Below are 144,179 nucleotides of genomic sequence, written 5' to 3'. Positions count from 1 at the left end.
ATCGAAATCTAGCCTCCCCATGGCACGCTACTCTCGGATCTTCCCTTGGTACGATCAGCAGCCACCCTAGACCCCAAAGCAGTACTTATACACCACGAGTAACCCCTAAACAACCGAGCACAGCGACCCCTTGCAAGAAAACTCAAAACTCGTGAGGAACAGAAATAAAAATTGGAAGGAAACCCATGTAAAATTGATGGCACTTCATGTTCATTTCCAGATCGAGAGATTTCATGCATGTACACATAAACATCAGTAATATACACGTGAGTGATGCAGAAATGAAGGTACAACGCGTGCCTTGATGATGATCGATGAACGAAACAAGAAAATGGGAACACCGGATGAATTTCTTTGCAAGATCAAGACAAACCGAGGCCACCAGCTGGAAAGAGTGCTGAAAACGATAGTGTCTGCTGTTGAGGGGGGTGTCGGCTATGTAGGGTATTTAGGTTTAGGTTAAGGAGTGGTTTAGGTAGATAAATAAATAGATAACAATTAGTTAATGGGCCAAAATTTGCAATTTAAAAGTTTTAAAAATGTTTTAAGCCCAATAAGCTTAAAAGTAGGCCATTAAATCCAAACACACTCCCGAAAAATATTTCATGTTGAAAAGTTCTTGAAAATATTAGCCGAACCCTTAAAAAGTCCCCCGAATCGATAAAATTTGCGTACCGTTAAAAATAAAGTCCTGTGGGTATAAATACCAAGTAAAATCCTATTATTTGAAAAATCCACTTAAAACATCATATATTAATTTATAAAAATTAATCATGTATTAAAATAATTTTCCTGAAAATTCTCCGGCCTCCGGTCCTCGTTCGAACGTGAAATGCACCTAGAAACCCTAATGCGTGAACTTTAAAAATTTCATGAATTAAATCCTATCATGCATGAATTATGCAATAAAATGCATAAAAATAATTAAACACAAATTAATAAAATAAACATGCATTTTATGCTTTAAAATAATTTAAAAAAATACCAAGGAGATTTAATAATTTGCATACACGTGGTTCACGTGAACCTTCAAATTTTTTTGGGACGTTACAATGAAAGTTGTATCTCTTTCTTTTAGATTTCCATATAATTAAGAATCAATCAATATCAAATTTGTATAAGAGCGATATGATCGAAATTCCAGAACTGCTCATGTCTAGTCGATAGCTGTAACCGTGTTGTAGAACCAGAAAATTCATCACGATTTATCAGCTTTTTATGCTATGATTCAGAATTCTACTTTGGAAGATAATTTGTATATAAATTTATTATCTTTGAAACTCATAGTGAGTCGTTCCATTTCAATAATCGATCATAATGATATGACCAACATACCATAATGTTCAAATCTAGTCGTTTGATGTATATGTGTCCTCCAGCTCGATCTTGCAGCATCTGTTTAACATAGATAACATCCGAACTAATCTTTTTGAAAGCAAGTATAATATATAAAAATATTTTGGTTGAAATATTTTATCAAACACATTGTATATAATATTTTGACATTTGAAATAACACATAAAATGCATTAAATGTGCATCTCAAAACAACAACAATAATTAAATGAAATAAAGGAAAGATACAATTTTTTTATGCATGTTCAGAGATCAACAATTCCTACATCACACCTTTTTCAACTTAAGAAAGATTCACTAGAAGACATTGCTTTATACAATCAATTGTACAAACTCATTTTTACTAGGACTTATCTATTGCCTAATGGAAACTCCTAACACATTTTCGATTGTTGGCCATAACCTCACAATCCGCATAATATTTAATATCTCTTATGTCAAGACGACAATAACTCTTGATTCGTCGATTTCTAGACAAAGTGATGAACATGAAAGATATATTCATTCCTCTTATTTTCCAAAAAAAAACAAAAATTACTCAATTTCAAATTAATATGAGAGAGACTTGAAATACCAGACTATATGTAAGTTGTTTCAAGTCTAGCTGGTCTCTTCTCTTGATTATAATTTTGATTCATCGATTTTTGAGAAAGTGATGAACATGAAAGTTGTATCCCTTTCTCTTAGATTTTCATATAATTAATAATCACTCAATATCAAATTTGTATGAGAGCGATATGATCGAAATTCCAGAACTGCTCATGTCTAGTCGATAGCTGTATCCGTGTTGTAGAACCAGAAAATTCATCATGATTTATCAGTTTTTTAAGCTATGATTCAGAATTCTACTTTGGAAGATAATTTGTATATAAATTTCTTATCTTTGAAACTCATAGTGAGTCGTTCCATTTCAATAATCGATCATAATGATATGACCAACATACCATAAAGCTCAAATCTAGTCGTTTGATGTATATGTGTCCTCCAGCTCGATCTTGCAGCATCTGTTTAACATAGATAACGTCCGAACTAATCTTTTTGAAAGCAAATAGAATATATAAAAATATTTTGGTTCATATTTTATCAAACACATTGTATATAATATTTTGACATTTGAAATAACACATAAAATGCATTAAATGTGCATCTCAAAACAACAACAATAATTAAATGAAATAAAGGAAAGATACAATTTTTTTTATGGATGTTCCGAGATCAACAACTCCTACGTCACACCTTCTTCAACTTAAGAAAGATTCACTAGAAGACATTGCTTTACACAATCAATTGTACAAGCTCATTTTTACTAGGACTTATCTATTGCCTAATGGAAACTCTTTGCACAGTTTCGATTGTTGGCCATAACCTCACAATCCGCATAATGTTTAATATCTCTTATGTCAAGACTACAATAACTCTTGATTCGTCGATTTCTGGACATAGTGATGAACATGAAAGTTATAGTCATTTCTCTTATTTTCCAAAAAAATAAAAAATTCACTCAATTTCAAATTAATATGAGAGAGACTTGATGTAATGCCCCGAAAATTTTAAGGTCCACGTAAACCACATGCATGCAATTATTAAATTCTCTTGTATTTTAATTAAATGTTTTAATTGCATTAATTAATTATGTTGTGCATAATTGCATGTTTAAAATATATTTTTCAACATGGTTGCATTAAAATATATTTTTAAAGGTTATTCGAGTTGCGATCGAGGAACGGAGACCGATGACTGAAAAATAGAAAATATTTTTATTGGTTAATTGTTTTTAATTAAGGGTGATGCTTTTTCTTATTTTTGAAAATATGAGGTTTTGAGGTGATTTCATACGCCGGGACGTAATTTTATCGGTGTTGGATTTTCAACAAAAATATAAACGTTTTGGCAACCCGGCTAATAAATTCACAAATTTTATTAAGCAAAATTATTTTTAATATCCTAATTAAGACTAATGGGCCTAATTTGTTAGCTTGATAGGCCTAAGTCCAAATTAGTGAATTATTTAGTATTTAATTATGTTAAACCCTTCCCAAACCTCAAGGAAACTCACGCCCCACGCCCCTTTTCAATTCAAATTCTTTCTCCCAAAACACTACACACGGCCACACACTTTTAAACAATTAAAACTCTCCCCTACCAGCATAAACACACGGTACACACATCAAAAGTGGAAGGAAAAAGCATCAAGTTTGATAGATTTTTCAAGCCGTCGTTTCTCGTCGCCGTTCTTCGCTTCGTCAACGGATATTTGTGCGTTAAAAATGCAAAGGCACGCCATATTCTCCTTTTACTCATCATCACACCATAGTATTTGTTTATGCATGATTTTTAAAGAAAAACATGGCACACAAGTTAAATTTTCGTAAATACATGATTATGTGTTCTAAATTGGTGTTTTTAATTTCCAAAATCATGTTTTTATGTGTTTAAAAGGGCTGCCATGATTAGGACTTGATCAAGCATGAATTTACACAAGTTTAGGGTCATAAAACTCAACCGAAAACACTGCACAAATCAGAAACACAAAAGCTGGAAGCACTTTTCTGTCATGAGGTTGAGGGTCTCGGTTTTATGAGTTGCAGGACTTGGCTTTGGTTCGGTTGGGACCAGGGCATGGCTAGGGTCTGTTATGGGTCAGGGTTAGAGTCCTAGCCACGCTAGGACTCGAGACCAGGGGCTGGGAGGAGTCCTTGCCAAGAAGGATTCCACCCGAGAGCATCAATGAGGCAGCGCAGGGGTGCTGTTGTGCAGGGAAGAAGGGGCTTGGCCTGGGGGTTCTGGGCTGGGCTAGGTCGAATCTTTAGGGTCCTAGGATGGTGCTTAAGGGCTGGGCCAAGGGCTGTGCGGCTGGGTCGCTGCAGGCGTGAGAAAAAAAAAAAAGAAGATGGAGCCTTGAGTGGGCATGGAAGACGCTCAGGTTGTTCCTTGGATTCAGAAGCTTCGCTGCTGGGTTCCAGGCTTTGGGATGGTCTGGACGTGGTCCAAGGGAGGTTAGGATCATGGGTGGTCTGTGGTTAAGGGCTGGTAGAGTCCTAATGCAACTAGGAGTCCTAGATAAGCTAGAAAGCACTCACGCACATGCACATGCAATCTGGTCTGTAGTTCAGCAGGTTTTTTGAGCGGGTTAGGTTCATGTTATTGGGCTGGTCTTGGTCAGTAGGGTCCCTATATGGGTTGGCTAGGTTTTGGCTCAAGGTGGCTCGGGCGTGGCTCGAGTAAATTAGGAGTTGGCTAGGGTGGTTTGATTAAGTGTCAAAAACGAAAATTAAAGAAGGAAATTTGAATCCATGGGTCCACGGGGGTGGCTCATGACTTGGAAGGGTAGAATAAATCATAAAAATGCTGTGTTTAAAATTTGGGATCAAAATAACGAATTTTGGATTTATTCGGGATTTTATCGCCGCACGAAACGCTAATTAACGAGTTAATTGAAAAGCCTAGTTTTAAGCTTTATAAAGTTTTGAAAAATTAAGTTTAAGCTTAAATAATTATTAAAAGTCTAATTTTTTAATTTGGGAATTTTATATTAAGGTTTGGTTAATTCGGGATTAAAACGCATTAATACGTTATATTTAAAGATTAATTTAAAAGTCGTCGAATTATGCTAAATAAAAATATGAGAAAATTCACGTAGGCTTAAATAATTATTTGGGACATGTTAGAGTCAATGGAATTAAGAAAAAGTCAAAAACGTGAAATTTTACGTCCAGGGGTAAAACGGTCTTTTTACACCTAAAAATTAGTAAACGTCATGGCAGTGCCCTATTTGATGTTTTATATGCTAATATTATTATTTCACATGTTTAAGAATTTTTATATTTTGAAATATGATTTTTAAAATGTTCATGGATGTTTATGATTTTTAATATGTTAAGTTGTGATTTTTAAATGTCTATGATTTTTTATGATTTAAATTGGCCATTTAAAATATATGTTGCATGCTTGGTTTCAAAATAAAAATGATATTATGCATGTTTTTATTAAGTGATGATAACATGTTGAAGGACGTGAAGGGATTGCGACTACTACATGTTGGAAATATCGTGAGGGTTATGGTCCCAGTGGGAGCCCGACGATCGTGTTTCCTTGGATACGGATACGAATACGAATACGTGATACGAATACGAATATGTTAATACGTTGGCCAAGGCCCAGTTGACCGGTGAGAGTGTTGCTGGTGTCCCCGCCGCCCAGTACTGTGGTTTCTTTAGATGGATCCATCGCCCAATACGTTTAAGAATACGAGTAACAGTCACGATCTGAATTCAACAAACACGAACATGAACATGAATACGAATATGAATATGGATATGAATATGGATATGCATATGAATATGAATACGACTATGAATATGAGTATGTTTATGTTTTTATGAAAATGTTTTTATGCATCATGAAAATGTTTACGAGAATGTTTATATGTTAAGTACAAGTATTTTTCACTGTTATATGTTAACTGTATTACGTATTACTCGTTATCAAGAATATGATGTGTTGAGTCTTTAGACTCACTAAGTGTGATTGATGCAGGTGATTATGATAATATGTTAATGGAGGTCTTGATGATTGATCTGACTGAATTGGAGGTGCACATAACCCGAGGACCGACGCTAGTTTTCCGCACTAGTTATTAATTATGATTTTAAGTAATGTTAAAGATATTTTTACGTCTTTTATTTATGTTATGAGATATTTTTGAGAGGTTATAGTATGAGCTATACTTTTCAAATAATGTTTTTAGGTTGGTAAAATGTTTGACGATATTATGCTTTAAAATATTTTCCTTTGGATTTTTAAATGACAGTTGGATGTTTATTTTTAAAATGATGTCAAAAATATTTTTTGGTTCGGCTGATGCTAAGTGAGGTTTTAAAAAAAAAAATCTAGCACGTTTTAAGAAAACGAATAGCAGACGTTTCACTTGAAATACCAGACTATATGTAAGTTGTTTCAAGTCTAGCTGGTCTCTTCTCTTGATTATAAATTTTGATTCATCGATTTTCGAGAAAGTGATGAACATGAAAGTTGTATCCCTTTCTCTTAGATTTTCATATAATTAATAATCACTCAATATCAAATTTGTATGAGAGCGATATGATCGAAATTCCAGAACTGCTCATGTCTAATCGATAGCTGTATCCGTGTTGTAGAACCAGAAAATTCATCATGATTTATCAGCTTTTTAAGCTATGATTCAGAATTCTACTTTGGAAGATAATTTGTATATAAATTTCTTATCTTTGAAACTCATAGTGAGTCGTTCCATTTCAATAATCGATCATAATGATATGACCAACATACCATAAAGCTCAAATCTAGTCGTTTGATGTATATGTGTCCTCCAGCTCGATCTTGCAGCATCTGTTTAACATAGATAACGTCCGAACTAATCTTTTTGAAAGCAAATAGAATATATAAAAATATTTTGGTTGACATATTTTATCAAACACATTGTATATAATATTTTGACATTTGAAATAACACATAAAATGCATTAAATGTGCATCTCAAAACAACAACAATAATTAAATGAAATAAAGGAAAGATACAATTTTTTTATGGATGTTCTGAGATCAACAACTCCTACGCACGCCTTCTTCAACTTAAGAAGGATTCACTAGAAGAATTGCTTTATACAATCAATTGTACAAACTCATTTTTACTAGGACTTATCTATTGCCTAATGGAAACTCCTTACACAGTTTCGATTGTTGGCCATAACCTCACAATCCGCTAATATCTCTTATTCCAAGACTACAATAACTCTTGATTCGTCAATTTTGATTTGCCAAGTTTATGTAGATGACATTATCTTCGATGCTTTATCACAAAAGCTTGTTGATAACTTTGTTGAGTGCATATCATCGTAATTTGAAATGAGCATGGTAGGAGAGTTAAATTTATTCATTGGATTGCAATTTAAACAATTGCATTATAGTATATTTATGTGTCAATCCAAGTATGCTAAGAACTTGGTTAAAAATTTCTCAAATGATAATTCTATGCATATGAAAACTCTTATGGGATCAAGTGAAAAACTGTCTACAGATGATGTTGCCGACAGTGTTGACAACATCATGTACCGCAACATCATCGGTAGTTTTTTGTACTTAACTGCTACACGCCACAATATTATGTTTAGTGTTTGCTTGTATGCTAGGTATCAAGAAAATCCAAAAATATCACACATAAAGGCTGAAACACATACTTAGATACATTTCAGGTACACTAGAGTTAGGATTGTGGTACACACAAGAGACGAATACAAATTTGGTAGGTTTTTCTGATGCTGACTGTGTAGTGCCCAAAACTAGTACACGTAAACCACATGCATGATTGAATTAATTAATTAATTTATTTAATAATATAAGTAATGCATGCTAAGTGTCAAATTATTTTAAATGCATACATATATAATTTATTAAGCAAATTTAAAATGTTTCTCAAGTCTCAGATTTCAGAAGAATCTACGATGTTGAACCGGAGGAAGAAGATCGGAGACTATTAAGATGTTAAAGAATTTAAGTTATATTTTTATTTTAAGTCAAGAAAATAATATTTTTTTAAGGTTTATAAATTTTATCATTTTTAGGGCTAAATTTGTAACGTCCAGAAAATTTGAAGATCCACGTAAAACACATGCACGTAAATTAAATTTCTTTGTATTTTAATAAATTGTTTTAATGCATTAAATGCATGTTTATTTCATGAATTTGTGTTTTAATTCAAGGTTTATTTAAAGTTTCATTCATTAAGATTTTAAGTTGCATTTCGCGTTCGAACGAGGAAGAGAGACCGGGGATATTCTAGAAAATATTTTTATTGAATAATTATTATTAATTATTTAATATGAGCTGTTTTAAGTATGATTTTTGAAAATGGACATTGGTTGGATATTTTTACTCGCCGGGTTATATTTTTAGCCGGTACGCAAAATTAGCGAATCAGTGGACTTTTTGAGGGTTCAGACAATATTTTCAAAAACGTACCTACGAAATATTTTTCAGGACTGTTATTGGGCTTGATGAGATTATTTAATTGCTTAATGGGCCCAAAACACTTTTAATCCCTTTATTTTTTATTAAGGGTCCATTAGCACCTTATATTATGAGTTAAAAACTTCATTAGGCAATTTTGTGCTAAGCTTAGTTAGTTAAATTTTAAGGTTATGGCAGCAAGTCCATGGTGTTCCAACGAAGTCCACGATGTTCGAAAAATATGTATCACGTGCAAAATTATTATTTTTGAGTTATGCGATTTGTCTTGTGGTCAAATTATGTTACGGGTTTGAAAGTTGAAGAATATGTCTGGGGACCTCTCCAACCTCTTCGGAGGATTATGATATGTTAGGGAGCGGACATCCAGTCCAAAGGCTGTGGTGTGCCGGCCCAGTACTGTGATTTAGTTTGATCAAACGATTTATATGTATGGGCCACTTGCATTGAACAGAACTCTACGCAAAATTATTTATGTTTATGATTATGCATAACAAGTATGAAAATATGACTTTATGATTTTTATGAAATTGTTTATTCAAGATATTCACGATAGACATATTTGTGCCTATAATAGTTTATGTACAAGCTAAGTTTAAATTGCATGGATTTTTATTGCGTATTACTCGTTAATCCCGATTTATACATGCTGAGTCTTTAGACTCACTAGAATTGATCGATGCAGTTGAGAAGACGGGAGATGGTGACCAGTGAGCAGGCTCGAGCCAGTGGCAGTGCAAACCCGAAGACCTTGTAGTTTAAGTTATATTATTACGCATGTTTTTAAACTATTTATTCTGACGTTTGATTTATTAGGATTGGTGATAAGCAAATTAAATTTATAATTTTGGATTTTATGATTAATTGGATGTTGATTATTTATTTGGTATTTTTGTGGATTTTAAATTAAATTGGTATTTTTTTGGATTTTATGATTAATTGGATGTTGATGATTTATTTTAAATGATGTAGTTTTAATATTAATTTTATTTTAGTATGAGTGGTGACCGTTAATATATTTTAAGAACAATAATTTTTATAAAGTATTTGATAAGAAAACTTTAATATTTTTCGAAAATGTTAAAGTATTAGTATTATGAGATACGGTTCGTCACAGACTGGGCCGGAGACCTAGATGATAAGAAGAGGACATCGGGTGGGTGTTTTCTACATAGGGAATAACCTTGTGTCTTGGTACAGTTAGAAGCAAATTGTGTGTCTCTATCTACCGCTGAGTCTGAGTATATAGCAGATGCGAGTTGCTGCTCACAACTTGTTTGAATGAATCAAATGATTGAGGATAATGGTTTTCACAGTGACATCATGATCATATATTGTGTGATGGATCGGTTCTGGGAACATGCGAGTGTGCTTCAAACACAATATTCTCAATGAGATGCAATAACTCATGTTCTAAGAATGTAAACACAGATAAATTAGATCGAGTTTGGTTTTAAACCAAGCGAAAAATACTCGAAATAATCCTTCGTTAAGAAAGCTAATCGGTTTAAATCTTTTAACTTGTGTAAACTGAATAACTGAAATAAGAGGGATTAGTTCTTGCATATTTCAGTTCAGTTATGATGAGAACTGAACTGATAACAGCTCGAACTGATCAAATCGGTTTGAAAACAATAGTTAAATATTTAATTACACAAGATATGTTTATGGATGTTCGGAGACTGCAACTGCTCCTACGTCATCCCTTCTACCACCTTGGGTAGCTTTCACTAGAAGACTTTGATTTATACAACACCTTGTACAAACCCACTCAACTTAGGACTTATACTACTACCTAACTGAACTCCTAGTCTAGATTGAAGGCAACACCTTCCAGCCAACACTTGTTTAACGTATATGTGTCAAAGACTACATAAACTAGTTTATTGTCTTTATGCAAGACTCACTGAGCTATTCAATAAGCTCAACTCTCTGAATATATGAGTGATTGTGTGTGCGTGTGTGAGAACTGATCTATGAATGCAACATGACATTGTTCTCACACATGGAGAGAAAAGTGCTTCTAAACTAAGCTGATAACACTTTGAAATGTTCCCTCAAATCCGGGTCGATTGCTTCTTCTAAGCTGATGTGCATTATGTGTGCCCTTCTTCTTTTGATCTTCATACACACTTGTATATTTTTCCACACTTGTTTGTTGATGGTCTTGATCTTGTATTTATAGAGGCAATGTGACTGTACACCAAGACTCATCAAATATGTTCGTTGCAGTTTGAATTCGTTTTTGGGTTTAAGCTCTGCTGCAACGTTCATTATTTTAATTTGATCATACAATTGCTTTTATATCCTTGTGCACAGCAGGATTCCACGTAGATAAGCTTGTCGTGTTCTGCAAGCTAATTGATTCCTAACTAATGTTCTGAACTGGTCAGTTGAACTGATCTTGAACTAATTTGGTGAAATAAGTTGGCTCGTCAGCTGAACTGATTTCACTGCTTCAGATGAACTGGTTAGCTGGGCTCTTCATCAGTTGAGCTCTTCATCAGCTGGTCGGGCTTCTGAAGGTCTTCTGCTGAACCACCTATCAGCTGGACAATCAGTTGAACTGATTCAGCTTGGGCAATCAGTTAGCGCTTTCAGTTTTGCGTCTCGATAGCTTTAGTTTCGGCTCGATAACTGATTAGTTCCAGTTTCTGCGCACTTAGGTAAATTTAATAGTAATAAAATAACAAGTTTTGTTAATCCTCAAAATAAAAACTGCGAACATAAAATGTTCCAACATTGTGACAACTCCAGTACTATAGACATTTCTAAGAATCATGTTCAACACTCTTGAACAAAACACATAAACATAAGACATCACTTTATTCAAGATTTAGTTGAAAAAGACATAATTCGACTGGAATTTGTTATGAGTGAAATTAGCTGGCTGATATATTCACGAAATCTTTGTACTTTGAGAAATTTTCCAATCTTCGAAAGTCTTTCAGCATGTGCGTTCAATAATCACACACTCATGTTGACATTGGTGTTGCCAACATATGTGACAACACCATTCATGCTTGTCTATTTTTAGGATGTTAGGCATGCTGTATAATCATAATCATCCTATTTTAGTGTGTTATTTGTATAAGTGATGGCAATCTCCTATTGTGCACCCTGATAGAGATCCATCTTCCAATTAAGGTTTTTTGGTGATTTGTGCTCAATCTCAATAATAGAATAATTGAGAAATCTTAAGATCTTCTTGATCATGTTCAATATGAAAATGATGACTTGAAAAAAAAAAACTTGAGCAATTTGGTGAAAAACAGAATATCTGAAAAAAAAAATTTAAAAATAAGGAGATTAGAAAAAAATGGGAAAAGCCTCCTAGAGGAGTCCTTTGAAGATCGTTTTTCCAATGTGAGAGCTACCACTTTTAAGTCAAAATAGAGATGGAAAAAGATACCTAGATGAGTACTTTGAGGACTGTTCTTCTAGTGTGGGAGTTAACATGTCTAAACAAAAACATTTTTGTGGAAATATTGACTCATAACCAGTGGTGTTTCACGGTGGTATTGCCAACACCAAGTTTAAACATTACACAAATCCTACACTGCGTGACATTTCGATAATTTATGATATTAGAGGCATATTTAGGACATGCATATTGTTTTTTTCGTGAATTTTTCAAGTACAATGACATATCAGTATTTGTCCTATGACAGTTGATAAAACTTGATTACCCAGATTTTGAATTGCTGTGACTAATTATGTCAGTGGGTTATAGTAGATATGGGGTTATACTTATATTATCCTTGAAATTTTACTGGACAAGGTTGAACCATTTATACCGTTTGAATTATGGGTTAAACAACGATTAGGAAGTCGAGTTAATTTTGGAAAGTTACCTTTAGAGGTGAATGTACGGCGACGCTTAGAAACGGAGAAGCGATCATTGCTGATTTTATTACCGTTAAACCTTAGGCTTATTGATGTTGCGACTAATTAACGTTTTGATCATTTACTGTCTCTACATTTGCACTCTGTTTCTTGCACAATCGCACTCACTCTGCAAATCTCTATGTACTAAATTTCGTTCCAATCTTTTTTCCACAGATACTAATGGCTGATAATCAATTTGATCCATTGGATATCCGCAGTGAAAAGGTTGTTGGCCGTGGTGTTCCACCCCCTGTGGCAACACCACCAACAGTGCCCCATGCTGAAAATCTGTTACCAATTGTTGCTACAGCATTAGAAGTCGTTCCTTTGGAGATTATTGCTCCAGGAGAACCTGGAAATGCATATTATGTGGATAATCCGCCTTTATATAAGGTTTCCCCAGGAGTTTCCTCCACCACCACCAAGACGTCGATCGAAACGTCGAGAAGGGTATGGACCAGATTTTACTCCTGCGAAGAAACTGCGTGTCTCTCCCTTCTCGACAAATGTCCTCGATCCCGATTTCTCTTCAGGAGATGACTCTCATGATATGGATTTTGAGCTGGTTTCACGCCCGTGACCTGCTGTTGCCTCGAATCCGTCCACTTCTACTTCTGCAGTACAGACTGAAGACATTCCAGATCAATCACGAGAGGTTGCTTTTTCTTCAGAGGATGAACAGTCCCTAACACACTTCCTAAATAGCCTAAAAGAAGCCAAAATCAGAAAGGAAGCAGTACATGAGTCTGATGATGAGCCTGATGAGAAAATGGCTCGAGAATTCGAGGAGAATCGCCTAACTTCAACCTCCAATCCCTCATCCACTTCAAATTTTGAGAATGAGGAAGATGTTGATGCAGAGTCCACTGATGTTGACTCTGAAATAGCCATGGAAGATAATGAAGATGCAGCTGATGTTGTCAGTGGTGTTGAAAACATCACTGACAACACCACTGGTACAAACTATGATTTGACTGTTGTTTTCTCCTTTTCCTTCTATTCTGAGGATTCTGTGGCCAGATGGTATATGGATGCTCACCGAGAATTAATTGAAGAAAGGAATGTTGATGAAATTCGCCTATGAGAGGCAAAACCTGATTTTTTTTCTCTGAACCTGAGGGTTGCTTCGCCACTGTGAATTGCATAATGCCCTACTCAAAGAGGCCAGTGCATGAATTTTTCTGCAACCTCACATATGACATCGGAGATGTCAACTCTGTTCGGTTTGGAAGAGTGTTTGTGTAGGATGTCATCTATCATTTTTCTCCGAACTTTATCAATGAATACTACAGCACACCGTCTGTTGCTGAGGACGCTCCTCCTGTTGATAATGATTGAGATCACTATCGTGTTGAATGGCGGTGTTATCACCAAATTCCCAGTCCGCCCTCACCGCCTGGATGCTGTCAATTTGACTTCTTTTAATTCGATGCTGCAAAAGACGACCATCAGAAATTAGACACCGTCGTCCAATACCACTGTGGTGACTAGGCCACAAGCTTTTCTTCTATTTGATATTGGAATGGGTCGCCCCGTTGATTTTGGACAGTTGGTATTCAAGACTCTCTTGCAGTTTGCTGAAGATAGATTGCAGTCCACTCGCCTTCCATTTCCATCACTGATCTATGAGATATTGGAATCACAGGGGTTCCTCAAAGAAGATGATGAGACCCTTTCTGATCTATGCGATTTGGACAGGTTTTTGCTAAAATTCAAACCGAATTGCTGTATAAGGTTTGTTTTGAAATTTTTTTCTTAGATTTTTTTAAGTAATATTTAATGTATAATTTGGGCAGTGCCGGACTGTTTTGTGCGGTTAAGAGATTTTTTTTAAAAAAAAGAGAATGGAAGCGAAAATCAAGAATAATGAATTGAATTTCTAACAAAAAAATAAATATTATGGTGTAAAGGACAAATATGACATATTATATTATGTGTGGTGGAATGCAGTTTTTTCTTCAAATTGATATCGGACCATTGATTGTGGTGTGGTTTTAGAATTTTTTGGAAATTACTGTTTCTTTTTTGAAAAAGAATTAAATATAACGCTGCAATTTGATTCGATTCGGTCTGATCAGTAAGTACGTTTATTTTTTTAAAAAAATATTTATCGGCACTGGCTCTAATAAAAAAACTTGAAACCCTTAAAATTGCACCACGAACAACTCGATACATTGTACTAGTATTGCGTAAAATCTTGTATATATTCAATGTTTGTAAAAATTAGGAGACATTAACAAATAACTATAACTAGCAGGTTCTTGAATATACAATACGTATTGATATAAGAGTAACTCTATTGTGAGACGGTCTCACGAATCTTTATCTGTGAGACGGGTCAACCCTACCGATATTCACAATAAAAAGTAATACTCTGAGCATAAAAAATAATATTTTTTCATGGATGACCCAAATAAGATATCTGTCTCACAAAATACAACCCATGAGACCGTCTCACACAAGTTTTTGTCTTGATATAATACCAAAAGTTAGTTACTTAGGGGGTTTAGCTTTGATTAATAAGTATATAAATTAATAGTATAAATATGTACTAGTTTAATTAAGAAAAATTATACCACAATAATAATTTGGACTTCATTAATTACAAAATGATCATGAAAAAAATAAAGTATCATATTTTCATGTTAGATGTTCATTTTATGTTATTAATATATGTGCGCATATAAATAAATCCACAAACAAAAATTTAACCTGATATATGAACCGCAAATCCTATGAAAGAAGCACCAAAAATACTAAATGATATATGTATGTATATGAAATTTTATTAATCAATTACATATTCTCCTTCGCTACAATCGAAACCACGTACTCGAACGTAAATGGAAAAAAAAAAAAAATCAGTCCTATAAATTAACAATAATTATGGCAACACACAAACAAGACAAAATACTAATGAAACATGAAAAGGGAACAGGAAATCTAGGAGGCAGGTGGGTGCGTGTTTCGTCCATGATAGACGTGAATGCATGCATGATCCATGCAGTTTCACTCATGCATATACGTAAAATGTATTATTATAATCACTGGTTCTTTCCCTTGTTTTGAAGCCTGAGTTGCTGGTAAAATTGCGCAATAAATTCTTCGGCTTTGGCATCGATCATGTCATCACCGCACAGTGCATCAAACACCTCGTCCGGATCTTCCTCCTCATCGTCACTAGAATCGATCAGATCGCGGAGGCTGGCAGCGGAAGCGTATTGACTCATTGTCCCGGCGGAGGAAGATGCCGCAGGGGAAGCAGGAGGAATCATTTCTTTCATGTTTTCGGCAGCGTATGGACGTGTGGGAGATGATTCAGATGTGACGGATGGTGGCGGCGACGGGATGTTCTCCTGCAAATGCAAAGGCCGCACCGAGTCCACTAGCTTCGTCCAATTTGTGGGCGTGGATTTGTCGTAGGATATGGGATCTTTGGGCCGCTTGCGCATCATGGACAGTGCCGCTTTGAAAAGGCCAAACGCGCCGCTCTTTTTTTTCTTCTTCTTCTCCTTTATAGGCGGTTTCACGGCGGCAATAGGATCCGCGGGTGAACCCTCCTCCATGTTGTTGACGTCATTCGTCGGCAATTCACCTGACGTAGTCATTTGATCGATGGATCAATAAATAGGATGAAATCGAAGTCGGTTAAGTTTCTCAGCGATGTCGAAGCCTCTGCCCGCAAATTGCAGGGCAGAGAAGGTGGAGAGAAGCTTTTGGAACGACGAGGATTTGAGGGGACGCCCGACTCCCAGCCTTTATTTATATATATATAGAGGAGGAATATGTCAGTGCCACACATTTCTTCCGAACCCATATATTTTCCATCTCACATGCAAACTTGCGATTATAATTACATTATAATTTTTGTAATTAATTTTTAATATTAAAAATATAATATATAAAGTCTTTTTTGTAAATTAATCTAATATTAAAAATAATATATATATATATATATAGTCTCTTCAAATATGATTATAAATGTGTATGTTAATTTCTTTTATATTTAAATCTAATTAGATTTGATCTTTATTTATTGCATCTCGGTCTTTGAGTTGATTTATTTTATTTTCTCGTTATCTTATATTTATATTTTATTGAAAAAATAATTATTTTACATAATTACGATAATATACGATTTTAAAAAAAAAAAGTCAAAACTGTGTCTGTGAGTTGACCCCTCAATTAATAGTGAAAATTGTAGTTTTATTCTTTTAAGTTGGTCTATTTTAGATTTTAATTATGTAAATTTTCAAATTAAAGTTTAGTTTTTTATACAATAACTTAGATCTTTTTGTAAAATTTCATTTTTTAAAAACCACTAAATCTATCGCTTTTCATGTAACGAAATAAAACTCATGTTACTCACATTAAAATTTATCTAATAAAAAAAACGACACGCAATACTTCAAAACAAGAGAAAAAAATTTTGTCACTTCCCTTTGTTTTTGTTTATGCCTATTTTAATGTATTAATTAATATAAGCTTTGTTTTTGTTATATATGTCACATAAAAGAGAATTGATGTCAAATAAACCATATTCGATAGATTTAGTGGTTTCGGGACAAAAAAAATATTTAAAAAATCCAAGTTACTGTATTAAAATCAAATTACGACAAGTTAAATTACTTAAATCCAAAACATATCAACTTATGTAACTAAAATAACAATTGTCCCGTAAATGAACCTAGAACAACTTTGCTGATATGAATCCAGATAAAATCAGGAATATTTCGTAGCCTAATATCGGGTCCTTATATATGAGATGAAAATAGTTTATCATTCATTGAGAAATAAAATGGTAAATTTATATTAATGAATATTAAATTAGAAAGATAATGAAAACGTATTAATTTCCATCTCTTAATTTCATTTGGTTATTGGGTAGTTTGCGAAATGGGCCATGTGTTTCCATCGGTCAGTAATTTGTTCCTAGAATTGTGCATATCGCTATGTCATTCCCAAGGAATAGTGATACGTCATCAACATAAAATACTATGAATATCACTGCACTTTCACTAACTTTCTTGTATACGCAAGGTTCTTCCAGAGTCTTTCAAGAATCAAACTCTTTAATACTGTTGTCGAATATGAGGTTCTAGCTTCTTATGCATGTTTGAGTCCATAAATGGATCTTTGAAGTTTGCACGCTTTATATTCACTTCTAACCGATGTGAATCATTCAGGTTGAGACATGTAAATTTCTCTTCTAATTTCACCATTAAGGAACAATGTCTTCAAATACATATGTCATATTTCATAGTCATATCAAGCTACTATTGTTAGCAATCTCCTAATGGACTTGAACATTGTCACTTGAGAAAATGTTTCCTCATAGTCAACACCTTGCTTTTGAGTATTTCATTTTGCTACCAATCTAGTTTTGAAGATCATTGTCTTCTCATACACCCCAAGTTTTATTTTCTAAATCTATTTTCTTCCTATGAAAACAATTCCCTCAAGTGTATCTACTAAAGACCATACTTTGTTCAAATACATGGAATCCTTCTCGGACTGCATGCCTTCAAATCATTTAGATGAATCAACATCAGACAATACTTCTTTGAAGTTTCTTGGATCACATCTAAGAATGAGATCATCTTGGCCTTCTTCAAGAAGTAGACTCATCATCTTAGGTAGCCTTGAGACTCTTTCGGATCTCCTAGAAGTTTGTGTTTCTTCAACTGGCTGTTGGAGTGTGGGTTCTACTATTTCGAAAGTGGGTGGTTCCCGAATCTCTTCGAGTTCTATCATTCTATATTTTCTATCCAATAGAAACTCCTTCTCCAAGAATGTGGCATTCCTTGAAACAAATATTTTTGTTTCATTAGGATCCACTACAAGAAAAACGCCCAACGACAACGCAGCTACGACAACAGTTTTTTTGAAAAACCGTTGTCGTATAGTTTTTAACAACGGTTTTAGTGAAAACCGTTGTCGTAGCTGCGTTTTGACAACGGTTTTGTAAAAACCCTTGTCTTTTATAGGGTCAAAGACAACGGTTTTCTAAAAACCGTTGTCTTTTAGGGTGTCAACGACAACGGTTTTCTAAAAACCGTTGTCTTTCAGCGTTTTTTTAGGGCAAAAGATGACGGTTCTATGAACTGTTGTCTTTTGGCGTGTTTTTTTGGACAATCGACAACTGTTTTTGAAAACCGTTGTCGATTAGCGTGTTTTTTTGACAAACGACAACGGCTTTTTAAAATCGTTGTCTATTAGCGTGTTTTTTTAGACAATCGACAACGGTTTTTTAAAACCGTTGTCGATTGGCGTGGTTTTTGGACAAACAACAACGGTTTTGGAAACTGTTGTCATATTTAGCGACGGATTAAGAAAATCCGTCGGCTAAATTTAGCGACGCATTCTTTATTACCGTCGCTAAATTCAAATTAGCGACGATTTTATTTTAAAGAAACTGTTGCATGTTCAAAATTAGCGACTTTTTTAAAACCCCGTCGCTACACTTAGCGACAGTGTGGTACTAACCGTCGCTACATTGAGCGACGATTTTTATCCAAACCGTCGCATAATCAAAACATGCGACGGTTTTTAAAAACCGCCGCTACATTTAGTGATGGGTTTTATAAAACCGTCACAACCTTTGACGACGCATTTATGACAACCGTCGCTAATTTGAAATTAGCGACGGTTTAACAAAATACCGCGCAAACTCTCTATAAATATCTCCATTTTCGGTTCATTTTCCTCCACAACACTTAAAATTTTTTCTCTCTTACACAATTTTCTCACTTCACACAACACTTAAAATTTTTCTCACTACTTCATAACACTTAAAATTTTTCTCTCTTACATAATTTTATCACTTCACACAACACTTAAAATTTTTCTCACTACTTCATAACACATAAAATTTTTCTCACTACTACTTCATAACACTTAAAATTTATCTCTCTTTCACGATTTTACTACAAAAAAACATTTAAAATTTTTCTCTCTTACACGATTTTAGTTTCGATTGTTAGTTTCTTTTATATTTATTAAATTATTAAAAGAATTTTTTTTTATTTTTCGAAACAACTTAGCGACGGAAAGCATGAATAAAGACTGTCGCTAAAGTTAGCGACGGTATGCTTTATGCTGACCGTCGCTAATTTTAGCTGCTTTATAATAAACCGTCGCTAAGTAGCGACGGTTGGAACAAAACCGTCGCTAATTTAATTAGCGACGGTTTTCAAAAATCGTCGCAAATTCCACCTACCACAACGGGTAAAATCCGTTGTCGTATGCCGTTTTTGTTGTAGTGATCATAGAAATAATATCCAGTAGAATTCTTTTGATATCATATAAAGTAGCACAAATTGATTATACTAGTCCAATTTGTCTCTCATTGTCTGCTTCACATAATCAGGGCACCCACATATTCTTAAGAAAGAATATTTAGGTGGCTTTCTTATCAATATCTTCATCTCGATCATATCTAAGTGTTTTAATACCTTTACTAATTGTTTCTATATTTCAGCTGAATTTTTTGAACATTTCAAAGATTTCAAACTTGTATTTTATTAAAAACATATGTCCATATCTTGAGAAGTCATCGGTAAAGGTAATGAAGTAGGATTGACTGTATCTCGTGCTAACACTTTATGAACCACACACATGTATGGATCAAATCCAATAGATTGTGTCCACGTTCCAATTTTCATAAGAAAAGGGCTTTAGTCATCTTTCTTTTCAGACAGGACTCGAATGTTTCAAGATAGTTAATATCTGACATGTCAAACATACCCCCTCCCACTATCTTGTGCATCTTTCTTTGAGTATGTCTTAGTATAGCGTGACACGAGTTTACTTGATTTAGATTATTTTGTGTTTCTTTTGCTTGTTATTGATATCATATTCACTTGGATATAATTTGTTGGAATATGTTTTATTTTTAAGTTAAAGATATCGTTTTGTAATTCGCATATTCTAATTAAACACTCATTATCATAAATATTGCAAACACATTTACATATCAACCATTACATAAAAAGATCATTGGCTTTGATACCAACTGACATGTCCTCTACTTTTTTTTATATAAAAACCATAGACTCGAAAATTACTAATTTAAAATAACTTAACATTTCCACAAATCATAATAATTTAACACTTGAAATCTCAAGTACATAAAAATCTCTAAATCGTCAACTAACCAAAAATTCTACGTCGACCTTTAAAAAGATCAACTAACAATAAAATAAAGCATAAAATGTCTCTAATAAAATCATTACCAATAATATTTTATCTATCAAGCTAATGCGAAAAAAATGTCCATCGGGTGTGTACCGCCACACTCGATCCACTCAAGCCTCAATGCTTCCTCGTATTATCAAATCCTGCAACATTCAAACCTAGTGAGTCTAATGACTCAGCACATTTTAAACATGAGTAGCAAATAATACATATACAATCGCAAGTATTAAAAATCATACTTTTATTTAAAATAGATTTTATGCATAAATAAATCGTAAAATCATTTAATCATAAAGCTTTCAATCCTTTATCATTTTGGGTGAAGTTTGATCCTTGAAAGTGACTAGCTTTTATCATTTGTTCGATTGATCAACTTCAGCTCCAAATGGCCCATGGGGACGGGCACTAGGCATCGCCACGGAAATGCGATCGTCGGGCTCCTTCTGGAGTCTTGTCTTGTAAACGGGCTCCCCATAGGATCTTTTTCCTCACGATATCCCCATAAAATTGTAAGCTCACCGTTCTGTCTTAAAACGGATCCCCCACATATCCTCTATCATTTATCACAGTCAATTCACATCCCTCAAAATATTTTTCCTTTTCTTTTTAAAGCATAAAATATCATGACTTTCAAAAATATTCACTACAACAATAAATGGCTATTGTGACACTTTTTTGTAGACACTTTTAATTAAATGTTGTTACAAATACTTAATAATGACACTTGTAAAAAATTAATAATATGTAAAATAAAAAAACATATTAGATTAGTTATCATGACATTTTTAATTGATGTCATCTTTTATATGGAGGGAAACAATTACTTTTCCCACATCGTAAAAAATCGTTAAAAACTAAAAAATTTCACAATAAATAAGTGTGAGAATATTTGGGTTAGATAAATATTGGAGGAGGGAAAATAATTGTCTCCCTCCATATAAAAAATGACATCAATTAAAAATGTCAGGATAACTAATCTAATATGTTTTTTTTATTCTCACATTTATTTTATCTAATTTTCTCTCCTCCTATATTTATTCAACCTAAATATTCTCATATTTGTTATTGTCACTATAAATAACATACACGACACTTTTAGTTGTCATTATAAATGATTTTAACTGACATATAAATTTGTCATTATTACTATAATAACAAGGCATCTATAAATGTATTTAAACATGAGTTTTCCTGATATTTAAAATTGTCTTTATATGAATAATTAGTAACACGTATGAAGTTGTCATTAACATCTTATAATGACATTAAAAAATGTCAGTAAGTTTAAGACGACATTGGAATAGATGACATTTGTTGGAGGTGTCACTAAAACTTAAATATCACTAAATATTGAATATGATGACATTTATGAATGTCACCATAAGCATTTATTTTTGTAGTGATTATTTTTAACAGTAATAATTGCAAAATTTTACCATAAACCATATAATATCATATTTTCATAAAAATCATCATTTTATATCATTTAACATGGGTTATGACCCTTCGGGACGCTGCCAACCAATTTCGTATTTCCCAAGTGTAAAACGACCATTTTGCCTCTACACGTAATATTTCTCGATTTTGACGTTTTCTTACTTTTATTGACATGGGCTTATCCCAAATTATTAATTAAGTTTAAATCTAATTTTTCATTATTTTATTTAGCTTAAATTCATGGGTTTCGATTTAATTTTCTATTTAATTATCCATGAGGCGTTTAATTCTCGGATTAATTCAAACTTTAATATTTTCTTCCCAAACTTTAAACATAGACTTCTTATTACCTAAACTACCCTTGTGAGCCATGAGCCACCCTCGTGGACCCACGGTTCGAATCATTTCTAATAAACTTGATTTTCGAACCCTTAAGCTAAACCCACCAAGCCAACTCTCATTTTTCTTGGACCGTGGTCGAGCCACCTCGAGCCAAACCCTATCCAAACCCCTTATGGACCCTACTGAACGTCCGTGACCCAAGGAGCAAGCTCCTACTCGTCGCACAAGCCCTGCACACATGACACGAGTTCACGCATGAGCTTCCTTGTCTTCCTAGGATTCTATTCGAACTAGGACACAATTAGCTTCTTAACCATCGATCACCCCTGACTCTTACCGACCCTGGAAATGTCTCAGACCCAACTGAACCAGTCCCGAGCCCCCTGGTTCATGTTGCAGCCCCATGCACCAGCAAATTCATGCGAGTCCTTCCTAAGCACATAAGACTCCTTACTCTGCTAGGACACTTGACTCGAGCCACCCTCCAGCCTGAACCCTCCTGACCCTCTCTGGACCACACTGAGCAACCACCTAGCCAAGCCCTTAGCCCCTCGGTTGCTGCAGCTCTCGGCCGCGCGCATACACGCATGGGGAGAGTCCCACCCCTGGTGGACTCTTCTCCCGCTGTTGTCAACGAGTCCTAGCTCTTCCTAAACCCATCCCCGACCAGAACAACCCCCTATCCCATCCCCTGTCGAGCCATGCATTGCACTGCCCTTTGACTCATGTGTGAACCCTTCCAAACTCTCGAATTCTTCTAACAACTCACGTGTAGCTTTTAAGCTTGATGTCCAGCCCTCTTTTCATCTTAAATTGTTCATTTTCTAACCATATTTCACCCTATGTTGGCAGCGTACTTGTTCAGAATCATAATATGTTTATATATACGTAAAACGTTCAAAACTTTTGAAAATAATCGTCATATCATTAAACCATCGAACGTAAATATTTTTCATGCAAAAACAATTGAAACATGCATATTATGATTTGAATGATGCGTCAAAGGGTTTATAAAACGTGTCTTTGCGTTTAAAATGCTCGAATACGTGATCGTCGGCGAGGAAGGACGAACGGGCGACGAAGAATCCTTGTTTTCTCTTCTCCTTATTTTCGAAAATTTTAGTGTGTGTTGTGTGTGAATTTCGGCTGGTTTATGTTGCATAGAAGCCTATGTAACAAATTTATAAGTTTTAATTTGCATGTTAATGGGCTTTGGTTTTGCGCCTCCAAGTATGAAAGCAAATGGTCCTACTCAATTTAATTAAATTGGGTCAAATAACTCTTATTTAATTGAAACATAAAATTTTATAAAATTTAGTTTCCAAAAATAATATTTTTGGTCTTTTAAAAACTCCTCGTTTGCCCAAAATCGGATTCTCGAGTAAAATCGAGTTGTCTCGTAAAATAATTCGAACTCTATCATTTTTAGAAAAATTTAATCATTTTTAATCAAATTAAGAAGCCTTGAAAATATTTAGTGAAAAATAATTATTCTTGTCTTGATCGTCCCTCGTCTCCTTTCCCCAGCCTATTATCGAATATTCCAGTAAAATCCTTCAATTTGATGAAATCATGCCATATAATCATTTAATCATGCAATCATATTTTTAATTATATAATATGTATCATGCAAGCATTTAAAATTAATTAAATAAAACAATTAAGAAATTCAAGTAATTCTGCATGCATGTGGTTTACGTATGTTGTTTTTTTCGAACGTTACAGTTTCTCTATTTCAGCTGAATTTTTCGAACATTTCAAAGCCTTCAAACTTGGGTTTTTTTTAAAAAATAATTTAAATTTAAAATTTTATTTCAAAAATAATTTGAAAAAAAAATGTTTGCACTCCACGTAGGAGCGTCCGCGACCAAGCGCGGACGATGCTCCACGTAGGAGCGTCCGCGCTTATATATATATATATATATATATATATATATATATATATATATATATATTTTCCATTTTTAATGTCCGTTCATTCAGCCTGACAACTTCACGTGAAAGGTGTTCATTCAGTCGATGCCTGACAACTTCACGTGAAAGATGAGATTCTGAAAAATCAAGTGAAGACCAATAATTCAAATAAGAATCGAAGCTATACAGTCTTCACATTTCTTCTCCTATATAATTGATGAAAAATTCGAGGAACGAGGTATCAACTTTCTCTTAAATTTTCTCTCAATTTTCATTGACAAAATGTCTAACATCGACGTACTCTTATGTTTTGGTGGTCATGTAATTAGCGATAATGGATCGATTGAATATAGCATTCCATTTGTTAGACCGATACGAGTATTACGATCTATTAATTTGATGGAGTTAGTTGAAGTTGTGCATAAAATGTTAGCAATCGATCCATCGAATTTTTCTCTGAATATGCCAACAAAGTATTCATTCATGGAGAGAGCATCTTGGCATGAAATTGAAGTCAATCTCGTTGATGACGATGCTTTACAGTTCATAATACAATGTGACAACATGCATGTTTTGCATCTGTACGTGGAAGCAAATTCAATTGAGCATAATGTTGGATTTGATGATCATGAATCTTACGTTCCACATGCATCCGATTCAGATTTTTATAACCAACCCGGTACGTCTACATATGGTGGTTTCCAGGAGCAAGAATCTTATGTTCCACATGTTACTGAAGGACTCGGTAATATGAGTTTCGATGATGTAAGTGGGCCTTGGGATCAATATATAAATATCTCGTCGGAACAAAATAATGCTCCATTTTGGCCGAATCCAACATTAGATACGAGCGCTCGTTGTCCGGATTAGGCCAATAATGATGATATTTGGAGGACTGATTCCGAACCCGATATGTCATACAGCGAGTCTGAAGAAGAAGAAGTGAATGTTGATGATGAAGTTAATACTTTTACAAATCCTGATGAGAGGACATCATCTCGACAACCACCACGTGACACGTAGGACGCTCCTACGTGGAGCAGGGTCCGCGCTTACCAAGCGCGGATTGCATTAGTTGTACAAACATTTTTTTTTTCAAATTATTTTTGAAATAAAATTTTAAATTTAAATTATTTTTAAAAAAAACCCCTTCAAACTTGTATTTTATTAAATACATATGTCCACACTTTGAGAAGTCATCAGTAAAGATAATGAAGTAGGATTGACCGTATCTCGTGCTAACACTTAATAAACCACACACATATGTATGGATCAAATCTAATAGATCGTGTGCACGTTCCAATTTTCATAGGAAAAGAGCTTTAGTTATCTTTCTTTTCAGACAGGACTTGAATGTTTCAAGATAGTTAATATCTGACATGTCAAACATGCACTCTCCCACTATCTTGTGCATCTTTCTTTGAGATATGTGTCTTAGTATAGTGTGACAAAAGTGTACTTGATTTAGATTTTTTTTTTTTTTTTGCTTGTTGCTGATATCGTGTTCACTTTGATATGATTTGTTGGACTATGTTTTATTTTTAAGTTAAAGATATCGTTTTGTAATTCGAATATTCCAATTAAACATTCATTATTGTAATATTTCGAACACATTTATATATAAACAAAAAAAATCCTTCTTTATCAAGTATAGAAATTGAAATAATATTTTTAGTCAAATCTAGAACATATAAAACATCTCTAAAAAATAATTTAAAATTATTGTTTAATAATAATTAAACGTCTCTTACGGCTTTTGCAGCAACTCTTGGTTCATTGTCAATCCCTCAAGAAAGTCTCACCATCACTTGGCCTCCTATTTCTTGTCATCGTCTGTAGATCATTGCATAGATTAGATCCAATTCAAATAACTAATACACAAGAATTGAATTAATAAAAATATTTACTTCAAATAAAACATATCATTGTCAGAACTCTTCTGAGCTATATATTATTTGCAATTGCGGTTCCAATGTTTAAGCTTCTTGCAGTGGAAGAAAACATCTTCTACCTTATCAAGTTTTGTGTGCCTTTTAGAAGTGTTTGGAGCTTGCTTCTTACTTGATTTATTTTTCTTTGAAGGAGCAGAACGTTTCTTCTCCTTCTCTTTTGGGCCTTTCTTTGTACCAGACGAGGAGCCCACTAAGAAAACATGTTTTCCCTTTTTTATGGTTGCTTTATAGCTCATAAGCATGTGGACCAACTCTTCAAGGCTGGCCTCCAGCTTGTTCAAATTGAAGTTCACCACAAACCCATCAAACTATGACTGTAGTGATTGCAAAAAATGTTCGTAGACAATTTATTTGGAATAACAAGGTCTAGACCCACTAGCTTTTCAATGAACCTAGTCATCATCACACCATGCCTCCGTGGACGTGTTTGTTCACCATACAACTCTTGTATATGTCCATAAATTTCAGTAGCATTTACAGCTTCTTCAAACCGTCTTTGTAACCCGTTTGACATTAAAGTGAGCATATAGCTCTTAGCTTGTAAATCGTGGTCTCACCATTTCTCAAACTCAACCAATTCATCAGGAGAGACATTGGCAGCAGCCTCTTTCAAAAGAGTTTTACTGAGCACATAAGTTATTTTCTCATCAATTAAAACAAAGTGGTGACTTTTAGAACACTGATCGAGACCGACGTTCCTAATAAATAAAGCGAAAAACGAAGGCTTAAATTAGCGGCATTAATTTAGGCAGGGAAGTGACGTTTATAATATTTGAGCTACGTACGAATGAACAAAAATCAAGAAGAGCGGCAAGAAAAGTAAATGTTAGAAGTTGATGTTTATATTTAATTGCCTGTAAATAAATATAATAATAACCAATAAGAAGAGACTAATTTTTAGGCTAAACATTTAAAACTTATTATTGTCGAAGCTATTTTATTTGGCGGAATTGAAAGATACATGGGGAAATGATATGTCTACATTTTGCACATTTATTGGTGTCAAAATAAATTTGGCGTGCGCACGTGTGAATTGTGATTCTGATTATTTTTTTTTATGTATATTAAAACGCAGGTAAAGTTAAGGGAAACAAAATGTACGTGGAATATAGACTTGTCAAATTGGGTTAGGCCCGTCGGGCCAGCCCGTCCCGCTATAAAAATTGAACGGGTTGGGTTGATAAAATAGAAGCCTGTTTGGAGGCGGGCCAAATGGGTTGAGCCCGTTTGGGTTGCGGGCCAAGACGGATGGAGCCCAAACGGAATTAGGATAAAATTTTATATTTTTAAGTTTTATATAAAAATTGGAATAAGTTTCATGCGCCTCTATGTCTTAGAACAAATATATTGATAATTTACTCTTAGAACAAATTTATTAATAATTTACTTTTATAACAAATATATATAAAGAAAATAAAAAAAAAAGAGATTTACAGATATACATAAAGAAAACAAAAGCGAAAAAATTACTGTAAATTTTATTCACGAATCTTAAAATAATTTTTAAGCACAACAGTTGTTTGTGAACCCAAGAGTGGTTTCGTTTGAAGTCCGACGAGTTGCAGTGAAATTTTGTGGATCCGACGGAGGTTTGCTAATTATGTGTATTGTTGAAGACATAATATTTTTTTAAATTTACGACCATCTCTTTCCTCGACTTTATGTTCTCTTCCATGTCTCAATCTTCATGTTTGGTTTAAACACTTACTTTTTTATGGATTATGTTGTATGCTTTCTTAATTTCTTATTTCAATATTTTTAATGATTTTATGAAATTATTTTACTAAAATATGTTTAGAATTTTTTTCTTGAAAAAATAAGCGAGTCGGTCCACCTAACCCGCGGCCCAAGGTGGGTTAGGTTGGGTTGACTATTAAAGGGCCCGGCCCGCCCCGTCTAATGGCGGGTTGCGGCGGGCTGGCCCATCCCGCCAACCCATTTTGACATGTCTAGTGGAATATGTATATAACACGATGATATCTACAGTGAGATTGTCTTGTATATTAATTTTGTGAGACGGATTTCTGAGCAACGAAACTCATGAAAATATTTTTTTTGCTAAAAATATTACTTTTTACTATAAATATGTACGCATATTGATCCGTGAGATCGTCTCACAAGATATCTACTCTTAATTAGACATTTTTTAATTTTCTTTATTTTTTTGAAAAAGATATTGTGTTTTGAATTTTTGAACAAAGTTTATTTTGTGTTTTTAGCCTAATTTTTTTTTATCCAAGTGTAATCGGTAAATTTTTTATTTTTTATTTTTTTGGCTTTTATATCGAGAGAGATGTGTTTGCAAAAAAAAATTGGGGCTTGATTCTATGTAAAAAAAATCGGGGCTTGATTCTAGAGTATAAATGAACAGATACTTTATTTTCCCTAACTTATAGTAAATTAACATATGTTTTTTATTATCATTCTATATATTCGCTCTAATTTTTTTAATATTTATAAATAAAAATTTTACTTTATTATTTATTGATTTTAAAAAATACAAATAGATCTATACTTATTTTTAACAAGATATATTATTTTGTATGGGGATTCGGGCAAACCGTAAACCATGGCAACATGTTGTTATTAACCCTTTTTATTTGGGGAAGCTAGTTATGCTTGGGTATAGGGATTATAGAGAAATGTGCCCTATAAGTAGTTCAAAATCCACACCATCTTACACCACATAGAAAATTAATTTGTATTCAAACTATATACTATATGATCAGAAAAACTAAATTTATAAATAGTGTCATAATATTTCTATTACTCTAAGTTTTGATGATTGACAAATAACAACATCGAGATATTTCAGTTTCAGTCGTTCTTTAATTGTAATTTCAGGTTTTCAGATCGCTGGATCATTTCAATCCGTTCAAACATAACATCAAAATTTCAAGTCGTTTTCACAAGAAAGTCAAGCATTAGATTATCTTAATTCTAGTTGCAAGATATTATATGTCAAACCGACTAGATCAAAGTCTTTTTTGCAGTACACGTGTTCAAACCGTTGAAACTCCAACCACACTGCAGTCGGTCAAACTCGAGTATTTTCAAAAAAGGTACTACAAGTCAAAACGTTCAACAACTGTCGTATTTAAAATGATTACATGGTATCCTATAATGCAAATTTTTTTTGTGCAGAGTTTTGGCATATCCATTGGGACCATGCCGCCAAGGAAGCGAGAAAATAATGAGAATGACGAAATGATGCTTCAAAGTCTAGTAAGTCTCTTGAAAGAGAATTCACTCATAGATATTTGGAATGAAGGACATATGATTTCTGATTTTTCAGATAATGATCTTTCACGAAATAAGATATGGATTTGTCAAACAACTTCTGTCAGAAAAGATTGAAGAAATTAGATGATGAATACTATTTGGGGTTCAATGCATCAATTGAATGCACGAATAAATCATTGTGAACATAGAGAAATATGTGTTGGATTGTGAAAACAATATCAATATTGATTTTGATGATAAAAAAATTTTATTATGTTTTTAAAATATTTGGTCAAGTGTGCAATTTCTACATGTCAATTTTGAAGATTTGAGAAGTTGGAACTCAAATTTAGTAAAAATGAAAATCTAATGAATGTAAGTATTTCGATGATATATCATGGCTTCATCATTGAAATGACTAGCAACTAAAAAAGTTGAACATAAAATTCAAAAAGCTACACGTCATATGCAAACTGTATTCAAAAGATAGAATTAAATTGTGGGAGGTGTTGTGAAAAGTAAAAATTTATGGTAAAAAGTAAAAATCTCAAACTCTCAAAATTTACCAAACTACACACTTTGTAATATTTTTCTCTCTACTCAATTGTGAATTTCTTCACAAATGGTGAGACTATTTATAGAATTTCTTTACAAATAATCCAAAAATAATATACATCATTACCTACATCATCACACACTAATTTTCAATATTTACAACTCTTATTTTCAACATTCAAATATTTAACATTCAAATATTCAATACACACATTTTAAATATTATTTTTCAACATTTAAATATAGTATTTTCAACACTCCCCCTTGTGATGATGATCATGATACGATGATGTCTTCATTGCCTGTTTTTGTACTGCCTCGTTAAAAACCTTACTAGGAAAAACCCATTGGGATAAAAACCATAGTAAGGGAAAAAGAGTGCAGTCACGTAAACTCCCCCTCATGTTGACACGAACAATTCTTCACAAATTTCGTAGATTGCGCATCCCAATATTATATATGTGTTTTCTGAATATTGACGTAGGAAGTGCCTTTGTGAAGAGATCTGATGAGTTTTCACTTGATTGAATGTGACGAACATCAATACATTTATTCTTCTCTAGTTCTTTGGTGAATGCGAAGAACTTAAGAGGAATATGTTTAGTTCTGTCGCTTTTTATGTATCTCTCTTTCATTTGAGCAACACATGCAGCATTATCTTCATATAATATCACAGGCTTCTCGTAAAATGATAATCCGCATGAGATTTGGATATGTTGGGTCATTGATTTTAACCACACACATTCACAGCTTGCTTCATGTAGTGCAATAATCTCGGCATGGTTTGATGAAGTTGTTACGAGTGTTTGTTTCTGTGAACACCAAGAAATTGCAGTGCCTCCACGAGTAAATACATATCCAGTTTGAGAACGTGCCTTGTGTGGATCAGATAAGTATCCAGCATCAGCATAACCAATTATACTTAGATTAGCATCTTTTGAACATAAAAGTCTCACGTCTGTCGTTCCTCGTAGATAACGGAATATATGTTTAATTCCGTTCCAGTGTCTCTTTGTTGGATATGTGCTAAATCTTGCCAACAAATTTACGGCAAAAGATATATCAGGCATTGTACAATTTGTAAGATACATAAGGGCACCGATAGCACTTATATATGGTACTTCTTGACCAAGAATATCTTCATCATCTTCACATGGACGGAATGGATCCTTTTCTATGTTTAATGATCTAACAATCATTTGAGTACTTAAAGGATTTGATTTATCCATATTAAAACGTTTAAGGATCTTTTCTGTATAATTTGTCTGGTGAACAAACATTCCACATTCTTTTTGTTCAATTTGTAAACCCAGACAATACTTGGTTTTTCCAAGATCCTTCATTTCAAATTCTTCCTTCAAGTATGACACAACTTCTTGAATTTCCTTATTCATTCCAATGATGTTTAAATCATCAACATATACAGCAATAATTACGCATCCGGATGTTGTTTTCTTAATGAAAACACAAGGGCATATTGAATTATTTACATATCCCTTTTTCATCAAGTGATCACTTAGTCGATTATACCACATTCGACCGGATTGCTTTAACCCATATAATGATCTTTGTAATTTCACATAATAACATTCTCTGGGTTTTGAACTTTGTACTTCAGGCATCTTAAATCCTTCAGGTATTTTCATATATATATTACTATCAAGTGATCCATATAAGTAAGCTGTAACAACATCCATAAGACGCATTTCTAAATTTTCAGATACCGCCAAGCTAATCAAATACCGAAACGTAATTGCATCCATCACGGGAGAATACGTTTCTTCATAATCAATTCCAGGCCTTTGAGAAAAACCTTGTGCAACAAGTCGAGCTTTATATCTTACTATTTCATTTTTCTCATTTCGCTTTCTAATAAAAACACATTTGTATCCAACAGGTTTTACACCTTCAGGTGTAAGGACTATAGGTCCAAAAACATTACGTTTATTTAGCGAATCCAATTCAACCTGGATGGCTTCTTTCCATTTTATCCAATCCTGCCGATTTTTACATTCACCAAAAGATTTTGGTTCATGATCTTCATTATTATTTATGATGTCGATTGCCACATTATAAGAAAATATATCATCAATTTCTTCTATATCTTTTCGGTTCCATATTTTTCTAGTATTAATATAATTGATAGAGATTTCATGATTCTCGTCAGTTTGTGGTTCGGACAGAACATTTTCATCATCATGTGTTTTTTCAGGAACATCATTCTCTATTTTGTGATCATCATGTGTTTCTTCAGGAACATCATTCTTTATTTTGTGATCATCGTATTTCTCTATGAATTTTCTTTTTCGAGGATTTTTATCCTTGGAACCGACTGGCCTTTCACGCTTCAGGCGTTTAATGACATCATGAGTATTTTCAATTTGTTTCTTCGGAATTTCAATTCGAGCAGGGGCATTTGCAGCATGTATATATGATTTAGTTACCTCTTTTGTGTCTGCAAATACATCTGGTATTTGATTTGCTATTCTTTGCAAGTGCACAATTTGCTGTACATCTTTTTCACATTGTTTTGTTCTTGGATCCAGATGTAACAATGATGATACATACCATGTAATTTCCTTTTCGGTATGTTTTTGTTTTCCCCCTAACATTGGGAAGATTTCCTCATTAAAATGACAATCAGCAAAACGTGCTGTGAACACGTCGCTTGTCTGAGGTTCAAGATATCGAATGATTGATGGACTATCATAACCGATATAAATTCCAACCTTTCTTTGAGCTCCCATTTTCTTTCGTTGCGGTGGTGCAATAGGCACATACACCATACATCCAAAAATTCTCAGATGTGAAATGTATGGTTCTTTACCAAATGAAAGCTGCAATGGGGAGTATTTATGATATGCACTTGGTCTGATGCGAATTAATGAAGCAGCATGTAAAATTGCATGTCCCCATATAGAAATAGGGAGCTTTGTTTTCATAATCATTGGTCTAGCAATCATTTGCAAACGTTTAATCAATGATTCAGCCAATCCATTCTGTGTATGTACATGAGCAACATGATGCTCAACAATGATTTCCATAGACATACAATAATCATTGAAAGTCTGGGAAGTAAATTCACCAGCATTATTAAGTCTAATTTTCTTGATTGTATAATCGGGAAATTGATTCCTCAATTTTATTATTTGAGCAAGTAATCTTGCAAATGCAACATTTCGAGTTGACAATAAACATACATGTGACCATATGCTGGAGGCATCAATTAATACCATAAAGTATCTGAATGGTCCACATGGTGGATGGATTGGTCCACAAATATCACCCTGAATACGTTCAAGAAACATTGGTGATTCAGTTTGGATTTTGGCTGGTGATGGTCTTATAATAAGTTTTCCAAGATAACTTGCTTTACATTGAAACTTATTATTCTGAAAGATCTTCTGGTCTTTCAGTGGATGACCATGTGTATTTTTTATAATTCTTCGCATCATTGTTGAACCAAGATGTCCTAATCGATCATGCCAATTGGTTAATATTGAAGAATTATCTACTACCATGTTTGATTCAATGGGACTTATATGTGTATAATGCAATCCAGTAGGAAGCATTGGTAGTTTTTCAATCACACATTTTTTTCCTGATTTATATGTGATAAGACACATATATTTCTCATTCCCTTCATTCATTGTTTGAGTATCATAACCATGGGAATATATATCATTAAAACTCAACAAATTTCTTTTCGATTGTGGTGAATATAAAGCATCATTGATCAAAAATTTTGTACCATTAGGTAACAAAAATTGTGCTTTACCACATCCTTTAATCAAGTCTACAGGACCTGATATTGTATTCACCGTTGTTTTTGTTGGTTTTAATTCCAAGAAATATCTTTTATCTCAGAGGATAGTGTGCGTTGTATCACTATCGGGTATGGAAACTTCAGCTTTGCTCATAGCATTTTCCATATTTGAACTTCAAAAAAAAATATGCAATGAAATAAAATTTCTGACAATACATATGTAAATATAACACATATCATAATTGTACAATAAAACATTATTATATGAATACATGAAAAATAAATTATTGTACATTTATATTCTACCATTATATTGTTCATTCTCAGAGAAATCATTGAGAAAATCAGTAGCATCAATATTGTTTATTTCTATCCCACCAACATATTGATCATTTCCAGAGAAATCATTCATAAAATCAGCAGCATCAAAATGAGTTGAATCACTCAAACGGTCACTGCGTTCAGTGAAGTTGGTCTCTTTTTTTTCCCCTTTATCGATTCTTTATAGAGCTTGCAAAGGTGCTCAAGGGCTCGACAAATACGAGACCAATATCCTGGAGTGCCGCATCTGAAACAAGAACTTTCAAATCTTTTCGAGTGATTTTCATTAACACTCATGTTCTCATGATGCCTTTTCTGTGGGTGGTTCGTGACGCCCTTTTGAGATGAGTTATAAAAATAACTATCTCTATTGTTTTCAAAACCACGGCCTCGACCACGACCACGACCAATTCCACGTCCACGTCCACGTCCACGACCTCGACCTCGACCTCGACCAAAACCTTGTCTTTGAATTTGATTTTGGTTTTCCAGGTTTAAATTCATTTTTACATACAACATTTACTTCTGGAAATGCTGTTGATCCAGTGGGTCGGGACTGATGATTTCTCATTAGCAGCTTGTTGTTCTTTTCCGCCACAAGAAGACAGGCGATGAGTTCAGAATATCTCGCAAATCCACGCACTCTATATTGTTGCTGTAAAGTTATATTTGATGCGTGAAACGTGGAAAATGTTTTTTCAAGCATTTCCGATTCTGTAACCTCATGTCCACAAAATTTTAGCTGCGAGATTATTTGATACATCGCTGAATTATAATCACTGACTTTCTTAAAATCTTGGAATCTTAACATATTCCATTCATCACGGGCGGTCGGAAGTATAACTTCCCTTATATGTTCAAATCTTTCTTTCAATCCTTTCCACAGAGCCATGAGATCTTTTTCGATGAAATATTCACATTTTAAACCTTCATCGAGATGTCGACGCAAAAATATTATAGCTTTTGCTTTTTCTTGTGATGAAGATATACCATTTTCTTTAATGGTCTCGCTTAAACCCAATGACTCAAGATGCATTTCTACATCGAGAGTCCATGGCATATAATTTTTTCCCGTGATGTCGAGCGCAACAAATTCGAGCTTTGTCAAATTTGACATGGTGGTACTAAAAAATTACGATGCATTTTATTAGTTAATGAATATTGCAATACAAAGTAATGGATAAACAACAAGTACAAGCATTTGTAAAAATAAAGAAAACAAACGAGGAGGATATTCACCGATAAATACAAGACTCGTGAGTATGATAACCAAAATAATTAAAAATAACCTTGAGAAAGTCATCTTCTTTTTTCTTCAAAATTTGATGAAGAATAATTTTTAGAGAAGAAGTGAAAGTTGGAGTGATTGAATGTGTTTGTGAGATCATATTTATAGGGCAAAAACTAGCCGTTTTGTTACCGTTTATGATCGTTGGTATACAAAAAAATAAATGTATGCATTTGTATTATTTTATGGTAATAATATGATGTATATAATATTAGTCATGTTTAAATAATTATGTATATCATATCACATTATTATAATGATGTGTCATAAGTTATTTTGTTTAAAAACCTTATAGGCTTTTATACTTGTCGTATCCCTTACCGGGAGTGTGGGATGTCGTCTTAACATCCTCTCAGGATTTATAACAAGTTTTTGAAAAATTTATTTTTATTATTTCTAATAATAACATTATATTATATATTAAATATATACACAATAAATAAATAACAGTAAAATAAATATTATTACTTTTGTTACCTTTTTCTTCTGTTTAGAGCTTGGAAAAGTATGGAGGACTTTTAGAGCTTCGTGCTGATAACGTGTTGTGAAAAGTAAAAATTTATGGTAAAAAGTAAAAATCTCAAACTCTCAAAATTTACCAAACTACACACTTTATAATATTTTTCTCTCTACTCAATTGTGAATTTCTTCACAAATGGTGAGGCTATTTATAGAATTTCTTTACAAATAATCCAAAAATAAAATACATCATTACCTACATCATCACACACTAATTTTCAATATTTACAACTCTTATTTTCAACATTCAAATATTCAATCATATATCTCTTCCTTCTCAAATCCTTTGTCTTGTAGACTTGTAAATGGGCTGCGACAATTGGGTTGCACTTACAAAATAGTTTAATTGGCCTACTAACCAAATTGGATATGCAGAAATCTGGCAAGCTCAAAAAGCTAAATCCTATAAGAGAAAGTTCATTTAGAAGATTCTTTGACGGGCTGAGAATATTTCAGTAACCGGTCAAACCATACACGTTGGTGAGTGGGGAAGTTGCGATAGTAGTGGGAAAATGGGAGTAACCACCTGAAAAAATTTGACAAATAATGGGTTTTTTATGAGACGGTCTCACGAATCTTTATCTGTGACACGGGTTAATCCTACTGATATTCACAATAAAAATTAATACTTTTAACATAAAAAATAATAATTTTTCATGGATGACCCAAATAAGAGATATTTCTTAAAAAATACGATATGTGAGACCGTGTCACTCAAGTTTTTGCATTTGACAAAAGCAAAAGGGTCTAAATAATCTCATCAACACAAAAGCTTTATGGCAAAATTTTCAACAAATTTATCGATTTTAGTTTGTTCATTTCATGTTTTCATTATCTTAATTTTTTATTATATTATTTCAGTTTTTCTAATTCTAATTGTAAAAATGTTATCCAATTAAAAATAACATAATTAAATTAGTTGTTGTTTATGAATCTTTTTTGTAATTTTCATTTAAATTTTTATTTTTGTAATTTATTGACATAGAGTTAGAAATAACAATTCATTTGAAGCTCTCATAATTTGATTTAAGAAGTCAACTCCACAAACTTTGACATAATTTTGTATCTGACATGTCCGAGCCATTTTCTGTGTGATCAGACTAGACTAGGGATGACAATGGGGCAGGGGCAAGGACGAGTTTGTCATCCCTATCTCCGTCCACGAGTTCCATCCCCACCTTATGTCCGCCCCAATCCTCACTTTTTCGGGTTCGGAAAATCCGCGAACTCGAAGCCGCTGGGGAACAATTTTTCATCCATGTCCCAATTCTCGTTTCAAAAATATGAATGAGGCAAGACAAGGGCGAGTTCGAGAATTTTCTCAAACCAAAACTTATTATTATCTATTATATTAATATTTTAAAAATAATATTAGTATTATATTATTAATTCTAAAAATATTATAATTTTATTATTGATATTACTTTCGAGATGAATTCGAAGATGTAGATAATAATCTCGTATTCGTCTTAAACTATTTAGAGCATTTTAAAAATTCTCGAATTCAAACTCAAAATCCCGCTGAATCTCAAATTCATGGGAAATATTGTCATCTTTTGATCAGGCTGCTTTTAGTTATATATCCCTACATTTAAGTATGAGAAAATTCGATCCTTCTCTGCCTGCACGCACATCCGATCGATTAGCCGCCACAGTTGATTTGGATTCATAGGGTCCACACATTATGATATAAACCCCATGGTCTTAAACCACTTTGGACGTTAGATTTGGCCCTAAGTCTACCATCCAATTGCCCATTTACAGTTAAGGGAGTCTAGTTTTCGGGGCGGATATCCGATTTTTTCTAACAGTGTTTTTATTACCCAAACCCAACTCGATTACGATGATTAATTGATTGGTCGGGTTGGTAAGGCATCTTTTAAAAAATAAAAATAAAAACAAATTTAAATTTTTTTAAAACAATATAAATCAAAACGTTCCATGAGAGTGACAGTTAAGGTCGGCAATCGCAATTTTTTCAAATAATAATTATCCATGACAACAACAAAATTTTAACGACCATCTATGCAGCCAACAACAAGATAAATCACTCACTGTTTTAAAATTTTGGAAAGACACACGATTCTCATCATAAAGACCAACATGAGCAAAAAATTTCTTATTGTTTTAAGAATTGGAAAAGACACACGATTATCCAATCGATTACCTCACGTAGAGATTTTTTACGTAAACCCGACTAATTACTCGAAAAATGCATTGGATCGGGTCGGGTTTGATCGGGTCGGGTCATGTATACGAACTAACCGATCCGATTGCTCAGCCCTATTTGCATTCAATAATTTAGGTTTGTTAGCCTAATTTGTTTTTTAATTAAAAAAAGTAATTTCATATTTTCTATAATCTAACGACGTCGTTTGTGTTCCAAGTTTGGTAAACTGTTTTCGACGGTAGTTATGTAGTTATAAATAACCATAGACCTTTTTCTTCTCCCACCTCTCCATTGATAACGCATTTTTACAGGTTGTGTGTTATGCTCCATTTACCAATTATTTATGCACAAAAATGGATGCTTTGTGCTTGAATGCTGGAATTCATGGAATGGCCAAGCCTGCACCCATGGCTGCAGAGGTCCGTAGTGCCGCCGTTGGACGTTCTGGGACGGTGGAGAGGCCGTCGGTGTCGGGGACGCCACCGCAGAGGAACTTTCCTTGGGGGTTCACATTCAGGCATTCTTGGTGGCCTGGAGGTAAGAACTGGCGGAACGAGCAGGCGATCACGGTTGACGACGCCGTTTTGGTGGAGGAGTTTGCGGACACCGAGGATGAAGGGCGGAGTGGGAATTGGGTTTTCAATATTCTGAACGTGAAGTCTCTGTGGAAAGAAGAATTTAAAGACACTGATCATTTGGTTGAAGAATTGGAGGATGGAGATATGGGCCGTGAAGAGGAGGAGGGGTGTGATGTGACTTCTGTTGATGATATTGATTGTACTAAAATGGATAGAGAATCATTCTCCGACCTGCTTCGCAAGGTACCGTTGGAAGAAGCTAGATTTTATGCTCGGATGTCTTATTTGGGAAATTTAGCCTATTCCATATCCCAAATCAAGGTAGGATTGATTTCTTATGTAGTTTTATATCTAGTTGTGTTTTCATTGTAGACCAGAAAGTTTTTTGTTAATTTAATGGTTTCTCGGTGAAATGGTGTCACAGCCTGATGATCTCCTGAGATCCCATGGACTGCGTTTTGTGACTTCATCGCTGGAAAAGAAAGAACAGGCATTGAAAGCGAAACAAGAAAACAACCCACAAAAAGAAGAGAAAACGTCTCAAGATGAAGGGGGGAATGAAACAGGACGTGCCAACCGAATAAGTGCTTCCTCTGCTTACCAAATTGCTGCTTCTGCAGCTTCCTATTTGCATTCTCAGACAAAGTCCATGCTTCACTTCAAATCCAGCAACTCCAATCCATCTCGAACTTTTCCTGAAGATGAAACAGGCGATGTTGAAGATATGACCTCGTTGATGGCAACAACTGATTCTGTTACTGCTGTTGTTGCTGCTAAGGAAGAAATAAAGCAAGCGGTGGCGGATGATCTGAACTCAACTAGCTCATCACCATGTGAGTGGTTTGTTTGTGATGATGATCAAAAGGCAACGAGGTTCTTTGTCATACAGGTAGGACACAATTGAAGTTTTATTCTTTTAATAAACTAATCCAAACATTATTAGTACTTTAAAATGCTGAGTTTGATTTCCTTGCTTACAGGGCTCTGAGTCGCTGGCTTCATGGAAGGCCAATCTCCTTTTCGAGCCTGTTCAGTTTGAGGTATTTATTGTTTGTGTAATCATGAGAATAATTTGTACGGGAGACTGCCAGGATGCAACTATGTTTATCAAATTCTTTAAGATGGCGGGCACAATTATACAAACCTTCATGATTCAGGATTTTATATTTCTTTCTTTAGGGGCTAGATGTGTTGGTTCACCGAGGTATATATGAGGCTGCAAAAGGAATCTACGAGCAGATGTTGCCAGAAATTCAGGCACACATACTATATCGCAGGGATTGTGCCACATTTCGCTTCACAGGGCACTCTCTTGGTGGAAGTTTAGCATTGCTCATCAATCTGATGCTGCTGATAAGGGGTATAGCTCCCCGTTCTTCATTGCTGCCCGTTATAACTTTTGGTGCACCATCAATTATGTGTGGAGGGGATCATCTACTAAGCAACCTTGGTTTGCCTCGAAATCACGTCCAGTCTATATCAATGCACAGAGACATCGTTCCACGTGCTTTTTCTTGCAACTATCCTAGTCGTGTGGTGCAATTTCTCAAGGCAATCAATAGGAACTTCCGCAATCATCCATGTCTTAGCGAACAGGTATAAGATATATTGAGGAGTATCAAGTTCCAATACGGTTGCACAATTTAGTTAAAATAAGTGAATGTGTTTGTGGTGTGTTTTGATGAACAGAAGTTGTTATATGCTCCAATGGGAGAGTTTTTGATCCTTCAACCAGACGATACATTTTCTCCAAACCATGAACTTCTTCCTTCAGGCAGTGGCCTGTACCTATTGACAGCAGATGCTGCAGAGGCAGAGAAGCAAGTTCGCTGCAGCACAGTTGATATTCTTAAACTCACCGCACCCACTCGAGATATTGAGCGACCGGTGTGCCTATGGCTCCGAAGGAACCATTCTCAGAGACCATGACATGAACTCTTACTTGAAATCGGTTCGCAATGTTATTCGTGAAGAGCTCAAACGTATAAGAAAATGTAATAGTTCGGAACAGATTGTTGCAGCTGGAAAGAACGGAGCGTCGAGACCGGTGCAGAGTGAGTTGATCAAGTTTTCTTGGTTGGTACAGAACAGTAAAGAGAGTTTGAAACGGTTTGGTAGTGTAGTTGCATCACAACATGTGCATTTGCTTGTACTGCTTTTGTTACCTGCCAAATTACTGGTATTGGCAACTCAGTTTCTTCCCAATACGTTAAGATTTAGTTTAATAAAAATAATAACAAAATAAAAGATATAGTAAATAAACAGTTCTGATTTAAATTTTAACCTTAAATATTGACAAGACATAAGCTTGACATGTGTTGAGAAATAAATTTAGGTATATGTCACCAACTTTAGGTCGATATTTGACTATGTAGTGCGACTCACCTGTCGTCAATTTGCCATAAATAGACCTCATCTGATGCATTTCTTCACAACATTTTCTGAATTAGAGGCTTTGGAGAAAAAGAGAGACATGAATTAGAATAAGGAAAAAAATAGAAGAAAAATAGGAAAAATTAGCAAATCATTCCAAAAATTCTGACAAATTTACATAACAATCCTACAACGTGTATATGTGGTGTGGCAAACTCATCATATGTGGTATGGCAATCTCATCAATCGATTTTTCCCAGAAAATCAAGATTCATGAATAACAGTTATTGGAAAATTTCAAAAACTTGTGTTTGAGGTTGCTATTTATAATTTCATTTACTCCTTCTTGAAAGATTTTCACTTCGATTTTAAAACTAAATAGTCGATCATGCCCACAATCACTGCAAATATTGTTTTTGATCGAAAAAATGATGTAAGGCCTTGGCCCTGTCCTCAGACCCTGCAATCACAGTTCCTGGACTCAGACCAGCTTGCACTTACTCATCGGACTTCTCCATGCCAGGAAAGTGGAGTTTGTGCCTTCCAGCTGGTCTGAGTCCAGGAACTGTGATTGCAGGGTCTGAGGACAGGGCCAGGGCCTTACAATAAAAGGCGCCTTTTATTGTAAGGCCCTGGCCCTGTCCTCAGACCTGCAATCACAGTTCCTGGACTCAGACCAGCTTGCACTTACTCATCAGACTTCTCCACGCCAGGAAAGTGGAGTTTGTGCCTTCCCAAGATTTGACCTCTCAACCTCCTGGCATATAGGTATATTGGCTACAATCCTGGTAACCACTTGAGCTGCATTATTGTAAGGCCTTGGCCCTGTCCTCAGACCCTGCAATCACAGTTTTATTGTAAGGCCCTGGCCCTAGTCTTCAGACCTTGCAATCACAGTTCCTGGACTCAGACCAGCTTGCACTTACTCATCGGACTTCTCCACGCCAGGAAAGTGGAGTTTGTGCCTTCCCAGGATTCGACCCCTCAACCTACTGGCATATAGGTATATTGGCTACAATCCTGGTAGCCACTTGAGCTGAGTCCAGGAACTGTGATTGCAGGGTCTGAGGACAGGGCCAGGGCCTTACAAATGTACTTGACAATCATTCTAGTTTTTCAAAATCTACTATTAATCGATTCTGAATTTCAAAAAATGATAAACTTAGAAGTTGTAGATCGTTCAAAATACATTCGCTGAAAAAATTCAGCTTTGCATGGCCACCAGAGCGGCCACACGCGCCGACGCACTGCGCATGAATCGCACGCGCCACCTCGAATTGGTGATTCTCGATTTCCGACTATTTCTGCACTTTTTTTAGGCATTGCGGAAAAGTTTAGTAATTTTTGGACATGCATTTTATTTAATATGATTTTTTAAAACTTTATTCAAAACTACTTGGTCCAAGTCTTATACAAAAATTATTTTTAAAAGTTCTAACACATACCACCGATCCTAACCAATGTAAAATAATTCAGATTATATTTATAGAAAATTATTTTGGCTTGAGCTTATCAACTTATCAAAATGGTAAGATACCAAGGTGAGATTTTTTCTACCTTGAGGTTTCCACCGTCAAGTTTATCACCAATTTTTTTTTCAATTAAGGCCCTTTAGGCATTCAGCCCAAAAACACTTTGAGATATTCTTTGAACTCAACATCACCCTAGCCATTTCTTGTAATATTCTATTTTTGCGTTCGACTATACCATTTTGTTATGGAGTTTTTAAGGCAGAAAATTCATGTGAAATACATTTCTTATCACACAAAGATGAAAACAAGGAGTTCTCAAATTCCTTACCGTGGTCGGTCTTGATTCTGCCTACCTTAAAGTTATGCATATTAATAATCCTCGTGAGTAAATTTTTAAATGAATCAAACATGTCTGACTTCTCTGAAAGAAAGCTTAACCATGTGAAACGTGAGAAGTCATCGACACACACAAAAGACTATTTTTTACCTCCATAGCTTTCTACTTTCATAATGCCCATAAGATCAATATGTAATAACTCAAGACAGCGTGTTGTTCCAAAGTGTTGCAACACGAAGTGTGACACCCGAGTTTGCTTACCCTTTTAACAAGATCCACAAACATACGGTACTCCAGAGGATAAATTGGGCATACCTCGTACAACATCAGATGTTTTTCAATGTCTTAAACTATATTCGACCCAAATTTTGAAGTCAGAGGTCAAGTTCACTTTCTTTTGTATGTTTGCATGTAAGTTCATCTCTTAATTGGTAGCAATTATCTACAAATCTTGTACCTGTCATAACACAGATGTTTGCATTATCAAAAACTTCACAAGAATTTTTATCAAACTTAACATGAAAATCATCATCACACAATTGACTAATTATTATCAAGTTTGAGTTTAGTCCCCCGACATATAGCACATTGTGATGCTTGGGCAGTCCTTTGACATTCAATGTAACTTTTCCAACAATCCTTTGTTTTGCTCCACCTCCATAGGTCATTCTACCACTCTTTTGTTCAACATATTCCGTGAGATATTCTCTTGAACCTGTCATGTGATGTGAGCTTCCTCTATCAAAGTACCAGTGACTTGCAACGTTAGTTCTTAATGATTTATAAAAAACATGACAAAGAATTTCAGCTTTAGGCACTCAAACTTTCCACTGAAGTTCGTTTGTCGGAGGTGTTGTGGGACACCTTGGGCAACATCCGATTTGTTTCCCAGTACAGGTAGTCGTATCTCAGCTTAAAACAGTATGGTCTAATATGATCAAGTTTGAAACAGTAGTGATACACAAAATGGCGTTTTCTTTGCTTCGGCTTTTGAGCAGCAGCTTGATTCTTTGATGGAAAATTCTTGGTCATAGGAGTAATAGTAGGTGCACTTAATGTGTTGCTATTTTCTCTCACAAATACACTTGGTTTTTATGATTCTCCAACTTCAAACACATTGTTGTTAAAGCCTAAACTAGTCTTACTCTCATTTCACATCATTAATATGGAATCAAGCTTGGTTGTACTAGAGTTGAACTTAGCTAGTGTTTCAATTGCCTTTTCAAGCTCATCCTTGATTTGTATAGTTCTAAATTATTCTTGCTTAAGAACACTTTGAGTTTGTCCACAACATACTTTTTATGTATTCTCTTTTGAGAGAGGTTTGTTCAAGTTGTTTATTTTGTTCTAGTCAATATACAATTCCTCATATAGCTTTTGTACACTTTCTAGATTGATTTCTTCATCATTTTCCTTTAGAGTTTCTTGAAAAATTGAATCCCCAGAAGCTGTAGCATTAAGGCATACTGATTTTGGAGAGATGTTCCGACCAAATGTTGCAACACCATAGGCAACACCCAGTGGTTTGACTTGCAACCAGAATATTTTTCAAAAGTGCAGTTAGGGAAGTACGACTTTCTTCTTTGTTAGATTCTTGACCTTTGTCAGATTCCTCATCACTTAAGGAGATATTCAGTCATTTATTTTTGCGAATCATGTTCACACATTCATTCACATAATGTCTAAAACCCTTACACACTCTACATTGCATGGAATCAAACTTTTTAAAATCAACTTTATTCTTAACTTCATTCCTTTTTCGAAATTGTTATTGGGTAGAAACTTCTGAATTTTTTTATGAGTAGTTAGAATAGGAAGCTTATATTGTTGTTTCATATTCTTTTTTTCTCTTATTCTTTTCAAATAATCTTCAAACCTCTTCGTGATATAAGAGAGAGTCTTCACATAAATCTGACTCATTGAATTCTAGTGAAATTTGAATAAGAACTTTGTAGGAATTATTAGCCACTTGGAATGCAATGGTCTTACTTTTGTTCTTCTTTTGTAGGTCCATGTTATTCTCGAAAATACGAAGAGAGCTGACCAAGTCTTCCAGAGAAAGTTGAGACGTGTCTCGTGCTTCATCATTCGTGCAAATCTTGATATTGAAGCATTCAGGAAGTGATCGTAGGACTTTGCCAACCAATCGTTCGTTTTAAATTGGATCAACAAGGCTGAATACTTCAGTAGCTATCTCTCTCAAGTGACGATCATATTATGTGATTGTTTCAGTATCTTCCATCATCAACATTTCAAATTTTGGTGCAAGGCATCCTGAAATTTGTCCTTTCAGATCATTCACAATGCTTTTGAAGGATTTCCCATACATCCTTAGCAGAGACGCAATAGGTAATTGTAATGTCTACCGTTTTTAAAAGTGCGGAAATATTTTTTTTTATAAATCTCTCATTTTGGAAATAAACATTTAAATAAATCACATGCATCCAGTCCTACTTAAAAACATCATTTAAAAATTTTCATAAGTAATTACCAATAAAAATATAGCGGAGTAAAAATGAGTAAAAATCCTAACATCAAACAGTAAAATAAAAAATTGTATAAAATACTCATATCCTCTCAAAAACATGAAATCAGAAATGTGCGGAAAAATTACGAGGTCCTCGGGTCGTGTCACCCACTGTGTCTGCTGACTCAGAGTTCAGCACCTCATGTCCCTTCGACACCGAACTCACCTGCATCACACACGTCTAGTGAATCTAAAAACTCAATACAGATGTACCATAAATAACAAATATCTATACGTAGAACACAGCAGTGAAAAATATCATACTCAACATATCATTCATGAAATTTAAAAACGTAATGTAAACGTGTCATAACAGCTCATCGTTAATCATCATTCATCATTATCATTTATCATTCATCATTGGTGAATTCAGTTCATTAGAGGTGACTATCGTACATCATCATTTACGATGGATCCATCATACATAGAACCGCGGTACCCGGCGGCTGTCGGACGTCAGTGACAGGATTATCCATCCACTGTTCCTAGGCCTTATCATCAACATTTACATATACGTCTTAAGCATTTACATATACTTCGATAGCCACAACAAATTCTCATCATTCAAAATATCATCATTTCCATCACTTATAAAAATCATGCACATATGCAATTTTCTTTAAATTCAAGCATGCAACGTATATTTTCATAAAATCTTAAAATCGTGATCATGATTTGTAAAAATTTAATATATTATAAATTTGTGCTCAGAGCGCTGCTAGGACAAAAATCTCATCCCGAGTGCAAAATGACTATTTTGCCCCTGGAAACCCAAAAATTTCCGTTTTACCCCTGGACCTCTAAAATTGCCCCGAAGCTTACTAAACTCCTTAAAACATCCCAAAACATATTTAAAACCATTCTTAGACATAAAATCGAGCCCATTTCCTAACTTAACCTATTCGTTTTAAAACGTGGACCGGGGTCCCGGTTTTAATCCGAATCGAACCGAAACTTAACCAAAACTTTCCCAACTTTTTACCACACTTAATGAACATCAAAAATGTCCTAAAGATCTCAAAAATTAGGCCCTTAAGCTAACTGTCAGACCCCTAAACTGCTGCTGAAAAATCTGCTACTTCCTTTCTCCAACCCGCAAAGAACCATTCGCATCCTAGCGCTCCTTGGTTCGCACCAGCTTGCACCAGCCACGAACCCACCTACTAGGGACCAAGTCTAGACCCTAATGGACCTGCCAGACCCACACAACAAGCCCCATGCATGAAGCACAGGTCACCCGATCGATAATCACCTCAAACCCCCCTACGCGACCAACCTCCTCCCCCGAGCTCGATCTGCTTTGTGGCTCGTCCTAGCACTGGCTGAACCTTTCCAGGCCGTGGTTCAGACCCCTCAGGGTCTGGTCCATGACTTGGTATGGCCCCTGCAACACTGGTCTTCCCCACTCCACCTATCTATCCTCTACGAGCCCCAAACACTCAAGAACTCGATCACACCTTACTCAACACTACAAGGCCTCACTTCCGGCTCATAAGCCCTCTCTTTTACGGTGATGGCAGTCCCTCAACGCACAACACAGAAGCCCCCTTGCAAAAATTCAGAAAAACGTGAGTGGGACAAGAAAACATGCAAGAACTTGAACAAACAATGAAGCCTATCCACGCTAAGTGATGGATCGAAAGATTCCCTGCACAAATACATACATGGTTCGCCGGAACGGCGGTTATGCGGCCGAAATGGCCGGAACGGAACGGGAACGGTGACAACCGTTCCAAAGTTCCAGGGGAAATCGGTGATTGTGTTGTAGCGCTGTTCTTCGACGTTTTATCGGCGATTAACGGGAAAGCAGAACGGAACGGTTTTGGTGTTTAAAAAATATGGTTATGAGATATTCATGGTTCATTACGGTGTATGGTAATAGAATGATTATGTTATTGATATTATATTTCATAGTTGTTGATGATTATGAAAATGAATGTGTAGAATAGAAAGTTGATCTTGAGCCAAATAGGAAATGGAAGCGCATAAACGGTATGAAAAATGTGGCAGTAGTTGTGGTTTATAGTATAATGTCTTGTATATTGATCCAATTGTTGTGAGGCCACTTCCATTAGAAAGATAAGATATAAGGCTATAACTTTCATGTTTTGAGTTTTGTTCAAATCATTAGGGAAGACGAGCCAAAAGTGGCCCGAAGTGTGTCGTGTGTATCGTTGTTCTTGCACTGACACATGTTAGGAAAATGAGCATAACTTTTTACTCAAACCTTCAAATGACATGAGGTCAATTGGAGATGAAAGAAAACACATAGGGCTACAACTTTCATGTTGACCACTTTTGCTAATTCGGAAGTTAAAAATGAGTTTTTTCGGCAGAATGTGGCGCGCATATGGACAATCACGTCAATATCCAAATGTTCGAAATCAATTTAATCAACGAGATAGTGATGAAGAATATAACAATGATCTCGCTCCTCCGCGTCACTCTTCATGGTATTAGCTTTGGTATGTTATAATTTTTAGTGTGTATTTCTTATTGTGCTATTATTGTAAAATAGTTTTGTATTGAGAGATTAATTTGTAATAACTTCATATATTTTATTTTTTAGTATGATGTAATTTATATTTTAATTTTTTTTACCAATTTTTTGAATTTATTAATTTTTTTATACAACCGTTCCGCACCGTTCCGCAACATAACATTGGAACTGGAACGGAAGTTGCCGTTCCAAGCACCGCAACCGTTCCGGCGAACCATGAATACATACACAACGATAATATTGAACTTGAATGATGCAAAAACAATGTTACAAAGCATGCTTGCTGATATTATATGCGAGAAGGTTGAAGAGAGGAGCAATAGGGAAGCGCCGGAGAATTTTCTTTTGGAGTGAAGAGGACCGAAGCTTTGAGCTGGGATTTTCGAAAATGCTGAAATGGGAGTGAGGGTGTCGGTTTTTTAAGGAGGATGATGTTAGGTTTGGTGGAGCCTACAAATTTATTATTTAATTAATTAATCAGATATGGTCTAAATGGTCTTTTAAAAATTTAAAAAGAGTTTTAAGCCCAATAAACTTAAAAGTAGGCTCATTAAATCCAAAAGTACTCCCAAAAAATATTTTGTGTTGGAAGGTTTTTGAAAATATTAGCCGAACCCTCAAAAAATCTCCCGATTCGATAAAATTTGCTTACCGGCTAAAAATAAAATCCTGCGGATAAAAATACCCAATAAAATCTCATTTTTGCAAAACACACTTAAAAACACCTTACATAAATTAATAAAATATAATCATGTAATAAAATAATATTTCTGATAATTCTCCGGTCTCCGTCCCTCGTTCGAGCGCAACAATGCAACTTAAAAATCTTTACTGCATGAACCTTTAAAATTTCATGAAATAAATTCTACTATGCAATAATTATGCATAAATACACAAAATAATTAAACAAATAATTTAAATAAAAATCATAGATTGCATGCATTCAGTTTACGTGAATTAAATTCCTGGACCTTACAGTAATCAAACTAAACATGCTTAGATCGACTGAAGTGAAGATGGCATTTAAAGCCTTTGAATCGTGGTTCAAAACCTGGACTTCATCAACTGTCTGGCTTTTGCAGACTGTCACCATCTTCATCTATTCTTTTCAGTGGAGTTCAACCGCTAACAACTCATTGTCATGCTCTCTCATCTATAGATTTAATATTTTGATATTGATATTTCATAGACTGTAGTTGGATCCAACCAAGACATGTGGTTATAGTGCAGTGTTTGTAAGTGACACATCTATTAATTTGTACATGTTATACAAAAATAACCAGAATCTGACTTAGTATAGTCAAGTGACCATTCTGATACTACTTGTAAGGAAATTTGTTTAATATAAAAGTAAAAATGTTGTGTGTATCAGATATCAATGTTGCCTCAGATATTGTAACACTTTATGACAACAAGTAGCAGAATAATAAAGACACAAATACATAACTTCAATAAAAGAACTTATACATAACTTATGATGTCTCAGGGCAAAATAATCACTAGAAGAATAAATTGAGTTTACAAAACCAATACTATTGATTATATGAAAACTAACTTCCCTAACCAGTTAAAAAATCAAATTGCATTCTAAAACAACAATAGAATAACCAAATCGTGCAAAATAATATATGCCGAAAACTGGAGCAACAATACAAAATCTTCAATAAATACTTTCACAAGTGTTGTCTTCAAATGTCTCTCACAACCACAGCAACACAGGTTGTAAATAACAATATTCTTCAAACTATGGCCCTCTACGACTTGATTTTCTCTTTGTGAATATTTCTCTGTCTCTTCGCTCTTTGCATAACATATGATCCATATATTTATAGGCATGATTTTTCCTATAATTTTTTCGTTGATTAGATACCTAAAAATTATGGTAAGATGGAGTTTATAAGGAAATAAACACTTTTAAGGATATTAAATTAAATTAAGAGTCAATCTCTATAAAAATAAAAATAAAAACTCTTAATAAATATTTAACAAAATCTTATCAATAAAGAAAAGATAATTTAAGTAATAAATTATATCTTTGAACCTAAAATATTTTTTTCTTTCAGATATAGCAATAATTATTTGTAGAACTTACAAACATCGAATGAAACAAGCATGTGTGGTAATTTAATGTCTTATATTTCGCACCAAACAATGTCCAAACAATTAAGAAAGACAAAATATTGAGGTGAGAATTTTTAAATTTTCTGATAGCTTTGGACTTTGGAGTAAAGATCAACCTCAATATTTCAAAAGTTTCTAATATCATTGTTGAAAATAAAGTAATTGTTGAGGTGCGATAATTAATCATGTTGGGAGAACAGTCGACGCGTGAAACTTTAGTTATTAGACAATTTAAAAGATTTCATTTGTAATGTTACTCACAGCTATAATTTTTGGTAAAATAATAATTAAGCGTTCGGTCTTGGAATCGATATTAGAGTCAATGTCACATGTTTGATTCATATGAATTCAAAGAGTGCAATTATTATGAGGAGAATTGTGGAGGCATAATAACTTGCCCTGCTGGGAGAGTGGTCGACATGTGATTCTTAACATGTTGGATGATTTAAAAGATTTGAGTTGCACTATTACTACCAATTATAACTTTTGATAAAACATCGCAAGAAAGTGTCTAATTAAATTGTAAATAATTCTAAATTAGAATAAGTAACTTTATCAAATTTAAAAAATAAGAAATCAAAGGATACAGATATCTGCTAATTTTTATTAAAATTATCGAAATTTGTAATGAAATAAATTACCATAATCAATAAGGATGGTATTTTAGGTTAAGAGAACATTAATAATCTCATATTAGAATGAGAAAGATTCCAAGATGAAGTTGCACAGATCTTTTAGGTTAAGAGATCACCAATGTTTCTTGAACGTATTCAGGGTGATATTTGTGGACCAATCCATCCACCATGTGGATCATTCAGATATTTTATGGTATTGATTGATGCCTCCAGCAGATGGTCACATGTATGTTTATTGTCAACTCGAAATGTTGCATTTGCAAGATTACTTGCTCAAATAATAAAATTGAGAAATCAATTTCCTGATTATATAATCAAGAAAATTAGACTTGATAATGCTGGTCAATTTACTTCCCAGACTATTGTATGTCTATGGGAATCATTGTTGAGTATCTTGTTGCTCATGTACATACACAGAATGGATTGGCTGAATCATTGATTAAACGTCTGCAAATGATTGCTAGACCAATGATTATGAAAACAAAGCTCTCTATTTCTATATAGGGACATGCAATTTTACATGCTGCTGCATTAATTCGTATCAGACCAAGTGCATATCATAAATACTCCCTATTGCAGCTTGCATTTGGTAAAGAACCAGACATTTCTCATCTGAGAATTTTTGGATGTATGGTGTATGTGTGTATTGCACCACCGCAACGAAAGAAAATGGGACCTCAAAGAAAGGTTGGAATTTATATCGGTTATGATAGTCCATCAATCATTCGATATCTTGAACCTCAGACAGGCGACGTGTTCACAGCACGTTTTGCTGATTGTCATTTTAATGAGGAAATCTTCCCAATGTTAGGGGGAGAACAGAAACATACCGAAAAAGAAATTACATGGTATGTATCATCATTGTTACATCTGGATCCAAGAACAAAACAATGTGAAAAAGATGTACAGCAAATTGTGCACTTGCAAAGAATAGCAAATCAAATACCAGATGCATTTGCAGACACAAAAGAGGTAACTAAATCATATATACATGCTGCAAATGCCCCTGCTCGAATTGAAATTCCGAAGAAACAAATTGAAGATACTCATGATGTCATTAAACGCCTGAAGCGTGGAAGGTCAGTCGGTTCCAAGGATAAAAATCCTCGAAAAAGAAAATTCATAGAGAAACACGATGATCACAAAATAGAAAATGATGTTCCTGAAGAAACACATGATAATCACAAAATAGAGAATGATGTTCTTGAAGAAACACATGATGATGAAAATGTTCTGTCAGAAACACAAACTGACGAGAATCATGAAATATTTATCAATTACATTAATACTGGAAAAATATGGAACCGAAAAGATATAGAAGAAATTGATGATATATTTTCTTATAATGTGGCAATCGACATCATAAATGATAATGAAGATCATGAACCAAAATCTTTTGGTGAATGTAAAAATCGGCAGGATTGGATAAAATGGAAAGAAGCCATCCAGGTTGAATTGGATTCGCTAAATAAACGTAATGTTTTTGGACCTATAGTCCTTACACCTGAAGGTGTAAAACATGTTGGATACAAATGGGTTTTTATTCGAAAGCGAAATGAGAAAAATGAAATAGTAAGATATAAAGCTCGATTTGTTGCACAAGGTTTTTCTCAAAGGCCTGAAATTTATTATGAAGAAACGTATTCTCCCGTGATGGATGCAATTATGTTTCGGTATTTGATTAGTTTGGCGGTATCTGAAAATTTAGAAATGCGTCATATGGATGTTGTTACAGCTTACTTATATGTATCACTTGATAGTAATATATATGAAAATCCCTGAAGAATTTAAGATGCCTGAAGCACAAAGTTCAAAACCCAGAGAATGTTATTATGTGAAATTACAAAGATCATTATATGTGTTAAAGCAATCCGGCCGAATGTGGTATAATCGGCTAAGTGATCACTTGATGAAAAAGGGATATGTAAATAATTCAATATGCCCTTATGTTTTCATTAAGAAAACAACATCCGGATGCGTAATTATTGCTGTATATGTTGATGATTTAAACATCATTGGAACGAATAAGGAAATTCAAGAAGTTGTGTCATACTTGAAGGAAGAATTTGAAATGAAGGATCTTGGAAAAACCAAGTATTGTTTGGGTTTACAAATTGAATAAAAAGAATGTGGAATATTTGTTCACCAGACAAATTATACAGAAAAGATCCTTAAACGTTTTAATATGGATAAATCAAATCCTTTAAGTACTCCAATGGTTGTTAGATCATTAAATATAGAAAAGGATCCATTCTGTCCATGTGAAGATGATGAAGATATTCTTGGTCCAGAAGTACCATATCTAAGTCCTATCGGTGCCCTTATGTATCTTACAAATTGTACAATGCCCGATATATCTTTTGCAGTAAATTTATTGGCAAGATTTAGCACATATCCAACAAAGAGACACTGGAACGGAATTAAACATATATTCTGTTATCTACGAGGAACGACAGACTTGGGACTTTTGTATTCAAAAGATTCTAATCCAAGTATAATTGGTTATGTCGATGCTGGATACTTATCTGATCCACACAAGGCACGTTCCCAAACTGGATATGTATTTACTCGTGGAGGCACTGCAATTTCTTGGCGTTCACGGAAACAAACGCTCGTAATAACTTCATCAAATCATGCCGAGATTATTGCACTACATGAAGCAAGTCGTGAATGTATGTAGTTAAAATCAATGACCCAACATATCTAAATCTCATGCGGATTATCATTTGACGAGAAGCCTGTGATACTATATGAAGATAATGCTGCATGTGTTGCTCAAGTGAAAGAACTATACATAAAAAACGACAGAACTAAACATATTCCTCCTAAGTTCTTCGCATTCACCAAGGAGCTTGAGAAGAATAAATATATTGATGTTCGTCACATTCAATCAAGTGAAAACCCATCAGATCTCTTCACCAAGGCACTTCCTACGACAATATTCAGAAAGCACATATATAATATTGGGATGCGCAATCTACGAAATTTGTGAATAATTGTTCGTGTCAACATGAGGGGGAGTTTACATGACTGCACTCTTTTTTCTTTACTATGGTTTTTATCCCAATGGGTTTTTCCTAGTAAGGTTTTTAACGAGGAAGTATAAAAACACGTAATGAAGACAATCAATATGATCATCATCACAAGGAGGAGTGTTGAAAAATAATATTTAAAATGTGTGTATTGAATATTGAATGTTGAAAATAAGAGTTGTAAATATTGAAAATTAGTGTTTGATGATGTAGGTAATGATGAATTTATTTTTGGATTATTTGTAAAGATTTTCTATAAATAGATCTCTCATTTGTGAAGAAAATCACAATTGAGTTGAGAGAAAAATATTATAAAGTGTGTAGTTTGATAATTTTGAGAGTTTGAGATTTTTACTTTTTACCATAAATTTTTACTTTTTCACAACACATACGATAGTTTTAAGTTTTATTAAAAATTTTAAATTGAAGATAAGGATGATCACGATGTGATTTGAACGATTTTTTCATGAAATTGGAACCGAATTGTTATGTGGCTCAGATAGAAATATTTTTGAATATTGCGGAAATTTCAAATAAAATTAGATATGCGGTTTTAAACGGTTTCATGTGGCTATGCGATGTTTCAGGTTACAAAAAAAAAAATTTACAAAAATAAAGCATTTATTGAGCAGTGTACTAAATCAAATATAGTTGTTTTTTTCAATGAAAATAACATCTTAATTTAAGATAGTACCATCAGAATTAAGCATAATAAAAATAATTAACACATGGAAATACATGAGTTAACATGTAACATATACGTCTATGGAAAAAATTGCTCAATATAATAAGCATATAAAATATAAAGACCGACTAAAGAAGAGGAATTGGGTCAAAATTGGACCAAAATAATTATAACCCAAAAGGAAAATATATGTTAATTATTTTTTAAAAAAATAAATAAATAACGAATCTCGGTTTGATACAATTCGAATTAGAGTACCGTCTCTTGAGACGGTCTCGCGAATCTTTATCTGCGAGACAGATCAACCCTACTGATATTCATAATAGAAAATAATACTCTTAACATAAAAAGTAATACTTTTTCATTGATGACCCAAATAAAAAATCTGTCTCACATAATACGACTTGTGAGACCGTCCCACACAAGTTTTTGACCTTCGATTTAAACTGTTCGGGTAGTTTTTTTAAAACTCTTAAATTGCTAACCAATAAATATACACTTTATTTTAGTTTTTGTGACCACCTAAAAGGTACAAAAAGACTAACAAATTTCAAATGGCAATCATTCCTACACTCCCTGGTTCTACTTACAAGAGAAGAAAACTTTGTTACAAATTATATCTCAAAAAATAAATATCATCTACTTTCCTTCAAATTCCTTAATTATTTCTATCTAACAAAATCTTGTTCTCGTCCAATGCACATCTTTCACACTAGTATTAAAATACTTTAGGTTAGCTGACAAATATGTTATTCAGAGACACTATTCGACGTATAGCTTCGCATGTATATTGTAGCATGGGTTTTGTGTACATCTCATCATAGCACTTGTAAGCCAGGAAAATCAAATCAAATCAAACCCCAAAAAGACTTGGATCCCACTCTCGTGTTAAAGGAATGACAGAAACTATAACCGGACTGACTATTCACACCTCAGAAAATACTCTTCTATCCAACCAACTGGACATGCGCTTCATCTTTCCTAAAAGCTCTTTGTTTCTTTGAAAGTAAGATTCACCATTTGATAGCATCACCTCAAAGTCATGCTTGGTTGCCTTCAGACTCCTATAGTAGTTGTTTTCTAACCTAAGCTTGATTATTCGAGGGGATAATGGAACAGGAAACCTGCAATAATTCAACGATTGATGTCAGCTTTATCACACACACGGAGAAAGAGAGAGAGAGAGAGAGATAAAACCTTTTCTTATACCTGTTGACGAAATCTGACTTGTGAGCAGCGTCATTCAACTTCAAGACCCCATACCGATCCTGCGACATTGGCAACATAATCATAATACAAAGATGAGGACCAAACATTCACAATGGGTCTGAAACGTGAATTCTATCATAACAAGAAAGAGGAAGACCTTATCTTTTCTAGCAGCCCGCAACAATTCAGTGAGAGAATTTAAGATTTTTTCCTTGCACTTGAAGTTAATATTTGGTTGCTCCCAACACCTGCCAGGATCATGCAGTTCCCATGGACAATGAAAATGGGAATCTGTTGGATCATTCTTGTACTCAACATTAAATCTTTCCCATGGACTACCAGGGAATTCACTAGATTTATCTTTAATACCAACAATTCGACCATCCCACCAAGCACCATTTTCCTCATCTCTCCACCACACCTGGCATTCATCCCTAATCGTCCATCTTCGGTCCAAAGCTGCATCATACCATGTCCTTTCAACAATAAAATCGGGGAAGTTGTCCAGCTCAGGAAGCACCAGGCGAAATTTTTTACCAACAACATTACAAGAAGAATCCATGAATTTGAGCATGAGTTCACAGCAACTATCTCCAGAACCGGAGTGTGTTGTATACTTGAGTTCTTCAACCAAACAAATCTCAACAGCTCTAATATTATCTCCATACCAATGCCAAGGACCAGGTAGTGATTGCACAATCAGTTTCGTGTACTCGTGATGGCCCTGCACATGAAAAAGTCATATACACTGTTCACTAGACAAATAAAGTATCAACAAAAAATGATTAAATCAATGCAGCTTCCTACCTGTCGTAAATATACTACTTCATCTCCTAGCTGAGGGATATAGCGATATGCCTCCTCCTTCTCTGACAACAGCAGCCAATTTTGCTTATTGGCCCTATCGTGCCTATTTCCGTCAACTAAAGAACTTGTTGCTCCCCTCAAGTAGCCTTCTCTTTTGTTCAGGGAAGACTTAGATTTGGCAGAACGTTGTGATCCCTCTAAAGGAAAATAATCAAGTGCTTTCTTTGAAGACTTTTGTGCACCTCTTGAAGTATCTGGTCGTAGAGGGTCACCAAACATCCGAAGGTGACGGATTTCAGGATTGCTCTCCCGTGAGGTAGCCTTCAATCTGAAGGTTCTGGATCTGCGTATGGAATCAGTCTCCATGTCATGAGATTTCATCTCCAAGTCATGGTTGCTCAAGCTGAAATTAGAATCACTGTCACAAATTTCATCTCCATCTACAAGGAATTGTGGCTTAAGATTTGGTTCATCTGGGCTGTTGTCTACCATCAACACTCCATGCTCAGTTTTCTCTTTGACAGAGAAAGGTGTTTTAGATATTGCAGCACCTGATGAAGCATCTAAGTTGGTCTTACAAGTAAGTTTAGGAAGGTCCCCCGGAATATTCTTTGTTTTTATTTTTAATATAGTTAGCTTCATTTTAGAATTTCTTTGTGGTTCAGAAGAAGATTCTGTTGCATCCACGTTCAAGTTATTAGATATACAAAGATGAGAACCGGACATGTCCTTTTCTCCTTCGACACAATTTTGGCGGTTTAACACTCTAGAATCACTGTCCACAAGCTCATGACCATGAAGAGGTGACACAACCAGCAATGAAGACTTATCTGTCTCTTCTAGTCGGCAAACTTCCATTATTGCTGGCAACATTCACGTGGGCAGGCAAGTGATCTTCTGACTGCTTTCTATTTGAAGTACGGATTTTTATTTTCCCCCAACTTACACAGGCTTCACTGCAGCGTCGTTCCAACTTATCATCAGCTTCTGTGGGTTTTTCAACATCTATAAGACGCTGCTTGTGATTGTGTTCATCGGATGGTTCCATGTCACCCATGCTTCCGAAAGATGACCTAAGATCCGTTGATCTCAAACTAACCCCCTTATCTTCTATGTTTCGTTCACAAACTCTTGCAGCCAAAGACGGAAGACTAGTCTGACTCTTAAATTGTTCCTTGTCAGACTCGGATAACGCCGGAGTTGGTGGATCACGAAGTGAAAATTTCACCACCAATTTCTTCTTGCTTTCAACACCAGTCTCTGACTGAAGGCCCTTGAGTGGTTTGATCACATCTTTAGACCGATTTGAAGATATCTTTGAAACAGTTGAATGATTCATTTGCTCATTTTGTTCTTTACTCCAAAAGTCTGAACCTTCAAATGATGATTCACTATCTGATGAATCGCCTTCTGAACCATCATCTTCCCCCTCAGTAGAAGCTTCCGACATCTGGGAAAAAGTATTGATGGCATTACGTGCAGCAATTCTCTGAGGTCTCGACAATTTAGATGTTCGAGACTTCCTTCTAGAAGTCCTCTGACCAGTTTTTGATTTTTTATATCTTTTTATTCTGGATGAAGTTCCATTTTGATCATCGGAAAGTTTCTTCTTAACAATTTTACCGGATGAAGGAAACAACGGGCCCTGAGGAGCCAAATGTTGGTTAGACAATGCAAACTAAACAAATATTACATTTTCTGAACACAAAGCTTACATCTTGAACAGATCTCCTTCGTTTTGATCGGACCAGATTATCTTTTTCATTTAGTTTCATCCTATCTTCACTGCAGTCTGACTCAATCGAAGTGTTGTCACTAGGACAATCTTGTTCATTACTGAAATATTCTTCAGCAATATTGTATTCTGAGTCATTGTCATCGTTCATGCCATCATTTTCGGGTTCCCAGTACATTGCATCCACAAAATCTGGCAAAGAGTCCTGTACATCCAAATCCGCCAAAGGCAATATCTGGAACTCTTGCCCCATACCAATATCTGTGCCGACAGCAAATTTCATGGATGAAGGACGCCATTCGATACCAAGAGCACCAAGACGACGCTGTTGATACATGTTCTGGTACGGTTCTGGGTATGGAAGCATACCTGAGATTTCCCATCCATTGACAAAGACAATCAAGTGTTAGATGATTTTACAGAAAGATATGGAAGATAGAGAGAACTACAACAATTAAACACAAGAAAACCATCAAAGGGAGTGAACAAAAACCAATGCATACTCGAATCACACAAAGGGTCTTGAAGATTTCTTCGATATGGTGAAAGCTGCGTCTCCTGCATAAGATGCAAACCATCAAGATATTAGATAAAGCAAAAGTAACATACGCTACCAGAGCCATAATTACCGTTAAATAACATTTCTTTTAAAGGACAAGAGCATTCAACACACCCAAACTCATCGGCACAAATTTATAGGGTGAAACACATAATCACAAGAGGATGTGTCATATTTGAGTTCTAGAAATATCTAGCACCAAAACTCTAAGCGAGTGAGATTTCAAATATGTATCCTTGACAAAAGATGAATGCACTCTACGTGTATTGTATTAAATTTCCTTTTTATTCAGTGCGGAGTGGAAGGAGAGATCACTCATAGCATGTGTATTGACCACCCCAAGAATCTCTCCCCTTGCAACTTTAATCTTCTTTTCCCACTTAATTTCTATTTTATTATGAATTTTGTTCTGAAATTAGAATTGTAGCACGGCAAATGATTAGGTCACAACGGAAACCAGACCGTGCTACATTAATATAACCATGAAAATATATATGAAAACTTCCTGGAAACTGCTGCTGAAGAAAACAACTATCAAGTCTCTTTAACTTCATAGAGAGTGTCAGAAATACTAATTATCATTGATCAGCATGAATACACAGCACCGTGAAAGAGTGTCCTGAAAAATTCCAAAAATTTGTTGATAACAACAAATTCTGGCCCTGATTTTACATTAACAAACTGATATTTACAATGATGTATACAGAATCCTTAATTAATCATAACAATCTTTTCTTGAAAAATACATCCATTAGTACTCTGGTCTTGTAATTTCTTAAAGCCTTCCATATTTGGCCTTGAGCTAGCTTTTGGGTGGAGTTAGGCCCAAACCCTAATCTTAACATGGTATTACATCTTTAAGGTTAGATCCATCTGAGTCCTCTTCTTCTTCTTTTTTCTCTACGATAACAACGCACCTCCAAACAACAATGTATACCGACTCGTCCAAGTCTTCAACCTCATCCTGCGACTCCATCCCATAAAAACATGTCACTTCTCTTTCCAGGAGTGACATCTCATCTCTTCAAATAACGACTCATCTTTTCAATGGTCGTGTTATAGATTGTATATAAAAATATGAAATATGTAGATATGACTTACCTTGATTGTAGGGATTTGATTAGTGATTTACCTTGATTGTAGGGATTGGATTAGTCTACTTTCCTAACATAGGACTAAAAGTTTGTATATATTTGTGTATATGACTAATGAATAAGACATACTGAAATGTATTCTTCCTTCATACTTGCCTTATATTTAGTTACATGGTATCAGAGAGCACAAACAAGTAGTGGAAAGAGTACGGAAATTTGGGCCATTTGTTTTATTGACAGTTTGTTCTCATTGCCGGCATAGGAAGAAGGACCACTCACCGATTTGCGCTATCCCAGTGCTACGTCGCCGGTGCGACATGGTGCGTTTGTCGCCAGAAATCTCTTTAGCTTTCACTATCCTGCTCGCCCCGCTCCATATACCACTCATAAATACCTGGTTACATCGGCATCTGTTCAGGTGTGGGACTTTTTGTGCAACAGGTTCAAAGTTTTTGATATTTCAAATTTAGTCCTCTGTTTCCTTTGTTCTTACTGCCATTTGGTGATATGGCTGAGAAGAAATCTGTAGGCGGTGTCTGACGTTGTTCATGTGTTCTCAAAGATCACGGAACATAAACCAAATGGCTCTAATTATCTTGATTGGAGTGAGATGGATAACCATATGTGATATGACTAACAACCCACCTACAGATGAATCAAAACAGACGTGGTTGAAAGAGGATGCTCGGTTATGTTTACAAATACGAAATTCCATTGATAATGAAGTAATTGGTCTGATTACTTACTGTGAATGAACAGATGAAATATCTAAATTTCTTGTATTCTGGAAATGGGGATATTTCGTAATTTATGAGGTGTGCAAAGCCTTTTATTGTGCAGAAAAACAAGATGTTTCTTACAACCTATTTCATGGAGTTTAAAAAGACTTACTGGAAAACTTAAGCATGTTATTACCATTCAGCCTTGATGTGAAAGTACAACAAGCTCAACGAGAAAAAATGGCTGCAATGAGTTTTTTAACTGAGCTTCCTCATGAGTTTGAAACTGCTAATTCTCATATTTTCTCTAGTACTGATATTTCATCTTTGCAAGAAACATTTAGTAAGGTGTTATGTACAACGAACTCTACACCTGTTGGACTTGATAGTGCTCTTGTTGGTCGAAATAACATATCTGAATTTGGAAGACAACAGCACAAACGTGGTAGTGAAGGAGTGGGGACAAGCAACTATGACAAAAATCTTGACACTCGAGGAAAGGAATTCGGAGGTATTGTTTGCCACTATTGTCATAAGTCGGGCCATATGAAACATGATTGCAGGAAATTGCATAATAAGAAAACTCAGTCAGCGTGAGCAGTTAGTCACGATTTCCGCTTATGAATATGCCAAATTCTCTCAATACCAAAAAATCATTAAAATCTCCACCAGTTACTGCCATCACTAAGTCAAGTAAACCAAATGCATGTCTTGTTTCCTCATCCATCAAGTGTGTCATTGATTCTGGTGTCACGTATCATATGACAGGCAATACTAAATTGTTCTCCGTTACTTTTAGCAAATGGGTCAACCTCTGATGTTCTAGGGTCTGGCACAATTACTCTCACTCCTTCGATTTTCTTACACTCTGTCTTAAGCTTACCTCAATTGTCGTTTAATTTAATTTATGTCACTCGTGCTATTTAATTGTTATGTCTCATTCTTTCCAAGCTACTGTTTATTTCAGGAACTTACGACAAAGAAGATTATTGCTAAAAGACACAAGTCTGGGGGCCTCCACGTTCTTGATCCACAAGCATCAAAGTTCATCGTTTGTTCTAGAATAACCACTGGTACTTTGTCCAGCGCCTGTTCTGGAATAACCACTCCATTTGAAGCTCATTGTCAGTTGGGTCATCATTCTCTCCCAGTGTTGAAACTTTGTCAACAATTTTATACACTATCCTCATTAGATTGTGATTCTTGTTAGTTTGCAAAACACCATTGTCTTAGTTCCAGCCCAAGATTCAATAAACGATCCAGTACTACTTTTGAATTATTTCATTCAGATGTTTGGGGACCTTGTCCTGTTGTGTCTCAAAGTCGGATTAAATATTTTTTTACTTTAGTTGACGATTATTCTCGTATGACATGGTTATATTTAATGAAGAGTCGTTCTGAGTTATTCTTTCATTTATATGCCCTTTATGCTTAGATTCAAACTAAATTTAATGTTCCTATACAAATATTGCAAAGTGATAATGCTAAGCATACCTCTAGTGTAGACACACCCTCTCAAAATGGAGTTGTGAAGAGAAAGAATAGACACCTTCTCGAAACTCCCAAGAGATTTATTATTTCAAATGCATGTTCCTAAATGGTTTTGGGCTGATGCAGTTTCCATAGCTTGCTTTCTAATTAATTGTATGCCATGCTTTGTTCTTCATGGTGAGTCTCCTTACCATGTTCTCTTTTCAAGAAAGCTATTTTTTCCGTTTGAACAAAGAACATTTGGTTTTACTTGCTTTGTTCGGGATATACGTCCTCATGTCACAAAACTTGATCCCATATCTCTGAAGTGTGTTTTCTTGAATATTCTCGGTTCAAAAAGAATATAGATATTATTCTCCTAATCTTAGCAAATATTTGGTTTCCGTCGATATTACTTTTCTTGAAACTACACCTTTATTTCCATCTATAGATAGTCCTAGTCAGGGGAGGATGATGATCTGTAAATCTATAATGTCACATCCTCTATTTCTATTCTTACTGAATTTGTTACCATTGTTGTTAAAGACTCAAGGTGTGCTAAGGCACAAAGAAGTCCTAGAGCATGAGGCGCAAAGGGAGGTGCACGCCTCATCAAAGCAAGGCGCACTAATATGTTGGTAGAAATCTTTAATTAAGAAATCTCCTCATGTTGGTAGATTTTGTTCCTTAATTTTAATATCCTTCTTACCATAGTAAGTACAGTGATTTTCTCCACTAATATGTCCAGTCAATCAATTTAGATTCTAGTCTAGTTTATAGCTCTATCTATATATGTAATTTTCGAATATTTTAGGAAATAACGCCTCAATTATTTTTATTTTTTTAAAAAAAGAAAGATATAATATGACTTTTCTTAGACGTGCTTATTTTCTTCTAGGGTTTGGTAGGATTTTCTTTTCTATTTTTCTTTTTATCTTAAAAATTTTAAGAGAACGGACAAAAAAATGAAAAGCCCACTCAAGCGCACTTACGCGCGTCTCAATGGGCTTCAAAGGCGCCTGGAATCGCCTGTAACAACTATGTCTGTTACTGTTAAGCATCCCATACAACATGTTTATTCTCGGCGACATCTTCTTCCTAACCCATGTCCAGCACCAGCTTCTTCGTTGCTAGATTTAAAGCCAACCTTGTTGCTAAAGGTTGTGCCCAAACTTATGGTGTGAATTATTCTGATACGCTCTCTCATGTTGCTAACTTACTTCACTGGGGTTATTTATTCCATGGCAAGCACTCAAAATTGGCCCTTACATCAGTTAGACATAAAAATGTTTTTCTTCATGGTGACCTCAAGGGGAAGTCTATATGGAGCAACAACTCGGCATTGTTGCTCAAGGGGAGTAAGGGAAAGTGTTTTGCCTTCGAAAATCTTTATATGGTTTGAAACGGATCCCTCGGTCATAGTATGGCAAATTTATTGAGCAGTTTGAAATGATATTGCAGGCATTTCATCTCTTAAGTCCTTTCTTCACAGCCATTTTCATACAAAAGATTTAAGGAGTTTAAAATACTTCTTGGGTGTTGAGGTAACAAGAAGTAAGAAAAAAAAGGTTTATTGTCTGAAACATGAAAATTGGAGGCTAAATCATGTAATACTCCAAGGATTCCTAATATGGAGCTCACAAAAGAAGGAGAATTATTTGAGAATCATGAGGTATAGAAGATTGGTTGGAAAGTTAAATTATGTCATTGTGATTCGTCCAGATATCACATATTTAGTCAGTATTTTGAGTCAATATATGGCTTCTCCAACAGTTAATCACAACTGCCCAAGTTTTGTGCTATTTGAAACGAGCACGTGGACAAGTATGTTGTATAGCAATCATGGTCATAGTAAGGTTGAGCGTTTTTAGAATTCTTACTAAGAAGCAGGTCCAAGAATGATCGAAAATCTACATCTTGTTATTGTGACTTTGTTGGGAGAAATCCAGTTTCATGGAAAAGTGAGAAGCGAAATGTGGTCTCACGATCTAGTGTAGAATCAAAATATAGAGCTATGACAAAAGCTATGTGTGAGATAATGTAGATATATGAGCTTTTGACTGAAGTAGGTCTTAAAACCTCAATACCATCTAAATTGGGGTGCGATAACCAAGCTGCTTTACATATCGCTTCCAATCCCGTATTTCATGAGCGAACAAAGCATATTGAAATCGTCATTTCATTCGTGAAAAGATTCAGCTAGGTTTGACCGCTACAGAATATGTGAAGACAGGAGAACAGCGGGGAGATATCTTCACAAAAGCTTTAAATGGAGTTCAGGATTGCAGGAATTTGATTAGTGATTTACATTGATTTTCGGGATTGATTGTAGGGATTTGTTTAAAGTCTATATATATGTGTTATGACTACTGAATAAGACATACTGAAATGCATTCTTCCTTCATATTTGCCTTCATATTTTGTTACTGGTCGCAACTACCTGCAATGGGGACAATCTGTTAAGATTGTGGTATATGCCAGCGGGAAATTAGGGTTTTATCACCGGCGAACTCCTTGTCCCAGCCCAGACCAATACTTCGTATAAATGATGGCTGGTGAATTCGATGGAATTTGCCATCAGCCAACGCTACTTGTGGTTCAAAACAGCTAAAGAGATGTGGGATGGTGCTCGAAGAATGTCCTCTAATCTTGGGAATGCCTTTCAAGTGTTCAAACTTCGGTCGAAGCTAAAAGAAGCTCATTGTCTCTCACACAATACTTCTCTAACCTCCGACATTTATCATAAGAACTTGATTTATTTTTTGAAGACAACTCCCCATGTGCTGAATGCAATGTGAAACTTCCACGGCATCTCGAGAAACAGAGGCTGTTCGACTTCTTGGCCGGTCTCAACTAGGAACTTGATGATGTCCGAGGGAGGATTGTTGTCTGAGACCCTTTCCCATCCCCTGATGATGCATTTGCAGAGGTCCGGCGTGAAGAGATGAGCCGTAAGGTGATGTTACAACTAGATGCGCAGCCACCAGTCTCGGCCCCTGAATCTTCTGCCTTAATGTCAAGGAAAACACCAGCCAAGGACAGCGACAAGGCAGACGCCATTGGTGTGACCATTGCCATCACCAAGGCCATACAAAAGAAAAATGTTGGGAGATTTTTGGTAAACCATTAAATTGGCAGCCGCAAAGAAGTCCAATGGTCGTGGTTTCCAGGCACGATCAGTTCAAGAGCAGCCTGCTTCCTGTGGCATTTCAGCCCTTTCACGAGGGAACAACTAGAGCAAATCGAATAGCACTCTTCATGCATCAGACGGCTCATTCAGTCCTCCTGTCGGGTCATGTTCCCTGACCCAGTCTGGTATACTCCACTCCAATTTTAATTCTGGCCTTATACCATCTTGGATTATTGATTCCGGAGGACTTTAATTTTTTGTGCTCTTATACTCCCTGTACTGATAACATAACAGTCAAGATAGCTGATGGTACACTCACTTAGGTCGATGGGTTTAGTAACATTCAAGTTTCCGAGGGAATTACCTTGCAAAATGTTTTTCCTGTTCCTTCTTTGTGCTGCAATCTCATATCTTTTAGTAAAATGACTCGTGACAGTAATTGTATTGCTAAATTCTTGCCTGTTTCGTGTCAATTTCAGGACCGACTATTGGGGAGGATGATTGGCAATCCTAAGCTTTGCGGTGGCCTTTCCTATTTTGAGCATTCTTCATCTTCTAGTCGACAGTCTCTGGTTCCTAGTGATATGGCTAGTCCTGTTTAAAAATTTTAAGAAATAAAGTCGCAGCACTTTAGATTAAGTCATCCCAGTTTCTGTTATTTAGCTCGGTTGTTTCTTTCATTGTTAAAAAATAATAAAGATTTCAGTTTACTTCAGTGTGAATTTTGTGAACTTGCCAAACATACTCGTGTCTCCTTCTCACCAAAGCCATACACACCATCTACCCTATTTTCACTAATTCACAGTGACACATGGGAACCTTCACAAAATTTCAAATCGTAACAGAAAAAGATGGTTTTTATCTTTCATTGACGCCCACATGAGTTACATGGGTTTACCTACTCCAGAATAAGTCCGATACAACTACTATTTTCCAAAATTTCTACAAGATGATTCAAACTCAGTTTCATGCTCATATCCGCACCCTTGGAACAGACAACGGTAATACTTCAACACCATTCTCGGTAATTATCTACGAAACCATGGGATTGTCCACCAAAGTTCTTGTGTAATACTCCACAACAAATAGTTTCCAAAAGAAAAAACCGTCATCTCTTAGAGATTGCCCGTGCTCTAATGTTCAAAAAGAATGTGACTAAGTTTCTATGGGGGGATGCAGTACTTAGAGCTGCCTATCTTATTAATCGCCCACCTAGTCATCCTCTAAATTTCAGCACTCCCACATCTGTCTTGACTTCCCTCTTCCCTCGTATATCTACCTTCGCTAACCTTCCACCCGAGACCTTTGGGTGTACCGCCTTTGTGCAAATTTATGACCATCATCGAAGTAAGCTTGATCCTAGGGCTGTCAAAACCATTTTTTTGGGGTACTCTCCTACTCAGAAAAGGTATTGTTGTTATTGTCCTCAAACAAAAAAACATTTTGTCTCTTGTGACGTCACCTTCTTTGAAAATACTTTTTATTTCACTCCACCTCTCCTCTCAGTCCTCTCCTAAATATTAGCCCAGACACAACATATTCCATCTGTCCTGATTCTATCAGCCCTCCAATCAATTGGTTCACATCTGCAGTGTCAGAACCTGTTTCCAAGCCTACCTCAATACTGTCAGAAACAAGGGGAAACTCGACAGTCGACACCTCAACCAAATATGTATACTCAAGACGAAAGCCTCGATGTATTAAAGATATTGTAAATCCTAACCACAGCCAAGAGCCCGACCCGATAGCAGATCCTCTATCAGGTACCATTCTTGATCTTGATGTTCCCATAGCCATTAGGAAAGGTGCAAGATCATGCACTCAACACCCCATTTCCAAATTTGTTTCTTTTTCAAATTTATCTCCTTCCTTGTGTGCTTTCACTTCAAAATTGTCTAGGATAACCATTCCCAGGTCAGTTCAGGAAGCTCTAGATGTTCCCGAATGGAAAGCTGCAGCGTTAGAGGAAATGCGTGCCTTAAAGCAGAACAACACCTGGAACTTGGTGGAATTATCATGGGGAAAAAACACAGTGAGCTATAAATGGGTATTTACGGGTAAAATATGGGGCAGATAACTCAATCGAAAAGCACAAAGCACAGTTAGTTGCCAAAGGCTTCACTCAACTTACGGTATTGATTATGCCAAAACATTAGCACAAGCTCAATAATGTAAGAATTTTTCTATCATTGACAGCTAACCTTTATTGGCCCTTAAAAAACGTGATATAAAAAATGTGTTCCCTAACAGTAATCTAGAAGAGGAAGTTTACATGAGCCAACCCCAGACAAGCTGGGAAAACAGATGGTATGCAAACTCAACAAGTCAATTTACGGACCGAAACAGTTTCCACGTGCATGGTTTGACAGATTTTCCAGTGTCTTCAAGAAGATTGGATACAGTTAGGGGGAAGCAGATCAACCACTTTTCGTGAAACATTATGAGAAAGGAAAGATCACCATTATCATCATACATGTGGAAGATTGTCAAGAGATGGAAGAAGTGACACATATGATGGCAAGGGAATTTGAGGTTAAAGACCTTGGAACCTATGCGATATTTCTTGGGAATGGAAATTGCTAGGACAAAAATGGCATTTCTTTCCCAAAGAAAATATACTTTGGACTTGCTAGAAGAAACGAGCATGTTGGGGTGTAAGCCGACTAAAGATACCAATTGAATTGGGGAATAAAAAAATTGAAGGAAAAACAGTGGATATTGGAAGATATCAGCGTCTTGTTAGGAAATTTATCTTTTACATACTCGACCCGACATTGGTTTTGCAGTGAGCCTAGTAAGTCAATATATGCCATGTCAAGGTCATCTAGATGCAATCTATAGAATCCTCAGATACCTGAAACAAACTCCGGGGAGAGGCTTATTCTTCGCAAAGAAAGATGATCGAAGAGTGGATATATTTATAGATGCAGATTGGGATGGTTCGAACTCTGATAGAAAGTCTACATAAGGATATTGAACAGAGGTATAAGGAAATCTAGTGACATGGCGAAGCAAAAAACAGTCAGTGGTTTGCAAGGAGTAGTGCAGGAGCTGATATGGAGCCATGACACATGGAGTTTGTGAGCTCATCTCGATTGAGAGTGTATTGACAGAACTGAAAATAGAATGCAAAGACCCTATGCAGCTCTATTGTGACAATAAGTCGACTATCGGCATAGCTCACAACCCAGTTCATCATGATAGAGCCAAACATGTGGAAGTGAATCGATACTTCATCAAAGACAAGTTAGATGAAGGGATTATCAGCATTGAATATGTACCCACATCCAATCAACTTGCTGATATACTTAAAAAAAAGATTGTCAGAACAAGGTCATGAATTTCCGATCGGTAAGCTTGGCCTCGTCAACGTATATTGTCAAGTTTGAGGAGAAGTGTGGATAAAGCCTATCAAGAATACTTTATGATTTAGTGAAACATTTTATAATATTTGTTGTGATTTGATTATATTTGATAGTAGAGTTTAAATCTTTGAAAATAGGTAGGATGATATTTTTTACTTATTTTGTGGAAGTAGTTGTACTTCTTGTAGTCTATATAACGTGTACTATACCCATGAGATTAATGAATTGATTTCTCTCATATCTTTATATCTCATTCGTTTTGTTTGTTTCTCATCTCGACCTTCACTTAGTGATTTATTATGATCACTGCATCTACTTCGATATCATTCTAAGCACGTGACAATAATAATCAACCAGAAACAGCCAATTCACCTGATCAACAACATTTCCATGAGCATCCTGGGTAAGAGGACGATAATCTCCGAGGAAGAACTGTTGGATATTTAAACTGCCAGTCAGAATCGTCTAAGCAATTCCAAAACTCACAACTTACAACATAAAATTATGTGTCATTCATATACCTGATCATATTTAGCATCCTTCTGGGACTCTCCTTGACCAGTGTTTAGAAGATATATTTGACCAACGTCATCGGAGAGCACAATAGATGTGCCGTCCCTACATAACCAAAAAACATCTAGAAACTACCATAATTCAAATAATACCAGTAAGCTGGCTTCCAAGAAAAATAAGATACAACAGTAAATTTATAAATTCTAACTGATATTATAATTATAAACAATAAAAATCTACGTCTTACAGGTATGCCCGTAGACAGACACCATAAACCATGAATAAAGCACTTGCTTTCACTGTCAAAAGACTCGAAACAACGGGAAAGGCATATTAGAATAACTCACTGTGAAAACCTTCCATCAACCAACTTAAAGCGTCCACCAATGTCGTATACTCGTATTGGAGTACCCTCCCATATCTAGGAATACATGGAAAAAATGATTTTGACAAAAATGATGTATCATTCAGGAAATCTGCTAAACAAAAGAGCCATCACTTACATCCCACACTATTGTTTTCCCATCATACCCAGCACTCATTGCAACCCTTGGGTTAAAAGGATGAACATCCAAAACATAAGTCTGCCAGATAGCAAAAGTATATATTGTGCTTAAAATCCATACGAGTTAAATGCAGAATCTATAACTCTAAGAATTTTCAAAATCAAACTGTAAGCAAAGCAGCTCCATTGTCTCGTACAAGCTTAGAAGCTCTCAACTTACAAAATCAATGCTCTCCATGTTACCACTTCCAAAAAATGTAATAGAAGTGTAAATGCAATGGATTTTACAGCAAATGAAAGGTGTCGCCACCTTTAGAGGAAGAAGTAACTGTAGTTTGATTCTTACACATCAAAAAGCGCCTTTATATCCCCGTGGCATCTTCAACAGCATTTAATGTATAGCTCAACACAAACAGATAATAAAAGTTTTTCACAATTTACTGCTCCCATTTTAATACTGAAGTTGAGATTATGAGAGCTAAAAAATCCAACTAAAAGGCTAGACTGTCCCAACCGATTGCCCAACACAAACCACAACGTGTGCACCTTGAATGTCAAGTGAGTTGGTCTCAGGCTGATATTTAAAAAATACAATCAAGGATTTTGGCTCAGGTTATTATTAAACGAACAAAAAAAAATCGTACTCAACCCCGATGTGTTTGTGTGCTTGTGCACACATTAAAAGACTTTTTGATCCAAATATAAAATGTAAGGTCTTCTTTCTATCTTATATCAAAGCTAATTTATCAATAATTTTAAATTACTCATCCGTCAACACTCAGGTTCAAGTTTCAGGACCTCAACTAAACTTCAAAGGGCACAGGTAGGGTGTAAGTTATTCAAGTTGACTCAAATATTATCTAACTTGTATCAAATTATGGTAAATTATTTTGTTTGTGAGCCACTTGTGAGTATCAAAATCTTTATTAATATTTATAACACGTTCAAAATTAAATTAGCACATTAACTCGATCCATAATTTAAGTTTTTGTTTAATAGAACTCGATATTTGAGTTTAAGTCAAACGAATCGATCTACAATTTAAACTCTACTCGAAGCCAAATTCAAAACTAAAATAGTTACAAATTTAAAACGATTACCATTTTAGGTCAATTTGAATATCTATCTAAAAAGTTCAAATATAGACTTACAGATGCCATATGACCCGCCAAAGAGTGCACCAAACTGCCATCGTTAGCATTCCAAACACATATTCTGTTATCTGAGAAGAAAATAAAAAAGGTTTAAAAGATTTTCGCTCCAAGAAACCACATAGATCTCTTGCTTGATAGGCTTCAGATTATAACTTAAATCAGCATAGATTAAAAAAAAAAAACACACACACACACAGACACACACACATATATATCTATATATGTCAATGCAAACAAAGAAAAGAAAGAGGATACAAGAGGCCAAAGATCAACATTTACAAATAGAGACTTAATGATCGGACAAATATCACTTTTTTACATAGAAAATAAGAGCCTTTAAATCATTAACTACAATTGTTCCTAACCGACTATTTTTCTTATTTCATGCCTCGTAGCTTCACCTGAGCCCGCGAGGTATGGAGCTAGTTTAACTGTATCTTGATCACATTCTGTCATGAGCCTCCATTGCACCAATATTGAAAGTTCAAGCCCAAAGGATTATTTTGTTATAATCTTCTGTAGGATTTGCTGTTATCTTATCAATTTAGTTAAGTTTTAAATAAATAAAATCATTTCATAGACAGACTGATCTTTTATTTATATTAGGATAAGGTTTTCTTTATTTGAATTATTGTATTCTACTGTAAATAGAGTGTGATTCTATTAATAAAATTATCGAGAAAATTATATATAATATTGTGTTAGGAGATCTAAGGTTCTCTTCCATTGAGCATTAGATCGTGAGGTTATCTCAAAATGAGCCTCGAAACACAATCCAAAATACATTGATCATCCCATAACATGATCCAAACCTGGGATCATAACAAATCGGTATCAGAGCCAACTGTTATGGAGGATTTTCACACCTTGCAGCAACAATTCGAAGCATTTATTCAGATGTACAAGGAAGATAGGGCTGCAAACTATGTAGCACGGATACCTTGAAATTTTTTTTTGAAGTATCGGATACGGATACGATACGCGGACACGCGTGTCGGATACCCCAAAATCCGTGTCGTTGACTTTTTTTAGGGTTGACCAGCCGGATACGTTTTGGACACGGCGAGGACACGACATGGATATGGCTGTGGATACGTTTTTCGGATACGTTTGGGCAAAATTGCAAATATTTAAAAGTTTTAGGGGTTAATTACAAAAATTAAAATTGCTAAGGACTAAAAGGAAAATACTTTAACATATATTGGGCTGGGCTTTTTAAATTTCAATATGCATTTGTCGTCTCTTTCTTTCTATTTCTGCTGAAGCCGCTCTCAACTCATCGCGTCGCCCTTCTTCTCTATTTCTGCCGCTGCAACTGCCGCCATCGCCGCCGCCGCCTGCAACCAAGAGGATAGTAATCTTTTTTGCATCTCTATTATCATAAATAAATTAACTTTAATTTTTTTTTAAATCTCTTGGTTATACAGTGAGTTTTCTATCTCTTGTTTTACTATAGGAAAATAATTTCATTCATCACAAAAAAGTTTAATGTTATAACATTATTTGTAAGAAAGAGGCTTAGAGTGAACTATTGGCTATACAGTGAACTAATTGTTGTAAACTAGAATTTGGTCAATTTGGATGACAGCGTATTCCATGGGCCATGGCTGACTTTATGTTTCTTGCTTTTCATAACTTCAAACAGCCTATTTGCAATGGAAATTTTTCAAAAGGAGAGTATACAAGAGGATGTAGATGATTTTTCTCCTTTGTGGAAATTTGTAACGAAGATTGAAAAGGGAGCTGACGGAGGAAATGTTACTTGGTCATGTAACATATGTACTAAAGTGTGCAAGGGATCGTACTCGAGGGTGAAAGCACACCTATTGAAACTCAAAGGACTTGGAATTGCGGGTTGTGTGGCTGTTTCAATAGATCAAATAAAACATATGCAACAAATTCTGGATGACGCAGAATCGAGAAGGAAAAATGCTAGACCGAAAGAAGTACAATTACCTTCATCATCTGCATCAAACATGGCTTCAAAATCCTCATGCAGTAGTCCTTTCTCTTTGCAAAGTGACGATACAACAAAGAAGAGGAAAGGAACACTTGGCTCTCTTGAAAAAGCTTTTAATTTGAACGCGAGAGATGAGCTGCATTCTGAAATTGCGAGGTTGTTTTACACAGGGGGATTATCTTTCAATATTGCTAGAAATCCTCATTATATTCGTGCTTTCAGTATGGCTACTCAACGAACGATTCCAGGTTATCTTCCACCGGGATACAATTTATTGAGAACTACACTTCTTCAAAGAGAAAAAGCTCATATTGAAAAGTTGTTGGAGCCAACAAAAGCTGCTTGGAAACAAAAAGGTGTTAGTATTTGTAGTGATGGGGGGTCAGATGTACAAAGAAGACCACTTATTAATATCATGGCAGTGTGTGAAAGTGGTCCTATGTTTCTAAAAGCAATAAATTGTGAAGGTGAGTACAAGGATAAAAGTTTCATCTCTAAGTTGCTCATTGATGCCATAAACGAAGTGGGACATCAGAATGTTGTCCAAGTGGTCACAGATAATGCTCCCGTATGCAAGGCCACTGGGTTACTTGTTGAGGCAAAGTACCCACACATATTTTGGACACCTTGTGTTGTGCATACTTTGAATCTTGCTTTGAAGAATATTTGTGCACCGATTGACTCCGTACAAAACAAAGAAGTCTTTGAAGAGTGCAAGTGGATAGCAGAAGTATCAGATAATGCTTTGATGATCAAGAATTTTATAATGAATCACAATATGAGATTATCGATGTTCAACGATAACTCGAACTTGAAGATGCTCTCACTTGCAGAGACTCGATTTGCTTCCATAATCATTATGCTTAAAAGGTTCAGGCAAATCAAGAAATGTCTTGAAAACATGGTCATTAGTGAAAGATGAGATCTGTACGATGAGGATGATGTACTGAAGGCTAGGGCAGTGAAGTACAAGATATTAGATGATCAATTCTGGGAAAACATTGATTATATACTTTCTTTCACAAGTCCAATTTATGAGATGCTAAGGAAAGCAGACACTGATCATCCTTGTCTTCATTTAGTATATGAGTGGTGGGATGAAATGATAGAGAAGATTAGGGTTGCTATCTCGAAAGGGCCTCACAGTGGAGATTCAAAGTTTTATGAGATTGTTCATGATATTCTGGTGCACCGATGGAATAAAAGCAATACACCTCTACATTGTTTGGCGCATTCTTTGAATCCGAGGTAAAACTCTAAAAAATTTAACTAAGTTTTAGCAAATTATACATATCAGTTCATATTTAATTATCAATCTTTTTATATAGATATTACAGCAATGAGTGGCTACAAGAATCTCCCAATCGTCTTCCTCCTCATAGGGATATCGAAGTTTCAAGAGAAAGAAAAAAGTGCATCGAAAGATATTATTCTTGTTCATCAGAACGAAAAAGTGTCAACGAGGAGTTTGCCTCTTTTTCAGCCGCCATTGATGACTTTTCTGATAATGGTGCAATGCGTGATCGAGGTTTGATGTCTCCAACTAAGTGGTGGGTTATACATGGTGCTTCCACACCAATTCTTCAAAGTTTAGCTTTAAAGCTACTTGGGCAGCCTTCTTCTTCTTCTTGTTGTGAGAGAAATTGGAGCACCTACAATTTCACAAACTCATTGAAGAGAAATAAAATAACACCACAGAGAGCGGAAGATTTGGTGTATGTTCACTACAATCATCGTCTTTTATCAAGGAGGAGTCCACATTATAATGAAGGAGAAAGTAAGATGTGGGATGTTGGAGCGGATGCATTCGATTCCATGGACATGGAGGGTGCTGCTATCCTTGAAATTGCCGATTTGTCTTTTGACGAACCTGAATTGGAGTCAGTCTTATTTACTGATGAAGGCAGTGTTGCTGATGAAACCGATATGGATGTTTGATTTTTTTTTTTACTTGCTTAAGATGGATTTTGCGTTTAATATTTTGTATCTAAGATATCATGATTAATGAAATATTACATCCATCTCTATAATTTTTACTTTTCAATACTAAATTTATATAAATATAAATATTTATATATATTTTAATGATTGTCGTATCCTAGCCGTATCGTGTCTTATATTTTCAAAATTTGACATGTCGCCGTATCCGTATCGTATTTGATACGATACTCGTACCCGTATCCATGCAACATAGGCTGCAAACAAGCTCGGCAGCAAGAACACCTTGCCCAGATGGAAGCATTATCCTTAACTATCTCTGCAACAAGAACTGAGGCAGTAAGGGGTAAGGACAAGGGCAGAAGTACTAAGGAGCTGCGTTGCGCGAAGGTCCATTGCTGCGGCTAGACTAAGTGCACATACAAGAAAGAAAGATAGCAGTAGTATGAAAGGTATGGACGACAGGGAGCTGCATGGCAGCGGATCAGCATATGGCAGCACATTTGTGGCCAAGCCTAGAAACTCAAAATGGGATTTTCCAAAGCACAAAGGGATGTCCAATCCACTAGGATGGCTAAACAGAAGCCAACGGTTCTCTTAGAATCAACAAACACAGAAAAAATAAAAGGGTGGATTGGCTTCTTTTTAACATGAGAGCAATGTCCAATTCGATTTTTTTAAGCTGGAACAAGATTGTCCATGGTTACACAATGGGAGGAATTTAAGAACCACCGCCACCTATATGCCTATTATTTGAAATATTCCAACAGCGACAATCGTTCTTGAAGAGATCCAAGTACCTCCTTGCGTGAACTGAGGTTACCTATACTTTTCACATGGTCGGACAACCATGAACTCCAAGGGGGGAGTAATGTCATGAGCCTCCAATGCACCAATATCGAAAAATCAAGCCCAAAGGATTATTCTGCCATAATCTAATGTAACATTTGTTATTATCTTATTCTTTATTCAAGTTATAAATAAATAGGATCATTTCATCGTTAGAGTGATCTTTTATTTCTATTAGGATATGATTTTCTTTATTTGAGTCATTGTACTCTATTATAAATAGATTGCTATAGGAAAATTATTCACAATATTGTGTTAAAAGATCTAATGTTCTCTCCCAACGAGCCTTAAAACTAAGAGATCGCAAGCTTCTCTCAAAATGAACCTCGAAACACTATCCAAATACATTGATCTATATTGATGATCCATGAAGTAAAAGAAATTGCACCAACCACTGCCACCAGCCACACACACAGAGTGCATATTAAAGCACCGCAATGTGTAACATAAGGGAGAAGACCAACAACAAGCCTTTATCTCACTAGTGTGGTCAACTATGTGGATCATCCTACACTCGGTACTATATCTTCTATTATATCATCGTCTATATGTAAAAAAAACTTTATCTTGTTTTATTGTTGCTAGCCATGCCTTCTTTGGTCTCCTCTGAGTCCTCTCCCTCGGTTATGTGCGTATTTGTCATGTTTCTCACATCGAAAACCAAACAAGTGGCTGCTAGATGAAGGTCGAAAAAAGGACTATAGTTACCTCCAATCCACTACGTTTATAGATTAGTATCAAATATATTTTGCAATATTTAATTTCAATCTAGTTGATTTGATAGGATGGCATAATCTTTTAATTTGGCAGCATAATATTGTGTTGTTCCTTAATTCTTGGTATAGACTTCCCATTGTTGTATATCCACAGATGTATCTGACTCATAAAATAATATACAAGAAATTTTCCTTTGTTCTTTTCTGCACAGTATCACAAGCCGGTGTTTTGTTCCATTTCACCGCTTAATTTTTTCTATTCCTCGTCGGAGGTGTTATCTTTGGAGGAATATGTATCTATTGCAATTTCCCAGATATCCTTGGCACTGCGATAACGGAGGAAATTCTCTACGATCTCGGTCGTCATGGAATTTATTAACCAAACATAACCATGAAATTCTCCGAATTCCAGATCCAAAATTTTGGATCGTCGGATGCTAGACAAAGCGCGTCGCCAAACAAGAAGCCATCTTTCCCACGGCCACAGATAAATAGCATAATGGATTGTGACCACTGCAAATAATTCTTGCCATTCAATCGATGACAAGTAATGGGTACCGACGGAAAATCGATCGATGCGGCGTTGGAATCCAGAGTTTGGGATATTTTCAGTGTTGCCATGCCGTATTTGGTCATGTATATTATCCCTGGTGCTCTGATACCATGTAATTAGAATAGAATGAGAATTGGTGAAACACCGTATATTTCTTATTCTGAAATGTAGAGTCTACAAGAATTAAATAAACAACTAAGGAGATAAGATAAATTAATCCTAGGAATTTAAAATACAAAGATACAAATAAAGGGAGAGATAAACCGATAGATAAATTCCTATCCAACTAAGTAAATAAGATATGATCAGGTATGCAACAAGTTCTGATGCTTCAGTCCCTTGTGACAAACAAGTCTTCAAACGTCCTGGTCATACAAAGGATATGTGTTGGGAGATATATGGGAAACCACCAAATTGGCAACCGAGAAAGAGGACTGATAGTCGTGCTCTTCAAACTCAAACGACCCAAGAGCAGCTGCACACATTCCTGAAATTTCAAGCACCTTTCACTAAGGAGCAAATTGAGCGTATTGAGGAATATTGCCGTCTTCTTCACCAAACTGCACTTAATCCTTCCTCTAGCCATACTGTTGGGTCATGCTCTCTAATCCAATCCGGAAATACTTACTCTAGCTTTCATTTTAGTGTTAAAAATCATTGGATTGTCGACTCCGGAGTTTCCAATCATATGACAGGAGACTCCTGTTTGTTTTGCACTTATACTCCATGTTCTAGCCGTACCACTGTAAAAATTGCAGACGGTTCCTTGTCTTGTGTTGCTGGAACGGGTGATTCGATTATCTACTAATATTCTGCCGAAATCTGTCCTTCATGTCTCTGCATTAACGTGCAACTTAATCTTTACTAGCAAACTGACCTTTGACAGTAACTGCATGGCTAAATTTTTGTTTCTTTCTTGTCAATTTCAGGACCTATCTTCGGGGACGGCGATTGGCAGTGCTCGGACTCACAATGGCCTTTACTACTTTCAGAATGTTTCACCAAATTGTAGTCAGTCTCTGGTGTCTAAAGTTGTTTCAGATTCTTGTTCTAACATTGGGAAAATTATGTCATTGCATATGAGATTCGGTCACCCCAGTTTTGCTTATTTGAAATGTTTGTTTCCTACTTCTTATTAATAAAGAGCTTGGTTCATTGTCTTGTGAAGGGTGTCAATTAGCTAAATATACTCGAGTCTCTTACTCTCCGAAGCCATATACCCCATCTACCCCTTTTGTCCTCATCCACAGTGACTTATGGGGCCCCTCACAAATCACTACATCTCATGGCAAACATTGGTTTGTAACTTTTATCGATGATCACACAGAGGTTACAAGGGTTTATCTCATTCAAAATAAATCAAACTGTGCTCAGAATTTCATAAGATGGTATAAACTCAATTTCACACCCAAATTCGCATGTTTCGTACTTATAATGGCACGGAATACTTCAATAGCATTCTTGGCAGTTATCTGTTGGAACATGGTATCATATATTCTTGTGTTGATACCCCCACAACAAAATGAAATTTCCGAAAGAAAATTTTGTCATTTGTTAGATGTTGCTCACACTCTAATGTTTGCTATGCATGTTGCTAAGTACCTGGTGGGGGGGGGGGGGGGGGTTGCTTTTCTTCCTAAGTACCTACAGGGGGATGCCATTTTCATAGTTGCTTTTCTCATAGACCGCTTAGTCAGTCGACAATTAAACTTTGTCGCACCACTGTCACTTCTTGTTACTAAGTTCACACGTGTCTAACTCTCACCTTCCATTGAAAACATTTGGGAGCACAGCCATTGTCCACATTCATGAACAAACTCGTAGCAAACTTGATCCTAGAGCCTCAAAATTGTCTTTGTTTGACTATTCTCCAACTCAGAAAGGTTACCTTTGTTATTGTCCACAAACAAAAAGAACTTAAATTTCTCGTAACCTTTTTTGACATACCATATTTTTCTCCAACTTCGCCTCAGGAGGAAAAATCTGATGAAGCTTGTTGGAATACCCTACCTCTTCTTGGTGAAAATTCAGATACCACAACCGTTTTATTCCTCGTCCAATTCCGACAATCTCTACTATAGTTTCCCCAATACCAGAACCAAGAAGAGAACCAACGCCACAACCAAAACAAGTCTACTCACAACGAAACAAATCTCATAATAGGGAGGGTATTGCAAATCCGAAGCACAACCAAGAATCTGAACCGTTAGTATATCCAAAGTCAGGTAAAATTCTTGATTTCAATTCTCAACGTACCTATTGTTGGGGAATTACCCCGAAGCGATGCCGATCACGATGATAATATAGTGCCGAAAAATTGCGGAATAAAATAATCAACAAGGACACAAAGATTTACGTGGTTCACCCAAGATAGGCTACGTCCACGGAGCTACTGCAGATCTTTTATAACAGGAGAAATATTACAACAAGTGTATACAATAATACACTAAATATCTCACACTCTCAACCCGAGTATAACCGAGAAAATATTTTCTCTAACTCACACAAGAGAACACTCAACACTCAAATACTCTCTTTATTTTTCGAAGCTTTGTAATTGCTTCTGTTTTTGGGATATCTTTTACAATGTAAAATATGCACGTATTTATAGATGAAATTTTCCCGTATGAACGAAAGAAACCAATTTCCTCTCCTGCCAAGTTTGACGCTGTTTTTTGTTGACAAAGTCCATGTGCAATTTTCTACTCATTAATGAAGGTGGCCCTCTCACCTTCTCACCTAACATTTCTCCCACTTGAAGACTTGATTTTAATCACGTCTTCACATCATCATTGCAGCAGCTCATATATCTCCATTTATACTTGCAGTCCGACTGAAGTTGAACACAACTTCAGTTTGTCAATGGTTACTGTCTTTGTGAGCATATCGGCTGGATTCTTACTTCCAGAAATCTTCTCCAGCATCAAGATTCCATCTTCCAGCACTGATCTGATGAAATGGTACCTAACCTGTATATGCTTTGTCCTAGCATGATAAACAGGATTTTTTGCTAAATGAATAGCACTTTGATTGTCACAGTGTAATGTGCTATCTTCAAGCTTTTGACCCAATTCTTCTAGAAAGGATTTCAACCATATCATCTCCTTGCTAGCTTCTGTTACAGCAACGTACTCAGCTTCAGTAGTTGAAAGCGCAACTATCTTTTGCAGTTTAGACACCCAGCTTACGACTGTACCACCTAATGTGAACACATACCCAGTAGTACTTTTCCTGCCATCCAGGTCACCACCCATGTCGGCATCGACAAAACCTTGTAAGCCCAAATTTGACCTTCTGAAGCACAAAGATAAACTAGCAGTACCTTTCAAATACCTCAGAATCCATTTAACTGCTTCCCAGTGCTGTTTCCCTGGATTGCTCATAAACCTGCTCACAACTCCCACTGCATGTGCTATGTCTGGTCTAGTGCACACCATTGCATACATGAGGCTTCCGACAGCAGAAGCATAAGGAACCTTATTCATATAAGCCTGCTCCTGCTTCGTCGATGGTGATTGTGCTTTGGTTAGTTTGAAATGACTAGCCAAAGGAGTACTCACAGATTTAGCTTCATCCATATTAAATCTGCTAACCACTTTTTTCACGTACTCTTCTTGAGATAACTTCAAGAATCCATTCACCCGGTCTCTTAAGATCCTCATTCCAAATATTTGCTTTGCAGCACCCAAATCCTTCATGGCAAATTTCTTTGATAAATCTTTCTTGAGTTTATCAATTTCTTCCAGACAAGCTCCAGCTATCAGCATATCATCTACATATAGCAGTAGTATGATATAAGAACCGTCAAACTTTTTCACATAACAGCAGTGATCAGCTTACCTTAGGAAACCATTATTACTCATGAATCCGTCAAACTTCTTGTACCACTGTCTTGGAGCTTGTTTGAGACCATACAAGCTCTTCTGAAGTTTGCACACCATTTTCTCTTTTCCCAGTACTTCAAATCCCTGTGGCCTGTTTCATATAAATTTCTTCATCTAGGTCACCGTGAAGAAACGCAGTCTTTACATCCAACTGCTCCAAATGTAAATCTTCTTTCGCCACTAGTCCAAGTACAGTCCTGGTAGTGGTTAATTTAACCACCGGAGAGAAAATCTCGGTGTAATCAATTCCTTCCCGTTGTTGGAAGCCTTTTACAACAAGTCTTGCCTTGTACCGCTTGCTACCATCATGCTCTTCTTTTAACCGGTACACCCACTTGTTATGTAACGCCTTTTTGCCTTGCGGAAGTTCTGTCAACTCCCACGTCTGATTGGATGACAGTGAATCCATCTCATCTTCCATGGCCAACTCCCACTTGGTTGAATCATCATTTTGCATTGTCTCTTCATATGTCTCCGGTTCACCTTTGTCTGTCAGCAAAATATAGTGAAGTGCAGGGGAGTATCTTTCAGGTGGTCTAATGGTTCTCAAAGATCTCCTGAGTTCAATCATCGGAGTTTGTGGGTCATCATCTTGTGCAGTTTCTTCTTCATTTTCCTGGTTACTGGTTTTCAATTCATTCACAGGAATATATGTCAATGGCACTTCATTAGTCTTCTTGACTTCAGGACATTCATCTCCAGCTCCAATGTCTGACTTGTCCTTGTACAGAAGTTGCTCATTAAATATTACATCCCTGCTCCGAATGATCTTCCGATTTTGGTCATCCCAGAAATGATAACCAAACTCATTATTTCCATAACCAATAAAGAAGTACTTCTTTGATTTCGGATCAAGTTTTGTTCTGCTTGCTGAATCAATATGAACATAGGATAGACATCCAACACTTTCAAGAAAGAAAGGTTTACTTCTTTGTCGCTCCAAACCTCTTCGGGAATTTTGTAGTCCAGTGGTACCGAAGGTCCTCTGTTGATCAGATATGCGACAGTGTTAACAGCATCAGCCCAGAATGATTTTGGCAATCCAGAATGCAATCTCATGCTCCTTGCGCGTTCATTCAAGGTCCTGTTCATCCTTTCAGCTACACCATTCTGTTGAGGTGTACCAGGAATGGTTTTCTCCATATTGATCCCGTTCTGTGCACGATATTTCTTGAACTCATCATCTTCATATTCTCCACCATTGTCAGACCGTAAGCACTTCACCTCAAGTTGGTCTCATTTTCCACCATGGCTTTCCACCTTTTAAAGGTTTCGTAAACATCAGATTTATTTTTTAGAAAATAAACCCAAACTTTTCTACTCGAATCGTCAATGAATGTGACATAGTATCTCGAGCCTCCAAGGGATGTCACAGGAGATGGTCCCCATACATCAGTATGAACCAGCTCCAACTTTGCTGCTTTCGGTTCTCTACCGCCTTTTGAAAAACTCACTTTCTTCTGCTTTCCAAAGATACAGCTTTCACATAGTTGGTGTTCAACAGTCTTTAATCCTGGTAGCTTTCCTTTTGACACCAACATCTTCATTCCCTTCTCACACATATGTCCAAGTCTATAATGCCATAGACTTGAATTGGCTCCAGCATCCACAGCTGCTAATGTGTCTCTACAACTGGAAGTCATATACAGTGTTCCAGTTTTCTTTCCTCGAGCAACAATCATGGCTCCTTTGTTCACTTTCCAGGAACCATCAACGAAGGTCGCATTGTGGCCTTCATCATCGAGCTGTCCCACCGAGATCAGATTGCGTGTCAATTTTGGTACATGCCTGACTTTGTTGATTTTCCAGACAGATCTATTTGACATCTTCATCCGTACATCACCCATACCAACAATTTCCAAGGGTTTTCCATCAGCTACGAAAACTTTTCCGTAATCGCCAGCGATGTAATTATCAAATACATCGCGGTCACCAGTGGTATGAAACGAAGCTCCCGAGTCCATAACCCAAGAATCAACAGGGCTTTCCATGGATAATAGCAGAGCATCATGTACTTCCTCAGTGACAGTATTGGCATTATTCTTCATTGATCTGCAGTTCTTTTTCATGTGACCAGTCTCACCACAGCTCCAGCACTTCATATTCTTTTCAAGGATGTTTTTGTCTTTTCCATTTCTTGATTTGGATCTACCGCGCTATCGGTTGGAACTCCTTTCACCACTTCTGCCTCTTCCTCTGTTATCAAGATTAGGAGCAGATCTCGATGATGTTGCTTCACCCGAGTCTTTCCTGCGAACTTCTTCAGCAAGGATTTGATCTCTAACATCAGTGAGTTGTAGTTTCCCTTTTCCAACAGAGTTGCTAACCGCTGCCCGCATCGGTTCCCAATTGTCTGGTAAAGACGCCAGAAGAATAAGTGCCCGAATCTCATCATCAAATTTGACGTCCACCGATGTCAGTTGAGAGACAATCGTGTTGAATTCATTTATGTGTTTTGTCACCGAAGCACCTTCTCCCATCTTCAAGTTGAATAACTTCTTCATGAGATGTACTTGTTGTTTGCTGATGGCTTCTCGTACATGTCTGACAGAATGGTCATCATCTCCTCCGCTGGTTTTGGCCTCCGCCACGTTATGCGCCACGTTCTTTGTTAGGGTCAATCGTATGACACCTAAAATATGTCGGTCAAGAAGCTCCCAATCATTATCCTCCATCTTTTCCGGTTTCTTTCCTGATAGAGGTTGATGCAACTTCTTACTGTACAGATAATCTCTTATCTGTAACCGCCAGAACGAAAAATCTGTTCCGTCGAACTTGTTGATTCCTGGTCCCGATCCATCATCTCCGGCCATCACTTCTCTAGCCTTAGCAAAAAATCTAAAAAAATTTTTCTGATGTGGAAGATCAGATAAAACTGCAACCACAGAGCATACTCAGAATTCTTAAGAATTTTCACAACAAGGCTCTGATACCAGTTGTTGGGGAATTATCCCGAAGCGATGCCGATCACGATGATAATATAGTGCCGAAAAATTGCGGAATAAAATAATCAACAATGACACAAAGATTTACGTGGTTCACCCAAGATAGGCTACGTCCACGGAGCTACTGCAGATCTTTTATAACAGGAGAAATATTACAACAAGTGTATACAATAATACACTAAATATCTCACACTCCCAATCCGAGTATAACCGAGAAAATATTTTCTCTAACTCACACAAGAGAACACTCAATACTCAAATACTCTCTCTATTTTTCGAAGCTTTGTAATTGCTTCTGTTTTTGGGATATCTTTTACAATGTAAAATATGCATGTATTTATAGATGAAATTTTCCCGTATGAACGAAAGAAACCAATTTCCTCTCCTGCCAAGTTTGACGCTGTTTTTTGTTGACAAAGTCCATGTGCAATTTTCTACTCATTAATGAAGGTGGCCCTCTCACCTAACACCTATAGCTATAAGAAAAGGTGTCAGGTAAAAATTTTTATCTCAGCGTGCCTATAGCTACAAGAAAGGGTGAGATTCTGCACTCAACATCTCATCTCTGATTTTCTTGTATTCAGTTTTGTCTTACTCATCTATGCATTTACTTCAAAGTTGTCTCATGTCATAATCCCCACGATTATTCAAGAAGCCCTTGATGCACCTGAATGGCTAACAGCTGTCCTTGAAGAAATAAGAGCCTTAAAGTAAATAATACATGGAAGTTGGTGGAGTTTCCACAAGGAAAGAACGCCATAGAGTGTAAATGGGTGTTCACAGTCAAATACAAAACAGATGGATCCATTGAAAGATACAAAGCACAATAGGTGGCAAGAGAATTTACTCAGACCTATGAGATTGATTACACTGAAACATTTGCTCAAGTTGCCAAGCTCGATACAGTTCGTGTCATCTATCATTAACAACTAATCTTGATTGGCCTCTACATCAACTTGATATAAAAAATGCCTTTGTCAACAATGAACTCGAGGAAGAAGCCTACACAAGCCAACCTCCGGGTTTTGAAGAAACCCTGGAAGATGGAAACTCGACAAGTCTTTGTATGGGCTAAAGCAGGCTCCACGCGCTTGGTTTGATAGATTCTCCAAGGCCATAAAAACTAAATATATTTGTATATGTATAGGGATAGGTACACCACGAGCTCTTTGTAAAACACTATGAGAAAGGAATTAGTGTCCTCATAATATATGTCGATGACATAATTCTTTTTTCAGAGATGACAATCAAGAAATGGAGGATGTTAAACTTATGATGGCAAAGGAGTTAGAAGTAAAAGATCTTGGAACCATAAAGTACTTTCTAGGGACGGAAATTGCAAGAAGCAAGAAAAGTATCTATGTTTCCCAAAGAAAGTACACTCTCGATCTATTGGAACAAACAAACATGTTGGGTGGAAACCGAGTAGGACACCAGTTGAACAAGGGAATGAAAGAAAAATGTTGGAAGGTACACTAGTGGATCCTGGAAGATATCAACATCTTGTTGGGAAATTTATCGATCTCTCTCCCAGAAATTGCCTTCACAGTGAGTCTTGTAACTCGATACATGCACGCACTTTGTTGAGGTCATTTGAATGTAGTATATAGAATCTTGAGGTACTTGAAACAAAATCTCGGGAGAGGTCTTTTATAAGCAAAGAATGATGATCGAAGAGTAAGAAGATTCACCGATGCAGATTGGGCAAGCTCAATCACAGATCGAAAATCAACATCAAGGTACTGCACTATGGTATGGAGAAATCTTGTAACATGGCGTAGTAAAATACAGTCTATGGTTACAATAAGTAGTATAGAAGCAGAATACAGGGCTATGGCACATGGAGTTTGTGAACTTACCTGGGTAAAAATTGTGATGCAGGAATTAAAAATCAAATGTGAAAGTCCAATTCGACTATATTGTAATAAGTCTACCATTAGCGTAGCTCACAATCAAGTGCATCGTGATCGAACTAAACACGTTGAAGTAGATCGACAGTTCAAGAAGAAGCTAGATGGAAATGTTTTCAGAATTTAATATGTTTCTACCACTCATCAACTCGCGGACATCGTCACAAAAGGACTTTCGGAGCAAACTCATGAGCTCCTTGTACGCAAGCTTGGTATCTCCAACATCTATATGGTATCTTCAACATCTATGACGAGCTTGAAGGGAAGTGTAGATTAGTATCAAATATATTTTGTAATCTTTAATTTTAATCTAGTTGATTTGATAAGCTAGCAGTATTTTTAATTTGGTAGGATAATATTCTGCAGTTCCTTAATTCTTGGGATATACAATGTATATTTAAAGATGTAATCCGACTCATAAAATAATATACGAGAAATTCTCCTTTGTTCTTCTTTCCATACATCTTTGTTGGAAATTTACAAATTTTGGATCATTGAGAATAGATGTACAATTGGCATCGATTGTTGCACTAGAACACTACCACAACGAGCAAAGATTATAGTAACAATGATCATTAGCTAAAAGTGCAAATAATTTCTAATCTAATAAAATCTAAGTAACTGATATGCGACTATTAGCTCAATAAAAAAGAGCCCCTATAGGCAAGGATGCAGATTAAGCCTAATCCGAATATTAACTTTATGCAGTTGCACAAAACAAAAAGTAACAGTCCCAGCACATAACCTGTACAGTGCCAGCTCAATGTTAAACGGTTAAACATAAGCCAATGCACAATAAATTTTCCATATGCAGAAAAATACCCATGATAGCAGCAAGCACAAAACGATTATCCAGGCTCCATACAATCATATTAACTCCACGAGGAGTTGGAAGAAATCTCTGGCGTGGACCTCCTCGAGGAGGTTGGGGAGGCATTGGTGGAGGAGGAACCTTAAGATGATATGCCCGAACCCAACGTCCAATTTTCCTCCCCTGGAATAAAGAAATGTTAGCAACAGATAGAACAATTGTTGATTACTTCTAACAGTGACATGTCCAAGTGGAAATTGTAAGAGAGAGTACAATTAGAAATTTATACTACTGAAAACAGATGGAATGTCATGCTGAAAACAGATGGAATGTAAAGCGCTTTCTTTCGTATAATAGGACTAACTCTTAATATATTTACTAGACCTTATTGCCCTCATTATAACAGCAAAAAATATACTAATTTTAGGTAAAAATTTGGCCAACCTTCAAATATTGCTGTTAAGACAAGGGGGATGATACGAAATCAATTTATCAAACGCAAGCAAGATCTTCAAAAGGAAAAGAGTTTATGCCACTGATCACAGAGGAACCAAGATAGAAGAATTATCTGAGGAAAACATGTGATGGGAGTTTATATTTGAAAACTGCATATTCAAAATGGGTTTCAAATAGAGTTCAGAATACATCATCTTCCTTGGACACAGTTCCGTACTTAAGCAGTAAAGCAGAAATAATTATGTAGGTGATGCTTCTTGGAAGCTTGTTAGGAGTGGTGTTTTATGCATATTTAATTTAAAGATGCAACAGTTTCAAGTGGCACACATACGAAAGTTATTTTATAATTTCAAATACTAGTCTGTGTTATGCATCTTTGCCCGTCAAAATCATCAAAAATATTGATTTAGCACTGAAAATAGAAAGTGAAAACGACCTTATGATAAATTAAATATATGTTCCACGTGACATAAACTCATAAAATATGATACAAATCCAGCAAGTAGTTCAGCATATGTAAACAGCTGATCATTAAAATGAACAAGGCGTGGATGCTTCCCTTTTCAGTGACCAACTACATAGTAAGATGTAATTAATTTTGTTGTAAAAATACGAGAAGCGGAATTGAGGAAATCTAAACTGGCAACAAATACTGAAACCAGCTACCACATTCCTATATTTATTTAGTTGAATTGAACAGAATTATCCATTTGAGAATATCGAGGAAGATAGTCCAATAAGAGCCAATATGATTCACTTTAAAAGGCTAACGCAGCCTTAAATTAAAAGGCAGTAAAAAATGGAACTCACTGCAAAAAGTAAACAGAAGTACTTGGTTGAATGTAAAAGAGAAGATTACACTGCTAGGTTCAAAACAAAAGGGATAAAATTACTTGTGCTTAAAGTGAGGACTAAAATGTGTGGGGGCTAGATTTTAAGCATCTAATCGACGATGAAACATCTACCATTTACTCTAATATATTTAATCCACCCAAAAGAGTGGGGGTTTTGGCCCGACGTAACCCGTATATTTCATTACTCAAAATCACAAGAGGAAAACACCACAGCACAGAAATAAACTACAGAAATTGGTAACATAAATGAGCCAAGGATTTTATGGGGACAAATAAAAATTTGGATCCAAGATATGACGGGTATAAATGAGACTGAATATATATTTATATAAATGAACAAACTGTGATAAAAAATTTTGATAAACATGCAGGGGTAGATTAGGGGGCATTTACTTTTCTAGCCTTGATCAATTTTTCATTTTGAAAAATGAGTCTCTCTAGTGTGTTTCAATACAATTGGGGAATGTCATCTAATTGTCTTCGAAAAAGGTTGATTGAGTCTAAATAAAAAAAATATCCAATAAATTAGAGACAAATCACACAGGTTATTGCCAATCTCTAATTTATCATTAGCACTATTGGCAATAACTCTAATAAGTGTGATTCATTAATAGCATGTATCAAATAGATCAGCAGTATGCTAACAATATGAACTCTCGCTTGCATATATAAGCATTTACGTAAAGTGAATTTTTAACCAAGTAGCAAGCATTTGATTTTACATGCCATGAAGAACTAACATGAGATCTCAGAGATTTAGGTGTCCAAATAATTGCACTGCCATCACGCGAACAAGTAACAATGTTGTTATGCCCAAACCTGAGATTGTCAAAAAGCACGAACCATTAACAGATTGTAACACAAACGGCTTGGCTAGGCTAGTGTCTTAAAGCTGAACGAGTGAAGCAAAATATCCACAGTCGATTGACAGTAGTTAAGTAATGCACATTCTTGAAGGAACAACAGACCAGGAATTTTTAAATTTTGAGATGCTATCCTCGCAGAAGGAATCAGATGATGATGAACGTGAACCCACAGCACAGCCACTGCACAAAAGTATCAGATTAGAACATGACAAATTTTTCAAGGTATGAAGAGAATTACATACTGACCTGAACTGAACATAATTGACATCATTCTCATGGCCAGCTAGAATATCGATTTCATGGCTTGGTTGTTCAGGATCAACTGTACTGGGTTTGCAAGCATTCCACACCTGCAAACAAATAATGATTTCTTTGATGCTCACCAATAGTAAAGAATTACACATAGAACAATTTAAGAAGCATGAATCACCACATTGGTGCAAGCTTTCTATGAGCAGAAAAATTGCGATACATTTCCAAAATAACATGGTTCAAACGAACGCAAGGTACTAATACCATACATAAGAACTTTTATTTGGTATGATAATGACCTGATTAATAAAATAATAGTCATAAAGGTGCTGCGAAAGCTTTCCCCACAATGGGTCTTACCCACCTCAACTACGAATTCCGCTCGGGAACAAGAGGCCTAGATTAAAAAAGACTATTGGTTTCATAGTAGTGCTTACTAGTTAGCAAATTCCAACGTTTTACCAAGAAAGAATAAAATCGAGAAGTTTATAATCCTGTTTATTATTTAACACCAATGTGTAGTTTGTAGTCCATGCATAAAGCCTAAACAACTGCGTAAATATTCATACCCTAGCAAAAGTATCAGAACTCCCAGTAACAAAAACTGTTCCATTAGCATTATATGCACAACATAATATTTGATGGCATGGAAATGTAGTGTTCGATGATGTACTAGCTGTAGCTGAAGGTAAACCACTGTTCTTTCCTGCATCAACATAGACATATCAAAGTCCCCAATAAATGAAAGCAACCATAGCAGGCTAGACAATCGTAAGACACCACTTTACCAGCAGTAGCATCAGCTGGCTTTGGCAGGTAAACACGAGGACTGCATTGAGAGTATCTAGCATCCCAGATCCGGCAAGTCCCATCGTCAGATGACCTATTGATGTGAAAAGATATTTATGCAAAAAAGTTAACCTTCAATACTAGCTCCAAGGAACAACAAGAACTATCCACGGCAAATAGTCAAGTCCTGAAAGAGCCTAGCAGTCGGCATTCAATGAATATGATGCCATACGGAATCAAAATTCCCAGTGTAATACTATATTATAAACACCCAGCTAACCACCAAAAACTTAAATAATACTCTATGAGAATAGGTAATAGTATTTTATGAATTTCAAAAAAGTTTCTAAACATAAGAATATTTGAATCACTATAATAATGAAAAAGTAAGAGCAAGCCTGGAGCGAAGGAATAAAAGGACAGGAATGGCTGATGGTCAAATTTTGTTACAGTAGCATCCTATAATGTTGCAAAAGTCCAAATGTATAGACAAACCACCCGTTGCATCACAAATACGACTAGTCACAAGTCGTAAAGGAAAATACGAAAATTCAGATCACTTTATAGAAACCTTTGACCTCCCACTCTCTGTCTTGTGGTAATAAGTCATTTGGTATCAGGTAGTACAAATCATTTCTTTCGCATAAGAAAACATCTAAACACAACAATTGTGAATCAATGCCTCTTATATTAGTGTTCGACAGCTCTAACCAACATTCCGCAAGCCACAAAAGTGTATATTTTTCAGATATTTCAAGAAACCTTAGAGGAAACACTGAATCAAACTAAAAATATATACGAAACATTGATCAAAGTCAAATATGAGGCTCACGATAAGAGCTGGAAGGGAGTGCTAGTCCTGGGACTAAAGGCAATGGCAGTAACAGCTCCAGTGTGTCCACGAAGTACTGAAATGGGCATCCCATCAGGCAAGCGCCACTGCAAGAGATGACCATTTAGTTACTGAAATTCCAAAAAAGCTAATTTTCATGTTTGTGGGCAAGAGAATCTCACAACACGAATACTGTAGTCATTTGATGCAGAGGCCACTAAAGCATTGTTGGAACTAACAGATAGATCCGTGATGTCACCCTTGTAAAAATTAGAAGGAGATAAAACAATAAGCCCTTGAGAAGGAGAACAAACATTTTCCAGAACATACGACAAATGTTAAATCCACACAATAAAACTTACTTCATGCCCGCGGCAGCTAGCAAGACATAATGCAGTTTCCATTGACCAAATCTTGACCAAACGATCATCCGATCCAGTAATCACGTAGCGACCAGATCGATCAAAAATTGCTACAAATTCAAAAGAAAGTGTGCAGCTAACCATTATACAAGCAATAATTAAAGTAGAAGAATGTATCATGGTGTAACATAGAGCAAACTAGGGGTGCAAGTGAGTCAAGCCGCTCGTGAGTAGCTCGTGATCAACTCGGTCAAAACTCGACTCGAGCTAGATTAACAGAGATCAAGTTGAGTTCCACTTATTTGTAATCAAATATCTAGCGAGCTACTTGAGTACTAACTACATATGTATATATTATGTAGAAGTATGAAAAATAAGGGATATTTTTGTTAATATATACCCAACTTCGAGCTTGAGATCTATATTCTAGAATTCAGACTTTTGAGCTTTTCGAGCTTGAGTAACTTGAAATATAGACAAACCGAGCTCGTGCTTGAAATGGATTACTAGATCGAGTTCGAGCTCGAGAAGACAAAAATTAAATCGAGTCGAACTCGAGTAGTATGATACTCAAACTCGACTCGGGCTCGTGTGCACTCGTAGAGCATACTAGATGGCACAACCGACAAAATTTTAGGACTAAGGGAGGACGATATTTACCTAACAGATGCTCGTTCTATTACTAGAAGATGTTTGCCAATTGACATTGAATTTCTTATACTACATCAAATGCATGGATTCATAGAAATTTAAGCCTTTCAAATTCTGGATTTTTTACTTGTCTTCATTATATCTTACCACAATAGACAGCATCCCTATGTCCTCTTAGCTTCTTTATATTTTGCATCTTTTGCACCATAGTTGATGGCTTTGCAATGGCATAGCATGCAAAACGAATGGATGGAGCTCTATGGTGTTTTGAAAAGCCACCTCCAAGTTCCCTTAAACTTAACCCTCGAACCTGATCAGCTAGCAAATGAGGCCAGCGGAAGTAAGATGGTAAACTCCTCATTTGCTTGTTTACTTTATTTTTGTCACCTGTGTGTCATAATATACAACAGTTTAGATATAGATCTTAGGTTTTTGGATTCACAACTTGCGAAAAATTCAAAAAAAACAAAGAGTCTCGTGACTTGTTGCTAGTGGCTGAGGGACTGAAATCAGATAAAATTGCAACTTCAGATTTTATCATATAACTTTATACTGTATCTGCCAAAACATTCTCATCTCTGCCCAGGCAGGGCGGAAGATAAACAACTATTCAAACTACTGGTTATGAGATTCGAGATTTTAGTAGACAACTTACTTTCATACAGCCATTTCATATAGTATCTCAATACCTGTCACTGTGACCAGACATAAAAGCCATATTTTTTTTCAACAAAATCTAATGAATGGAAAAATAAATATAATATAGCATATGAAAACTCATACATGGCAGCAAAGAAAAGGAACCAGTTCCAAGTAGCGTAGGAACATCAGTGGCACTTGGAGCTGTTCTTCCAACCACACACCGTAATGGAAGGCATTGAGTCAGCATGACCTGTTTAAAAAGCTTCACCAAGTGATCCTTTTCAACATGAGAGTACCTGTCAAATTAGAATGCAGTCACATTCAATTCAATGAAACTTGTTGCAAGAGGAAACAAAATCCATTGCCCATTTGACATAATACTTCACAACTAAAAGTAAAATATCCAGAGCTGAAACCAATTTGGTCAAAGACAGACTTTGGAAGACCCTCCCACTTTTGATAACTATAGCCTTCAGTAAACCCAAAATGAACAAACATACAGTGATATAAACACCCCTAAAATAAATTGTCAGGAATCGGGAAAAGGAAACCTTAAGACACTTACTTATGAAACATGGGGAACATTTTCTTTTACCAACAGTAAAGAACAACCAATTCACAGTCAGATGGAAAAGAAAAGCACAATGCAGCCCTGACCCCTAAGCATTAAAATTTCAATCTTCAGTTCTAATACTCACACGAAAGTAACAAACTTATACCTTCCAACCAAATTGTTATAATTTAGAGGCACAGAGTTTCCAAAATTGCTTTCATCCCCAACTACAGCATCACTTCTTGAAAACGAAGCATGATATCTTCTCGGTAAGAGATCATGCTCCAAAAGTTCATCCCAAAGTTTCCCAAAAGTGTTTTGGCATGGCCCAGCTGATAGAAAATGCATAATCAGAAAGTAAATTTCTCGAAGGTCGACATCTACATCAATGGCACCAGCATGATCTGCAGGCTCCTCGCAAACTTCCATCGGAGACTTTGCATGAACCTTGTTGATGAAATTTATTGTGCCCACATTCACGGAAGGCATATCACTAAACGAGGAACACTTCCTAAAGTCCATAATTTGTGTACAATCTGAAACAGTAGAAACAGTTAGAAAAAGGAAGTGTTCCAGCTTATCGCAACAAAATGGAAGAAACGGCAGGATAGACATGATCCATTTCATAAGAAAATGAAAAGCTAAGCTCGAAAAAGCCACATAATCAGAGGGTTCTGATGAGAAAGTGCATTGCTCAAAGGCAAATATTCCATGTTCTAAGGCAAAGACTGAGTATGCCTAGGATGAGCATGGACATATTCATACTTAATGCAGAATGTGTCATCATAGAACATAAAAAAGGGCTTAAATACACATAAATAGAGCGCAATACAAAGTTATTTCAAGTATAATCATAAAAATAAATTAGTGCCTTTCAACTTCATGAGATAAACTAAGATCCGTAACTCGTCACATAAAAATACAAGCTTAAAAAATACATGTGGATAATGCTAACGCAGGCAGTCAAAATGTGTCAGCTGTGTGCCGTAGCAAAAATTATCAACATAACAACTAAAAAGTTCAACCAGAAAACCCAGCAAAAGTTAGTTCACGCTGAGTAACATAAAAAAGTTGTAAGCCCGCTGAGTTAATTTGTTACATTTCAGGGTCCATCAAATGTAAACAAACGTTAAAATCACGTTAGCGTACAAGTGTAATTCCTCCACAGCTCTTCGCGTCATAGAATCCGTATCCAGTATGCCTACAATGGGTTCACTTTCATAACTAAAATGAGCACCCCAGACTGTATAATTCACCAATTTAATTTAACAAGGACCGGAGTTCAATCACGATAAGTATATTTACAGTGCTAGCTCAACAAAAGGAAACAATATAAAAATAGAGATCTAAACGAAAAAGAAACGACCCCCAAGCTTCCATTAAATCCCCATAGAATGGGCAATAAACCAAAATTAGAAACGAACTGGGTCTTACAAACCAATATAAATAAGTTGCTTACGGGTAAAGATTCGATATTTTCTTCAGGTTCCACCGCAAAAAAAGCACCAAACACCTCAAACTTCGACGAAGCGAAAGAAGAATCGTTGGTAGATTATTTTTTTACCAAAATCGCAGCTGAAAATGGAGGGAATAATATCTTTCAAGGCAAACGGGCCTCAGGTTTTGCTCCCCGAAATAGTGCGAGAGAATATATATATATATATATATATAGTCTACAAAAACAAGAAATTTGACATTGAAACTTTGAGTGCCCGTTGATTTACACAGTTTTTCGTAATCAAGAATTGACTCTACACGAAAGTGGCGAACAATATAATTTCGATGTTAAAATACCAAAATATTCATCACAAAAACTTTCTAATTATATATTCAATAAATCAAAAAAAAAATATTTGTAATTTAAAAAAAAATTAAGATTTTATTGGTATGGATATTAAAGAATTATTAATTAAGAGTTAACATTACTTCAACGAAAATTATTTAAATGGGGATAGTTGAATAGAAGGTTGTTCAACCAAATAAATTTTTTAAACAAGAATCTTATAGTTCGAAATAATTTTGTCTCAAATTTTAATATTTTGAGTTTCTAATATCAAAATAAGTAGAATGGGTGATTAAAATTAAATTTTTATTACAAATATATTTTTATATAAAACTTTTTAGAGTAGGTCTCTTGTGAGACAGTCTCACGAATCTTTATCTGTGACACGGGTAACCCTATCGATATTCACAATAAAAAGTTATACTCTTAGCATAAAAAGTAATACTTTTTCATGGATGACCCAAATAAGATATTCGTCTCACAAAATACGACTCGTGAGACCGCCTCACATAAGTTTTTGCCAACTTTTTAAAGTGAATTACTAATAATTTTGTTAAATAAAACTTTTATCAAATACATCTTAACAATACAAGATACTATTAGTCAACATTTTACTCAAATAAGTTGTTTGCATTCGGAGTTGTGCATATCATCATCGTTTGATCATGTGGGTCTTATGTAGAGTCCATATGATCCAACTGCCATATTGTGTAAAGTAGAGGATCCAAGATCCTCGTTAAGGGTATTTCAAGGGGGAAATATTAGATTTGGCTTAATGAATTTTTGTTTGGTACTAAATTTGGAAGGGTGGTATTGGGATACAAATTTATTCTTAATTAAGAACATGAACTATCTTGATCCATTTAGAACAATGGAATCTAAATCACATCCCCAATTTGTTTTCAATATACCATCAACTCCAGAGATTAAATCCTTCTAAAACTTGAGAGATCAAGTGTTGAAATAGAATCCCTTCATCCTGAACACTTACTTATATTGATGACTTGACAGAAAAGTTGGCTATAATATAATATCAACAACATTGAATATTTATGTTTTTTGTGTCCAGTTTTCAGTTATACATGTTTCCTGCTTTACTTGAGACAATAAAGTTCAAAATAAAATAACTATAATGCAATGAGCAGTTGTACATCACATAGTTTGTCACTTTGGTTCCTCCATATCATTCAACGGCCCTTTGGATTGACAATCTGTGAGAAAACATTGTCAGTATTGTCGATGTCGTCTCCGAGGCTTAAGGTATTCCGGTGCATGGCGATGAGGCTGTTGTGATCAATTCCTTCTTCCACGCTGTCTAGATCCACACTACCTGTTGGGGCAGCAGTGTTTCTTCCGCCGTCGGGATTTTCTTGCAACTGAAGTGCAAACTCTAGGTTCCACAGCACGTCACCCATCGATGGGCGCTCGACTCCATGATCAGACAAGCATTTCTCCGCAGTATCCACGAATTTCTTCAAGCCTTCCGGAGTGATCTTTCCCTTGAGTTGAGGATCGATGATATCTTCAATGGTCTTGTTCTTTGCGCATCGTTGAGCCCAATCAGCCAGGCTGACTTGCTCCTTTGGAAGGTTTGGGTTCAGAGCTGGCCTGCCGCATAGTACCTCAAAAAGAACTACTCCGAATGAATATACGTCAGACTTCTCTGTCAATTGCTGTCTTCGGAAATATTCAGGATCCAGATAGCCGAAGCTTCCTTTCACCACAGTACTGACATGGCCTTTGTTCATGTTAGGCCCTGTTTTCGACAGCCCAAAATCTGAAACCTTGGCGACCCATTTCTCGTCCAGGAGAATGTTTGTCGTTTTGACATCCCTGTGAATGATAGTGTACTTGGCTCCCGTATGCAGGTAGTGGAGCCCTCGGGCAGCCCCGATGCATATCTCCAGCCTCTGTTTCCATGTGAGGGTGATTTTGTTTCCTTTGTAAAGATGCTCCCTCAGCGTTCCGTGCCCCATGTAATCATAAACCAAGATCATTTCTCCATTGTCTTCACAGAAGCCAATCAGTGAGACCAAATGCCTGTGTCTCAGCCTCGAAAGCATCTCGATTTCCGTTTGGAATTCATTCACTCCTTGCTCGGAAGATGGATTCGATCTCTTAATTGCCACTTTGTTTTCCCCATCGATGACACCTTTGTACACCTTGCCAAACCCACCAACCCCTATCACGTTGGACTCGTCAAAATTTTTGGTGGCATTTTTAATCTCTGTGAGGGTGAAGTAGCGACAATTGCAAGCTGCGTCTGATGAAATGGCAGTGACGCCTTGACTTCTGCCTGACATGGAACTTTTGGCTGTCGTGGAATTGGAATTCCAAGAAATTGGCAGCCAACTCGAACCTGTATCGACTCCATGGACCCTCTTCTTCCTCTTGTAGGCCACTAGAAATACAGCTGCGGCCACCCCAAATGCTGCGGCTCCTCCTGCAGCTCCAGTAATCAGAACTGTGAAACTACTCGACTTATCTGACGATTCATAACTCTTAGGTGCTAATAGAGCTTCCTGATAACTCTTCATCATGTCTGAAATGGTGGGGTTGGGACCTGCTAGATTTGACTTCGCATTATCACTGAGCTTGAATATCTCCAATCCATTGAGAAGCACATCAGCAAATTCAGCTTTAGTTTTGTCAGACGGATGAAGGGTCACCCAAAGTTGCGGATCGCCTCTCTTATTGTTCACTTGAACGACATAATCTCTTATGGTTGGAGTTGCCGTAGAATGGGTCCAGGCATATATATCTACCTCAGTTGTTGCAGTTTTGTTGTTTATGAAAATATCAAAAACTCTTTGGTTGGGTTTAGTCATCTCAGAATCACACCAATGGAATCTGATGAGGTACATAAAATTGGGATCTACCTGGAAAATCCATGTCAAATTAGAATTTTTGTTTACATCCACAAAGGCACCCATGGATCTGTAACTCTCGTACACGTCCAATGGTGCCATATAAGATGGCAAACCTTTGTAACTAACTGTAGTATTTGCCGTCAAGGCAACTCCTCGCCCAGCACCATAAATATAGAGGCTATCATCATACCAACTCCGCAAAAGTCCATCAGAATCATTTGTTGGAGGGATGTATTGCCCGCCCACATTCAACCTGAACATTGTCTCCATGCTTGTGGTGCCAATGGGTACCGTTGTTGCAGATTCAAAATCGTTTCCCGGTCCAACCGAACCCGCTAGTATCGGGTCCTGATCAAATAAATTGGGTGAAGAAATCACCTCAATGCCATTGACAAATGCAAAAGCCTGGGGCTGGGTATCAGATGGCTTGAATGTGACCTTAAGTGTGGGAGATTCTGACGGGGCAAGATAATATTCTTTGATGAAATAAGCTTGAGAAAAAGCCTCGGCAGCTAAAGAAGCACTGAAATTGTTCAGCAAGGTGACCCCTTGAGCAAGAACGGAGAAATATGAATTTGAAATGTTGAAATTTGGGTAGGATGATGGGTAAAAATGGAGGCGAAGTAAGGTGCGAGAGGTTGAGTTCTGGAGGGGAAACTGATATGATGCTTCGGATTGGAAAATTCTAGCGGTCATGTATGGAACCTGAGAAGATAATGAAGGGTCCTGGATTTCAGCATTGGCAGTGACAGATTTGTCCCCTGGCAAGAGGTATTTGGCGTCGGGATCCCAAGCCCGGCCATCTGAGTCGTTCCCGACGTTCAAAGAGCCGCAGTCCAAGACTAATGCAGGAGGACCTTTGCTTGCAACATGGATTACATTCAGAAGAAAAGACAGACTGAGAACAGAGACAAGTATGTAAAAATTCACTGTCATGGCTGCATGAAGAAATCTGGCGTACAGGAAAATAGAGTTTCCGCAGGAACAAAAACAGAGGACGATGCTTTCCTGCACGCCTGGAAATTTTTTTGTTATTATTAACCTTTTCTTTTTTCTCGTTGAGAATTACGGTTTTGAGCTAAGCCATTTCTTGGCGTGCATGGAGGGAGATTCTGAGGATTTCCAGCGACCTCAAATATAGGGAAAACGCTAGACAAATTAGACTTGTGGATACAGATTTAATTTTCTGTGTATTTTTTGTGCACGTGGTTTTGTGAATATTGTGTGTTTCTGTCTTAGGTTGATTGAGATTCCGTGGTAGGCGAGGTGGGAAACTCCGAAAGCAAACGGAGGGACGGGAGTGAAGGTCTGAGGTTAGTTATGAAATGATTGGGAATCCATTAAAAGCCATATGAATCAACCATTTACTATTTTGGCTAAAGATTTCATGGGAATTCAAATTTATAGTAAATTTGAATCACAAATATAGTAAGAATGGAACTCACGATCTATCACACATCTTATTATCCATTAATTCAAATATAATATGTTTATATAGACAGACATAAATACAAGGCAAAGATCAGATCTATTTCTGAATTTGTCTGTCTTTAAAATTTTCAATTTGTTTTTCCTGACAAAATTGACTTTTTAAAATCTAAGATAAGATTATCCATTATCAAAATAAGCGCCTTGGTTCGAATCTGAACTTTTTTAACAAGTACTTCTACAGCAGCACGTAGGTCCACCATATATCCATATCAAGGTCACACTATTTAAAAATTACAAATTGATTCATATGCCTAATGACTAATGTAACTTATAAAACTAGAAAACCCTATTTCATCCATAAAAATTTACAGAAAAATCTTGGTTGTATCCAATATTATCAAGATTCGGATGGTAACCATAACAGATACCAAAAACCACGTTTCTTAAATATTATTTTCAGATAATCCTGCATCCATATCCGACCACATATGTACGAACATCCGGCATGATGTATAATCATTTTCCAGAATATGGAAGCATGTACACTAGCATTGCATGAATGGCAAGCATTATATTTAGGTAAATTATTTATAAATAGTATTTGTTACCACTGTCACGAGGGAGTAGATGTCAAATATATATACATATGCACATTTTGTACGCCACGTCACAAAATAAGAAAAAAGAGAATAATTAATTAGGATCACCGCCGAAGGTTTTCTCGCTGCTGTAGCACATGTACAAGAACCCATCTTCATCCTTGGCTGCATCATACAATGACTCCATCAAGCTTGCTGCACAAGAAATTCATACTAGCACAAATTAGGAATTTAACTCTGATTACACACAGAGATGTAGTTGTGAAAACTTTTCAGTTTACATGTTTGCGGCAATGTATTCTGCACAAAGACAAAAAGAGCTTTGCCAGGAGCCAGATGAAGCCTGCCACTCAGAATGTGAATGAATTGGCCAACAGACATGTCCCGAGGTACCAGGAATCTGCTTGTAAAAGAACTCATATATCACCTCTTGTGACTACCTTATCTCAATAAAAGTAAAAGATATATTTTTTTGGTACTCTTATTCAAAACCTCAGAAGTATATTTAGTAGCTTGTAGGGTTGAAAATTGTTATCCAGTGGGAAGTATTATGGAGTTTTCTAAGTTACAACTTTTGGAATAGTATGAGAAAGGCCATATGATTGAGTCCACTAGAACATGCATCATCTTCGTGCATGTAGTAATAAAATTAAGAATGAAACTAAAAGGATATCTATGTTTAACACTAAGGGAAAAAATACAACACGAGTTGATAATTGGAAAAGAAAGAAAAGACTTACTTCTTCTTCTCCATCTCAGGGAGGTCAGTTTTCTCATACCTTTCAACGACCACCTGCAACAATCCCCATGAGTAACTAACAGCAGAAACACATGCACAACTAGACTTAAAGTAATAGAAACAGACTATCAGTAGCTAGAGACATAAGATTATCCATCATTCAGGTTTACGCCCTTGCTTTAAGCTTTATTATGCCATCTTGAAAGATAAAATGTATTTTTGCATAGTTATAAACAAGCACAGAAACAGGCAACTTTGTTTGTCAAAAGAATCTTGAGCATATTCAACAGTTATTTGTTCAAAAAATTTACAGAATTCTGAACATAAGATACGATGAAAATGCTTGCCAACCACCCAAAACTAATTCATATAAAATTTTCAGCTTTGTAATTAATCTCGATGTCAAGATAAAGTTCATTAGAGTGATTCAAAGAAGTTAATCAAGGCCACCAAAACCACCAACTTAACAAAAACAACAATGCCACTTAGTCTCCCATTTGCCTCCCCACCTCCGGGATATATATTACACACCTCATCACACAATTAGTAACCAACAGTTGTTTCCATCTCGAGTACACCCATTCCCAGTTGGCTTATTCACCGCTCCTAGAATCATCCTTTGAAGACCTTTATCAGCTCTAAGTAGCATGAAATAATCAAAACTAACTTATTCTCCATAATTGTAGCTTTAAGCAAGCAACATTAACCAGAAATGCACCTCGATTTTCAATACATCGTAAAAAGGTCCATTTATTCTATATGACAAAAAAAGATCAAGAGGAAACAATTAAAGATGGAATGCACTTCTATGTTGAAAACGTTTCTAAAATTAAAAAAAATAAAAAAAAGAGAGAAAACCTATGGCCGCATGGCGTACAAAACATTTTTTTACAGAACCCAGAAGGTCTATCATTGTTTTGCTTGAAATCTATGTTTATACTTTCTGCTAATTCTTTCTCCTCCTTCCAACAAAAATTTTAAAAAAATGAGAAAAAGAAAAAATAAATAGAACAATTAAACCAAGTAAGCTCGCTCGGTTCACATGTCAAGCTAGGCTACAGCACCAGGAAAATAAATAGAATTAGGAACAGAAAATTCTTGCAATCTAAGACATAATTCACTTCCGATCGTGGAAAAATCCATTAGCCACGAAGATAATAGATCAAATTGTCAGGAATTTTCAAAGCTCAGAACTTCACTTACAGGGAGTCGATCGGGATATTTGGCGATAATGTCCTGTGATTCTAGCATTCTTTCCTCTGCAATGAATTGAGATATTAATCATTAAATTTGAGATATAAATCACTAAATCGAACAAAATCTTCGAAAGGAAGAACGAAAATAATAGAGAGTACGAACCAAGGGAGAATTGTCCCTTGAAAGTTTGAGTCTTCGCACGCCCCATTTGCGATTGATAGATGGTACCCAACCCCGAGAGAGATATAGTCGATTGCGTTTACAATTTTACAACTACTACTTTTCCAGCGGGCCAACCTTCTGCACGCGGTATTTTTTCTTTTTTTCATTTTGATCAATTATTTTTAAAAAAAAAATTAATACTTTCTTAAAAACATGGTTGATTAGATTCATTTTACAAAATTTCCCCTTTCCTTATGCAAACCCGACTCTCCTCCCTTTTTCACCATATATGGCGATTATATATAACGACACGTGTACATGTTGCGAGCTCGTATAATTGTTATTTTTTATTACAAAGTATTTTTTAGTGAAAGCGTAAACTTAGTCACGGGCTGAGGAAATTCCCGACCTATAACCGACTCGATTGTGGTCGGTTACGATCCGGGTCACGAAACCAACGTTTTAGGTCTGGGTCCGGGTCCGGTTAACAATTGGTTCCCGTTCGGTTAGATCATTTATTTAAAAAAAATTTATTATTTAATTAAACATTTAAATTAAAAAAAATAAAAATATCTTGCACTTATAAGTTATAACTATATAAGATGCATATGTATCCTTTTTTGATGTATAGAAATCAAAGTTTACGGAGCTCGCTTATCTTTACACATGTACTTTTAGGAATGGAGCTACTCAATCACTCCAATTTCATCCCGTCATTGTTCCAGATGTTCCCTTATTTCTGTCTTGTTCTTGTTTTTCTGTATCACTTTTAATATGTTGTTTAAACTTGTGGCTTTTGACCAATCATTAAGAAAATATTGGGCTTCCAAATTTTCCGGCCTTAAAATTGCATGTCTTTCATCAATTATATTTCTCCTGATACTAAAAGCTTGCTCCACTACAACCGTTGAAATGGGATAAGATAAAATTTATTTGTTGTTATAGAAAAATTGGATATACTTGTATTTTTTGAGATCATCATCGTAATATGTCGAAAGTTTTTTCATCTGCGTCATTAAAATTAAAAGTGGCGGTAAAATAATTATCAAGTTCCGGTGGAACTTGAGGATCCTCGTGGACGTTTTGAATGGCTCTTCAGCAGCAAGTGGTTCAACTAGTTCTTCAGATGGTTTCTGAACTTCTTGTTCTGGTTGTTCAGTTGAAGGAGCAACTGATTCAGAATGTATTTCTTCTAGCTGAGCTTCCAGAGCTACAGCCTGAATGATTTCATCAATGTTTGCAAAAGATAGTTCAGTTTCAGAATACAGCTAATGTTCAACCTGAGAAGATTGAGGCATATCCTGAACTGGCTCTTCAGCAGCCGGTTGTGGAGATGGCTCGTTCTGTTGGGAGGATGATGAATCTTTTTCTGCATTTGAATTGGAGGATTTTTCAGGAAGAACCAATTCCTGATCCTGTTCCCAAAATCTGATTTCACCTTGTAGACCACTGAGATCTGTGTCCAGTTGGGTGATCACAGCTCTATCATTATATGCAGTTGGACCTGTGGGATTGTAGTTGGATTTCAGCTTTGCAACCATTCTAGTCAGCTTTTTGGCTCGAATTTGATCAAAGAAATATTTTTGCATTTCCAATGCCTGGCCAATAGTAGCAGCTTTGACTATTTTCAGCACAATTGCTTCAAGTTTAATAAACTTTTTCAGTTGGGATTTGTGCTTCAACTCTTTGGCAAAAATCTCAGTCCTAAAACTTTTCCAATTATCAAAAGATTTTAATTTCGAAGTGGCAAATGCGTTGACCTGTTCCCAAACAAGGTAAATGTGAGTTTGGATGGTATTAGATGGCCTTGATTCTTCAACTAGCTTGTCCTTTTCTTTTTCAGTTGTGAGAATGTGAGGAATATCCAAACCAGAGTGAGTGGTTTCCACTGGTTCCCTCAATATAACACCTTTAGATCTGGCGCGAGGCAAAATGGTAGGTCGATTTACATTAGTCAAAGGAGCTCTTACCTTAGCGGGTGCCTTTTCTTTAGTAACTGAATCATCAGGTGGGACTACCTGCAAAGGGATAGCCTGAATAGGCTGTTGGACAGCTGATTGAGTAATTTTCTCAGTTGGAATGACTTCCACCGCTGTTATTGGTTTAGTTCTTTGCGTCCTCGGTCTCTTGACAAGCTTAGGAGAAGGAGTTTTCTCCGAATCTGATTCACTGAGAATCAGTTTTCGTTTTGCAGTTTTCAGTTGGGCCAAAGTTTTGGCCTTCTTAGCTGATTTTGGAGCAGGTGATTGCGATCCAATCTCCTGTTTGGTTTTTGGCGGCAAGATGTTTTTAGCAGTGAAGACTTTGAACTTTGATGATGTTCCAGCATTGTCAGCTACCAATCCCTTTAGTCTTAAAAGATAACTGATTGGGATGGCTAAGCCTCTTGACTGTTTGGTTTATTGAAGCATATTCTTCAGAGTATTGAAAATAATATGTCTCCAGTTGGCTTTCTTTTCTCCCATGATGAAGGTCATCACCTGGAATTTCTCAAGTGTAAGGGCAGCATAAGATCCGGTCTTAGCCAATATGCCCTTTGCCACAATGTCGGCTAATAACTGTATTTCTGATTTCAGCTCTTTCTTTGGATCGGAAACTTTGATTTTTCGTCCATCAGCAGATAGTAAAGATTGCATTTCCTCAATGTCAGATGTTTTGATTTCAGAGACGTCCCATCAGTTGGCAAAGAGAAAATTTCTCCGAAGGTTTCTTCAGATAGGATCAACAGCTGATTATTGACAGTTACAGAGATGCTTCCATCAGCAATGACAAACCCCTTCGAGTTCTCTTAATAAAAGTTGTGTTTTAGTAAGTTTAGAGGTTATATTACTAGTGGTAGTGAATTGTGCTTCATGTGAAAAATTTGTCCATCATATTCAGTGTTATATTTGTTATAAATATCATATAAATGAGTTCTATTATTAAGCAAAATCAATGAGATAGATGAAACTGTTTCCATGGTAGGGGTCTAAAGAATTATAATATAATGTTAATATTTATTATAAATCATCTAATTTAAGTCTATGATCTAAAACAAAATCTCATAAAAATATTTCAGAAATTTCTCAAAATTATTTTTCTCATTTTTTAAAGCATCACCACTAGATTTAGTATGTTCACTAAAAATATATATATAATAAATTAGAAGTAGGATAATAAACATCGAATAATTGACACTATCATCATTAAAAACTTTTAAAATCACAAATACTAGTGCATATGTTCCTTTGATTCGAAAACAAATAAATATCACAAGCTTGAACATGTTGATGAAAAAAATAATAATAAATCTTTATATTCAAAAGATGATGATAACAATTTATATGTTGAATTCCAACGAGTTGGAACATTTTGTGCAAAACGTTTTGGCATCATACCATTTATTTTGCAAAATTTGTCTCCCTGTTTTATAACTTGGAGATGTGTCCATAAATAATGAATTGCAGTCCTAATTGATTGAATATGTGATTTTAAATTTTTTAGTTCATCTTGAACACAAAAATTTAAAATATGACATATGCATCTAATGTGAAAATTTTTACCACATAGTAATGTTTTACATATTTGAATAAGCTCACTAATACTATAGTATTTATACTAACATTATCAAAATAAATTGAAAAACTTGAGAAGCTAGATCATATTCTTTAAAATAACAAATATAAGCTGAAAAATATTTTGTATCGTGTGTGGTTCAATAAAACATCTATGTCAAAGCAATCTTTTTTTAATGTTCGAAGAACTATCAATTCAATGATATTTAATACTCAATTATGAAAAATTGTGTCAATGATTACTCCAAATATCTGAAGAAAAAGAAATTTTATTATTTAAACTACCAAATTATTTAATTAAATCTTTTTTTGTTCAACGACTAATTTTTTAAATGTCAGTTTGATCGTATTTCGTGGGATACATCTAATAGACAGATTTTCACTTGTAGAAAATCAATTTCAAAAGATAATTTATCATTAAAACTAAAGAAATTTGCTCAACCACACAAAATTTAGTTGTTTCTCGTTCTTGATGTTCCTCATCGGAAAAATCAGGATCATATCCGTCGACATTGAATGAAAGAAAATCGTGATGCTCGAATTTGGGTGGCATGATGCCCTTTCCCTTTCCTTTGTCATTCCTACGACTTCATCTGACTTTGACCATTACTATATATATATGAAATTTAAGTAATTATGAAAATAAATCAACCACTGACAATGAATCAATTATCGATACTTGATATTTTGATAATTAAGAAAGAATTGAAAATTAGAGATTGAGATAAAATTATTAAAAAAATTGAAGGGTGTGGGGGTATTTATAAGAGAAAATCGGAAAAAAAATTTCAATGATCAACCATGTCATTATGATCAATGACCACAAAATCACGGTCGTTGATTTCAAAGTAAAAAATTAAAAAATTATCAAACAATCGACCCACAGGGTCAACAAAATGTCAATAATTGTGACTTTTGATATCCAACGACCACTTGATCGGTTGATGCAAATGATACTTGTTGGGATGCTGTCAAGGAAGTCTCAAATTTGGATAACGGTACTCGATACAAGGTGCTCTATTTGCTTAACACTAGATCAAAGAAGATGGATTTCTTGAAAATGACAATTGAAAAGCATTCGGATGGATGAACTATAATTTAAATGAATTAATATTTTTTGGGACATGATCAATATTAAGTGATATTATGTTACAATTTATGGACATATTTTTTGATTTGTTTTATGATTGTAAAGTAGTAACAAATTCTGGACTTTTGGATTATTTATATAAGTTTGAGTTTTAAAGAATTTTTTTTTGATAAATTCATAGATTTTTCTATTTTAATTATTTGTCTGATATTAGGTGGTTCATTAAATGTCACATATCAATGACATGAAATAGAAGATCAAATGAAAGAAGATGAATTTGAAGAAGAATTACACGAAATTGTTAGGCATTTGTTGAAGGAAATCTTGGGATCCTCTATATGCTAACTAAACATATTAATATCTTGCATTGCGAACGTGTCCATCGTCTCTTAAATAGACGATCAATAGCTTCGAATGAATATGATTTTATTCATATTATATTAAAAGAGGATCAAACAAAATTTCGAAAAACTTATAGAATATACCTTGACGTATTTTTTTAAATTGTGCAACATCCTTGGAGAAAAAACATCATTGCAAGATACAAGATACATTTGTATTGAAGAAATGCTTGCCACGTTTTTACTTGTTGTCGGTCACAATACTTAATATTGCTTGATTCGTAAAATATTTGGTCGATCACAATACAATACTAGCCAAAACTTCCACAATGTGTTGAGAGCATTGAATAGCATTGCAATAGATATGATGGTCAAATTTGGATCTGTAGCGATATTCTTTTTTGGTTGTTATTTTTATTTGCACCAATATTTTTATTATGTTTTTCTTGTTGTAGGATTGCATGAGGCTATTAATGACACTCATATTCCAACAATATTGTATGAACATGATACTAACCGTTATCATAATCGTCACTGGACAATTTCTCAAAATGTTTTAACAGCTTGTAACTTTAATTTATAATTTATGTATGTGCTCAATGGGTGGGAGATATCTAGGGATGTAATCGAGTCGAGCCGAGCCGAACTCTTGAATGTTTGAGCTTGGTTCGTTTATAATCGAGCCGAGCTTTATTTAACGAATATATGAATGACTCACGAGCTTATTCAAGCCTTTATCGAACCTAAACAAGCTTAATAAATATGAATTATAGATTAAATTTTCATTAAATTAATTAAAAAGTAAATTATATATATAAAAAAAATATATTATTCTTATTAAAATTTGTACATTTATTATAATAAATAAATTTAATAGATTTTTCTATATATTTCATAAATAATATGCAAAATCAATAAATCAAATATCAAAACTATTATTTTTTCATCTAAAAGATTACTCATGAACTTACCAACGAACATGTTCACGAGCTAACGAGCCGAATACTGCAAAGTTTGAGTTTGATTTGTTTATCTTAACGAGACTCATTAAACGAGCTCAAACGAGCTTTTATCGAATCGAGTTTCGAATAGCTCACAAACGGTTTGGTTCGTTTACATCCCTAGAGATATCTGTCCATGATTCAAACATATTGACGAATGCTTTATTAAGAAATAACGGGCTTAAGGTGCCACAAAATATTTTTTTTGTTTTACATGCTACTTATTTAAAAATTTTGTAATTTTCCACGATTATTAATTGTTTCGTGGTTGTAGTATTTATTTTGTTCAATGTTTTGAATGTAAAATTGATTAAATATATATTATTTTAAGTAAATGTATTTTGATTTTAAAAAATCTTGAAATAACGAGATTATGTCATAGATAAAGTATTGCGAATGATTGTTGTGATAAAATTTATATTTCATCAAATTATTAACTATTTAAACTATGTAAAAAAAATAAAAATTAATTAGTTATTTTCTACTTTAAAAAATTTAAAGATGCCCACAACATATTTTTACGAACAATCCGTGAGTTTACGTCAATATCTACGGGGAGAAATGGAAAAATGAGGATTGGAGGGTTTAAGCGGCTGCGGCAGAGTCTAATGGCCGCCGCGATCAAGAGAGATCAATGGCCGCCAAGTACCGGCGGATCTCAATACCATCAACCGACACCATATTCTTACTCCACCTCTGCTCCGGCGGCGCAAACTGTTTCGGAGCCGCATCAACTTTCTCGCAATTTAATCAAGATCATGGAACAAAAATTATCCTCCATTGAAAGCCGTCACGCCTATCTTCAGAGCATTGTCAATCAGGTAACTGATTTCGAGCGTTTTTCGATACCTACTTAGATAGTAGGGGCACAAATACAATTCTGTTTGGAATTTTTTTTTCACTCGTATGTTTGTGATTCTGAAAAGATAGCCAGATGCGTTGTCCGAGAAATATACAAGCGCGAACAAGGAGCTGAAGAAGCTCCGAGATTCAATTGATTTGATTAATCAGTTGAGAGCCGTACACAAGGTAATTATCTCACTCTGATTTGCTATAGTTAATTGCTGCAGGTATATGGTTAGGTGGTTCTCTCCTTTTTTGTGAACAGGATATCGACGGGCTGAAGTTGATGATTGCTGAAAGTCATGATGACAGAGACATGCAGGAAATGGCTTCTCAAGAATTGGGACAAGTATCAAAAGAAGAAAAGCGGCTCCAGTATTTGTTGCTCAAGTCCTTGCTACCTAAGGATGATGCCGACGAGCGTGACTGCATACTGGAAGTAAGAGCAGGTAACAAACCCCAGCGGCCCCTAGTCTCGGGGCCTGAATATTTTACTTCACAGGGCTTTATGTTGTTTTTTTTGTTTCTTTAAGGTAGAAACTACTTGTTGATTTTCTTGGTGTGATTTTCAGGAACTGGAGGGGAAGAGGCCTCTTTGTTTGCCATGGAAGTATTCAAAATGTGGGTGTTGTTTCTATGAATTGTGTGACATATTAAGCGTCTCTTTTTAGTATTCTGACCTTCTGTTCACCTTAGGTATGACAAGTACTCGCTGAAGAAAGGTTGGAAGTTTGAAGTTCTGGATTTGGCTGAGTCTGACCTTAAAGGGTACAAGGTCCACCGAGTTCCTCCCATTTAATATAGACATTTCATTGAGATCTTGTTTGATTTGAAGCATTTTAAAACGAAGAGTATCAATTTTCATGGTTTTAAATCCATTGCACTTGTCTGGGGTATTGTTCAGTTATATTGATTTCAAATTCCATTATTGTATTTGGAGTTTTCCAATTTTTGATTTATTTGAAACCCAAAATATCGAGTTCTTTTGTCTAAATGCAAATATTTCAATCCAAAGGCAATCTAAGGTTTTTCCTTTTGTACAATATTGAAAGGAGGATATTGGAAGATCGATATGCCAAAATAGCGATGGGCATCCATGATATAATATGATATCATTATCAATTTTGCCTCATTTAGATTATGAGATGATCAATGTTGGATATATTTGCATCATTAGCCATGCATTATCATTACTTTTTATCGCATATTAATCCATTCAGGAAGCTAGTGCTGCAATCTCTGGTGCAGGAGTTTATGGGAAGCTTAAATTTGAGAGTGGAATTCATAGAGTGCAGGTTTTGTTTGTTGCATGCCTATCAACATTTGGATTTTCTTTTCCCTCCATAGTTTCACATATTTTGAAAATGCAATTCTTTTGTAGCGGGTTCCCGTAACTGAGAAATCTGGACGAATCCACACGAGTGCCGTGTCTGTTGCTATTCTTCCACAAGCTGATAAGGTTCAAATTGCTTTGATACCGTGTCATTTGATTGGTAGTGGATACAAGTATGTTTTTTCACATCTGTTAATTGCTGAAGCTTGAGCAAAAAGAAAAATTGTTTCCTCGAGTTATTGAAATTAAATTGGATGCTGGACTCGACTAATTTTGTTACTTGTTTTTCTAAACTTTGTAATGTTTTTTTATGCAGGTAGATGTACAATTAAGAAATGAGGATCTGAAAATCGACACTTACAGATCTGGAGGCTCTGGTGGCCAACATGCAAATACCACTAATAGTGCTGTCAGGATTACTCATTTACCATCGGGGTTGACTGTTGCTATACAGGATGAACGCTCCCAACATCAGGTGTACAATTCTGCTTCAGATTTGTTGATATTTACTTTTGGCATGGATTACATGAACTTCAAATTTACATTCTGTTGAAAACTGAGTTATGGGATTGCTACGGTAGTCGTATGCTATCTGTGGTGATTATTTTACTTTCAGTGCGATGCATATCAATGTTGTCGATGATTTTTATGCATGGTTTCCTGTGTCAGCTGGATCAATTCCATTCTTACTAGTGTACTTAGAGATGAACGTCAGTTTTATCGAGGGTCTTTGATTTTTCGATTTTTTAATACTGACAGTCAGTTATTATATACAGAGTTGAAAGTTGAAGCATTCGACTGATTTGATGAACTGTGATAACTCCTGTCCATATAAAATTAAGTAGGGTGCTATTGAACTGGTTTCATGTCAATCCACGTCTGTTGGAATATAATTCTCATCTTGTTTGTATCCAGTTGGTGTGTGTTGAAGGTGTGCTGGTCTACCCAATCACATTTTGTCTCTAAAGCCATCTTTTTTACTCATTTCTTTAAGCCAACGGAATGTACAAAGCTCAAAAGTGGGTAGCTAAATTGACTCTTTTAAGCCAAAGTTGCCTGATTATAGCTTTTTCTTTCTAAACGATTGTCAGTTGCACGATTATTAAAGTTTGACTTCTTATGGATGCATCAAACTCTTGAAGAGAGAGTTGCAGTTTGTGAGTTCTTAATTTGTAAAAAAAATATATATTCCCAAACATGCACACTTAAAACTTCTATTTGGAATAGCGTGTACACGATAGATTCTCAATTCGGTATGAATCTTTGCTTTTTTCCTCGCTTTTTTCCACTTATTGATACAATGATGATTATCACAATGTTTCATTATATCCTCTGTATTGTTTTGCCAGAACAAATACAAAGCACTTAAAGTGTTATGTGCAAAGTTATATGAGATGGAAAGGATTAGAGCTCGTACAAGTCGGTCAAAACTTAGAGCTCAGCAGGTTTAGTTGACTTCGAGTGTGAAGTTAGTTTTGGATCCATGTCGTGCGCATAATTATGATAGTTTTTCTCTCTCTTTGAACAGATTGGTAGCGGGGATAGATCAGAACGCATCCGTACATACAATTTTCCTCAAGGTCGTGTTTCTGACCACCGAGTTGGCATCACTAGCCACTCAATAGATGGTGTTTTGCAGGGAGAGAACTTGGACTTATTTATTGATGCTCTTCTTTTGCAGCAAGAAATGGATGACATTGCTTCTTTCTCGTCTGGTCAGTAGTCAAATAAAACGAAAAACTATTACAGAGGGATGAAATAATTGCTTTCATATATATTCAGAATCAATATTGATGAGAGTGAAATACTAAGGATCACAACTGACTTGGGAGTTGGGAGCATACTTTCGGAACCTAAGCTGAAATTAATCTCCCGAACTCATGAGTTTAGCGGTTAACTGGCATGCGTAGGGGTGGACCCTTATATATATATATATATGTCTAGCTAGGGATGATACGATGCGGTTTTTTTATTAAAAAATTCATATCAAATCGCCAAATACGATCGGTTTGTTTTCTTAAAAAATATTGGTTTCGCATGTGGAATTAGATTTGTGGTTTTGATCGGTTTGCCTTTTTTGGGGGTGATCAAGTAGAATCTAAAATAGTGTATTTTAATGTAAAATATAATTCAAATCTTGTAAAAATAAAATTAGATAAAACAATAATTAAATTCAAAATAAATTTAATAAATTTTAGCATGCTTGGGGTACAATAAAACACTTATAATAAAATGATGTTTGCTAAATTTATAATACATTGTTTTTTTGTGTTTCATCGTTCATGAGTTCTCATTTTTGTGACTAATTTGAAGAGTATTTAAGGTGTTTTTTTTTTGTAGGAAAAAAGATTTTGAATGAGAGTTGGGAGAGAGTGAATGAATGTTTTTTGAGTGTGTTGTTTACATGTTATTATAATTCTATGTCAAATATTATCGCAAGAGGTTTAGGTGGGAGGATTTAATGAGGGTTTTGACAAAAAATTTTTATTTTAAATAGTGATTTTTTAAAAAAGTGAGATAAAAACGACTTGATCTCCCTATATTTAGTTTATTACTTTTTCTTTGTGTTTTCCTATGTTAAAATATATACATAGAGCTTTTCTTTCTTTTTCTTTTTCTTTTTTCTTTTTATTTATTTATTTATTATTATATTTTTAGTGTATAGAGCCTTTTTCTTTGGCTGAGCTGAGGATTTCTTGACCGTCGAGAGGCGTGTCGACCCACAGATTGGCTCGCAGTTGACGGGTTTTGGCGGGCCAACCCAACCCGATCCAACAATGATTTGCCTGTTTGACAAGCTTTGTCGACAGAGTAGCTCTGATCGAGAATTGCTTGTGGTTGCTAACTAAATCATGAGTTACACTTTTACAGTGTATTTGAAATCATGAAGGGGATTTGGAATTGAAAATATCATTTTAATGTTTGGAAATTTGAAAAATTTCAAAGTGAAATTGATATTTGGGGGAATTTGATTAATTTGATTTAACTAAGTGAAATATTTGCAAAATAGGTAAGATTTTATTGGATTTCATGTAACTTGGGTCATAAAAAGAAATAAAAGTAATTTTATTAACAAATTTTTATAACTTGCTCATAAAATTTAAATGTTCTTCTTAAATTTTATCTAGTACCATTTATCCAAAAATACATATTGTCAATTCACAAACATTTATATCATAAATAATTTTGAGATAATTATTTCAAAATCAATTTTAAATTTTTTTATATTAAAAAATTCTATAAACTAAGACATTTTTATTAAAAAATGTGTTGTTTTAATAGTAAAAACTTAATTTATCAAAATTTGATACATTTATTATTAATGATAAAGTTTATAATTCTTGCATTTATTAAAAAAATTGTTTAATTAAAAATATTTTTATATGTTCGAAAATATATTTTTTCTTTGATAAGAAATGAAATATTTATATAAATATTGTTAATAAACAAATCATTTTAAAAAATAGCAATACAAGTATTTTTTAATATGAAATAAATTAATTTTAATCATTAAAACAAATTCGAAATTACATTTAATATTTTTTTATCAAACACCCAAATCCAAATCCAAATCCAAATCCAAGTTTTTCCATGTCCAAACATACTGTCAGTGATGCAATTGACCTAACATTTTTCAATGTATATTTTCTTTTAAACATCTTATTAACGTAATTATTTCGATACATTTTTTAACAATAAATTAAATTTACACACACACACACAATATATATATATTGATAATTATTACTTATTCTAGAATATATATTTCGTATAATTTAAAATAAAACAACATTTTTCATTATACACAAACAATGTAGGGTTGTGAGCGACCAGCGAGTGAGTGTGACGTTTTTTTTAAAAAAGAAGACAATTAGGGTTTGGTCCCTTACCGACTCACGCGCTGTCCAATGGTGCATACCATTCCAAAAACAAGAAAATTAAAATTGGATACTTGTCAACTACTCCACATTCTTGGTGGCTAAGCAAGTACAATTCTGACTTTCAACTAATTTTTGGAAAAAAGAAAGGCTCAATTCAAATAAATAAATAAAAACTTAATTGGCATGAGATCTAGTTCAAATGCATGTATCTAACTAAAATAAAATAATACTTTTATATTTGAAATTTAAGGATGCCTTTGAATATAAGTTATTTTAAATTTTTTGAATTGTTTGGATGAATTTCAAACAATTAGTTAATTTAGTGAATATCATTCAATTATCATATCAGGCAGTTTCACAGTCATTCATTCAAATATTTCTTCAAATCCGAGGTTGTGTTTGGATTCTGGATTTCGAATCCATAGATTTCAAATATATTTTTGTAGTTTAGTGAAAAAAGATCAGTAAACTTCAAATCTACGTATGTTTATATAATATTTTAGGTTTGTTATGACGAATTTCAAGTTCAGCCAATAATTGATGAATTTGAAATTCATGTTACTTTGTGTTACAAATGTGTAAATAAGTAAGGTATGAATTTAAGTTTTCATATATTATTTCATGGTTAAAAATAAAAATATAATTGAAATCTGTATATTTCAATTCCATCCATCTAAATATAAACTAAATGAATTTCAAATATTACATAAGTAAATTTTTTTAATAGTGATTATGGTGAATTTTGTCATATACACATAACGTAAGTGTTATTTGAAATACGTTTCTAAAAATCAAATATCGTCTTCCAAATCAGTTTATCAATTCAAGCGCAATTTATAGTATATATATATATATATATATATATATATATATATATATATATAGTTTTGATATTATAGACACCAATCATGCACATATTTGAGTTATTTTTTAATACAACAGGTCACTCTTATCCTCATTAGACTAAAGGATATATGTTACTACCGTTAAAAAACAATTTTTTTTTTAAAGTAAAGTTGATCAAAGACAAGGGAGGGGAAGTCATGAATTTTTACAATTTTTTTTTGGTTTTTTTAATACAACATGTACTCTTAATTCTCGTTAGACTAAATGATCCTTGACCCATTTTATCCTAACGAGCATGCTTTTCAAGACAAATAACAATTGTTGGCTTATTATCTTCTTTGTAGAATCTTCTTTTTGGATTCAAAAAATATAATAAAATAAAAACATTTTGTTGCACTCTTCGCGACCATGTAAATATTTTACAATGGCTCCATTTCTTACAAATTTCGAGACAAGGTCATTCTCTTGTTTGGTAGCGTAGTTTTCACAGGTGAGTATGGGTCCCGATAACACGTCATGCGTGACGAATGTGGAGCGCCTACAAAGGTAATGGAGGGAGCGCGTCACATGCTCTCACCTAGAAAAGTAGAAGATCCTTTCTTGCCTATTATGGCTGGGCAAACTCCAATACAAACAATTATCTTATTATTATATGAGAGATCTCCTGACATATAAAGCTAAGCTTTTTTGACCAGAGATGATCTTGGGCACCACGGAAGTGCTTCTGCTACTTCCCGGTAGTTGCGGGAGGACTAATATATATGCCAGCTTGAGACCTATTTCTTTGTAGTTGAGGTTTCAGCTTTCTCTCACGGCGCTGACTTTGGTATGGTCTTTCGTGGGTTTTCATGCTTCGCTTCTTTTATCTGTTGCATTTTGGGACAAATCAAGATTTGGGTTTTCTGGATCGCTGTTTTTCTTTTTATGATTTTATTTTCTTGTCGGGTTGGTAGAAGTTTACGTATTCCGGTTTCTGGGTGGGTATATTAAATAGGAAGTACTTATTGTGGATATATGCCTGTTTTGGTTGAGGTTTTAGTTTTATGTATTATTCATAGTGTTGATATTTAAATATTATTCGATCCTCAGCTGCAGTTTTGGTTGGACTCACGAGGCTGGTACATTATACTCTATTCATATAGATAGTGTTGGTAAGAAGTTGAAAAAGCTTGAAGTTTACTGTACTTTACGAAAAGCCAGAAGGGTTTGGGTAACAATAGTACAAAATGGAAACTGAGGCGGATGCATCTGGAAACAACAACGCTTTGGAAACGAAGACTCAGGAAAGGTCTGGTGTGGGTGAAAGCAAAGAGGACTTGAAAAATGCCAAGAAAAAGGAGGAGACTGTGCCTTTTTACAAGCTATTCGCCTTTGCTGATTCTACTGATAAATTTTTAATGATAGCTGGTTCGATTGGTGCCATTGGAAATGGGCTATGCCTTCCTCTTATGACAATTCTTTTTGGGGAGTTGATTGATTCGTTCGGGGAAAACACGACCACGGACACCGTTTCCGTTGTTTCAAAGGTTAGTTGTCTTCTCGGTAGCCTTAATATGGAAACTAATACATATGTTCCCTCATGTGTTATGAACTACGATTGTATTGTACATCTGTAGGTAGCGCTAAAGTTTGTGTATTTGGCGTTGGGATGTGGTGCAGCGGCGTTTCTTCGTAAGTATACCCCTGATCAGTCTGAGATTATAAGTTTACTCCTTGAAGAACTTTTGCATAATTCTTTTTCAACAACTGGTTTCACAGAGGTGGCATGCTGGATGATCACCGGCGAAAAGCAGGCCGCACGAATTAGGAATCTTTATCTGAAAACAATTTTGCAACAGGATGTTGCTTTCTTTGATAAGGAAGCAAATACAGGAGAAGTAGTGGGAAGAATGTCTGGTGACACTGTACTGATTCAAGATGCCATGGGTGAGAAGGTATTAATTATTCCTCACTCTGCTAATATTTACTAAATCAATCAGAGCATGTATATTAAGATCCCACTAACATCATGCTGCAGGTTGGAAAGTTTATACAGCTATTGGCGACGTTTTTGGGAGGCTTTGTGATTGCATTTATTAAAGGATGGCTTCTTACGCTGGTCTTGTTATCATCTATTCCTCCGCTGGTTCTATCAGGTGCACTCATGTCCATTGTCTTGTCCAGGATGGCATCTAGTGGCCAAAACGCATATGCCAAGGCTGCAGTTGTGGTTGAACAAACGATCGGCTCCATCAGAACGGTTAGTCACTTGCCTGTATGAAACCGAAGTATATGACAAAATTTTCAGGTGTAAGAACACTGATTCATATATATATATATTTAGGTTGCCTCCTTTACCGGGGAAAAGCAAGCTGTGTCTGATTATGACAAGTCCCTTGTGAAAGCATATCGAGCAGGTGTTCAGGAAGGGTGGGCAAGTGGATTTGGGCTTGGATCTGTTATGTTCATCATATTCTGCAGTTACGCTTTGGCAATTTGGTACGGTGGAAAGCTGATCTTGGATAAAGGTTATACCGGTGGCGATGTGCTTAACGTGATAATTGCGGTGCTGACTGGTTCCATGTGAGTAAAGATTCCAAGGTTGATAATTTTCTGGATTTTGTTTTATACATGTATGAATATTTTTGTCTGTTTTATGTATTAGGTCTCTGGGACAAGCGTCTCCTTGCATGTCGGCATTCGCTGCAGGTCAAGCTGCGGCATTCAAGTTGTTTGAAACTATTAGTAGAAAACCAAAAATAGATGCGTATGACACCAAGGGAACCATATTGGAAGATGTTCGGGGGGACATTGAATTAAGAGATGTTCATTTCAGTTATCCAGCTAGACCAAATGAGTCAATATTCGCAGGGTTCTCTCTGTTCATCCCTGGCGGAACAACAGCGGCTTTGGTGGGACAGAGTGGGAGTGGGAAATCAACTGTTATTAGCTTGATAGAGAGATTTTATGACCCAGAAGCTGGTGAAGTTCGAATCGACGGAGTCAATCTTAAAGAGTTCCAGCTCAAGTGGATTAGGTCCAAGATTGGTCTTGTCAGCCAAGAACCTGCACTTTTCACAGCCAGCATTAGAGATAACATCGCATATGGGAAGGATGGTGCAACTACTGAGGAAATAAGTGCCGCAGCAGAACTGGCAAACGCTTCTAAATTCATTGATAAATTGCCTCAGGTTCTTTTATAAGTTGATATATACATTCTTTTTTCTTCATTGATTTGACTTGTGTGAGTGTGTGTCGAGAGCATAATGTTGTGCTGTATTTTTATTTAAGTCACGACTTGACAAGAATAATCTTTGATTTCCGATAGGGACTCGACACCATGGTTGGTGAACATGGAACTCAGCTTTCCGGTGGACAGAAACAAAGGGTTGCCATAGCCAGAGCAATTTTGAAAGATCCTCGAATTTTACTTTTGGACGAGGCAACAAGTGCGTTAGATTCAGAATCTGAGAGAGTCGTGCAAGAGGCATTAGACAGAGTTATGGTAAACAGAACAACCATCATCGTTGCTCATCGTTTGAGCACGGTAAGGAATGCTCATATGATTGCGGTCATTCACCGAGGCCAAATGGTTGAGAAAGGTAGACTATGCATTTATTTTTTCACTTTTATAGAAAGCAGTCATCATGTCTCACACTTCTAGTATTCTTCTTTCATTTGTAAGGCATCATTAAAGTACTCATTTTCATTAATTATTTCAAAGTAGAATATGCTGTGAAAACTAACTGGTTTTTATTTCAGGCACGCATACTGAACTGGTTCAGGATTCTGAAGGAGCATATTCGCAGCTCATACGGTTGCAGGAAGTAAATAAAGATTCAGAATTTGATGAAAAAGAAAAATCAGATGTTGTCACTGATTCTGGCAAAATGTCAAGTCAAAAAATGTCATTCAAGCGCTCTATAAGTAAAGGGTCATCTGGAATAGGAACTAGCAGTCGTCGTAAGTCGTTGTCGATGACATTTGGTTTGCCTTCAGCTCTTGACACCGCTGAAACTACACTGGATGATGCAGATGTCGCTTCCCACAAAAAATCTGATAAGCCTCGAAAAGTTCCTCTTCGGCGCCTTGCATATCTTAACAAACCAGAGTTACCCGTGCTTCTGGTGGGAACTATATTTGCTGTCATTAATGGTGCAATACTACCTCTTTTTGGCATATTAATTTCCGAAGTTATCAAAGCATTTTTTGAGACACCACACAAGTTACGCAAAGATTCAAAATTTTGGGCCTTAATGTTTGTGGTCCTTGGGGTTGTATCGTTTATTGCATATCCTGCAAGAACATATTTATTTGGTATCGCAGGCAATAAGTTGATCCGTAGGATTAGATTAATGTGTTTTGAGAAGGTGGTTAACATGGAGGTTAGTTGGTTCGACGAGCCCGAGCATTCAAGTGGAATAATTGGATCACAGCTCTCTGCTGATGCTGCTACTGTTCGTGCTTTAGTTGGTGACTCACTTGCTCAGATGGTTCAAGATTTATCCTCCATGATTGTTGGGCTGGTAATTGCTTTTGAAGCTAGTTGGCAGTTAGCTTTTATCGTCCTTGCTATGATTCCGCTGATAGGATTGAATGGATATGTACAAATTAAGTTCATGACGGGGTTCAGTGCAGATGCAAAGGTTAGCTACATGTCAAATCGTATATCTGATCTGATTGAGGAAATACTCTTTAACTTTTACAAAACTTTGATATATGTTCCCTTTTATTTAAAAATTCTTGCAGGCAATGTATGAACAAGCAAGTCAAATAGCTAATGACGCTGTTGGGAGTATAAGAACAGTTGCTTCATTCTGCGCGGAAGAGAAGGTGATGGCCATGTATAAACAGAGGTGTGAAGGTCCAATGAGAAATGGAATTAGACTAGGATTGGTCAGCGGTGTAGGCTTCGGTTTCTCTTTTGCTTTGCTGTTTTTAGTCTATGCAACCAGCTTCTACGCAGGTGCTCGACTTGTTGAGGATGGCAAAATTACATTTACAGATGTTTTTCGGGTAAGTGTGCAGTGCAGGATGCTAACCTCTTGTTGGCTCTTGATCATAACATGTAAACACTTGTTACGTTCTCAATAATTTACGTCTCTCGCAGGTTTTCTTTGCTCTAACTATGGCTGCCATAGCAATTTCTCAATCAAGTTCATTTGCTCCTGATTCTAAAAAAGCCAAGGCCGCGGCTTCTTCCATATTTGCCATTCTTGACAGAAAATCTAAAATCAATCCAAGTGATGAATCTGGCATGAAACTGGAAAGTGTAAACGGAGAAATTGAACTGAGAAATGTGAGCTTCAAGTATCCAACGAGGCCTGATGTGCAGATATTTCGTGATCTGTCCTTGAGAATTCCAAGTGGCAAGGTAAAGCCAATAAATTTCATCCTTTTAGACCTTAGAAATTGAAGCATTGGTGCGTGAATATGGCCTCTGATATTTATGTGTGCGCCTCTAATGTTTCAGACGGTTGCTCTAGTTGGCGAGAGTGGAAGTGGGAAATCAACTGTGATTTCATTATTGCAAAGATTTTATGATCCTGATGCAGGCCAAATCACGCTTGATGGCATTGAAATTGACAAGTTCCAACTGAGATGGCTAAGGAAACAATTTGGACTTGTGAGCCAAGAACCAGTTCTATTTAACGACACAATTCGTGCCAACATTGGATATGGGAAAGAAGGCGATGCAACCGAGGCCGAAATCGTCGCTGCAGCACAGCTGGCAAATGCCCACCAATTCATCAGTGGACTGCAACAGGTCCAAATTTGAACTGTCAAATTTTATTTGTCAAAATTTGCAAACACGTTGACATGTATTAGTCATAATAATGCAGGGATACGACACCACGGTGGGAGAGCGAGGCGTTCAGTTGTCCGGTGGGCAGAAGCAACGTGTGGCCATCGCACGGGCCATCATAAAAAGTCCTAGTGTCCTGCTGCTAGATGAGGCCACCAGCGCTTTGGATGCTGAATCCGAGAGGTTGGTTCAGGACGCTCTGGACCGAGTAATGGTGAAACCGCACCACAGTCGTGGTGGCGCATAGGTTATCAACAATCAAAGCAGCAGATGTGATTGCAGTGGTGAAGAATGGAGCTATAGTTGAGAAAGGGAAGCATGAGACTTTGATTAACATTAAAGATGGTTTATATGCATCCTTGGTCGCACTTCACAGGAATCATTCTTGAAGTGTGTACAGCGTGTATTCAATTTTGTCCCTTTATTCCAATATAAGATGAAAATGTTATTGTTTGTACTGTAATCTTATGAAATGAAATATATTGAAAATTTTCAAGAGTATTTTCAATTTATTTGAAATTCTGCAAAATAATATAAGACAAGGAAGGTTATTTTTATATAATTGGCAGAACCAAGAATCATCAAAAAAGAATTATTTCCACATTTTTTTTATCCTTCAAGCAACTTATTCAAATGCCACAGTTTACAAAATTTAACATAGTCAAAATTCTATCTATTCCAATGCCTACAACTTAAAGATTTCTCAAAGTCCTTACAAGGAGATCCGGAGCATGGACAGATCCAACAGACAATCAAGGACTTGTTAAATTTGGACCAGCCAAACCCAGTGCTTAATAGGCCCATATCACCAAAATTGTTTTGACAAGACCCAATTAAAATATGAGTCAATCTATCGTGAGACGATTTCGTGTGTCTATAATCGTGAGACATGTTGACCTAATCCATAATTATACTTTTGACATAAAAAATAACATTTTTCTATGAGTTAATCGAGTTGAAAATCCGTTTCTTTTGTATCTAGGTCGTCTTATTCACCGAACTCATAAAAATATAATTTTGTTTCTATATTTAATTATTAAAAAAAATTTCTCTCTTCAAGTACTTCAACTTCTCATTCTTTATCAATATGGCACAATTAGACATCACACATTGAATAAATATCACTCAATTAGTCAAGACACTTGATTTCACAATCAAACATAACTACAACAACTAATTTCGTGATATATTTTCAAAATTGTGATCCAAAATTGCTATCTCAGAATATTTGATGCTAAAAAAATTATGGTAACGATTATACGATGAATCGAACGGAATTGACGATATCCATTTATTTCATTTTTAATATAAAAACCCAAAATGTCAAAAATAATAAGATCTAACAAGAAATTATGGATTTTAATTGAGACATCATTTGTTGTGAATCACTTCATATTTCTCTCAAGCTTATAATAATTAGAGTAAAAAAATAACTATATTGTCTTTAATCTTTCAATTTATTATCTTATCTTCCCTCGTTTCATCTCACCAGCCAAACAATATATTAATGTTTGATTCAAATTTTTTAATCTGATTTTTGTTATTCAATTTTTGGATTTTTTAAAATCTAACCCAAACAATTTTAAATTTTTTTGATGATAAAATTTGATCCTTTGAGTAAGTGACAGAGATGTTCATCGATCGGTTCATTTCGATCTTCGGTTTTTTATTTCGGTTTTCGGTTTTACAAATATATAATCCGATATCTAAACCATTTTTCTTCGGTTCGATTTTTTACCGAAATGGTTCGATTATTTCGGTTTTGATACAATTATTTAAATTAATAAAATAAATATATTGTAAAATATAATATGTTATCTTTTTACATGTGTTCTTAGTAAAAAATTTAAATATAAAATCTAAATAAATTACATAAAAAACAATTAACTAAATATTATTAAAAATAATTTATCATTCACATGTATCTTCTCAAAAAATATATTATAAAAATAAAATTATTAATTTAACGAAATTTCTGTTTTTTTGGTCGGTTCGATTTTGACATATATAATCCGAAATCGAACCAAATAAATTTCGATTTTAACATTTATATTCGAGTCATAAAATTCTGTTTTCGATTCGATTCAATGTTCGATTTTTTTGATTTAAATTTTCGATTTTTTCGATTTTATCCAAAATTGGAACATATTTACTATGTGATAAAATATTACGATACTCCAAGAAAGTGAAAAAATAGTTGGAAATTTGCTTTTCTTCCGATGGGTGATATGTCCCCATCACGAGTCTGCGTGAGCGAGAATTACTATACTATATTTTGATGACGCCGAATCGACTTGGTGTATCTTTTCTTGGTTACTGAGTATTAAACATATATAAACTATATGCTCCACTTCATTTTCTGCTAATTTGCGTATAAATTACCTTATTTTTCTTCTTCTCCCACTCTAATTTCACAATCTCTTTGTCGAACACTGCGCCAAGAAATGCGAACGTGGAGTCTTTTCTTTGTCAGCCTTCGGTAGGAACGAACAAGTTTATGTATTATGGGAATCTTCTCTTTTGTTTGGGGTATCGATTGTCGGTTTCCAAGGAACTTTTTTAATGGAATATGTCTGTGTTTGATTCTGAATCAATAGTTTATGTTGAAAAGATCCCATCGACGGATTATTTTTATATTTTTGTAAAAAAGATTAAGCCTTTGTATAATATACAATAGTTTGTTGCATCAATTAGGCCATGCACCATCGGCCTTTATTCACTGTGTATTGCTCTGTGTACGTTTTATTCTGCTTAATGATTCTTTTTTCAGGAAATATTCACTCATGTAGAAGGGGTCTGGCGTAACTCGGAGCTGGATTTTGTGAAAATTGAAATATGGAGTTGAAAACAATGATTTTGGGGCACTTTTTGGTGATTTCTTTGGCTTTAAACGCTGGGCTTCTATATAGAGATTACTGCAATAATGGGAAGCACAAATCTGTGGAGTTTTTCAGCTTTAAAACTGAGTGCAAGAATGAATCTTTGGTTACAAAAAGAGACACCCATGTTGCTGGAAGGTTTCCTTTTGAACCATCTTCTTCAAAAGTTGTTGATGGAGTTATTGATCTTGATCAGTAAGTACTGTTTAAGAACTGCACTCTTTCTTTTTTGACTCTGTTCTATTCTTTTCTTTCCCTTTCTTTCTTTTCTTTTCATTTTCCTTGCTGGAATAAATATGACCATTTTAGCAGGAAGAAAAGGGTCTATTTTGTTTCGATATTTTATTGAATTTTTTGGTTAGAAAGTAGAAATAGTCACAAAAAGACTTGAAATGGGGGTAGCGACCTTTCTGGATGATGAACAATGGTGAATTAATGCAGTAGGATTTGGTTGAGTTTATCTCTTGTTATTTTAGGTTTTAAATTTTGATTAGATGGATTCTGTGGCACGAAGGGTGTCATCTTTTCTTGAAGCAAGGGGAATATTTTGCTCTTTTAAATAATAAGTTTTTGGCTGCAAATAGAGGTGTATTAGTGTATAAAGATATACAGGTCACACACAAACACACACACATATAATAAGAAATGAGTGGAGTAGTATTGAAAGAACAAATATAATATAATATAGTGTATGCCGTCTCTGTCATGAAGGTTGGATTAGTAAATATTTTTTTAACTTTGAAATTGTTGAAATTGTTGACTCTGCATGATGGGGTAGTGTAATTCTCTGTCACACTGGTGCGATTTCCTAACGTGCACTTGGGGGTCACGCTATGTCAGATTAAAGACAGGGACAAGTCCTGCTGACTTGGGAATTCCAACGGTGCATGTTAGAGTGCACAGCCATTGAGCAGTAGCATCTTGCTTCAATTTATGATAATTTTTTCCAAATTTTATTTTGTACTGCCATAAACTTTCTTGGTCAAAAATAATATGTTCATTCATAAGCTTGATATAAACTTTTCTAATCACTCGATATTATTATGTTATCAGCTCTTGATCGAGTATATATTTGTATTGGGAATATTGTTGTTTGTGCTTTCAAAATGCACACATTACTCTCAATGGAAGTTTGTAATCTCGAGTTGTTTGTGGATCCGATATTGATTTGTGAAAATTGTTTGACAAGAGTTATAAGACCATGTAGTAGATTCAATGAGCAACTTGATTTAATGATCTTTGTAAATCAACACGAACACATCATAGTAGCTAACAGAAAGCATCACCTAGAATCTCTTTTTGGACCCATGTGACGGCAACTCACACAAGTTTAATCCAATCTCCTCAATAGTTAACTTATAATGGGTTTTCTTTGGTCAACCGGAATATCATTAATTCACGTGAACCTGGACTATTGGTCCCATGTTTTGTCATTGAGAAGCCTATCCTTTTAATGGCCTTCATGTTTTTTAAAACTGAGATGCGATTTTGTGGGTCATTCCAAGCTGTGTGTTTCGCCACATTAAGACCTCCTTTTTATCTTTAAAATCAGATTAAATAAAATAAAAGAAAAACACTCTTCAAGATTCATGAACTACACGCCACTACATGGAAAAGAGTATAAAGATTCCATTTTCTTGGATATATTTTTAGGTATTTGTCTCTTGATGCAAGGAATAATTATGGATTTGACATCTACTTGTCTTTTTTTCAATCATTTGATCTCATTATAGTGCATGTCCCACAAGTTTGGCCCTCCAATAATTAACTCCAATCCCATATTGGAACTCAAGGCAATGGTGTGGACCACTGTGTCCTTTGATTATGGACCATCCTTGGTATGGCGATGTTATATCATGCTACTTAATATGTTACATGCATCCCCTTGTAACTCAATTCACTTGCATATATTCTATGTATCATAGGCAGTAAATCAAAGTATTTGAAATACTCCCACAAATCCAAATCATTCCGTCAAACACAACCTTAGCTTCTTCATTTAATACATGTGATTTTCGTATACGTGACATAATGTAAAACGTGTCTTGCCTCTCCTAAGATTTTAGATTCGTCCCCCTAGGTGTAAATCCCGACTCCAACGACTGGTGGAGATGGTGGTAGTGAAAATCAGGTCAAGAACATGGTGTAGTCGTTACACTTAAGGTTTCCACATATAATCTATCAGGGAATATAACTTCACAGCTTTTAATTAAACAATTTTTACATGGATAATACACAATATTATCATCTTAACTTATAATCTTGACTAAATCTATCCTCTAGAAGGAATCTGGAGTTTCCAACTGATAAGAGTAAAGTAGCTAATCTTTGTGAGCTACTAGATCCAGAGGGTCACAAGTATGGAACAAATTGTGTTTTTACTGTAGTAACTTCGAGCTAATGGCATGTTGGCTTTACAAGATTCTCATTTAACAATTTTTCCTAAGCAGTGGTGATCCGACTATGTACGAGAGGTATTGGCAACAGATGGGGGACAAAACCACAGTCGTGATCCCCGGCTGGAAATTCGTTAGCTATTTTTCCGATAAAAGAAACCTTTGCTGGTTCCTAGAGCCAGAACTCGCAAGTTCGATTATCAGGTTGCACAAACTGGTGGGCAATGCTGTTACCGAGAACCGCTACATTGTGGTCGGGACGGGTTCCACGCAACTTTTCCAGGCCGTGCTATATGCACTCTCTCCATCCAATGCTTCAGAGCCAATCGACGTGTTATGTGCTGCTCCATTCTATTCTGTAAGTCGCTGAAATTATGTCTCTTTACTTGTCAATTCTTCAAATATTTCTCAAAAGAATGATTCTTTGGAGAATTCTTTGACATCTTGAAATTCGAAGCACTGTAAGTTTGGAGTTTTAACTTTTTTACCTGTTTAGTTATTGAATTGCTTTAGAGTTATTGAATTGCTATCCTGAAATATCTTTAAAACTTTTAGTAAAACAAAGATAACGGGTTTTTAGGACATGGATAGATGCCTGTGGCATCATCAACTGCTTTCAATTGCCTGTGCAACAATTCCTTGAAACAAGATTTCGGGCTTGGTCTTGTGAAAGGAGAAGACAGAAATTGGGAGAGCTTCTTCCGTAAAGGTCCAACCCGCCTTGACTCTGAATACATTGGGCCCCAATGTGGCTTCAGAAAGTGCGGGTGGATAATAATAATCTCACTAGTCCAAACTCTTCAAAATTAGATCATGATCTTGAAAAATCGGCTTAATCTTTTGTCAAGCGATCGTTGTAACTGACGCTTATCTGCTTTCTGATGTCAACTCGGCTGGACGAAAACTTTTGTCGTCGAATAATTACATGTTTCAATACAAGAAATATATCCATCGAGAATTCTTGATGAACCTGTTAGATTTTCTGCAGTCATATCCACTGATCACTGAATTTCTTAAATCTGGACTTTACAAATGGGGTGGTGATGCTCACAAATTCAGGCAGAATAAACCGTATATCGAACTTGTAACGTCTCCGAACAACCCAGATGGATTCTCAAGACAAGCTGTGGTGGATCAAGATCAAGGAATGCTGATTCATGACTTAGCGTACTATTGGCCACAATATACTCCAATCTCCTATGCTGCAGATCACAATATCATGTTGTTCACCGTGTCAAAAACCACTGGCCATGCTGGTACACGCTTGGGGTAAGCTCCAGGTTTCGAATATTTCATTTTCTGGAAATACTACGTTGTGTTAAAAAAATTTCAGTTCTATCTTATAGATGGGCTCTTGTCAAAGATGAAGAAATCGCAAAGAAAATGACGGAATTTATCATGCTTAGTACCATAGGTGTGTCTAAAGAGTCCCAGCTTCGGGCAGCAAAGATCTTGCAGGTGGTGTCTGATACACACGAATATCGCACCAACCAATACTTCAGGGAAGGTGATTCTTTCTTTGAACATAGCTATTACCTCATGGCAAAGAGATGGAAACAATTTCGAAATGCTGTGAACCAAAGCAAGATCTTTAGCCTGCCCCATTTCCCTTCCGCCAAATGCACGTTCAATGGTCATACTTTTGCAACACAACCAGGTAATCTTCAACTGTTTCACAAATTTGTTAGAAACGTGACATACTTGAAAACTAAATTCGATCTACATACGCACAAATATAATACGAAAAGATTTATATACGGAAATATAAACATAATGAATTGTTACCTCTGGCCATTAATATTGAATTTGAAACTGCGACTAGCGAGATCCCAAAAGTAAAGAAAACAAAGATCTTCTAAATCTTTATACAATTTATGAGATGTATTTTTGAATAACTTATATCAATATTTATAGATGTTCTCTAACTATTATCTAGAGAGTTTGAATTGATTGTGAATTATCTTGATGATATTTATCCATGATATGATAAATCAAATATTAAAATATTTATCATCTTAATTCAAATTATATTTTGATTTATCTTCTTTTAAATATGAGACTGTACTCATATTTATCTTAATGAAATATGTTGATCATAATTAAATTATTTTACATACTTTAATAAAATAATTTAAAATTCTCCCACTTGGTCTACATTTCAAATGAATTGAATAATCAATAAATTAATAATCATCCAAAGTTAAGAAGCAAATACGTGAATCATGATGATATGTCCTTTTATACTGAATATCATCTTTCATGTATCACATGTACCATATTCCTTAATATAACTTTATGAACAAAATCAATGCTTTATTCTAGATCTAATTTAATTGATATTTTCTCAAGATAACTGAATATGAGAAATATTGTAATTGAACTAGTTTTATAATCAAAAAATGTATAACATAAAATCTTTCATGAACAAAGTCCATAATTAATTACTACACGATTATTAAACATCTTAATTTGCATGTCTTTAGGTCGAATGATCTTTAATTCAGTATTAATGTGTTTAATGACCATTTTATTTTGCTTGACACGCTCTCCGATGGTTATAACGCTTTATGTCAATATAATTAATTCGAATGTTGCTTTAGTCACAAAGACTACAACTTAAAAGCTTAGATCTAAAATTCATTATTCTAAACCCAAAAATGAAACCCATCATTTAATATACACAATAAAATAGTGCTTCAAAATTAGAGACAATTTGGACTCCATAGTGGAACTAATAAATCACTTTTAAATTTATCAATTCGTTTATGTATGGTACCGAAAAACATTTTACAGCTTTCTAGCGGTCAATACCTAGATTACTTTGATAATTTCCCTACAAATTCTGCTCCTGCTAACCTTCTGGCATACATAATGTCTCACAAAGTTCTCAACAAAATTCAATGAAGAGATAACTTCTGAAAAACCTCAACAAAGTTCAATGGAGAGATAACATTCTGAAACCTTAAATATCATTCGGGGCTTGTTTCAATCTTCTTAAATTTCTTAATCTTGTAATATTAAATACTTACATAACTAGAGAATAATCCTTAATGTTATTTCATGTAACATACTTATTCCATATCACTATTGAGGAAAATTTGTTTTCCATCCGTATAATGAAAAATCTAAATCAAATGGACTATTAATGTCATGACCACATGAAGAAAACTTTTTTAAATACGTGAGAAAATATTTTCATGTAGTCAGTTCCTCCACTTGATCCCCCCTTGAGTAAATTCCTTAGTAATGACTAATGAGTCTAACTTTATATTGTTAAATGTTGCCTAATGAAACTTTATTTTTGTTAAAAACTCATTCATTACTTGCTATCAAATTCCTTATCATTCATAACATTATAGCACAAATTATATTTTACATGCTTATGATTTGTGAAAACATCTCAGGATAATTTTCGGTTCAAGAACAAATAATCAAATTATTTCAGATATATAATATAATCATATATAATTGTTGGTATCTTAATTCCACTAGATCTTCTTAACGTTGCATCAACACTTTCCAATATCTTTATGAGCAATAAGATCTACATGATCATGATTAACAATTTATGGAATTTATATGATTGATTCCACAACAAACACTTTAACTTGAAAGATGTTATGAATAGAAAACAATATATAACTTGTGTGGACGGATGATAATCATACCGATCAATATTATGAAGTTGATCGCTCTCATTAATCAAGTCTTTCTAAAAAAAATTCGCATCTTTTAATTCCACAAATCTTATGATTAGTAATGGGCAATAAAATATATATTCTTTAGACCTTTGATATATCCGAACATGTGTAACTTGTTTTCTTGTGGATTATCAGCCCTTACTTTAGACAAGTATATTCAAACATGCATATGTCTCAAACTCGGTTTCCAACATTTTCATAATTCAAATGGTGTTTTTTCGACAACTTCATTTGGAATTCGATTTAATATATGCAAAGTCTTCCTAGTAGTTTCAATTCACACAAACTTAAGAAGTTTGGAACTACTAACTATGCTCTACACCATGTCCATCCTCAATATATCTACCATAATATTTTTTTTTTACCATATCTTTTTCTCAACATTATTTTTCTAATTTCATCTTATATGTTTTTCAAGCAAGTATGAATATACATATCGTGAGTAATAATCAATAAGATAATAAAATATTTCTAACAATATAAATCTTTGAATATCCATGTGAATGACCTCCAATATATCTAAATATTTCTTTGACACATTGGTCTACTCTCCTTAATGTAGTCCTAGCAGGTGTCAAAACCAATAAAAATTAATTTATAACACATTTCTTAATAACATTATTTTCTTAAATATTCAATGTAAAATATTAGATATGTTTTTTAAAATTACTGCAAAAAAGACCAAATATAAGATTTATATAGTAAATTAAATAATAAATTTGAAAATTAAGGAATATGTATTATCAAAAATCATTTATTGATCATTTAACCTTACGTGTGTTTTAGAAGATCTTAAATGAGTAATAATGTTGAACGAGATTGTTCAAATTGTAAACTAGAAACATCTTAATCTTCCGTAGTTTTAATTTGAGACGTCATATCTCTTTATGTGTATGACATGGTCATGCACTTGAATATTGATTGGTGAGCTTTAAAAATGAAAACTATATAATTAAGGTGTTTGTGATTGTATGAACATTAACATACTGTTCAATTGAACACCTGATCCCAGCTGAAATATTGATCTTAATGAAACTATATAAGAAACTATTAAATCTCGTCCATTTTTCATAAAGATCATCACATTAATAACTGATTTTATTAATGACAGATGATTCATATTTCCTAATAGTATATTCAGTGTCATTAAACTCAATGAAGAATAATCTTCTTTCCGCACCTCATAATTATAATATTAAATTTTGGAAATTTTATAATTAATATCAGAGTAATTAACATGATAAAATGATGTAAAATAAATAAATTACATGTTAATGTAACCAAATAAAGCGAATCATATGTCATGTTTTACCCTTGTAATCATGCAATAAATGTGATCACCGACATAAAATTGATCATGAGCTAATTTTTTAATTCAATCATATTCATACAAATTAATGATATAACTTTTTAATTATATTATGTTTTTAATCCCTGTGAGTAAATTTAAAAAATAATTCAAAATCATATGAATCACTAAGATATTGAATTTTTTATGCATTAAATATTTATTATCCATAATTATTCATCTCCAAGTATGACCAAATGATGAATAATTGTATGTAATTTATGTCTATTACAGCTAAATTTGATAATTAATGTGTAATTTTAATTCAATTAAAGATAATGTATAAATCAAAATTATAAGAATTACTAAGATATTATCACAAACATATAAATATTTACGCTCTTATTAATTTAATAAATCAAAATTATACGAATTACTAAGATATTACCACAAACGTATAAATATTTACGCTCTTATTAATTTACCATAATAAATGTTCTTCATGTGATAATCTACTCACATTATATGTATAATTTCATATTATTAGGATGTTGTGGTTAAACCTTAATTATTTAAAATTATACGTGTTTATAGACCATAATTTTGGCTTCACTTAATTCTTATATAATAATTATTTAACGACACAATTAATAATTTTTGTGAGTGCTATCAGGAAAGATATGTAGGGTTAATGACCTTTAAATATCTAATCCCTAAAGAGAGTAATGCTCCTCAGGGAGATCAGTAACAATTCAAGACAATTTAAATCAGTTATGAAAGATTCCCTCAAATTATGTTTTCATATGTATTTAGTAATAATAATTATTTAATTATCCATATCATGGATCTCTATAAGCCAATTTTTTTATTTGTAAATTTATTATTCATATTTGTAACTTAATTTTTTTTATATAAAGTTATGTGAAACAAATAAATAATTAAATATGAACATGTGAATTTTTGTTGGGATCGAGAAAGAGGTTTTTTTTTTTTTTTGGGTGTGAATAAACTCTTTGAAAGTATTTGATTTTAAAATTTGTTTTCAACCGTTCTTAGGCGTTTGAAAGTTTTTCTCAAAAAGTTTCAAGTGCGGAAAATGGTTCAATATTTCTAATGATAGTTTGAATCGGTTGACAGTTTAATCAACAAGATATGATTTGAAATGTAAAAGATTGCGAAAAGCAAGATTTTTATGGATGTTCGGAGATAAGACTCCCATGTCACATCTTCTTCCTCTGTAGGAAGGATTCCACTAAAAAACTTTGACTTTACAAAACTCTTTGCAACAGGCTCACTTCAATCAGGACTTATCATACTTTCTTTTTTGGAACTTTAGTGATCATTTTACACTTCTGGGTTTTAAGAATTCTCGTTTCACCAGACACCACTATTAATCAAATAACCAAATGTTATTGATGTAAGTAAAACAATCTGTTTTAATAGCACAAATATGATCTTTGAATGATCAGATATCTTTTTGTTGAGTGCGTGCTTGATAAGTGATGAGGTATGTGATCTTTGATTGCGCTCAGATTCTTTAAGCATGCAGGCTTGTAGTAATCGCACTGTTGAAAGCTTGACGATTTCTATATCTATATCTTGCATACTTCCATCTCTTCTTATATAAGCTGTCATTTCAACGGTCGGAAAGAGATGAGTAACGTTAACCTGTAACTTTGGAATGATATGTCACTATCAGCTGCAAATACATTAAATGTTCTTCAGCAAAACATTTAATGTTCTACTTGTTAGCATAACTTTGAATCCTGTTTCTTGAAGAGTTACTGCTGAGTATTCTTTTATGGCAACTGTTTAGTGCTATTATTATTGAACTTATTTCACTAGGAAAAAAATATTATAACCATGAAATTGCCTTGAAGGTAATGAGAGCTCTTCCCAGAGAATGGGACGTGAAGACATTAGCGATGCGAGAATCTAAAGATCTGAACAAGCTGAAGCTTCACGATCTCTTTGCCGGTCTTAGAGCGTACAAGTTCGAGCTTGAAATACGAACTGAAGAAGAACCATCTACTTCTAAAAAAAAAGACCCTGGCAGCTACCGCAGTGACTCTTCCAGTCGAAGAGTCCACAAGTATGAAATCGGCCGAGCAACAGAGCAATGAAGTCATGTCCCTATTTATCAAGAAGTTTAGGAAATTTATGCGTAAAAATCAATCTCAGATGACTAAATATTATTTCAAAAAAGACCATACAGATGATGGTCAAACTTGCTTTAATTGTGGAAAGAATGGACATTTTATTGCAGAGTGTAACAGGCCGAAGAAAGATGAAAAGAAACCGGTTGATAGGAGACGGTCCAAAGATGACAAAAAGTTCATCAAAAAGAAAACCAACGAGTTTTGATTGCAGAGGAAGATAAAAGCGAGTGGGCCGAGTCAGATTCAGAAAGGTCCATCTTTTAGGTATTTACGAGTGAAATTGACAATGAGACTAGTAAAATGTCTCATGGCTGATGAAGACTCAGAATCCACGGATAAAATGATATTTGACTTCGACTCTATTGAATTTACATGAGAAGACCTTGTCACAACACTACACGACTTGGTGAATGAGTTTAAGGGACTATCAGCAGCAATTCGATGAAACTAAAGCAGAAAAACAGGACTTAAAAAACAAGTTAACACTCTCAAGCTGCTTGCAGCAAAAGGAGGTTGACGGTTTGAAAGTGAAGATAAGTCTGCTGGCGGATGATTTGTTCCATGCCACGATAAAAGAAAATAAATGGTTGATGAACACAATCAACACATGGAACAAGTCTTCTGATTCTCTTGAAAGGATGCATGAGATGCAAAAACTGGCCGAAGATAGAACCGGGGTAGATTACAGTATCAATGAGTGCAATACCTCTGAAGCACAAACTCAATCGCTGCTAGAAATAGACAATTTAAAATCAATTAAATTTGTCGGATCTAGTACGGTACATGAACATAACAAGCCTGAAGTCTTAAGCAATCAGAACGTAAGACTTGAGAACAATGGAAGGCCACGTGGTATAGGATATGTCAAATTTGAGAAGGCTAAATCCAACCGATCGTGGCTTAGACGCAGACCAAATCCAACCGTTCACAAGTGTCCTGGGCTGCTAAATGTGTCCGCATGTGTATATTTCAGTCATCATAGTCTTTTTTAGAAAACATATGAATTTTGTTGAAAGATGCGATGTATAAATTGTAGATATCGATGTTCGAGAGAACCCTACTCTGATACCACTTGTTGGGATCGAGAAAGAGTTTAGAGGGGGTGAATAAACTCATTGAAAATATTTGCTTTTAAAATTTGTTTTCAACCGTTTTAGGCGATTGAAAGTTTTTCTCAAACAGTTAGAAATATAAACCACTTGAAAAGTGCGGAGAACAGTTCAATATTTTTAATGATAGTTTCAACCGGTTGGCAGTCTAATCAACAAGCTATGGTTTGAAATGTAAAAGCTTGCGAAAAGTAAAGACACATGATTTTTATGGATGTTCGGATATAAGACTCTTATATCACCCCTTCTTTCTCTGTAGGAAGGATTCTACTAAAAGACTTTGGCTTTACAAAACTCTTTGCAATAGTCCGCTCCAATCAGGACTTATCACACTGCCTATTTTGGAACTCTTAGTGATCAATATACACCTTTGCATTTTAAAAACCCTCGGTTCACCAAACACTACTATCAATCAAATAACCAAATGTTATTGATGTAAGTAAAACAATCTGTTTTAGTAGCACGAATATGATCTTTAGAATGATCAGATATCTTTTTGTTGAGTGCGTGCTTGATGAGCGATAAGGTATATGATCTTTGATTGCGCTCAGATTCTTTAAGTATGCATGCTTGTAGTAATCGCACTATTGAAAGCTTGACGATTTGTATCTCTATATCTTGCATACTTCCAGCTCTTCCTATATAAGTTGTCATTCCAACGGTCGGAAAGAGACGTGTAACGTTAAACTGTAACTTTGGAATGATGTTTCACTATCAGCTGCAAATACATTAAATCTTTTTCATTAAAGCATTTAATGTTCTCTTTGCTAGCATAACTTTGAATCCCGTTCTTAAAGAGTTACTACTGAGTATTCTTTTATGACAACTATTTTTACCATCAGAACTTGTAGGATATAAGTAATCTTTCTTTTCTGGGATAATGACATAAATGCAGATCAATATCGGAACTGGTGCAGGACCTGATTGAATTGTAGCGATGTAAAACCATTGAATGTCCTGAACCGGTCAGAAAATGTCATTCATTAAGTGAGCAATAAATAGCTCTTTAATGACTCAATTTAAAGTCTTCAAACAACCGGTTGGGAAGTTTTTTAAAAGTTTGAACTTCTTCTGCTTCAAACGATTGAATGGTAATAATTTTATACGGTTGAAGTCGTTCCTGTTATACACAGAAGATTGTAGCTGTTTTTGCTGAAATAGTTAAGTGTTTTGATTTTCTCGATTATCCGAAACAAACTCTTAAATAATAGTAATTCCTTAAAAATTTTAATATGAAAATTTTTAAAATTTATTTGCACGTATGGTTATGGCAAATCATAATATTATAATTTTCATAATTAAAAACAATATGGAACATAATAATTCATGCAAATAATTTCTTAACATGTCATTATTCATAATTTGGAAGCACATTTTTCTAAATTCAAGTTTTAGGATTTTAATAATTTGCATAAATTATTAATAAAAACATACCTATAAATAAAATTTTAAAAATTTGAGAATTCTTAAGTTGATATTATTATAAACTGAGAATTGAGGGTAAAAATTTCCAAGAATTCAAAATCCCCATATTGAAATCAATATTTCGAAATTTTCAGTCAAATCCTAATAAAAAAAAATCCCCAAGTCATAAATATTTCCAAATTAAAACCCTAATTTTGAAAATCCTAACTCCAAAAATTGATTGGCGGCGAAATCGCCGGCTATCAAACATTACCCATGGATGGCCGATCTCTGTCGACCACTCGTGGCTCTTTGGCGTCGTGCTATTGGCTATGAAAAAAATTAGCTTTGGAATAGTGGATACTGATCGAGATTTTCATAAATTCGATCAATTGACGGCGAGTTCTGGTTGGCTGTCATCTTCAACATGTCAGACACACCTTACTCGACCTTCACTCCACAGCCGCTCTTATTGAATGGTCAGAAATCGAGACAACTTGCTGGAAAACAATGACTCATCTTTGTGCAGACAATATCATGAATTACCAGCCATTTCTTCGATGTAATTTCCGACCAGCGGTGTAGAAAGGGTCGCCCAATGCGGGCTGTCGTCTAATAATCTTGTTCGTCGGAGTTAAGTTGTGTACCATGGCGAATATCATCAATTACAAGGTTAGGATTTTCTGTCCAATTTATTTGATTTCCAAAAATTACACCAAAAATAGTATTTATAATCAAAAATTATATAAAAATTCATTATACAAATATAAATTGCATCGATATAATTTTCCAAATTTTTCCCAATCTTAAAAATCTCATGATAGGATCGGTTAGGGGATAATCGTTGAGCTAGAATAGCTCGGTTCTTGAAATATTGAACACCGATGAATTAAATCAAGTTTGGTTTTCAAACCAAGCGGAACACTCGAAATAATCTTTCGTAGAAACCAATTAAATATTTTAGAAAGCATTTAAAATATATGCACGTTGAATGAGTAAAAATATTTTGGTTGAAGCGTTTTATCAAACACTTTATATGCAATATTTTGATATTTGAAGAACACATAAAACAAGAATGCATCTTTAAAATAATGAAAATGATAAGTAAATGCAATAATCAAATAGACACAAATTTGTTTATGGATGTTCGGAGACTTCAAATGCTTCTACGTCACCCCTTCTTCTCGTTGGGAAGAATCAACTAGAAGATTTTGATTTATACAACATCTTGTACAAACCCACTTCAGAAGGGCAACACCTAACTAGAACCCCTAGCACTCAAGATTGTAGGAAGCACATCACAATCAGCATATTGTTTAATATATCATATGCAAAGACTACAAACACATTGCTTTACGTCTTTGTGTGAAGATTCACTCAATTAATATTTGGAGTTCAACTCTCTTATATATGTGTGAGTAATTGTGTGAGGAATTTATCCTTTAGAATGTACATCTCAAATGCATCCTCAAACAAGAGCTTGTGCTCTCAATTACCCGATTTCTTCATGCTAACTGCCAATGCTTTGAATTCTCTTCAAAAGCTCTTGTTTGATCTTTAAGATGTTGTATTTATTGGCTCCAACAATGATATATACGTTAGATTCAAGAATATGATCGTTTGGAAAGTTTCTGTACTGTTTCTGAAATTGAAACAGTCAAATTCGTCTTACTGGACATTTTCCTGAGTGGTCAACTGGTTCAGTTCTGGTCTGGTTAAGTTCTGCTGGTTTAGTTCAGTTTAACTGGTTTGGTTCAGTTCAGCTGGTCCAGTTCAGTTTCAGCTGGTCCAGTTCAGTTTCAGCTGGTAGTTTGTGCAGAATCATGTAGCTTCATTGTCATTTATCAGTATCCTAAGCTTCGATTCAAACTTTGTCTTATGAATATAATTTGTAGATCATAGTTTTATCTTTCCTACGCATTCTGAATCACTTCATTCCAATAACCAAGCTGCGAGATATGACCAAAATACCGTAACTGCTCATATCCAACTGACGTAAAATACGACTTATTTCAAATTGATTTTTCTAATCTTTTTATTTGGTGGATTGTCATTCGAATAATCCAGTTGAGAGATATCATCAAAACACCGAAGATCGCCAGAAAATCAATTTGGCTAAATTCAGTTTCAGTTTGCTTCTTGTGTTTGCAACTTCACACATGAGTAAATATGTTAGAAATACAACAACAAGTTTTGTTAACATCAAAATTAAGATTGCGAACATGAAATGTTCAAACATCTCAAAAAATATCTAGGTTGAGGCAAAACCATTCTAATACCAACTATTATAAATTTAACATACTGAAGAACTGAATTCGATCTACATACGCACAAACATAATACGCAAACACGGATATGCGGAATGCAGAAATATAAACATGAACGAATTGTTACCTCTAGCCATTGATATTTTGAATTTGAGATTGCAATCAGCGAGATCTCTGACGAACGCCGAAAACAAAGATTTTCAAAATCTTTACGCAATTTATGTGATGATGTATTTTTGAATAACGACATATATTTAGGAATCCCGCCACTATCCATAGATGTTTTCTAACCATCATGAAAAGAGTTTGAATTGATTGTGACTTATCTTGATTATAGATATGACAAATCAAATCTCAAATATTTATCATTTTAATTCAGATAATATTCTTGATTATATTTTTTTTAATTATGAGATTTCTCTTCTCATATTCATTTCACTGAAAGATGTTGACTATAATTAAATGATTTTATAGATTTTAATAAAATAATCTAAAAAATTTTCCTTGCGCTTCGAATTTCCAATACTCCTCGCATTTTTTTTTGTCAAACCACGGACCCGTAGACCATGGTCGATCTTACAAAAAAAATTATCTGGTTTTGTAGCTTTTGCTTGGCTCAAGTGTGAAGGCGAAATATACGATTGTGAAAAGTTTCTCCGCGAGCACAAGATATTGACAAGAAGCGGAAAGCACTTCGGCGACAGCACAAAATATGTTAGAGTAAGCGTTTTGCCTCGTGATGAAGAATTCCAACAATTTACCGACAGATTACGTAGTATTATTTAGTATATTGAAGAATTTGCTTCCCTTTTCTTCCTTAGTTTTTTTTTCTAGAAAAGGATATCTACAACGGTTAGAAGGTTGCTTTAGCGCTACTATTTTTCGTTTGCTCGATATATTGTCGATACATTGTATTTGTTTTCAGAATTGCTTCTCAGCCTGGAGTCAAACATCTAGTCTTTGGAATTGGATTTTGTCTGATGGAATCGGTATAGTATTAGGATCGAATATAACAGTTTAGAGGGGGTGTGAATGAACTGTTATAAGACTATGACAAAAAATGCAAAATTCAAGTAGTGTTAACAGTTCAAATCAATATTTCAATTAGCTCAAGTAACTTGGGCTACTGAAATGTTGAAGTGCAGAAACAAATCAAGTTACTAGGTGACTATGATATATGCAAGTGCAATATATAAGTTCAAGTAAGTGAATGAGCAACGCATATAACAACTATTAGCACAAATAAGATGACTATAAGTAAAACGAGGCAACAATTTGTTTATGGAAGTTCAATAATTAAGTTTCTACGTCCTCCTTTCTTCTGTTTTCAAAAAGATTTCACTAAAATATTTGATTGGTAGAACTATTTGTACAAACCTACTTCAGTTTTGTTCACCAACTTTAATGAGCTGAAACTCCTAGCAACTCTTTTCTTATTTCGATCTGTTCAGAAACAAGTTCATGGAAATTACGATGATTGTCATAATACAACGCTTGTATACAAATGACAAGTGAAACACTAAGTGAGAATACAATGTGGACAGTATGATACTTAATCGATCTGATAAAAACTTTATGCGCTTGCAAAAACAGCTTAAGATAAATATTGTAAGAGATGCTGTGTGATTTGAGAATGCTTGATGAAGATCAGTGTAACAATAGTCTTCTTAGGTGTTGTTTCCCAACTTAATATATAAAGACAATACTCATAAATGTAATAGGTAGTTGATAATTAAGCAGAATGCCACGTGTCCTTGTCATGTTTTCGATCGAATAATTCAAATTTCTTGGACATTAGTAGAAAATGGATAACCACTAAATCTTTTTATTCTGTCTTTGCTGAAACTCTTGGAATAAAATCCAGAGAATGTTGACAGATTAGTCTAAGAACATATCTATTCTGCTCACAGAATAAATACAGACAACTTGGTTCCACTCGAGCTGTGTAGAAGCTTATTTGAACAATTAAGTTGGACAACTCGATTTGTTTATTTGCATTTGTTCATCTCATCTTGTGTCAACATAGTTGATAAGCATAAATAATGTCAGTTCAGTGATATGTATTTAATAATTTTAGCTTAAGTCGAGATCATCTTAATTTGTGATAACCAAAACTTAGATTCAAATTTTATCTTTAACAATTTTTCCTTTTTTGGTGATGTCAAAATTAAGCTGTTTGTGAAGTAATAAAGACTGAACATAATCTAAACTGTTCATCAATTAAAACATAATCTAAACTGTTCATCAATTAAATTGATAATATGCGGAGATAATAAAAACAATAAGTAAATATAATTCTATCTAATGATGGGAAGAGTGGTTAGGTTTGTAACCACCACTTGAGCTGCTATGATGACTACCACTACTAAAACTTCCACCAATTGGTTTCTTGTGCTAGCAAACTTGTACACATATCTTCTTTGAAACTGCCCAAAAATTTAGAAGAAAATATAGGATCACAATCTGATACAATCGAGATTGGTGCACCGTGGAGTCTCACAATATTCTCGATGTAACAACAAACCATTTTCTTATAAGAATAAGTCTACTCATATATAATGAAATGTGCAAATTTCGGAAGACAATTGATAATAAGCCAAATAACATCATAGCCCTTGGGCAAATGGGTAAATGAGTCACGAAATCCATAATAATATGTTCCTAATTCCGTTGGGGAATTTCGATACTATGGATTAATCCTCCAGGTTTCATTCTCTCGACTTTCACTTGCTGATAGACAAGACATTTAGAAATGAAATCAATAATGTCCTTCTTCTTACATCTCCACAAGAATTGAGATCTCAATGTCAAATACATTTTCCGGCTTCTAGGGTGAATATTATATTTACTACAATGTGCTTCACGTAAAAGGGCATATTTAAAATCAGAATTATCAAGGACTACCTGCAGACCATTAATTCGTAAAGAACCATAAAAAAAAAATCTGAAAGCCGGAATGATGTCTTGCAACTACAAGTTCTTTGGACTTTTGAATATGAGTATCGCTTTGCTAGGCTTTTCAAATTTTAGAGATCAAGTTGGGCTAAATTTACACTGATGAAATGGTGACATAATTTCTATTCGAGGAAAATTGCAGCCAGGAGTACATAAATCCTCATATACTTTGGCAATATGATTAGAAGCTAAAATAGATTCATGAATTGTATGTCTGAGGGCATCCACGTAAACATTCAACGATTTAGGTTAATATTGAATCTGACAATCAAAGTCCTTCAGGAGATCCATCCACCAACGTTGTCTCATATTCAAATCAGATTGAGAAAAGATATATTTCTATTTTATGGTCTGAATAGGTGAAAAACATTTCTGCATATAAATAATGGCGCCATATATTCAGAGCAAATAAAATGGCAGCCAGTTCAAGATCATGCACAGGGTAACGAGTTTCGTGAGATTTCAATTGTCGAGATGCATAAACGACCATCTTGATGTGTACAACCAAAACCTTTATTAGATGCATATGTACACATACAAATCTTCTGGTACCTTAGGGAATAATTAGAATAGGTGATGTGGTCAATCTCATCTTCAATTCATGGAAACTAGTTCACACTCGTTTGAACAAATGAATTTTGATTCTTCTGTGTTAACTTGGTAATAAGTTTAGCTATTTTTAAAAAAACCCTTCCATAAAACGATGATAAGAACCATCTAATCCCATGAAGCTACAGATTTCGAGAACATTAATAGGTCTCGGCCAATTCAATACAACTTTAACCTTATCAGGATCAACATATATTCCATGTCTCGAAATGACGTGGTCCAAAAATAGTACTTTTTCCATCCAAAATTCACATTTGGACAATTTGACATATAATTGTCCAATGCAAATAGTTTGGAGTACAAGTTTCAAATGTTCAGCATGCTCATTTTTTGACTTCGAAAATAGTAGAATATCATCAATAAATATGATAAGGAGCCGATCAAGGAAATCCTGAAAGGCGCGATTCATTCAATCATAAGGACAGCAGGAGCATTAGTGAGACCAAAAAACATAATAAAAACTTGTAGTGGTCATACTTGGTATGGAAAATAGCTTTAAGCACATCTTCTTCTCGAACTCGTACTTGATGATAATCAGAATGAAGGTCAATATTTGAGTATACAAAAGTGCTTAGGAGACCTTGCCATTAAAATTCCACCTAGGTCCATAAACATGTCAAAATCGAACCAGTCCATGAAAACAATAAAAAGGAGCTTGATTTGTTGTCGGGATATCCATGCCAACAATACAACCGAATTCATGCATTGGAAGAACAATCAGATTAAAAATAATACATTATTCTCATATATCAATACACAGTTATACATAAGTTGTTCAGAAAAAATAATCTTTCCTGCTGGCATAGCTATCGATAAAGTATCATGCAATTGAGTACACATAATATCATGGCATGCAATGAATTCATGAGACATGAACAAGTGGGATTCTCCTGTATCAAACAAAACACGTGCAGGATAATTGCAAAGCATGCATATACCTGCAATAACACTACCAGGAGCTTCCTTTGCCCGATCTTTTTTGTGGCGTACACTTTGGCTTGGGGAGGACCTTGGACAGTCTGACCACCAGGTACTCAATATCGTGGAAAGTTCGATTGCTGGAAGGAGGGGATAGGAGAAACATGTCTCATAATACTAGGGCCACCTCGAAATTTTTGCTGGGGTTGGAAAGAAGTCATAGCCCTATTCGGACATACACGTACAAAATGGTATTCTTGTCAACAATGATAACTTGTACCAAACATACCCCCGACACTGGTCAGTAGTATACTTCCATCCACAGTAGCCACAATAAGGAGCAATAAAAGAACTCCCTCACTGAGATCCCATTGGAACTAGAAGAAGATGAAGAAGCAGTACACCAGTTTTTTTAAAATTTTTTATTTCGGACACAAAGTAGGCTGTTGAGCTGACACTTGAGGTGGAGGAAGTACTGAGAACTTCCTGTAGCACCCCATAACTTAAATGGTATTTGCATATGTTATAACTACTAAAATTTATTAATTATTATATTTTAAATATATATAAAAATGAATGAAATAACTAATATATTATATTTATATATACACATTCATACATGCATACATACCATCATCATAGTTACTTAACCAACACATCACCTCCCTTCTTGCCCAACCGATGATCAAGATTTGTTCATCATAGATTGGAGATAAGGCTTGATCATTGCCTATAAAATGCACCCTTCACCTCAGGAATTTCAAGAATTCTCAGCCTGAATTTTCGAGTTTAATGAGTGGTTCTAGTATAGGTTGGAGTGGTGAGAGTTTATAGCAAAGAGTAGAGAAAAGGGGCCAAAAATATCTTTATATACCCAAAACCCTTCCAAATATTCTATAAAAATTCCACAACACTCTCAACTTACCCAGAAATATACCACAAAAGGAGGTGTTGAAAAATCATCAGCCGAATTTTCGTTAAAATTCAGAAATCGCTACTGACCGGGAAGAGAATAGTGCCGTAAAACTTGTTTTTCAGGTACTGTTTTCACTCCCATTTTTCGTCCTTTTCTTGATCGTATTATACCTTAGTCCAAGCATGAAAGTTGTTCATTGTATGTCACACTTCTCATTCATGTCTTTGGTTGCCCGGAATCGGCCTCGAAAATAGTGTTTTCCGGCAGCCGAAGTCGGGATGTGAGTTTTACTAGTTTTTCTCTTTCTGGCACGTTTCGGCTGGGAATTTCAGAAAGATTATAACATAAGAGTTGTAGGAAATCGTATTTTAAGTTTTCTGGAAAAAACTTGGCCGCGCGTGGTGGCCGGAAGACCGACCACGCGCCGCTGGAATCGGTGCGTGTATTACATGCGCCGTCAAAAAACAAAACTTTTATTTTTCGAAGCATGCTCTATATTATTCTAGGCTACTGTACAAGTTTCGTAAATTTTGGATGAGTATTGCATTTACTGTGAATTTTTAAAGAGAAAGACTATGATTTTCGGATATGATATACTATCTATATAATCATATAAACCTTTCTATAAATGTTCATAACCTTCAATACTTGAAAAATATATCATTGGAAGTAGCTATGAAGTTTTATAATATTTCAACTCACAAGTTATTTATTATGATTTTTTTGAGTTATATATTAAATGTTATATATATCGATTAATGATAAAATAATTTTAAATATTACCTATTTTGAATTTTTTCAGTTAATATTATAATAAGAGTTGTTATAGAAAATATTGTAATTTTTGGAGTCAAATATTAATTATTGTAAATTTTAAAGATAGTTTTGACTACTAAAAAAAATAATTTTGACAAAGAAATATTAAATAAATAAATAAAATAATTTTTTATGAACTTTTAGTCAATAAATAAAGTTTATAAAGTTATATTCTTTATTTTGGTAAAAATTTAAGGATAATCTATATCAAAAAGTGTTTACTATACTAATGATAATCACATTGGTTAATATGATTGACTTGAACTTGGAACTCTCACTCTCATCTATAGTAAGTCTCAAGGTGAGGAATTTACTTTTACCATTCTTCCTATAACTTTGGCAGTTGGCCTGGAAATTATGATATGATATTTTATTAAATGATATTTGCCATGTTTTATTGATTTCTTGTGCTTGTGCATAATTATTGTATCTCTTAATCTCGTTGATGCATCACTTCGATGACCACTCCTTCTATCATAATAAATCATCAATCATGTCTATATCCTTCTTACCGATCGAATCTATCATCTTGATCGCATCATAGTCAAATTTATTCTACTCAATTTACTCATTACTGTTATTACATAATGATGGAATGCTTCACTGAAAAGTTCTCATTGTAATATCATCACACTAAGTGTGATTCTTATCAAACTTTCACCAAATAAGGTCTTGGTTAATCAACAAATGAATGAACGAATGATTGAATGATAAAATGATTGACCAAGACGGAGCCCTGGACAACGAACTTTGGTCTGGAGATTGAATCCATTGAACAACGTGACTTTGGTCCGGGTATATTAGTTCACTTGACTCGTTATTCTTGCTAATCATATTTTCTGTCTTGTGCATTCATATTGTCGGATGCTCGCCCTATTGTCTATTAGATCATTATGTTAAATTTAATCATCTTAAAGACTTAACCTCTCTATTTTTCTCTATCTATTGTAATTTCCAGAGCCAGGTAACCAGGATTTGGATAAAGAAAGAAATGTCGATGTATGATCTGCCAGTTATTGTCTGGAATAAATTGCTGGA

General features: G+C 35.1%; 8 protein-coding genes and 1 pseudogene across 9 annotated transcripts; 5 read left to right on the top strand and 4 right to left on the bottom strand.

The window, feature by feature from the left end:
* Window positions 1-15,288: 15,288 nt before the first annotated feature.
* On the bottom strand, window positions 15,289-15,852 carry LOC142530511 (uncharacterized). Its single transcript, XM_075636345.1, has one exon. The coding sequence runs from the start codon at window positions 15,850-15,852 to the stop codon at window positions 15,289-15,291; it is 564 nt and encodes a 187-aa protein (XP_075492460.1).
* Window positions 15,853-38,216: 22,364 nt separating this feature from the next.
* Window positions 38,217-40,749, top strand: LOC142530510 (phospholipase A1 PLIP2, chloroplastic-like; annotated as a pseudogene).
* A 13,914-nt stretch (window positions 40,750-54,663) lies between these two features.
* On the bottom strand, window positions 54,664-94,059 carry LOC142531271 (uncharacterized). Its single transcript, XM_075637370.1, has 25 exons — window positions 93,729-94,059; window positions 92,436-92,805; window positions 91,858-92,012; window positions 91,222-91,461; window positions 90,424-90,533; window positions 90,244-90,321; window positions 90,062-90,168; window positions 89,229-89,323; window positions 89,010-89,146; window positions 88,435-88,538; window positions 88,291-88,368; window positions 88,063-88,141; window positions 86,024-86,195; window positions 70,444-70,514; window positions 69,291-69,371; window positions 69,135-69,208; window positions 68,796-68,892; window positions 68,647-68,706; window positions 58,441-58,495; window positions 57,918-58,306; window positions 57,074-57,847; window positions 56,203-57,036; window positions 55,553-56,119; window positions 55,396-55,454; window positions 54,664-55,310 (listed from the first exon to the last, which is right to left on the bottom strand). The coding sequence occupies exons 2-25, from the start codon at window positions 92,789-92,791 to the stop codon at window positions 55,112-55,114; spliced, it is 4,971 nt and encodes a 1,656-aa protein (XP_075493485.1). The 5' UTR covers window positions 92,792-92,805; window positions 93,729-94,059; the 3' UTR covers window positions 54,664-55,111.
* Window positions 70,698-73,954, top strand: LOC142531209 (uncharacterized). Its single transcript, XM_075637293.1, has 2 exons — window positions 70,698-73,654; window positions 73,744-73,954. Exon 1 carries the CDS (start codon window positions 72,102-72,104, stop codon window positions 73,326-73,328), a length of 1,227 nt encoding a protein of 408 aa, XP_075493408.1. The 5' UTR covers window positions 70,698-72,101; the 3' UTR covers window positions 73,329-73,654; window positions 73,744-73,954.
* Window positions 94,060-95,083: 1,024 nt separating the features above from the next.
* Window positions 95,084-98,272, bottom strand: LOC142531355 (receptor-like protein kinase ANXUR1). The gene has a single exon (XM_075637454.1). It carries the CDS (start codon window positions 97,856-97,858, stop codon window positions 95,240-95,242), a length of 2,619 nt encoding a protein of 872 aa, XP_075493569.1. The 5' UTR covers window positions 97,859-98,272; the 3' UTR covers window positions 95,084-95,239.
* A 632-nt stretch (window positions 98,273-98,904) lies between these two features.
* LOC142531356 (autophagy-related protein 8i-like) lies at window positions 98,905-101,194 on the bottom strand. The gene is made up of 5 exons (XM_075637456.1): window positions 101,051-101,194; window positions 100,895-100,950; window positions 99,693-99,745; window positions 99,234-99,352; window positions 98,905-99,147 (listed from the first exon to the last, which is right to left on the bottom strand). Exons 1-5 carry the CDS (start codon window positions 101,094-101,096, stop codon window positions 99,047-99,049), a joined length of 375 nt encoding a protein of 124 aa, XP_075493571.1. The 5' UTR covers window positions 101,097-101,194; the 3' UTR covers window positions 98,905-99,046.
* Window positions 101,195-107,577: 6,383 nt separating this feature from the next.
* LOC142531293 (peptide chain release factor 1, mitochondrial) lies at window positions 107,578-111,277 on the top strand. 2 transcript variants are annotated; one of them, XM_075637389.1, is made up of 11 exons: window positions 107,578-107,857; window positions 107,967-108,065; window positions 108,145-108,328; window positions 108,452-108,500; window positions 108,576-108,654; window positions 109,100-109,174; window positions 109,261-109,338; window positions 109,529-109,687; window positions 110,562-110,657; window positions 110,741-110,792; window positions 110,894-111,277. In XM_075637389.1, exons 1-11 carry the CDS (start codon window positions 107,606-107,608, stop codon window positions 110,905-110,907), a joined length of 1,137 nt encoding a protein of 378 aa, XP_075493504.1. In that variant the 5' UTR covers window positions 107,578-107,605; the 3' UTR covers window positions 110,908-111,277. The 2 variants fall into 2 exon arrangements, with proteins under 2 accessions (XP_075493504.1, XP_075493503.1); XM_075637388.1 differs by having other exon boundaries at window positions 110,741-111,277.
* A 3,248-nt stretch (window positions 111,278-114,525) lies between these two features.
* Window positions 114,526-120,225, top strand: LOC142530800 (ABC transporter B family member 4-like). Its single transcript, XM_075636638.1, is given in 14 exon segments — window positions 114,526-114,765; window positions 115,029-115,465; window positions 115,556-115,610; window positions 115,698-115,873; window positions 115,957-116,178; window positions 116,263-116,501; window positions 116,584-117,109; window positions 117,247-117,520; window positions 117,681-118,564; window positions 118,668-118,934; window positions 119,029-119,292; window positions 119,392-119,685; window positions 119,762-119,944; window positions 119,946-120,225. Coding segments are annotated over 13 exon segments (3,852 nt in total). The 5' UTR covers window positions 114,526-114,765; window positions 115,029-115,165; the 3' UTR covers window positions 120,114-120,225.
* Window positions 120,226-121,910: 1,685 nt separating this feature from the next.
* Window positions 121,911-137,891, top strand: LOC142531858 (tryptophan aminotransferase-related protein 2-like). Its single transcript, XM_075638127.1, has 6 exons — window positions 121,911-122,203; window positions 122,495-122,798; window positions 125,054-125,357; window positions 125,988-126,268; window positions 126,346-126,656; window positions 137,532-137,891. Exons 2-6 carry the CDS (start codon window positions 122,560-122,562, stop codon window positions 137,711-137,713), a joined length of 1,317 nt encoding a protein of 438 aa, XP_075494242.1. The 5' UTR covers window positions 121,911-122,203; window positions 122,495-122,559; the 3' UTR covers window positions 137,714-137,891.
* Window positions 137,892-144,179: the final 6,288 nt, after the last annotated feature.

The sequence above is a fragment of the Primulina tabacum genome, chromosome 17, assembly GCF_025594145.1.
Source record: "Primulina tabacum isolate GXHZ01 chromosome 17, ASM2559414v2, whole genome shotgun sequence".
Taxonomy (NCBI): domain Eukaryota; kingdom Viridiplantae; phylum Streptophyta; class Magnoliopsida; order Lamiales; family Gesneriaceae; genus Primulina; species Primulina tabacum.
This window is presented reverse-complemented; position numbering and strand designations above follow the sequence as displayed.

Excerpts from the sequence above, each read along its gene's own strand:
- LOC142531858 (XM_075638127.1), top strand. The coding sequence starts at position 122,560 with ATGGAGTTGAAAACAATGATTTTGGGGCACTTTTTGGTGATTTCTTTG. Across the intron at positions 122,799-125,053 it reads GGAGTTATTGATCTTGATCA|TGGTGATCCGACTATGTACG; the intron begins GTAAGTACTGTT and ends TTTCCTAAGCAG. Across the intron at positions 125,358-125,987 it reads GTGCTGCTCCATTCTATTCT|TCATATCCACTGATCACTGA; the intron begins GTAAGTCGCTGA and ends GATTTTCTGCAG.
- LOC142531355 (XM_075637454.1), bottom strand. The coding sequence starts at position 97,858 with ATGACAGTGAATTTTTACATACTTGTCTCTGTTCTCAGTCTGTCTTTT.
- LOC142531271 (XM_075637370.1), bottom strand. The coding sequence starts at position 92,791 with ATGGACTTTAGGAAGTGTTCCTCGTTTAGTGATATGCCTTCCGTGAAT. Across the intron at positions 90,534-91,221 it reads TAGGGATGCTGTCTATTGTG|CAATTTTTGATCGATCTGGT; the intron begins GTAAGATATAAT and ends TTGAATTTGTAG. Across the intron at positions 86,196-88,062 it reads CTAAATCTCTGAGATCTCAT|GGGAGGAAAATTGGACGTTG; the intron begins GTTAGTTCTTCA and ends TCTTTATTCCAG.
- LOC142531356 (XM_075637456.1), bottom strand. The coding sequence starts at position 101,096 with ATGGGGCGTGCGAAGACTCAAACTTTCAAGGGACAATTCTCCCTTG. Across the intron at positions 99,353-99,692 it reads CCTGAGATGGAGAAGAAGAA|ATTCCTGGTACCTCGGGACA; the intron begins GTAAGTCTTTTC and ends TTTTACAAGCAG. Across the intron at positions 99,148-99,233 it reads GAATACATTGCCGCAAACAT|CAAGCTTGATGGAGTCATTG; the intron begins GTAAACTGAAAA and ends TTTCTTGTGCAG.
- LOC142531293 (XM_075637388.1), top strand. The coding sequence starts at position 107,606 with ATGAGGATTGGAGGGTTTAAGCGGCTGCGGCAGAGTCTAATGGCCGCC. Across the intron at positions 109,688-110,561 it reads ATGAACGCTCCCAACATCAG|AACAAATACAAAGCACTTAA; the intron begins GTGTACAATTCT and ends TTGTTTTGCCAG. Across the intron at positions 110,658-110,740 it reads CAAAACTTAGAGCTCAGCAG|ATTGGTAGCGGGGATAGATC; the intron begins GTTTAGTTGACT and ends CTCTTTGAACAG.
- LOC142530511 (XM_075636345.1), bottom strand. The coding sequence starts at position 15,852 with ATGACTACGTCAGGTGAATTGCCGACGAATGACGTCAACAACATGGAG.
- LOC142531209 (XM_075637293.1), top strand. The coding sequence starts at position 72,102 with ATGGAAATTTTTCAAAAGGAGAGTATACAAGAGGATGTAGATGATTTT.